Source organism: Drosophila miranda, assembly GCF_003369915.1.
Source record: "Drosophila miranda strain MSH22 chromosome Y unlocalized genomic scaffold, D.miranda_PacBio2.1 Contig_Y1_pilon, whole genome shotgun sequence".
NCBI classification, from domain to species: Eukaryota; Metazoa; Arthropoda; class Insecta; order Diptera; family Drosophilidae; genus Drosophila; species Drosophila miranda.
The window spans coordinates 30170078-30297526 of NW_022881603.1; the positions used below are offsets into that span (position 1 = coordinate 30170078).

The 127449-nt window shown below is 46.0% G+C and overlaps 13 protein-coding genes and 7 pseudogenes across 28 annotated transcripts; 10 read left to right on the forward strand and 10 right to left on the reverse strand.

Moving 5' to 3' along the window:
- Window positions 1–2811: 2811 nt before the first annotated feature.
- On the reverse strand, window positions 2812–4183 carry LOC117192022 (annotated as a pseudogene).
- A 1483-nt stretch (window positions 4184–5666) lies between these two features.
- Window positions 5667–8159, forward strand: LOC117190768 (calcineurin subunit B type 2). The gene is made up of 4 exons (XM_033395829.1): window positions 5667–5904; window positions 6158–6197; window positions 6600–6898; window positions 6992–8159. The coding sequence occupies exons 1-4, from the start codon at window positions 5902–5904 to the stop codon at window positions 7160–7162; spliced, it is 513 nt and encodes a 170-aa protein (XP_033251720.1). The 5' UTR covers window positions 5667–5901; the 3' UTR covers window positions 7163–8159.
- Window positions 8160–9208: 1049 nt separating this feature from the next.
- On the forward strand, window positions 9209–10612 carry LOC117190769 (annotated as a pseudogene).
- A 5983-nt stretch (window positions 10613–16595) lies between these two features.
- LOC117185855 lies at window positions 16596–24160 on the forward strand (annotated as a pseudogene).
- A 12757-nt stretch (window positions 24161–36917) lies between these two features.
- On the reverse strand, window positions 36918–44818 carry LOC117189837 (protein kintoun-like). 3 transcript variants are annotated; one of them, XM_033394902.1, is made up of 5 exons: window positions 44724–44818; window positions 39287–40697; window positions 38202–39213; window positions 38008–38140; window positions 36918–37699 (listed from the first exon to the last, which is right to left on the reverse strand). In XM_033394902.1, exons 2-5 carry the CDS (start codon window positions 40497–40499, stop codon window positions 37517–37519), a joined length of 2541 nt encoding a protein of 846 aa, XP_033250793.1. In that variant the 5' UTR covers window positions 40500–40697; window positions 44724–44818; the 3' UTR covers window positions 36918–37516. The 3 variants fall into 3 exon arrangements, with proteins under 3 accessions (XP_033250793.1, XP_033250792.1, XP_033250794.1); XM_033394901.1 differs by lacking the exon at window positions 44724–44818 and adding an exon at window positions 41937–42060; XM_033394903.1 differs by lacking the exon at window positions 44724–44818 and adding an exon at window positions 41937–42057 and having other exon boundaries at window positions 36918–37696.
- Window positions 43198–49361, forward strand: LOC117189839 (activin receptor type-1-like). 8 transcript variants are annotated; one of them, XM_033394907.1, is made up of 7 exons: window positions 43198–43317; window positions 46571–46688; window positions 46829–46864; window positions 46966–47041; window positions 47107–47765; window positions 47833–48469; window positions 48526–49361. In XM_033394907.1, the coding sequence occupies exons 1-7, from the start codon at window positions 43257–43259 to the stop codon at window positions 48673–48675; spliced, it is 1737 nt and encodes a 578-aa protein (XP_033250798.1). In that variant the 5' UTR covers window positions 43198–43256; the 3' UTR covers window positions 48676–49361. The 8 variants fall into 8 exon arrangements, with proteins under 8 accessions (XP_033250798.1, XP_033250801.1, XP_033250799.1 ...); XM_033394908.1 differs by lacking the exon at window positions 43198–43317 and adding an exon at window positions 43820–43902; XM_033394906.1 differs by lacking the exon at window positions 43198–43317 and adding an exon at window positions 46011–46103.
- On the reverse strand, window positions 49245–51337 carry LOC117189838 (annotated as a pseudogene).
- Window positions 51338–52125: 788 nt separating this feature from the next.
- On the forward strand, window positions 52126–54668 carry LOC117189439 (annotated as a pseudogene).
- A 19-nt stretch (window positions 54669–54687) lies between these two features.
- LOC117189441 (lysosomal aspartic protease-like) lies at window positions 54688–56044 on the reverse strand. The gene is made up of 2 exons (XM_033394556.1): window positions 55037–56044; window positions 54688–54975 (listed from the first exon to the last, which is right to left on the reverse strand). The coding sequence occupies exons 1-2, from the start codon at window positions 55940–55942 to the stop codon at window positions 54715–54717; spliced, it is 1167 nt and encodes a 388-aa protein (XP_033250447.1). The 5' UTR covers window positions 55943–56044; the 3' UTR covers window positions 54688–54714.
- LOC117189440 (peptidyl-prolyl cis-trans isomerase FKBP8-like) lies at window positions 55946–58608 on the reverse strand. 3 transcript variants are annotated; one of them, XR_004473410.1, is made up of 8 exons: window positions 58373–58608; window positions 57755–58255; window positions 57618–57700; window positions 57413–57554; window positions 57186–57353; window positions 56888–57118; window positions 56566–56818; window positions 55946–56484 (listed from the first exon to the last, which is right to left on the reverse strand). XR_004473410.1 is itself a non-coding variant. In XM_033394555.1 (7 exons), exons 2-7 carry the CDS (start codon window positions 58247–58249, stop codon window positions 56741–56743), a joined length of 1197 nt encoding a protein of 398 aa, XP_033250446.1. In that variant the 5' UTR covers window positions 58250–58255; window positions 58373–58608; the 3' UTR covers window positions 56486–56740. The 3 variants fall into 3 exon arrangements, 1 of the variants encoding a protein (XP_033250446.1); XR_004473409.1 differs by having other exon boundaries at window positions 55946–56490; XM_033394555.1 differs by lacking the exon at window positions 55946–56484 and having other exon boundaries at window positions 56486–56818.
- A 147-nt stretch (window positions 58609–58755) lies between these two features.
- LOC117185715 (apolipoprotein D-like) lies at window positions 58756–62428 on the forward strand. 3 transcript variants are annotated; one of them, XM_033394557.1, is made up of 5 exons: window positions 58756–59417; window positions 59986–60264; window positions 61661–61815; window positions 61877–61949; window positions 62016–62428. In XM_033394557.1, exons 2-5 carry the CDS (start codon window positions 60115–60117, stop codon window positions 62283–62285), a joined length of 648 nt encoding a protein of 215 aa, XP_033250448.1. In that variant the 5' UTR covers window positions 58756–59417; window positions 59986–60114; the 3' UTR covers window positions 62286–62428. The 3 variants fall into 3 exon arrangements, with proteins under 3 accessions (XP_033250448.1, XP_033250450.1, XP_033250449.1); XM_033394559.1 differs by having other exon boundaries at window positions 58756–58941; XM_033394558.1 differs by having other exon boundaries at window positions 58756–58937.
- Window positions 62429–62762: 334 nt separating this feature from the next.
- On the reverse strand, window positions 62763–66166 carry LOC108158965 (tyrosine-protein kinase transmembrane receptor Ror2). The gene is made up of 4 exons (XM_017291800.2): window positions 65542–66166; window positions 65195–65474; window positions 64882–65124; window positions 62763–64822 (listed from the first exon to the last, which is right to left on the reverse strand). Exons 1-4 carry the CDS (start codon window positions 65944–65946, stop codon window positions 63531–63533), a joined length of 2220 nt encoding a protein of 739 aa, XP_017147289.2. The 5' UTR covers window positions 65947–66166; the 3' UTR covers window positions 62763–63530.
- Window positions 66167–66261: 95 nt separating this feature from the next.
- LOC117189443 (NADH dehydrogenase [ubiquinone] 1 alpha subcomplex subunit 1-like) lies at window positions 66262–79082 on the reverse strand. 2 transcript variants are annotated; one of them, XM_033394560.1, is made up of 4 exons: window positions 79039–79082; window positions 68176–68300; window positions 67918–68004; window positions 66262–66448 (listed from the first exon to the last, which is right to left on the reverse strand). In XM_033394560.1, the coding sequence occupies exons 2-4, from the start codon at window positions 68272–68274 to the stop codon at window positions 66353–66355; spliced, it is 282 nt and encodes a 93-aa protein (XP_033250451.1). In that variant the 5' UTR covers window positions 68275–68300; window positions 79039–79082; the 3' UTR covers window positions 66262–66352. The 2 variants fall into 2 exon arrangements, with proteins under 2 accessions (XP_033250451.1, XP_033250453.1); XM_033394562.1 differs by lacking the exon at window positions 66262–66448 and adding an exon at window positions 66511–66629.
- Window positions 78365–83025, forward strand: LOC117189438 (annotated as a pseudogene).
- A 527-nt stretch (window positions 83026–83552) lies between these two features.
- Window positions 83553–93664, forward strand: LOC117189818 (protein dopey-1 homolog). The gene is given in 11 exon segments (XM_033394876.1): window positions 83553–83647; window positions 84436–84675; window positions 84879–85057; window positions 85116–86363; window positions 86435–86753; window positions 86824–87619; window positions 87688–87796; window positions 87861–92185; window positions 92265–92460; window positions 92521–92863; window positions 92931–93664. Coding segments are annotated over 10 exon segments (8136 nt in total). The 5' UTR covers window positions 83553–83647; window positions 84436–84522; the 3' UTR covers window positions 93399–93664.
- LOC108159509 lies at window positions 93659–94857 on the reverse strand. Its single transcript, XM_017292868.2, has 4 exons — window positions 94590–94857; window positions 94150–94217; window positions 93922–94084; window positions 93659–93862 (listed from the first exon to the last, which is right to left on the reverse strand). The coding sequence occupies exons 1-4, from the start codon at window positions 94708–94710 to the stop codon at window positions 93771–93773; spliced, it is 444 nt and encodes a 147-aa protein (XP_017148357.2). The 5' UTR covers window positions 94711–94857; the 3' UTR covers window positions 93659–93770.
- A 968-nt stretch (window positions 94858–95825) lies between these two features.
- LOC117189817 lies at window positions 95826–96803 on the forward strand. Its single transcript, XM_033394875.1, has 4 exons — window positions 95826–95982; window positions 96069–96154; window positions 96239–96392; window positions 96665–96803. The coding sequence occupies exons 1-4, from the start codon at window positions 95841–95843 to the stop codon at window positions 96730–96732; spliced, it is 450 nt and encodes a 149-aa protein (XP_033250766.1). The 5' UTR covers window positions 95826–95840; the 3' UTR covers window positions 96733–96803.
- A 104-nt stretch (window positions 96804–96907) lies between these two features.
- Window positions 96908–102151, reverse strand: LOC108160661. 2 transcript variants are annotated; one of them, XM_033394873.1, is made up of 3 exons: window positions 101754–102151; window positions 97758–98255; window positions 96908–97696 (listed from the first exon to the last, which is right to left on the reverse strand). In XM_033394873.1, exons 1-3 carry the CDS (start codon window positions 101815–101817, stop codon window positions 97374–97376), a joined length of 885 nt encoding a protein of 294 aa, XP_033250764.1. In that variant the 5' UTR covers window positions 101818–102151; the 3' UTR covers window positions 96908–97373. The 2 variants fall into 2 exon arrangements, with proteins under 2 accessions (XP_033250764.1, XP_033250765.1); XM_033394874.1 differs by having other exon boundaries at window positions 97758–98252; window positions 101754–102147.
- Window positions 102152–115263: 13112 nt separating this feature from the next.
- LOC117189427 lies at window positions 115264–122425 on the forward strand (annotated as a pseudogene).
- Window positions 122426–122804: 379 nt separating this feature from the next.
- LOC117189430 (prohibitin-2-like) lies at window positions 122805–125311 on the reverse strand. The gene is made up of 6 exons (XM_033394550.1): window positions 125153–125311; window positions 124486–124832; window positions 124191–124424; window positions 124021–124098; window positions 123859–123958; window positions 122805–123121 (listed from the first exon to the last, which is right to left on the reverse strand). The coding sequence occupies exons 1-6, from the start codon at window positions 125283–125285 to the stop codon at window positions 122991–122993; spliced, it is 1023 nt and encodes a 340-aa protein (XP_033250441.1). The 5' UTR covers window positions 125286–125311; the 3' UTR covers window positions 122805–122990.
- Between the last annotated feature and the right edge of the window lie 2138 nt (window positions 125312–127449).

A 127449-nucleotide genomic window follows, 5' to 3' on the forward strand; every position in this document is an offset into this window, starting at 1 on the left:
CAATTGCAGATCCCGCGGAGTCACCTTTTTGCGCCTCGGAGACTCATTCAGCAGTTTTAAACCGCTAAACTGAGCCTCCATGGCTCCATGGGTTTTTAAAACCAACGGTCAGCTCCTTAAAGCAACTCCGCGTCACAACCGTCACAAGACGGTTTAGGTTGTTTTCAGTGTTCGGGCAATTAGGGTCGTTAGGAGGGAGTAGCTCCTCCAGGGTTGTGTTATATTTTTCCCAGTTGGCTTTTCTGGGGTTGATATAGTCGGTTGGTTTGGGAATATCGAAGGATAATATCGTCTCGATATACCTGTGGTCCGAGAAGGAGTGGTCTCCTAGGACTCTCCAGCTCTTGATTGTGTCCAGCAGTTTGCTTGACACTAGCGTGAGGTCAATGACCTCCTGCCGATTTTTAATTATAAATGTGGGGTCTTTACCCCGATTGCATATGAATAAATTTGAGTTCAGGATGAAGCTGAACAGTGACTCACCCCTTACATTCGTGTCCGTGCTCCCCCATTGGGTGTGGTGGGCGTTGGCATCGCAACCTATAAGTTGGTCTTTGTCCGTATTTGTCCGTATTGTATTTTGCGAACAAGGTCGTTCGGAGGATCATCCTCCTCGTGGGCCATATAGGACGCCACCAGCCTGAGATGATTCCCTTTTAGTTCTAGGCTTACCGCCGTGGTATAGCCATCGCTATAATTATGGAGCAGAAAGATATTTAGGTGCTTTCTAGCAAGTATGCAGGTACGGATTTTACCTTCATTTTGGGATACAATGATCTTGTATTCCCTCGTCCCCAATCCACAGACCTTGCCTCCTATCGGCTCCGCTTGCGTCTAGGCGGAGTATGAGAGCAGCCGATGCTGCTTTACAGTGGTGGAGATTTATTTGAAGGATCCTTAGGACCATCTTCAAGATTCTCCACCACCGTGATGTCCGCGTCCGAGTCATCTGAGACTCTCTCTCGGCACATTGACTCAAAGTCGAGCATCACCTCTGTCTCTGAGGAGAAGCCTTCCTGGTCTGGCTCCAGCTCGTCGTCAGGCGCTTCGATCTCCGCAGCGACATCCTGCACGTCTGGGTTGACGACAGGAAGCGCCGCGGCCGCCGCGTCCGATTTGTACACCTTGATGGTGACCGAGCTGAAGCCGAAGTTTAGCTCTCCTTTTGTTGCCTCTATCGGGGCCAGCGACTCTTTATTGAGAACAAGAACTGCCTGGTTAGTCGGCCCTTGTGTCGTCTCAACCTTGGCTACCTTCCAATCTGAGGTTGGTAGTCCTGGGTTGCTTCTCTGCAGCATCTTGAGGATGCGTTCTGGCTCCTTAAAGGTAGCCGGCACCCAAATTCTGGCCCTCGGTCTGCTGGGCACCTCGCTCCAGTCGACTGCGACGAGTTTCGACCCAGCATAGACCTCGCCGACCTGCGCTACCGCCGCTTTATAAAGCTTTACAGAGCACTCGTCTTCGCAGGCAATTATCTTAACATTGCCCTGGAACCACCCCATGTCCTTGCAGACTGGCGGAGGTCCAGGGTCTTTGTCGAGGAGTTCGAAGCAGCGGTCGGCCAGTGCCGCTTCCACCCACTTCCACTGACTCCTTGGGATTCTACCCTCTGCGCTGCCTCTGTCGAGGACACCAATTAGCGTCCTCTCCTTGGCAATCTGCGCAAAGGAGACATTTGGCAGCACTCTGGAGCGCTTTGCTACCGGTCCCGGTGTCTCCTGCGAGCGCTGCCTCTTGGCTTTTTCTGTTCTAAGGCAAACTCCGGGAGCACAGCCGAAGCCCATTCCACCTTCTTCAGCCAGTCGGCTGATGGGCTGGCTTCACTGCTGGCGTGTTGCCGACGGAGTATGTGCCCTGCACTCCTCTTTTCGGCATATGTGTAGCGTCTGGCTTGGGCGCTTGTCGACGGCAAGTCAACCCCCTCCGCTTTACCAGAAGGTCGGGCAGCCGCAATATTGCTTAGCTTTCCTTCCAAGGTGTCAGCTTCGGGAGTTACCTTGCCACCCACACCGGATTCGGGATGGGACCCCCTCGGGCTCGCACAGGCACCTTCCACCTTGCAGGTATTCCCTACTATAGAGCCGGTTGGGCCAGGCCTTTGGGCCGCTGCCTTTCCGAGCTTGGGATTGCTCCCAGTTGGCATTTGGGGAGCGCCGCACTCATTTGTTTTTTTGTTAGTTTTTTGGTTTTTGTTCTTGTTATTATACATCCTGTTCCCACGAAATGCAGAGAAAGGGAAAGGTCAGCCCGGGCAGAGATCCACGTTGCCCGGGTAAGGCATCATTAGAACAGGGGGCTGCCAAGTCCCTGAGCCCTCCGTTAGCGACTGGGCTAGTTTTTATACCGGGCCCCCAGCCAGGCTGACTCTCGGCACGGGTCGACTAACACACTTAGTCCGGCCCGTTGTGAGGTGGGTGTGGGGGTTGGGATGTGGGTAGGTATTGTGTATGGATGGGAGTGTGTGGGCTACTTATTGAGGCGGCACCACAAGCGCATCGTCAGTGCTGCTACCTAGCTAACACCCGCTGGCTGTCCGGGACTGCTTATTTCTGTACTCTCCCGTGAGGGATGCCCGCTTATTCGCAGCTGACCTACCGAGGTAGGCCGTTCGCTATCCGCAACCCGCGTCCCGTCCGGTGGCCTCAGCTAGGCCCCCTTTGAGCTACCTCACGAGATCATCAGACCAGAGATGGCGTGTTTAAAGCATAGCTTTTTTTAACCCAAAAGAAGGCTTAGCCAATTCGGGTAGCATAATTTTAGGGAAAATTAAGACGTCGATGCAAACAATTTTTTTTCTTACAACAAGCGCACTACAATGAGCATGATATATTTCAGGGAACCGAGAACTAACTATGAAATATGTGCTATTAAAATGTATGCGATGTATTCGCAAGTGTATTTGCAGTAGCTTCTTTTGTAATGTTCTCGGAGCATATTTATGAGGGCAAAAAATCATTTAGTTTGATTGCGGTACTGTCCAAGGTGAAAGAAAACGCTGCACAAGGAACGCAGAGCCGGCCAGGACAACGGCAAGGAGGGAGCCCCCAAAAATGCGCTTCAGCAACCCATCCTGCCACTTGCGGTTGGCAATGCACTCATTGTAGGGCATGCTCGAAAAGGAGACACTGTTGTAGAGTGGAATCCAGCCAGGGAACAGCCGGAACAGCAGGGTGTCCAGCCACTTTCGGCATCGGAATGACCACCAGGAATGGTGAGATCCCGCATCTGCAAGAGGAACAGATTAAAGAGGGTGTACATACAGCCACTACGGGCCAAGCGGAGCACTGAACTGAACCCACCTCCACATAGTTGTACATGGCGAGGTCGCAAATGGCGAAGGCATCCTTCCAGCGGTTCTCGGTAAACTGGGCCAGGGCCTCGTCCAGATGCAATTGCTGCCCCAGAATGGAGGTCAGCAGGGTGACATCTTTGGGAGCTTGTCGCAGGCGTTGAGCAGAACCTCGTTGAGCTGCTTGCGGCCGACGGAGTAGAGGCACTGTTGGGTGCACGGGTCGTACAGCACCACACTGGTCCGTCCTGCAACATCGTGCAGCATTCGTCCAAGCATGGGTATGGCGGTGGACAGGACCGCCTGCTCCAGACCCACGGCAGCCAGCGCCTTGCGTCCCTGCACGAGAGCAGCATGCCGAATGTCCTCGCGATACTCGTACAAGTCCACGTGATTGCCCATCCGGGCAAAGTTTAGGGCCGCCAAAGAACCCACCTGCCGAAAAATGTAGCCTGATAAGAGAGTTTGCTCTACAAACTGGGATTATGAAGCCCACCACTGATAAAGGGGAGACGCACTCTTGCTGTTACTTTTGTTAGATCTACAGCATCTAGATATCATATCATATCTTGGATACATATCACACTTACCAAACCCGCCCCGACAATGGCCACTCTGCGCCGCTGTCGCTCCTCCTCGTACGCCGCTGTCCCGCGACCGTTAACCTCTGAGCAGATGATGCCGGTGCCTTGTGCCATGACTTCTCCTCGTGACGGGAGTGACTGTTCGGTTGGGCTGCTGCTTCTGGAATGAAATGGAAACCAATGAAGTGGGTCGGAAGATGGTTAGGCGAACGATTATGCTGGATAAATGCACAGCAAGTGCTATCTATCTGCTGTATCTGTAACTCGTACGTCTAAGAGAAGCCCAGCAAGTGCCAGACCGCAAAAGCCAGTCTGATGACTGGCGCTCAGCATAATTTAGAACAAGCTCGAGTAATTTTTGTATCCAAATGAAAAATATATGCAATCCAGTTACTAAGCATATAACGGCCGTTTCACATATGACAGTAGACTTTGCTAACTGACTAAATTCCATAATCATCTGATAGATGCTTAGAAAACATTTTTACTTTTAAAACTGGCGGCAATTTTCGATTTTTTCAGTATTTTTCATTCAAGTATTTTCATGGTCTCAGGATTGCTTTGCGATATATCGATAGGCTAAAATCTTTTTTCCTATCTTTTGTTATTGTAACTTTACTAATTGTAAGAAAATACATACAACATTTAAAGACAAGTCAGAATAAGAAGAATAATAGCATCAAATTCCTGATCGCTTGCCAATTATTTTAAATTTGTCGGAAAAATCCATGTAAGGCAGTGGATAACGGAGGCTTTTCACACTGGCGCTTCCATGGGGCTTTTATGAAAAAAGACGGGCAAAAATTAGGTGTCACATTTGTGGTGTAGCAAACGTGTAGTTACCATGTAAATAAACGAATTTAGTGGAAATTTATGTTGAACCTTTTTAACTTAAACCTAATTTTATAAGCAATGCACTAAAGATGAAAACTTAAATTTAACCAGTCTTGTAAGAAATTGATTTAGTAATCGGATAAAACTATGAGTTCAGAGCTGAGGGTTCTATTTAGCTATTAATATTCGACGGAATACCAAAATCGAGGAATATGTAAAAAGAACTTGAATTCGTCAGTATATTTACGGTATATTTTTGAAATGAGACCGTATATTTTGGTATTTATTTGAATCGGGTAGAATCTGTAATAACCGGCTCACAACAATGAGTCCCATTCCATGCACACATACCCTGGGGGAAATGGATGTTATATGATTGTGAATATGTTTGTCATCCCAGGCAAAAACAATTTATTTTCAATATAGTTTAATATTATTCAATATTATTTTCAATATTTCAACGATACTTTAAAGCTTATTGTCTTCTTGCAGAGACCAAGAATAGGTATCAGGATCGAGATATATATACAAAACACTCATCATATACATGAATATGTCTAAAAAATGTCAATTTGAGAAAAGGTCTTTATTAGTTACATTTTATCTTCATATCAATATTTATACTTTCATATAAAATTAACAAAATAGGGTATACAAAGGCCTATACTACGGCTTACACGCAATATAGCGACTCTTTTTTTGTTGAACTTTTTCGTTAAAACCTTGTTTTAGTCAAAATACAATAAAAGCAAGGACTAAAAACTAACCAATTGTGTAGAAAATTGATTCATCAATCGTATAAAATTATGTGGGCACGGCTAAATGTTCTATATAGCTGTGAGTATTCTACGGAAGATCAAAAACGAGGAATATGTAAAATATAACTTGAGCTCGTCAGTATATTTACGATATATTTTTTAAATGAGACGGCATATTTCGGTATATTTTGGTATATTTCTGAGAGTCGGACGGTATATTGAACTCGTGTTGCGTTGCAAGTGCACAATAGAAAATTAAATTTTTTAACAACAAAACCATAATACTGCGCCAAATAAGCCCCACGAGAATGTGCACGAAACTTGAAGGCATTCAATTATAATAGAAAGCACCGAATTATTAGCGGAGAGAGTGAAAGCAGAGCAGTGCAAAATCTCGAAATTAGTTGTACTATAGATAGCACAAGGAAAAACCAAAATGGTAATAAAAACGGCCAGCCGAAATGTTCAAGAGCAAGTTTCAAAAGGGAATGGAGGGGCAAAGTGAAACGATGATAGAGAGGGAGAGCGAGAGAAGGGGACTGGGAGCCCCGCAGGCAGTGTCCCGTTTGAAAGGAAAATAATGAAAAAGAAACTGACTCTTGGCACCCCCATCCCCTTCATCATACCTTCGGATGCAATAAATTTGTGAATTTTAGTGCTTTCTGTAATAATCTACCCCATTTTATTTTCAGGGAAACGAAACATCACTGCCCATGGAAATGTGCTCCAATTGTAAGTACCATTTTTCAGTCAATGTCATTTGAACGGTACGGCTGTTTATGAATATGCAAATTTGTGTATGTATGAATGGTATGTAGGTATGCACAGGCATTGTATATGGAATACTCAGTGGAATGCAAGCGAAACGTGGAACAACGTAAAACCAAACCCCAAGACCCACCTATGTACACTTCGAAGTCCTGAGATGATATTATTATGATTGCTATTTTGTAGTCGGAATATCGTCTATAGCGGTTTTACATGCTAATCTTGTTCTTGTCACACTGTGTTTCATCTCTGATGATGGGCAGACAGACAATCTGCATCTATAAATAACACTGTTCACATTTGAATTATGTAGAGGTGCACCTGAGATATAACCTCTGACCAAAAATTGTAATCTTCTCATACCAGTCGATGCCGATGAGATTCGACGCTTGGGCAAACGTTTCCGCAAACTGGATCTGGACAATTCGGGGGCATTGAGTGTGGACGAGTTCATGTCGCTGCCGGAGCTGCAACAGAATCCGCTGGTGCAGCGCGTGATCGACATATTCGATGCCGATGGCAACGGGGAGGTGGACTTTAAGGAGTTCATCCAAGGCGTCTCACAGTTCAGCGTTAAGGGTGATAAACTGTCGAAGCTGCGCTTCGCGTTCCGCATCTACGACATGGACAACGATGGATACATTTCGAATGGTGAACTTTTTCAGGCAAGCAATTACCGATTTCGAATCCTCCTCCCTTAAACGAAACGACACCAAGATGAATATAAAACTCTTACTCTAAAAATTGGACTTTTGCAGGTTTTAAAAATGATGGTGGGCAACAATCTGAAGGACACGCAACTGCAACAGATAGTGGACAAGACAATCGGTTTCGCGGACAAGGATGAGGATGGCAAGATATCGTTCGACGAATTCTGTTCGGTGGTTGGAAACACGGACATACACAAGAAGATGGTTGTTGACGTTTAATAGGCTTACTGAGAATCATTATTTTTATATGCAGTTTTATTTATTCTTTTGTACATTCATATATGCATTCTTCTTTTTTTTGTCACGATTACTCTCATGATAATGTCACTTTTGTTGATCAGCGATCAGGGATTCGCATTGTTATGAAGCTGCTAACGAGCCATTTCAGTCAGTCAGTAAATCAATCAATTAGTCAGTCAGTCAGTCGAGCAAGCAGTTACTCTTAAGTTGAAAAGTGAAATAATGCGCCTCCTACTTACTTCTTAAATCTATACATCTATATACATATATATACATGCATATATAGTCATAATTTATTATACAAATATACACTTAATGAACTTACAAATCCTCAAAACAAAATCAAAACTAAAACTTAAAACCAATTACAATCAAACTCCAATCAAAGTGAAGGCAAATAAAGAAAGCAAGCATGGTTGAACTTGAACCCATCCAAAGGATCTTTCCAATCGGCAAAGAGAGAGGTTCGTCGCGCCGCGTCACTTGTATGATTGTTGTCCCGCTTATCCAAATCGTGGTTTTTCCGGCTTTTCACACACAGACACACCTGAGCCGCCGCCTGAGCACGGCCATGTGTCATAGTTTATGTTAATTATTTCTAATTCTCCAGTGATTTTGCCAAAATCAAAAAAGAAAATAACAAAATTAAAATGAAAATGATGAAGAGAAGAGATGAAACGAGAGCAGAGCAGAGCAGTGCAGAAAAAGAGCATGAGAAGAAGTGCTGCGTGCTCCTCTATCGACTTAGTCTTATTTATGTATATATACTTTTTATATATTTATACTTGTACTAATCGAATGTTATAATCTACGTATTTTTTATATCTCCTGACTAACTTGAAAAGAAGGCCACATGTTCTTGAATTCTTAGCCCCAACTACCCAACCTAATCAAGCCTAACTTTACTCAAATCAATCGGATATATTCTTAAGCAGAACTGCGAATTACGGCTGCTCGAAATCAAAACAAAAAAAAATATGGTAAAGTTGATCGGGTATCAAGAGTTAACTGAAGATCGAATAATTATACATACATCAATACATATGAAAGCAATGCCATGCAGTGCGATGCGATGCGATATTGCATTACAATTTTATACTTAAAAGTAACTCTAGTTAAAACAAAATCAAAACGAAACGATGCAACAGCATGTTACAAATTTTACAATTAACAAACTTTTTGCACACTCGCCACCAATCGATTTGTTAGCTAATCAATTCCATTGCATTATTCAAGAATAATCAAATCTAAACCTAAACCTAAACCTAAATCCATTGTAAGGTCTACCAAAGAGCCGAAACATTTTTATAAGCCTGCCCTTGCCCCTGCCCGCCTGTTCAGTGGAAGTGAATGAGGAGAATGGGCTCGGCTTGCTGGCTAAGCAATAAGAAGCAAAACTTTCAATAAAAATTATTTATACACCAAATCATCAAGGGGTTTGTTTCTCACTGAGCGAACGGGCGTCCAGCAAAGAGCGATTTAGTAATAAGATAAGTTCTTAACATCGAACTCTGTTTTAGTTCTCGTGAAATACTCTTCCCACGCAGCAAAATCGAGATACCAAAAACGTCATTGTCCTATCATTGTGATTAGGATTTTTGATTAGTTTTTACGTTTGTCTCTATTAGATCATTCCTGTGATCTATTCGTGCAAGTAACGACTTTGCAGCTCCTGATTAGCATGTACCTGGTATTTGTTGCCACAAAGGTAGGTTCTTTGTATATATACCTGCCATGGATGATAATTACAGGATTCTTCCTGTATCTGATCTTCCTACTCTCGAGCGGCGTTCTATCTATCCTCTGTTCTTTCTGATCTTTTCCAGTTTATCTCAACTGTACTGAGACGACCAGCCTATAACAAATTCACAAGCCCCACGTAATCCTTCATTGCAATGCAATAAAGTACAAATATTGGCGATAAACAAATGCGGGTTCTCTTTGTCGCCCAGGGAGTATATACGTAGACATATATACATGTATAGTATGTATATATGTATAAGAGAGGGAGAGTTCCAGGTAGGTGATAAGATTAGACAGAAAAAGCTCCCCTTGCCGCGTCTAAATATTTCACATTTATTTGTGAAATAGTCTTTCTACCGAACAGAGTGGAGTGTCCACGAAAGAAAGAAAAGTGAATTCAGCAAAATGCTTCAATTAGACAGTAAAAACGGCATTATCCTCTCAGGAGTGCTGTCAGTGGTCTTTGCAACTGTCTTCTAACTGAAGAGTGAATATTTTTGGTGTATGTATTTAAATTGAATACAATTTTTGGCCGAACTCATACCTATTTCACTTTGCAGATATATCGAGCGATCTGGGCTTGCATGTTTCGGCTTTGCAGATTATGGGAAGCATATGCCTTGTAATTGGTGCCATAAAGGTACGTAAAAGTCTGCCTCCCTTCCAGCTGCTCTTCAATTGATCCTTATCTGTTTGTCTAAATATAGAACTGTTATAAGCTTTTCGTGCCTTGAATGATAACCTGTGGATTCTTCTTGTACCTCATGGTTTACCTGGGGGTTGCAATGATGGTCAATGGAGATTGGCTCTTCTTCCGATCATGGTAGTCCCATTTACAGGTATACTCACAGGACTACATGCTACTGATTTCGATTCAATAATCTATTATCTGTCCCTTAATTACAGCGTATCTCAGTTATGCCCTGTTCTCGGTTCAAAAGGCATTCGACAGAATGCGTAAGGAAGAACCGCCATCGTACAAAAATCTGGTTGGGAAAAAGGATTTTATAGGCCACATATAATACCTATAGAGTTGTACATGAGAATATTCTTATACACACATACTATATGTATGTATATCAATCGTAATTATAAATCTAATCGGCAGCGCATTGAATTGATTGCATTGATTCTTTCTTGAAATAACTGGGTTCTACACTCTGAACACAGATCTTTATCTTTATGCCCTTGCTCAGACGATTGTAGTTTTACACAGAAGTCTCGATTCTATAAGGTAGTCGTCATGACGTACAGATCAGACCGGACCCAATCATGTCTGTATTCCACTAAGATAAAATACCGCAAATAATACAAAAATCTGGTTGGGAAAAAGGATTTTATAGGCCACATATAATACCTATAGAGTTGTACATGAGAATATTCTTATACACACATACTATATGTATGTATATCAATCGTAATTATAAATCTAATCGGCAGCGCATTGAATTGATTGCATTGATTCTTTCTTGAAATAACTGGGTTCTACACTCTGAACACAGATCTTTATCTTTATGCCCTTGCTCAGACGATTGTAGTTTTACACAGAAGTCTCGATTCTATAAGGTAGTCGTCATGACGTACAGATCAGACCGGACCCAATCATGTCTGTATTCCACTAAGATAAGATACCGCAAATAAACACAAATCGCCCCATTTGCGAGCTTCCTCGATTTGGAAATGTTTGTGAAATTCCGTGACATCTTCATTGCACTGATATCGATTTTACTTTCAGTCATTTTATCTATTTAATAACATATTCGGAGATAGCACAGCATTAATGAGAGATCTAAATAATTAGATATTCTTTACCCTGTACTAAAAGAGTATAGAATTTTTTAGTTTAGTTTGGATAAATGAATATATAGTGTACCCACGTATGTATGTATGTTTTCGGCTATAGAGATAATTGGTTGTGCAAATCGATATTGCAGCCACTGTAGAACTACCGGTGAGGTAAGATCGAGACCAAGTTGTTCTATTTACACTACTAACCGGACAGACCGACTAAGAACACTTGTGAGCCGATTGGATTCAAGTTCAAAATATAAACAAAACAACTGTTACTTCTTGAGCAGAAGCTGTTAACATAAGTTTGGACTTGTAACGCATTCAAACGGTTCTTTTAACAGTGACTTGATTCTCTGTATCCCGGGTCACAGTTATGTTAATGCAGCCCTAACTATCGATACGAAGGGAGCGCAATCTATCGATGTAGAATTTCATCGATATTCATCGAATTAATTAACAATAACAGCATCGATACTGAGAAACTGCCACCACCAGCGATCAGCTGTCGCAGCTTATCGAAGAACTGCCATCTCGATTGTTTTTGTGTGGGAAATTTTCCCGTGGACGGCCGTTTCGTTAAAAAAATACTCCAGAGGTTGTTCAACACTGTTTTAATCAAAAAGACATTTTCCGAAGCTTCTGGGGGTGCCTCACACGCCTACGAAGACGGCGCGAAGAAATTCCCAAAGCTTCATCAATTAAGTCGAAAAACCTGGAATTTACTGCATGGCGTTCCGGAATAACTCTTAAAACGGCTCTTGGAACTCCGTCTGGACCCTGAGAAGCATGGCAAGCATAGGAAAGACAAGGATGGCCACGGAGAAGGCGACGGGAGTTAAAATTCGCATGGAAACGCTGAAAAAAAGGGAAGGAGAAGCTAAATCCGCCATGCGGGTAGGAGTAAAGATGGCGGCAAAAACGGCTCCGCAGCTTTTGGCTTCTAAACTGCTGTGCAAGAAACCAAACTTGTCGACGAACGTGTCGACAAACATGTCCACGAACACGACAACAAGCATGACATCAAACATTTCTACGACGAAAGAGAGAGAGAAGACTGACGCGGTTTGTGTGGCTTCCGTGAGTACGAAAAACGGAAGTAAACGCAAAATCATCGTTAACAAGTATTATGAGGGGCATAAAGGCCCATACATTGTTTGTATCGACAAAATGAGTGCGAATAATGCCAGAATTGCTATAAACCAGTTTGATCTATCCGATCTACTGCTGAAACAGGGCATTAGCGATATCGAGGAGGTTGCTAGAATGGGCTATGGCAGGTGCAAGATTGTGTGCGGGTCGGCGGAGTGTGCAAACGGGCTAGTGGAAAACAGTGTTTTCGCTGCTCAAGGGTACTCAACCCGAATCTTTAGGCACTTCGTCCAAAAAGCAGGGTTAATTTTTGGGATCCCCGGGCACTACTCGGAGGAACAGCTAGCGGAGCTTGTAACCTCGGATATCCCAATTGAGGAGATAGTTCGGATTACGCGAAGGGATAGAGCATCGGGGGAACGTGTACCTACTGGCAGGGTGAAACTCTGGTTCAGAGGAGAGCAGTTACCAACCAAAATCAATTTTCTATATTCTAAAGTAGAAGTGAAACCTTTTGTTCAGCTTATTCAATGTTTTAGGTGTTTTGGGTTTGGCCATCTGGCGCAACATTGCAAGAGTGGAGCGAAATGTTTCAAATGCGGACAAGATCACAGCAAAGATATTATCTGCTCAGGGCTGGTCTGTGCTAACTGCAAGGGGGAACATGCTGCCACCCACCCGCAGTGTGAGGCCAGGAAAAAAGCGTACGCCATTCAAAAGTGCATGACACTGGAAAACCTAACTAGAGCTGAGGTCAAGGCTAGATATCCGATCCTTTTTGATAGAACTTCCCCCAACCTAAGGGATCAAGGGGAATTTCCTAGACCCAGTTGGCAATCTAACCGCTCCCCTGAATTCTTAAATAACAGCTTAGAGTCCGCCAGGGAAATTCATTCTGTCACCTCTTTCGCGGAAGTGACCAAATCCAATAGGGTTGCCGCCCGGAACGCAGAGGCGGCCAAGGCAGCAGCCAACATGGCAGAGTGGAAGAACTCAATAAACTCAGACTACGTCCAAATGAGCGAGAAATTTGTGAGATCTTCATCCGTGGCATCTTCTCTGGCCCAGGATAAGTTAAACGCACTAGGAGCCAAACTCACAGCGTTCCTGATTGATCCAAACAACATCATTAAAGGGGATTCTTTAGCGAATAAATTTATTAAGGAAATTAGAGAATTTGTCAATGCTTCCAACGCAGAACTAGATAGGCGTCAGATTGCCCAAGGGATGGCAGTTGGTTCTCAAAACATCCAACAATGAAGATTCTTCAGCTAAATATTCAAAGTCTGACACACAACAACAACAAACAGCTCCTCTCAATGTTCCTAGACAAGAACGCAATAGATATTGCCATCCTCTCAGAGATTTGGGTGTTGAACAACGCGGACTGCAGCATTTTAGACTATAACTTTTTCTGCAGGCCCAGAGAGGACGGCTACGGCGGGGTTGGCATCTACGTCAGGAAAAACATTCAATTCAGCATTTTAAAAATAGAGAACGACTTGGAAATTTTAGGAATAAAAACATTAAACCTCAAGAGCAATTTCAATATTTTTAGCATATATGCACCGCCATCAACAACAGTTTCACAGTTTAAATCGGGCACAAAAAAGTTTTTCGAATTCGCGGCTTCGCTTTACATACCCTCAATAGTGGGCGGGGACTTCAACGCTAGGTCTTCTATCTGGGGAAGTCCGATCTGTGATCGCAAGGGTCGCAGCATTGAGAATTCCACCCGGGAGGCCGGATTTATCTGCCTAAACGACGGTTCGCCAACCTTCTCCAGGAGCCCATCTCAATTCTCCGTTCTTGACCTTTCTTTTTCGAACTACAGAAATGGAACTATTAACTGGCAAGTCCTCAAAACAAAAATTACGAACAGCAACCACTTCCCAATTGTATTATCAGTGCAAGGCCTAAATGCCCCCCTCCAAGGCAAGAAGATCCTTCACAACAGAATAGCCCGGATTCTGGGTGCAAGTGATTTCTCAAATCTGGAGGAGCTCAATGAAAAAGTGAAATCCCTGACCTTAAAAAACACGGTCACATTCTCAAGCAAGAACAAGTACGTTGCTAAGAAATGGTGGAACGAGGAAACGGAAAAACTTTTTCGCGTGAGAAACGCTTGCAGGCAAAAATTCTACCTCACCAAAAAATTGGCTGATGCCAGAGCAACCTTAGAAGCTGACAAAAATCTACAAAATCACGTAAAAAATCTTAGAAAGCGCAACTTTTCCAAGTTTATAGAAGAGGTCTCCTCATCGCCCTCTATGTGGAGCAGGGTGAAGAACATCAAAAAATACGTTCAAATCAAAAATGTAGGGAACAAATGGACGAACGAAGATGACAAAAACTTTCTCAATATGGTTAAAGTAACCCCATCCACGTCAAACAGTAGGCCCCCTAAGAAAATTCCTGCCCCTTTGTTAGGACCAGACGACCCGGAACCCCTGGAACTGGAAGAATTCCTGGCCTTCCTAAAAACCAGGAACCCCAATTCGGCTAGAGGCCCTGATGGCATCTCGTTCAGGATGCTTCAAAAGCTACCAAGAGGGAAAAAACAAGACATTTTTGAAATTATAAATAAAGTATGGCTGAGTGGCGTCATCCCTGAAGTCTGGCGCAGGATAAAAGTGGTACCCATCCCCAAGAAGAATGCAGACCCTACTTCCTTCCAAAACCATAGGCCGATTTGTTTGATTAACACGCTGTTTAAATCCATAGAGGGGTTGATAAAGTTGAAGTTGGACGAGCACATAGCAAACTGTGACCTGCTGCCGGTCAGGTCCTATGCCTTCAGGAGAAACAGGTCCACGGCTCTTTGCATCAACGACCTTATCAACAAAGTTCTGGCGCTGAAGGCGAGGGGTTGTCAGGTTGTCGCAGCTTGCCTAGATTTACAAAGAGCGTTCGACTGCGTAAGAGTGGACACACTCGAGCACAGGATGAGGGATATGCGGTTCAATACAAGCCTCACGGCTTGGATCTCCAGCTTCCTTAACAGACGAATTCTCATAAAGGGCAAAAGCGAGGTAGAGGTGAACAGAGGTGTTAGCCAGGGTAGCTGTCTCAGCCCAACCCTTTTTAACCTTTACACAGCCGAACTACATGATATAAACAGTCATAACTGCTTACTGTTTCAGTATGCTGATGACTTTTTCATAGTTTGTTTTCATTAAGACGTATCCATTGCGAAATGTGTGCTGAAAGACAGTATAGATAAGTTCGAAGAAAAATGCAATAGGCTAAACCTGTCATTCAATCCGGTGAAGTCTAAAGTGATTTACTTCAACAATCGTAGAGCTGCGCTAAATATCTCGCATCAAGGAGTTGAGATCAGACAAGTAGAGCAGATCAAATACCTAGGCAGGACTATCTCAGCAAACAACTCAGCCTCTGGTCACATTGATCTGGCCATCTCGGAATCGAACAGAAACTGTGCATTTCTCAGATTACTCAGTGGGTGTCACTATGGTATCAGCCCCAAAAGAGGACTTATATTTTACAAGGCATTTGTCAGAAGTAGGCTAGAGTACGCGTGCTCATCATTCTGCAACCTGTCCAAATCTGCCTTGGCCAAAATCAAATCCCACTGCAACCATCACCTCAGAAAGTCGCTGGGTCTGATAATCTGCACTCCCGTTCCTATCATATATCACATGGCAGGAGAACTTCCCCCGGACTACAGGATGAGATTCCTGGCGGCGAAAGAGTTGGTTAAGGTGTTTGCATTTAATCTCCCAGCAAGTGAAACAGTGTCAGCAAATAGGGATTTAAACACGGGCTACGCTAAGGCATATCGGGAGTTTGGCAGCATAATAGATAGAGTTGAGGTTTTCGAGAACACAGCTTCATTTTGCACTAAAATTAGCTCCGACTTAGAATTTTTCAAGGGTTCTGCACCCAACAAGCACGCTATAGACCAGGCAGGTATCATGCTGCTCCACGGGGAAAAGAAGGATCAGCTGACAAAGGGTGGTTTTGAAATCTATTACACGGATGGGTCAGTCGCAGATGGGCATTCCAGCGCCGCTTTCCTGCACGTTAGGACAGGTTTTTTAGATAGCTATTAAACGCACAAAACCCTTTCCTCGTTGTCCGCCGAGCTCCTTGCTATCGAGAAGGCATTAGACCATGCTATTTTGTACAATTTTCCTCGTGTCGCGCTCCTGACAGACAGCAGAAACGGGGCCCTCATTCTGGCGAAGAACATTCAGGATAACTCTATCGCCTACAAAATCAGAGAAAAGATCCAACAAAATCCACATCTAAGAACTGTAGAGGTTCACTACATTCCCGGACACGCTAACATCCCTCAGAACACTTCAGTTGACGCAGCAGCCAAAGAAGCCCACAGACGAGGAAAATACACAGTGGTTAAATGGAACCTTAAAGACGCTATGTGCGAAATACACAGAATCTTAAAAGCAGAATGGGAGAGAGAATACGCCGAGTTTGCTAGTATCAAGCACCGAGGTTACTGCTCGCTTTTCCCCTCAACATCATCCAAACCGTGGTTCCTAAATAAAACTAAGCTTAAAGCCATTGACGCTAAAAGAATCAACAGACTGCTTAGTGGTAACGCATTCGATAGGCACACTCTCGCCAAAATGCATGTAGTTTCTAGTAACATATGTGATACATGCGATAGTATCGATAACGCCTCGCATTTAATTTTCAATTGTACAAAGTACAACACAACAAGGCAAAACTTCCCATCTCTAAGAAAATATAATGATATTTACAAATTCTTTGAAAAAGAAAACATCAGCGCGTACCAAACACTAATTGACTTCATCGACGAAATTGATGTAAAGCTATAAACAGTACTCCAACATCTTCTATTCTTTGACTTGGCAATTTCCACCTTCAAAAGGCGGGCGGCCAAATAATCCCACGCTACTCACGGGTAGCTTGGTAACTTAAATCCTAAAAAAAAAAAAAAAAAATAATAAAAAAATACTCCATTCGGTTGGTCATAGCCGACTTTTATATGGAGAAGCCGCAGTCTGGCCCTGCTATTCGGACAGAAAACCTGCATGCATGTGCACGGCGTATTTCCTTATTTCTACATACCATACGATAAGAAGGACTTTGAATCCTTGGAGCACGGCATCTTACAGATCGCCATGCACCAGATTCAGCAATCTGATAGATATGGTCGTTATCTATGATTCTGCGTTTTTAGTTTTCTCGAATGGACAAGGCCCTCAATATATCACTGGGACAGGGCAGCTCCAATGCCCAGCATGTGTTCAAGATCCAGTTGGTCAAGGGCATGTAAGTGAAGCGCATCAGATCATGCTTTAAGTGAATCTTACTCATGAGTTCCCCTTCTATGGATACCATCGTGTGGATCATCAGTTCCTCAAAATATACATGTTCAATCCCCGCTTTGTGCGACGTGCCGCCAATCTTCTCCAGAGCGGGGCCATACTCAGCAAGAACTTCAATCCACACGAGTCCCACGTTCCCTACATACTGCCGTTCATGATCGACTACAATCTGTATGGGATGAGCTATCTGCATGTACCATTGGAGGTGGTCAAGTTTCGCCGTAGCCATGAGGATGAAGGTAACCTAGTGTTGCTGTTTCCCTTTAAGCCAAGTCTAACGAATTAATAATTTTTCAGTCGTTCCTTATCCGAATGTGAAGCCCGAACAGCTGCTGGAGACATCTAGCGTCAAGAAAATGGCCTGCAGCTCCTTTGAAGTGGACGTCAGTTCCAACTTCATACTGAATCGCTTCCAACTAGTCGCCAAGGGCAAGGGCAATCACACAAATCCTGGCATTGAGGCCATTTGGAATGACGAGAATGTGCGCCGTCAAAAGTTGGCTCAGAGCTACGCCGCAGCAGCCGATGAGCAGAAACTCAATGCGGTAGGGTCTTGGTTAATGTATGAAAATGATATAGCTGGCTCATGCTGCTTTAGATTCCAGTCCTGCAACTGACGCCCACACAGCCTCGACTGCATGTGGAAGTCGCCGAGAGTGATGTTTTGTACCGCACGGCTCTCGAGAGCAAACTGCTTACCCTGGAGCAGTCGACGCTATCTGACCAAACACTGTCAGATCAGACGCATCTCGGCAATGCCACTATGCAGACCACGTTGCCCAACAGCAAGGAGCAGCGACGCACATTCAATCTGCAAAAACTGATGGCCAACGCTGTTTATCCCGAAGAATGCTCCCAGGATCAGCAGCAGCAGCTGGTGAACGCTTCGTTTATCCAGAATCATGTAACCAGCAGCTGCAATGGCAGCCTTTTTGGCTCTTCCTTTGCAGAAAAGGACGAGTCTGCCTGCATGGATGAAACGCTGGTGGATGAGGAACTAGTCTTGAGCCTGACCCAGCCGCATGGAGCTGTGCCACACGATGCAACTTGTAGGTAAACCAGAAGCCATCAACCTCTTATTAACCATTCATATCCTTAACTCTGCTCCAGTGAGGGAAGAAGACCTGGAACTGCTTGAGGTCCTGCAGCAGCTTGAGGAACAGAGTGCCAATGAATCGCGCATTGATTTGGACAGCTCGTTGGCGCCCCTGTCGCAGCAGCACAAACATTGTAAATGCCAGTTGAAAAATGATCGCAAAATGGCATCATTTCATTCTGTTGTTCCTTTAGTTGAGCTAACTCCAGAGCTGTTGGACAAGGAGACAGCAGCAACTGCTGTCGGTCCTAACTTGGGGTCTGATGAAGACTGTGATTCTGAGGAGGAAACACCCTGGACGACATCGATGAGCTTTTGCTCAAGCTAACTCCAAGTCAACCTACGCCTAAGGTACAGGGGGAGCTAGATCCCACACCGAAGCTGCCACAGATTGATGGCTCTGATGATAATCAGCGTACACCGAAAAAGTTGAGAGCCAACGCGAAGGGAAGCCCCCCAAAGACGCCCACTACACCTAAAAGGGAAAGCCTATTGAGGTCTCCTCGCACACCCAAGTCCAGTGCGGCTAAGAAATATGCCCCACTGCCGCTTACCATCGGCAGCAGCTCCACGAAGAGTGAGTACAGCTGTGTAGATGTGCCTCTAATTGTCGTATATTGCAGAAAACGATGTGGAAGCGGCAGGGAAACCCATGAACCCTCGACTCAGTCTGCAGCTCGACCAACGACCGGGTACACAAGGGTATGTCAAAACCCAGGCCCTTTTTGTCAGTCTGTTCCTCATTTCTTATCGTTTAGGCCAGAGTTTTCGCTGCGCAAGAAGCTGGCCATGACGGAGTTGCGCCGCAAAAGTGTCGAGGAGGCGTCAAACAGTTTCGTCCTGTTGCAGAACGAGTAGGGGAATAGTCTCCTCCTTTTCTTCGGCAGTCAATTAAATTTAGCTTTTCTTTGACAGCTTCACTCCGCGGCGGAGTACCAGGAGCCGCACCCGCAACCTGGACAAGACCCACCTCATCTGCTCACTGACGCCGCGAGTGAGAAATCCCAGCTTATCGGACCTGTTCGAAACAGCGGATGATCCTGAGGAAGAGCAGAAAAAGCCACGTCGTAGTGCGCGTCATCAGGCTGAGAAAGAGAGTCATTTGGAACCGGTGACCAGTAAAGGGAGACCCCGAAAATCGGAGACAAATGTCCAGAAAGTGGCGAAAAAAGACCAAGGTGAATCCCGTACAGATTTAGTTACGCCAGATAAGAATAGCAGTCGTATGATACGTGAAAGTATTCGAAAGAGTTGCGATGCGCAAGAAATAAACTTAGCAGAAGCCCTGGATATGAATCCGCAGCAAGAGAAGGAAGCAGAGTCTGGGTCTGAGGCCAAGCCAAATTAAGAAACAACGAGGGGGAACGTTGTGAGTTGCTGCGGACACCGCAACACCGGCACCGGCAGACGCTGCTAATATTAAACGACACGACAAAGAGTGCGTGCGAGAGAGACAGAAAATCAGTCTGAGCGTGACGTCGGGCGCTGCGTAGCCAGTGCAAATTGATTTGTTCCTTTTGGCTATAAAAATTATCTGATCTGGTCCAGATTCAGCAATCTGATAGATATGGTCGTTATCTATGATTCTGCGTTTTTAGTTTTCTCGAATGTGCAATATTGTGGATGCAACAGATTTTCGTCCTTTGTGGGGGCGGAAGGGGGTGGGGCGAAATTCTGAGATATACGTTTTATAGTGAGATCTAACAGAAGTGCGGATACCAAATTTGGTTACTCTAGCCTTAATAGTCTCTGAGATTTGTGGATGCCCCAGATTTTCGTCCTTTGCGGGGGCGGAAGGGGGGGTGGCGAAATTTGGACACGAAACGGTCAAGGTCCGATATCACAGGAGTGTGGATACCAAATTTGGTTGCTCTGGCTCTTATAGGTTCTGAGATCCTTGAACTCATATTTTGTAATTGGCAAAACCGACCATGAAACCTGTGTGTTAGAGAGAGACAGAGCGAGAATGAATGAAATTATTTTCTTGATTCTGGCTATAATAATTATACGATCTGGTTGAGATCTTACATTCTAAAACATATAGTCATCCTCTACGATTCTGAGTTTTTGGTTTTATCGTATCTTTAAAAATGTGGATGCCACAGATTTTCGTCCTTTGTGGGGGCGGAAGTGGGCGGGGCGAAGTTTTGAAATATTTTTATAGCAGTGACATATCACAGAAGTCTGGATACAAAACATCGTTGCTCTAGCTCTTATAGTCTTTGAGCACTAGGCGCTGAAGGGGACGGACAGACGGACGGACGGACAGACGGACAGACAGACATGGCTCAATCGACTCGGCTATTGATGCTGATCAAGAATATATATACTTTATGGGGTCGGAAACGATTCCTTCTGGACGTTACACACATCCACTTTTACCACAAATCTAATATACCCCAATACTCATTTTGAGTATCGGGTATAAAAAGCGAGGACACCAATCTGCCAATTAGCGATGAGGCGATCGAGTCCGATACTGAAGGCGATCAAATTATCACCAAATTGCGAAAGACTCCGAATCTGAGGCGCGTAAGAGTTTCCGCTGAGGTGTTCACCAAACAGCTCCAGACGACGCCAACCACAGGGACTCCGCCTCCAGTCGAGAGCCAGACCACTCCACAGCTAAGTCCCAGGAGCAACGAGAGCCAAACACCGGAGCTAATGAAGAGCTTCTATGAGCACTCATTGATCATCAACAGTCCGTCGGTATTTAGTGATCTCATAGATAGCCCCCAGGCTTCTCCTGCAGATGCACCTGTCACGCTGAAGGATGGCCCCTTTGTCATTGCTCCCTTGGAGCTGCCACCCACCTACGATGAAGTGGTTCGCGGGTGCCGTAAGCTGGACATACCCGAGCACGAGTTCCAGCCGCCCTTCTACAGCAATCCTGCCGATGTGAGCAAGGTAACTGAGGTGGGATTCCTGGTCCTCCACATTCCCGGCAACAAGCTCAACGACTGCGATCCCTTTCAAAGCGTCCTGGGCAACGACAAGGGGTTGGCCGCCTGGCGCCGTCAGCAGCTTATTGCCATCGGGGGCCCGGCCATGCTGCAACGTCATCGGGGCGAACAACGCATTCGGGAGTACTTCAGCAGTGGTCAGAGGATTGCCATTGAGCCGGCACAAACGGCGCCCACCCGCCAGGAGGCCAAGGTCTGGCTGAAGGCGAGGCAGCTGCTCCGGCAGCGGGAGGAGCCAGAGAGAGGCAGCGATGTCGACAGTCCCATCAAGGTCAAGCGCCAGAAGATCACCATGATGCTGCAGAACGATGACGGCGATGCTGACAGCGAGGAGGATGTGGATTGTAGCCTCAGCCTCACACCAATGTCCCAGGCAAAGGCAAAAGGAACTCCCATAAGCAGTAAGGGCCAGGAGTCCTCGCGTTCCAGACGAGGAACCAAACTGAACTTTATGGCATCCTTAGACGTAGCAGGGGAACCCCAGCAGAATACCGACGGAGGCAGTTTCCAGGCCAGCGACCAAAGCAGCGTGTCTAGCAGTGCCGCACAGGCGGAACTGGACCGCACCTCCTTTTTGCGGCAGCTGGATGGCCACCACCAACTGGAGGGGCACCACGAGCTCAGCTTCGGCCTGAGCCACGCCACACTGGACAACACGTTCGGCTTCAAGGTGAACCTGGAGAACCTGCAGCAGGCCTAGGCGGACATTGAGTGCAACTATTTGACCATAATGACGCTGGAGGTGTTTGTGGCCACGCGAGGGGAGCTGCAACCCGATCCGAAGCACGACGAGATGCGCTGTCTGTTCTATGCCATCGAGCACAGACTTCCGGATGCAGATGCGTATGGGTCGCTGCCCAGCAAGGCTTGTGGCTACATCATGGTCAACCATGCCCAGGATCTGCTCAGCGAGGGGCTGATACACGGCTTGGACAAGGACATCGAAGTTCAGGTGGTATCCAATGTGGCAGAGGCAATGGAGGATCTGTTGGCCTTATGTGCTCGCTGGGACGCCGATATTTATGCCGGCTACGAGATCGAGATGGCCTCCTGGGGCTATGTGATCGATCGGGCCAAGCATCTATGCTTCAACATAGCCCCTCTGCTGTCCCGTGTGCCCACACAGAAAGTGCGCGACTTTGTCGACGAGGATCGCGAGCAGTTCACCGACCTGGACGTGGAGATGAAGCTCTGTGAGCGCATCCTGCTGGACGTGTGGCGGCTTATGCGCTCCGAGATTGCCCTCACCTCGTACACCTTCGAGAATGTAATGTACCATATCCTGCACAAGCGCTGCCCCTGGCACAACCCCAAGACGCTCACCGAGTGGTTCGCCTCGCCCTGCAGCCGCTGGATTGTGCTGGAATACTATCTGGAGCGGGTCAGGGGTACGCTGGCTCTGCTCGATCAACTGGATCTGCTGGGACGCACCAGCGAAATGGCCAAACTCATTGGCATCCAGTTCTACGAGGTTCTATCGCGAGGATCGCAGTTTCGAGTCGAGAGCAAGATGCTCAGGTGAGTGAAACAATGCCCTTTGGAGGGCTGGTGTCCTTTGGTAACCTACCGTCACCTTTCCAGAATTGCCAAGCCCAAGAACGTGGTGCCGCTCTCGCCCAGCGTCCAGCAGCGGGCGCACATGCGGGCGCCCGAATATCTAGCGCTGATTCTGGAGCCTCAGTCCCGCTTCTAGGCCGATCCCCTGATTGTGCTCGACTTTCAGAGTCTCTACCCCAGCATGATTATTGCCTACAACTACTGCTTCTCCACCTGCCTGGTCGGGTCGAGCATCTAGGTGGGAGTTCGCCTTTCGAGTTCGGGGCCTCCCAACTGCGTGTGTCCCGCCAAATGCTCCAGAAGCTGCTGGTGCACGACCTGGTCACGGTGTCGCCTTGCGGCGTGGTTTGAAGCGCGAGGTGAGGGAGGGCATCCTGCCGCGCATGCTTACCGAGATTCTGGACACACGGCTGATGGTCAAGCAGTCGATGAAGCTCCACAAGGAGAACTCTGCCCTCCAGCGGATCCTGCACTCTCGCCAGTTGGTCCTGAAGCTGATGGCCAACGTGACATACGGCTATACGGCGGCCAACTTCAGCGGACGCATGCCGGCCGTGGAGGTGGGCGACTCTGTCGTCTCCAAGGGCCGCGAGACTCTGGAGCGTGCCATTAAGATGGTGGAGGCCAACGAGGAGTGGAAGGTGCGCGTGGTCTACGGCGACACGGACTCGATGTTTGTTTTGGTCCCAGGGCGCAATTGGGCAGAAGCATTCCGCATAGGCGAGGAGATAGCCCAGGCCGTCACCGAGATGAGTCCCCAGCCAGTGAAGCTGAAGCTGGAGGTCTACCAGCCCTGCCTGCTCCAGACCAAAAAGCGCTACGTCGACATGTATTGAGACGGTGCGAAGAGATGGCTGCCCGGCAGTGGCCAAGATGCTGGAGAAGGTGCTCCGCCTGCTCTTCGAGACGGCGGACGTCAGGCAGGTGAAGCAGTACGTGTGTCGGCAGTTCACCAAACTGCTATCCGGACGCGCCAACCTGCAGGACCTCATCTTTGCCAAGAAGTTTCGCGGACTCAATGGCTACAAGCCATGTGTGCCCGCCCTGCAGCTAACGCGGTGAGTAGAAAATCTTGCTATCTCGGCACGGATCCATCTCCTGAACAAACTCCATTCACAGCAAGTGTATGCAGAAGGATCCCAGGCGGATACCGCGACGAGGGGAGCGCGTACCCTTCATTATCATCAACGGGCCGCCGGGTATGCAGCTCATTCGTCTGGTGCGCAGTCCTCACGACGTTCTGGCCAACGAGGGACACAAGATAAATGCCATCTACTATATTACCAAGGCCATTATTCCGCCTTTGAACCGCTGCCTGCTGCTGGTGGGAGCCGATGTCAACGATTGGTTCACCAGCCTGCCGCGCAAGCCCCGAATGCCCCGACGCCACCAAATGCGTTAGAAGATTTTGCACCTGACAATGACTGGATTTATCAATCCAAGAGGGTCGTAGAACCGCGCAATCGTAGATAAAACCGACCGCTTTGATGGCTTTGAGTTTGTGTCCAGTGCGGACAAGGCAAAAAGCAGCTGATCCGAAGCAGGGTCCCACGCTGAGCCGAGAGTTTTGGCAATTTCGATTCCATCATTAAACTTTAGGAACTTCTCTATGTCATCTTCAGGGGTTCCCTCAAGTACTTCCTGGTGACTGGAGCACCATTTCCTAAGTCTAAAATTACCACGGGACAGTAAAGCTGATGTTTGGTGCATCTTGTCCATGACCTGTGCGACCGAATTACCGCCCGAAATAAGGTCATCCACGTAAAACTCCTGCCGCAGAGCAGCTGAGCCAAGAGGGTAGGACTCACCCTCGTCGATGGCCAGCTGGTGCATTGCGCGGACCGCTAAAAATGATGCAGCCCTCGTCCCGTATGTGACGGTGTCTAATGTGTAGACTTGAACCTCGGACTCGATGGAATCTCGCCATAGGATGCACTGATACAAATTGTCGGGTGGAGACACACTCGTACGCAGCGGTACATTTTACAAATGTCCCCAGTGAGAGCGACTGGATATGTTCGAAAGCGAATCAATATGTTAAACAATGCAGGCTGAATAACAGGGCCTGTCATCAACACATCATTTAGAGAATATCCAGTTGATGTAGCTGCGGATCCATCGAAAACGACACGGAGTTTTGTCGTCGTACTGTCCTCCTTTAGGACACAGTGATGAGGCAAGAAATATTTGCAGAGACTACGGGAATCAGGGTTGACTTGGTGCATATGATGCAAATCAATGTACTCCCTCATAAAGGCGGAATACCGCTCCTTGAGTGTAGGATTACGCTCCAGTTTTCGCTCCAGACTGATGAACCGTCGATAAGCCTGAGCATAAGATTCTCCTAAACGATCAGTATTGTTATTTAGCGGCAGACGAACTGCATACTCCCCGGATGGCAACCGTAAAAGGTGGCTTATGAAATGTGCTTCACAATCGTCTTCTTCTTTGGTATTCAACCCAGCCTCCACACGATTCTCGACTTCCCAAAACATACGAAGAGTTTTATCCAACCTTGCTTCCATCTCAGCTATCGAATCTGGACAATTGTGCGTAGCCATGTTGGAATACGCCTATTCCCACATTCAAATAATAACATTAAATACTATTAAATAATACTATCGATATATTAAGTATTATTATGTAAAGTTAGTCTGGTCACACTTGAAGTGTCCTCTTTCCTTTCTGATCTCGAATCGAATGTACGTGGTACCGGTGTTGCAGTGAAAAAGTAATCAAGAAATACATATGTAAATAATCTTTAAAGAAAAATATAACTTGGTACTGTCATTCGTTTACTAATTGTCATAGCTAGTTATCCAATAGGTTATGGGCCCAGTCCACGCCAATTTAAATAAATTAAATTAATAACAAATAGTTGTGAAATTAGTTCCGCGTGCGTTCTTGTGTAGTTTTTTTTTTTTTGTAGTGTGTGTGTGTATAATATAGAAAATGGAAAGAAATAAGCAACATATTAAGCCTTTTTGTGGCGAGAATCATTCTATATGGAAATTTAGAATCAGAGCTTTGTTTGCTGAATTAGAGGTGCTCCAAGTAGTCGATAACATAATGCCTAACGAAGTAGATGATAATTGGAAAAAGGCAGAGCGATGTGCGAAGAGCATTTTAATTCAATATTTAGGCGACGCATTTCTAAACTTCGCGGCAGGCGACATTTCGGCACGTGATATCCTGAAGAATTTAGACGCCATATATGAGCGTAGAAGCCTTGCGTCGCAATTAGCTGCACGTAAACGTTTAATAACACTCAAACTCTCAAGTGAAGCCAATTAAAATCGCTGTGGCAAAAGAAGGCGAGTTTTTAAATGCCACTAAGCGTGGAATTGTGCGGCTGCACAATGGACACAATATCACACTGGAGGATGTGCTCTACTGCAAGGAGGCAGCAGGAAACTTCATGTCTGTCAAGCGTCTGCAACAGGCAGGGATGTCAATTAAGTTTGACTGTGGTGGTGTCTCCATATCAAAAAATGGAGTAATTGTTGTTAAATATACAGGTATGTTGGATATACCTGTAGTCAAATTCCAAGCATACAGTGTAGATGCTAGGAACAAAAATAATTATCGATTATGGCATGAGAGGTTGGGGCATATAAGCAATGCAAAATTGCTTGAAATAAAGAATAATAATTTATTTAATGACAGTAATCTTCTTGTTACTTTAAAAATATCAGATGAAGTTTGTGAGTCATGTTTAAATGGGAAACAGGCTAGGTTGCCATTTAAGCAATCTAAAGATAAAAGTTATATAAAACGACCCTTGTTTGTAATACAATCAGATGTATGTGGCCCCATTAAACCAGTTACACTAGACGATAAAAATTATTTTGTGATCTTCGTAGATCAATTTACACATTATTGTGTAACCTATTTGTTAAAATATAAATCAGATGTATTCAATGTATTTAAAGATTTTGTAGCAAAGAGCGAGGCTCATTTTAATTTCAAGATTGTCAATTTGTACATTGACAACGGTAGAGAATACCTGTCGAATGAAATGCGTCAGTTCTGCGTTAATAAAGGAATAAGTTATCATTTGACAGTGCCACATACACCTCAGTTGAATGGTGTTTCGGAGCGAATGATAAGAACCATTACAGAGAAAGCTCGTGCTATGGTAAATGGTGCAAAATTAGACAAAAGTTTTTGGGGTGAAGCTGTGCTAACTGCAACATATCTAATCAACAGAATTCCAAGCAAAGCACTTGGTGATTGTAAAATGACCCCATATGAGCTGTGGCACAATAGAAAGCCCAATTCAAAGTTTTTAAGAGTGTTCGGTTCAACCGTGTATGTGCACAACAAAATTAAAAAAGGTGAATTTGATGAAAAATCATTCAAAGCTATCTTGATAGGGTATGAACAAAATGGACTCAAATTGTGGGATGTCATTAAAGGAAAAGTTATTGTTGCAAGAGATGTTGTCGTAGACGAGACTAATATGCTTTATTCTAGAGAAGTAAAATTTTAAACAGATTTCCCGAAAGAGAGTAAGGAAAGAAGTCAACAAGAATTCCTGAATGAGAGTAAGGAATCTGATCAGCTTAATTTCCCGAATGATCGTACGGAATGTGGAATCCTGAATGAGAGTAAGGAATGTGATCAGTTTTATTTCCCGAATGATAGTACGGAATGTGGAATCCTGAATGAGAGTAAGGAATGTGATCAGTTTAATTTCCCGAATGAAAGTACGGAATGTGAAATCCTGAATGAATGTAAGGAATGCGAAAAGCTGAATTTTCCGAATGAAAGTAGGAAAAGAAAAACTGATTTCCTGAATGATAGTAAGGAATTATATATCCCGAATGAGAGTAAGGATTGTGAAAAAGCTGATCAGCCAGATAATTGTCGTGAAGAAAATAAGGATACTAATATAATTAGTAGAAAAAGTGAGAGGTTAAAGTCTAAGCCGAAGGTGTCTTATAAAGAACATGATAAAAGCTTTAACAAATTTATATTAAATGCCCATATAATGTTTGATGAAGTTCCAAATTCTTTTGATGAAATAAATTTTAGGAATGATAAATCTGATTGGGAGAAGGCAATAAATACAGAGTTAAATGCCCATGAAATTAATAACACCTGGACAATTATAAAGAAGCCAGAAAACAAAAATATTGTAGACAATAGATGGGTATTTTCCATTAAATATAATGAACTAGGAGTCCCAATAAAATACAAAGCTAGACTAGTTGCAAGAGGATTTACTCAAAAGTACCAAGTAGACTATGAAGAAACATTTGCTCCCGTTGCTAGAATTGCCAGTTTTAGGTTCGTACTATCATTGGCAGTCCAGTTTAATTTGAAAGTCCATCAGATGGATGTTAAAACAGCTTTCCTCAATGGTACATTAAGTGAGGAGATATATATGCGGCCTCCTCAGGGCGTATCATGCGCTGCTGGGCATGTATGCAAACTGAACAAAGCCATTTATGGGCTCAAACAAGCAGCTAGATGCTGGTTTCAAGTATTTGAGCAAGCATTGAAAGAATTCGATTTTGTAAACTCTCCCGTGCATATATATTCTTGATAGAGGTGACATAAAGAAAAACATATATGTATTATTATATGTTGATGATGTAGTAATAGCGACAAGGGATATGGATAGAATGAATAATTTCAAAAAGTATTTAAGTGAAAGATTTAGAATGACTGACTTAAATGAGATAAAACATTTTATCGGTATCAGAGTAGAAACGTTTGAAGACAAAATATATTTGTGTCAAGCTGCATATGTGAAAAGAATTTTAAATAAATTTAAATTGTGGACGTTTACATGCAATGACTGCATCTTTCAAGAGGCGATGCAGTTACTGCACCGTCAAGTGGCCCGTGTGACACCAGCAGAGGGCTGTTACGCGCGGATCCCAGGCAAAACGCAGACCAGACCCAGACCCTAAACGGTTCATGCAAGGAATAATTCGATCTACAAAGTGGAAGGAACAACGGTATAAAATTTCTAGTCAGTCTAATAGGAATCGTGAAGTTTATGCGGCTCAACAGATCAGGGCTGTCTATGTCACCCCTGATCAAGTTGTGCATAAATATCACAACAAGCATTTTTCTACGGTTAACTAAGGATGGGAGGTTTACTAATAGTAGTCTACTAGAGTAAGATGGGAGTCTTACACCCGCATCCCAGTTAAGGCCCCGCAGAGCAAAGAGTAAAAAGTTTTTCTGTACTGATTCTATACGGTCCAGGTGTACTTTGTACTGAGGGCACCATACACAGGAGCCGTATTCTAAGATCGGACGAACAAGCGAGGTATAGAGAGTCTTTGTTATATAGGGGTCGTCAAATTCCTTTGACCACCTCTTTATAAACCCAAGCACGCCCATGGCCTTATTTACCATGGTAGAAATGTGTTCGGAAAACTTTAACTTGGGGTCTAACATAACACCCAGATCATCCACCAGGGTAATTCTCTCAAGAGAACCACCAAATAGGGTGTAGGGAGCCAACAAAGGGCTAGAACGATGAAATGTCATAGCTTTGCATTTCGAGGCATTAAGGTGTAACAAGTTTGCACAACACCATGACTGAAAGTTATTGAGATCGGATTGCAAGCGAGAATGAAATGAAATGTCCTTGTACTGGACACAGAGTTTAACATCATCCGCATACATAAGTACTCGAGAGTATGTTAATACTGAAGGTAAGTCATTAATAAAGAGTGTGAAGAGTAAGGGGCCTAGATGGCTGCCTTGTGGTACTCCCGAAGAAACCTTTACTGGTAAAGAGAGGGAGTTTTTGAAGAGGACTCTTTGAGACCTAGAACAAAGATAGCTAGAAATCCATCTCAGGAGGTTGGGCGGAAACCCTAAAAGGTCAAGTTTATGCGCTAAAAGGGAATGGTTTACAGAGTCGAATGCTTTACTAAAGTCGGTGTAAATAACATCCGTCTGTAAGTTACATTGAAAGCCTTTAATAATGAAAGAGGTAAACTCTAACAAGTTCGTGGTGGTTGATCGCCGCCTTATAAATCCATGCTGAGTTGGAGATATAAGTGACTTGCAGAGATGTTGCAAGTGCGGAGTTAAAACCTTCTCAAACATTTTAGGAATAGCAGGTAACTTTGCTATACCTCTATAATTTTTTGCATCAGACTTGCTACCTTTTTTATGGAGAGGAATTATAAACGATTCCTTCCAGATCGGGGGGAAGCAAGAAGAATCAATGGACAGGTTGAATAGTTTAAGCAAAGGTCCACACAGAGCCTCGGCGCAGTACCTGAGTACACAACCTGGAACCCCGTCTGGACCCGGTGAAAACACCGGCTTAACTAGTCGAAGATCATGAAGTAGGGAACATTCATTTAACAAGGGACTGAAAATGCCGTTCGACCTCGGTAAACCGTATGGGTACGGATGACCAGGGTAAAGCTTTCCTCAGAATAGGTGGTTTGGAAGAATTGGGCAAAAAGATCGGCAATTGCCTGATCATTATTTGACGACGTATTACAAAATGATAGCGAGGATGGGTGTGCGGACGTTCTACGCTTACTGTTTACGAAGCTGTAAAACTGTTTAGGGTCCTGAGAAAAACGTATCCTGCATCGAGATAGGTAGTTCTTATAGCATTGAGCATTAAGAACTGAAAAGTTTGACCGAGCTAATACATAGCGAGAGTGAGAAGTAGGAGAACCCACTTCTTGAAATTTTTTATAAAGTCTTGATTTTAAGTTTTTTAGACTGGATAACTCTTTGGTAAACCAAGGGGGTTTTCCAGATCTAGTCGGACAAGAAAGCGGGACACAAGAATCGAAAAATGTGCCAAGAGCATTGTAAACGAGGGGAACGTTGTGAGTTGCTGCGGACACCGCAACTCTACAGTTATACCCGATACTAAGTCAGTATGGCTCTCCTGCGGCAGACGCCGCTAATATTGAACCACACGACAAAGAGTGCGTGCGAGAGAGACAGAAAATCAGTCTGTGCGTGACGTCGGGCGCTGCGTGGCCACTGCAAATTGATTTCTTGCTTTTGGCTACAAAAATGATCCGATCTGATCCAGATTCAGCAATCTGATAGATATAGTCATTATCTATGATTCTGCGTTTTTAGTTTTCTCGAATGTGCAATATTGTGGATGCAACAGATTTTCGTTCTTTGTGTGGGCGGAAGGGGTGGGGCGAAATTCTGAGATATACGTTTGATAGTGAGATCTAACAGAAGTGCGGATACCAAATTTGGTTACTCTAGCCTTAATAGTCTCTGAGATTTGTGGATGCCCCAGATTTTCGTCCTTTGCGGGGGCGGAAGGGGGGGTGGCGAAATTTTGACACGAAACGGTCAAGGTCCGATATCACAGGAGTGTGGATACCAAATTTGGTTGCTCTGGCTCTTATAGGTTCTGAGATCCTTGAACTCATATTTTGCAATTGGCAAAGCCGACCATGAAACCTGTGTGTTAGAGAGAGACAGAGCGAGAAAGAATGAAATTGTTTTCTTGATTCTGGCTATAATAATTATACGATTTGGTTGAGATCTTACACTCTAGAACATATAGTCATCTTCTACGATTCTGCATTTTTGGTTTTATCGTATCTTTAAAAATGTGGATGCCACAAATTTTCGTCCTTTGTGGGGGCGGAAGTGGGCGGGGCAAAGTTTTGAAATATTTTTGTAGCAGTGACATATCACAGATGTCTGGATCCAAAACATCGTTGCTCTAGCTCTTATAGTCTTTGAGCACTAGGCGCTGAAGGGGACGGACGGACGGACGGACAGACGGACAGACAGACAGGGCTCAATCGACTCGGCTATTGATGCTGATTAAGAATATATATACTTTATGGGGTCGGAAACGATTCCTTCTGGACGTTACACACATCCACTTTTACCACAAATCTAATATACCCCAATACTCATTTTGAGTATCGGGTATAAAAATGTTTGTGCGTTTTATGATATCAGTGCACAAGTACAAAGCGGACCAATCAAAATCCCTAATGAGGTTATTAAGCTTCGCAAACTCGGCTTTACGAAAGCAGCGGACACGTTCGGGCAGCCTACTCGACCGATCCAATACAGTTGGTCCTATATCTAGCGACACCTCGAAAGTAGGGTGGTAGGCGTCTTCAGGTATAGTGAGCGGAAGGGCTCGGGTTAACAACACTATGGTCGGATCCGATACAAGGCACAGATCAAGCAATCGACCCAAGGAATTTTTCACATGGTTGACTTGAGACAGGGATAGGTCAAGCAAGCCGTCAACAAAGTCATGTCGTGACATGGGCACTAGGATACTAGACTCGTTGACCGAAGACCAAACAGTTCCTGGCAAGTTGAAGTCACCAAGAACTATCATACGATCTTTATCAGATAGCGAGGAAGAAACAGCGGTTAAAGCGGACAAGTGCTGCTCATAAATTGAAATATCCGAAGAAGGTGGGATATACGAGCAAGTAATGAATATAGCGAAAGCGGGAAGAATCAGTTTTACACACAGGAATTCCAGTTCCTGTTGAACTTGGACTGTGAAGTGTTCCGACGTGAAGTAAGAGTCCACTGCAATTAGAACCCCCCCTGCCCGTCGAGACGAACGGTCCTTTCTAAAAGTTGTGTACCGACCTGCCAAAACCTCGGAACTAAGAATGTCCAGCTTTAACCAGGTTTCAGTAAACACAATAACGTGGGAAGCAAATGCAACACTATCCCGGAAAAGAATGCTGAGCTTACTACGCAAGCCTCTTACATTCTGATAGGTTACTAAAAGAGAAGTTAGTTTTTTGGAAAGGTGGAAGCAAGACGGGAAGTTGAGGAAGAGGAAGTTGAGGTTGAGGGTGGCATGGATAACATGGATAGTTGCAATTTAGTCAGTACTCCATTACTAAATAAACTAAATTATGAGTTACTTAACTCAGATGAAGACTGCAATGCTCCATGTCGTAACCTTATTGGCTGTTTAATGTACATAATGCTGTGTACACGACCAGATTTAGCTGCCGCTGTAAATATCTTGAGTAGATATAGTAGCAAGAACAATGCTGAGTTATGGCACTGTTGACACTGGCAGATCGGCACTCACGCCTCTAGACTGTCAATCCCTCATACCGACTTCTGCAGGAGTTGTCGCGACGAGGAGGAGGAGGAATCGGTCCCCCACTTCTTCTGCCACTGCCCAGCCCTTGGAAATCGTCGTCTTCGTATTCTCGGGGCCGCTTTCCTCACGTACATTTCGGACCTGTCCGTAATCAAACCAGGGACCTTGTCCAAATACATCCAAGCCACCGGATGGGACTGCCCTTAACCTGCAGTAGTATGCTCTCACGGTTCGGGTAACGCGAAGGGGCACATGCCCATGCGGCAACACAACGGACCTTTTATAGGTCCAAGTGAGCTTGGGGGCGGGAGGCTCTTATCCCCCCCTCCCGGCTACCGCCTTAACCTAACCTAACCTATGGCAATGTTAAAAAAGGGTTATTAGATATTTAAAGGGAACTATTGATATGAAGCTTATATTTAAAAAGAATACATCATTTGAAAATACATTAGTTGGCTATGTAGACTCCGATTGGGGTAGTAATGAGATTGATAGAAAAAGTACGTGTTATTTGTTTAAAATGTTCGATTCCAATTTAATTTGTTGGCCCTATTTGAAGCTGTAAGAGAAGCTTTATGGCTAAAGTCTCTTCTAAATAGTATTAATCTTAAACTCGACAGGCCCATTAAAATTTATGAAGACAACCAAGGCTGTATTAGCATTGCAAATAATCCCTCATGTCATAAAAGAGCAAAGCATATTGATATAAAATATCATTTTTCAAGAGAACAGAAAGAAACTAATGAGATTTCTCTTGAGTATATTAATACAGACAACCAACTTGCTGACATCTTCACGAAGCCACTACCTGCTGGAAGATTTGCGGAACTGCGGAACAATTTAGGACTACTACAAGAAGAATGATTCCAATTTAAGGAAAACATGAACATGATGCTTTATTAACAAATTTATTACATTAATTCATATTTAATTTTTTTTTTTATTGTTTTTTTTTTTATTTGAACCAAAAGAACCAATGAATTGTTAAAGTAATTTAATTTTATGTTAATCTAATTTTAAAGTGATCTGGTCGGGTTTTTCTGGGTTTTCCCCGTATCCTTAGAGCAAATGCTAGATCACATAACACTTCCCAGAATGCACACCAACCACATTAGAATAACAATTGAATGTTACCTTTTTGATTTAATGATGAAAACATTTTTTTTTATTTTTATGATTTTGATGATTAATGTTATTTTTGAGGGGGGCGTGTTGGAATACGCCTATTCCCACATTCAAATAATAACATTAAATACTATTAAATAATACTATCGATATATTAAGTATTATTATGTAAAGTTAGTCTGGTCACACTTGAAGTGTCCTCTTTCCTTTCTGATCTCGAATCGAATGTACGTGGTACCGGTGTTGCAGTGAAAAAGTAATCAAGAAATACATATGTAAATAATCTTTAAAGAAAAATATAACTTGGTACTGTCATTCGTTTACTAATTGTCATAGCTAGTTATCCAATAAGCCAAAAGCGCCGAGCTTGATACCTTCTGTCCACCGCCAGATACGATCCACCCAAGCCGGGTCTTCTGCAGAAGAGGCAGTCCATCGGTGAGTTTGATTTGCCCTACGCAGAGGAGATCATAAAAAACGCTCGCACCAATGAGAAGATCAACCCGTTGAGGATTGAAAAATGCAGGATCAGCGAGCTGAATGTTAGATGGAATACGCCAATCGGATACATTTACTGTCATACTTGGTTGAGAATCGGTAATCGTGGGGGCGATGAGAGCAGTAAGTGTAGTTGTGTAAGCAGAGGTGCGAGAATGCATACACATGCTTATGGTGGATCCCTCAGTAGAAACGCTGGTATCGCCCAGCCCAGACACAAGTGCAGACGATTGAGTTCTCCTAAGCTGAAGCTGCTGGGCGAACCTGGATGTGACGAGATGCAGCTGCGATCCTGAATCTAAGATGGCACGACAAGGAACTCAAACGCCAGACCGATTCTTTACGAGAACCACGGCTGTAGCCAGAAGCACGACATCAGAGTGAAGACCTTGGGCAGCAAGAGAGGTAGACGAAGGTAGAGACGAGCTGCTAGCAGAATTTTGAGCAACGGAAAGAGTGTCCGGTTGATCGGCCAGATCGGGAGGAGTAATACCTGCAACAAACTATGATGCCTACCGCCGCATACTCGACATTTTCCACTATTGCATGCGCGGGTCCGGTGCCCCGGCTTTAGGCAATTGAAGCATAGGGAAAGCTTCTTCACTTCTTTGTGGCGCAGCAACGGTGAGAGATTTCCGAATATCTTGCACGAGTATATTCCATGGCACGCTGAGTGGCAAAAGACGCATACAGACGGGTCGGCGGAAGAGTTGGAAGCTACAAACGTTTTCTTAACCTGCGTATAGGAATGGTTTTTTCCCACCTGATCGCTACTAGCGTGTGTCGCTGTAGCATATTCCAACCGCTCCATTTTCTGGCAGCGTTGCTGCAAGAATTCGAAGAATTCCTCTGCGGTAGGTATAGCATCCGACGATGTGTGCTCCTCCCATTTGGTTTGCGTCTTCGAATCCAACTTCTGCAGCAGCATGTTGATGACCATGAATCCTGAAATCTCCTCAGCAGTTCCCAATGTCTGCAACGCTCGCATGTGTAAATTGACTGCATCCGAAAACTCCCGAAGCCTTTTAGCAGAAGGCGAGTCTACCCTCTTTAGCCCAAGAATCTTCTTTATGTGTGCCTGGAAAACAAGTCTTTTGTTATTAAAGCGTTTATTAAGTATATCCAGAGCCGCACGATAATTGGCACTGGAGAGCTCTAACGATCGAACCGAATCCAAAGCCGCATCAGCGAGGCAAGAGCGAAGGTGCTGGAATTTCTCGATGTCACTGAGATCCGCATCCGCTTCAATCACCGATTTGAACATTGCCATAAAATCCGAGAACTCGACGTATCCACCAGAAAATTTAGGCACCTTCAGCTCAGGAAGTCGCTGCTTGTGAGCCATGATGATGGTACTATGTCATGGCAGCGGCGTGTGACTGGCTTACTTCAACAGCAGCCAGCAACTCAGCTTTCAACGATATGAAAAGAGTATCGAAGATTTCGCGCAGCTCACTCCCAATCTCGTTTTGATCGAGAGCCTCCAACTCATTATGGGCCTTATTAAATTCCTCTCGAATTTCTGCCAACATATCAAGGCGCACCTCGACTTCCGCGGCGGTCAGCTTATCGATTTTATTCCCCGCGAAGGATTCGCCAAGCCTGTGCAATCGATCATATAATGACTGACTTTTACGCTTATACAGACTCAGTCTGGAATCAGCCACCACAATATTTCCGCCCGCGCCTGTATTCGGATCGTTGTCCATGTTAACCGTTGTGCAATTCGACACAACAACGGAAAATGAAATACCGCTTAAGCGACGATGTATAGACGCGAGAGCGAGAATGCAAGACACGCAAAGTCAAGAACCGCGGCTGCAGCTGCGCAGAGAATGAGAGATTCGACGCTTAAAGTACCGGAATTTGTCTATAAATATTCCAGCTGCACTCTCACTGAATTTGCACTTTAAACTGTTTTTCAACGTGCACCCAAATGTATTTGTTGATAGTTAAACTACCCAACAACAAAATATTGTATAAATAATAAGTGTTTTAACGGAACGCGATTAAGCAATGGTTTTATATCACGTCGGGGGGTCACCAATGTTTGAGATGCCAAGCTTTTTTGGCACCTATGTGTTTCAAAAATGAAAAGAGATTTTGGGTTAAACTTTATAATTCGTATTTAATCTTGGTGGCTTAGCGGAAGCCGATTGCTTGCTATTGCCAGATAAACTTTATGCGAGATCGATATGCAACCAATGCGCAGATGGGTTAGCATAGAACTAAACTATAGACGACGGCGTTAGATCAAAGTGATTGCCGAAGTGGCGGCAGCAGATCAAAGTAGTTGCCGAAGTGGCGGCGGCAGAGAGCCCCTTTAGCGGGAGAGCGCAGCAGCTCTGCAGAACGTCAACGTTTAACAACATAGGCGGCTCTCTCTGCTCATACAATAATAATTTTAAAGTTACGGTTATTCTTCAGCGGCTGGCCCGAACCCAGTTCATGCACATTTATTTGACCAAAATACACTGAGAATAGTCTTACGATTCAACACTCTATATACTCGTATATTTTGTTACTTTCTGCGCATTTAAAAAAGTTAAAATTACATACACTTTGTTTACCAGATTTCCTACACATTTAAAATGGCCCTAGAGACTACTTGCAGGGATTGTTGCTCTTGTGTGTTTATAATACTAGAGGAAATTGTTAACTATTGATATCTAAGCTTAATTTTTTGTGATTGTTTTTGTGTGTGTTGAATGAATGTTTATATGAAATATGTGTATGATTAAATAATGCCTCAATCTGCTGCGGAAATCAATCAAAGATTACTTTTTAAAAGAGATTACTCCTCCGATTCCATCTCGGTCATAATTGTGTGTGCATGAATATATGTATAGGTATAAGTAAATGTTGTTTAAAATTATTCAACTGTGTGTTTCACTTTTGATTATGGTTTAATGCTACGATTAAACAATTTCTTTTCAATAGTTAACCAAATTTATAACAATTTGTATATTTTCTTATTGTATTTTTCCTTTTTGGATTACTAATTTTGAGCAGTTTGGGCAGAAACATCAAAAAATTACAATATATAATATTAAAAAAAAATGGTTTGCATTACATCTCATCGTCTTCATCATCCATTTCAAACATCATGGCATCATTCTTGGCATCGGCATCGGCGTGGTCCTGGCGAGTGCGATAGGACTTCGAGTTGCTGTCCGTACGGTGGGAAGCAGATGCTCCAGTCAGATCCAGTCCGCTATCGTGGAGCTTGTTGCCTGATGGTTCCCCTTGCTGCTGGTAAAATGAAGAAGACATCAATCAGTTCGGACAGACGACATTTGGAGGACATGTGAAGGCGAAATATATTCTAGTGGCACATCAATTAACACGTTTTAAAATAGCTGTCGTCACATTCGACCCAATCAAACTTTGGCTCTATTTAAATTCACAAATCCACTCAAACAAAGAGTTGGATCAATATTTGGCGTCTGGTCTGAGGCAAATTCCGACCAAAAAACGAAAATTCGCTGATGGCCACTAATTGAATTAACAGCGTAACAAGCTCTCATTAATTAGATCAGTCGAATCTGCCTTGATCTTACCTTGAGGGCGGTGTCACGGGTCTCCTCGTAGTCTGCCGAATCCCCCTCGCTGAGGCGACGCTGCTGAGCACGCAATTTGCAATTGCGACGCTTCTGGTTCTTCTTGCGCTGACCGAGGATGCTTGAGTCGTGTCTGTGGAAAAACACACATCAAATTTATTCATTTACTATACTTATTTATTCGTAGAACTCACCTAAACACTTGCTTCATGATTTGGTCATTAAATCTAACAGTCTTCTTGCAGCTCTCCGAAAGGCCTTCCTCGGTCCGATCTTCCTCGGGAATTCCATTAAAAGATTGCGAGAACAGAGAGCCCGATGCATCCACAGAACAGGAGTGCGAGGAGAAGCCACAGTCATCGATGGAGGAACAGCTGTCCGATATGGACGGTCTCGGACCGTAGCGACTGAACCGCTTGAGGATTCCCCTATTGACATTCTCGCTGCGAATGGTGCTATCGTTGCACTCCGAGTAGCTGCGTTGCTTGCGCTGTGGCACCATGGGTGTCGTGGCATCCTTCTTGCGTCCCAGTGGACCGTCCTGCTGGTCGAGCATTTCCTCACACGCAGACTCCGAGTAGGAGCGCTGCTTCTTGTTTCGCTTGCGTTGCTTCTTGCTTGGCTTTTTATGCAGCTGCTGCCGTTGCTCATCATCCTCCTCCGTGGTGATGGAACTGTGTGGTGTGCGTACGCTGATGACCACGGCATCATCCGTGCGTATAATCTGTACGTCCCTGGGGGGGTTGGGCTCGCACCCATTATTTTTATCGGTTTTTGGCTTGTAGTGCCCGTAGACCTGATATTCTTTGAGACCGTTGGCATGCAGACCGGCCAGATAGCTCGTTGGGGCCTTGCTCTCGGCAACGAGAAACAGCTTCATTATCACATTGTTGTCCCAGGCCTCTGCTTCGATGCTTTCGATACAGTGATCCTTATGGTACTCCTCCATATCCACGGACGGTAGCTCCATATAGAAGGCATAGTGCGTGGGATAGTAGCCACTGCGAATGGTGGCAAACTTCACGGATACGCTCCCCTCCGTCTTCAATGTCACGATGGAATCCGGCTGGACGTGGGCCACATCCAGAACAAAGGCCATGGCATTGTCAAGCGCATTGCAGTCGAATTTGGGCAGTTGATAGTGCACGGAATCCTTTAAGAACGTACTGTGTGTCAGGGCGGGCGGATCAGGGGATGCAGCTGTCTCTGTGGATGATTGGAGATGAAATTGGATGAGAAACGGATCAGGCAGAAAGAACTGTTCGAGCGTTTCACCTACCTAACTCAGGGGTTTCCGGCATGTCCCCATCGGCATCATCCTCCACGGGGGACTCACTGCTAGAATGCAGCTCCACTCCGCTGTCCTCGCGACTGAGGTAGCGTAGTGTGTCGTGCATCTGGCGCTGCTGGTTAACACTCTTGCGCACCACAGGCAGGGTGATGCTGAGGCGACGCTTCTCAGTGTCAGAGCGGGCATTGCCAGCCTTGTCGTCCACAACAAAGGGCAAATCAAGCTTGAGACGGTACTTGGCACCCAGTCGCTCGCTCAGCAGATGGACTGACTTGGCTGTGACATCCAGCTGGCATTCGGCAGTGGATCGGAGTAGGGGCAGTTCAATCTCCACGACAAGGGAGCGCGGCACGGTCACATGCAGCTTGGCATCGAGCTCATCGGTGTACTCCGACAGGTCCACCTCGTGGCTTTGCTTGATGGAATACTTGGGCACCGCGAACTCCGGCACTGGTGCCGCCTTGGTTTTCATGGGTAGAATTTTCGGCTCTGAATTGTAGGCGGGTGGCTTCGTGGGGTACATATGCTCGAGGGGATGCGGTTCCTGCTCCTCCGGTGTGGGATTGGCGGCCAGCTTGCGTATCACAGTGGGTCGGGCTATGCCCTTGTAATCCAGCTTGGAATACTTCAGATTGGCACGGTCCAGGGCTACCTCGTACTCGCGCTCGACGGCGTCCAGCGCTGTGTCGATCAAAGCTTTTCGAAACTGGGAGTCACGGGTGGCCAGGTGCAGGGCATCCGGATGGAAGACCACATCAAAGACCTTGCAGTGGTCGTTCTTCGCATCGCAGTCGTCCCGCCCCCTCGTCTGGGCCATGGGTATGGACCAGCTTAGGCCACGACCACCTGTCTCCGGATTCATGCCCACCTCGCTGTTGGGCTGGGCAACCTCCGGCGAACTGGCAATGTTGATGAAGCATTTCAACTCACCGTCAATGGACGTCTTCACCACAAATCCCGGCTTGGGGTGTACGAATTTAATGTCAACGCCTCGCTCCTTCTCCAACTGCGTAGTCTCCTGCTCGTAGATCTTGCGGTTCTCCGGGTCTTGGACCTCCTCGACGTAATCGAAGAATAGCTTGCGGAACTCCTCCTTGCTGAGCGCCTCGCGGATGCCCTCGAACTCGTCCTTGGTTATGTCGGCGCGCTCTTCATTATGGAGCTTTGAGTGTTTCTTACGTGAGGCGGCGGCAGTTGACATAGCGCTCTGTCTGACGATCACTACACAATAGCTCTAACGGCTCTCTCGGATATATGATCTCTCTTCCCGCACTTGCACTTGCACTTGGATATTTCTTACACAAATAATATTTTCTGGATATTTTTTATTTTCGATTTGTTGGGGATTTTTTTTTTTTTTTTCCGTTGAAAATGCCTCTGAAACCGTCAAGCTGTGCTTCTGGAAAGAGAAAAAGGTGAACGAAACAATTAAGAACGGCTGATGCAATGCCAGTGGAAGTACATTTGTATTGGAAACAGTGATAACGGAAACTACCGGCAGGAATATAACGCTCTTAAGAGTTTCACCTACAATTGCCCTAGGTCTTGTCTTGGCTTCCCTTCCCCCGTTCAGCAAAATGAAATCTCACCCAAATAAATATAGGTATCACGAAATTCTAATCTTCATGTACAGGTAATCGTAAAAATTTTAATTTTATGACGCAGTAAGGTCGTCTGCCAAAATTTCCCGGCCCGACTGTGTTTTGGTAACTTGTATAGTGGTGTGGTAGTGTAGTGGCCGGCGGACACAAGAATCGCATTATGTAAGCAGCGTGTGGTCCATGCGTATTTTATTTGTTCAGCAATAAATAAACAAATTGCGTAGTTTCATTTCTTAGATCCCTCTTCCTCTCTCCCTACTTACTCACTTGTGTGTTTATTACGGTGCTTGCGCGGCGAGCGAGAATTTAGAAATGAGGCGAGAGCTACACGAAATGCCGGCTGTTGGGGTCGGTCGGCACTGAGAGAACAGCGAATAGCGTGGAGGAGCTGCGCAGAGAGGGGCTCTTGATAAGCGAAAAAACCACTTGCCCCCAATTGTTTGTGTTTGCCTCTGCTGTTAGCGAGGTTCTCTATGTATTGTGTTCCCCCATGTAGTGCGATTTGTTGCGCAGCCATACTAAATGTTATGGTTTCCTTCGTATTTACCACCACCACTTAGTACACTTAGTACCAATGATAATAATGTAAGTAACATGTATTCACATGCAAGCACAAGTCTGGAAAAGAGTTAGGGGAATAGAAGACTCTTCAGTTTGTGTGTATCTTTCCTTTCCCAGAGGAAAACTAGGAAAATTATAACAGTTACGTGACCAAACACATGTTCGGAGTGGAGCGTGGGTAGGGGGAAGGAAGGAAAACTCTTGTTTGATCGATACAGAGTAAAACTAATTGATTTTCTCTAATGATGTGAAACCGGTCGGACCAAACTTGATATTAAAGGAGGGCCTATACTGGTCGGCGAAGAAATCATATAAACAGCCATCGACAGTCCTGAATATGTACATATGAATGTAGGTGCCATGCCTTTCCATGTATTAGATATGGAACAACAAATCTGCATCGCCTCTTGCAGGCCTACTTTAGAGACCTTTCCAAACTGAAGAAGAGAAAAACTTGAATAGAGAACCAAACTTACCTTCAAATCGAGTTCATATGCGTTTAGTTTAGCAGAATTAAAAACAATACAATTTTGTTTTGTTAGTTGAAAATGCCTTTTTTTTAATACCAGTTCCGCTGACGTTCTAGAAACTATTTTGGTTCGACCGGCTCTAGAGCTGGGAGAAACAACGATGTTAGTATCGATTTTAGAAATATACCAAAATATACCATCTCATTTAAAAAATATACTTAAATATACTGACGAATTCAACTTCTATTATACATATTCCTTGATTCTGATATTCCGACAAATATTACTAGCTAGATAGAAATAGAACATTTTGCCATGCCCACATGATTTTATACAATTGATGAATCAATTTGTTACTTAACTGGCTTATCCTAAATACTTGCATTTATTGGATTTCGGCTAATTAGAGAAAATTGTCACGTGGCGAATCACGTAAGTGAGTAATCGTTCCAATAGAGATTCCGTAGAATAATTCTGGCTAACTAAAATCTTTAGCTCTGCCCGCATAATTGTACCCCATTGATGAATACATTTTCTACAATATTGGCTAGTTTTTAGTCCTTGCTTTTATTGTATTTTGGCTAAAACAAGGATTAAACAAAATAGTTCAACAAAAAAAACGTCGCAACGTTGTCATGTTATGTTTTGCATTTCATTTTTGACGATTTTCATTGGCCGTTTTAACCGGTTCGTAATGTGGCGGTATATTTAAACCCAACAAGTTTATATGGATATATTATAAATGGTGAATAGCATATACATATTAAAACTAGCTTATCAGTGCCAATTTTAATGGCAGTCCCTGTGCTCCGTTAAAGTGAGCAAGTGGCAAGTACCTGCTGAATAGCATGATAGCAGGAAACGGCCGAGACAGAATGTCCGGATGTGTCGTGTTAATGTTCCCCAATAATTGCGGCATATTCACCCTTAGCGACTGCCCTATTGTGCTATTAAAGTGGTTCAGCCTGAATAGTATACATTAAGGGCCAATTTTTGCCGAACAACATTCTAAATCTGCTCCACCGACTGAATATGAACATCACGTACATTTTCCGTTGGGTTGACCTTTTCAATGGTATAGATCCAAGTACAGTAATTAAAGTACATCATTTAAAAGTATGGAATGGGGATCATTGTTCTCAACCGGTTCAAAAAGAACCTGACCCGTTTCAAGTTCGGCTATTGCGACTAGCTAAATTATAGGGGGTTAAGAACAGATTATTTATAAAAAAGGCACAGGCTAAATTCGGTATATTTGGTCGATGCCTTCGCGGTCACACTGACTGGCATCCTCTGGTCACACCACCCCCAAAACGGAATGGAGCAATGGAGTCCCATTTATTTGTAGTTTTTCTATTGTCATTTTTGGTATGCAAAAATGCACGAGGTACGTTTGATTCGGTCTCGCGTTTTAGCTGGATGTGTCAGCAATCGGGAGCATATCGCAGACCGCCAATACGGTGGCTTCTGCAGCTCCCACAAAGTGATTTAAAAACTGCCTACGGCTATGGCTATTGTGTGTGTTTGGACAGCCCTGATTTGTTTTCATATTCTACTGATCCGACCGATTGTGCTGCGTATATGTCGATGCGGGAGCTGAAAATAAGTTGGTTGCATTCAAATGAGTGAAAACTCGACGTACTCCGCCTGGGAAATGTCATTATATAAACGGGATTGTATGCTTTCGTGGGCGTACGAAGCATAAAAGTGCATTTTCTTAATGATTTACTCGCGCACACACACACACACGCACGCTCCGTGCGTATACAGAATTTTGTTTGTGGTGTGTGTACGCGACAGAGAGAGAGAGACGGTGTTTCGGTGTATGTGTAACATCTTCATGTTGTCTTGCAGCTGAAATCAGTGAGCGCCTGCGGGTAGTGTACAAAGAAATAGACATGGAATTGCCCGCTCATATGAATGGAAAGGAGTTCCCAGCCGTGCCACAGAACTCGGTGCAAACGCATCCCAGGTGATATTCAAAAACAAATACATATTTACGTTAAGACTTGAATTCATGGGTCATTATTTAAATCACTGGCATCCGGCTAGAAGTTAATTTGCTAATCCCTTTCACTACCCCCATTTCTCACGCTGCTTGTCTCTAAACAGGAGACACTGAGAGAACAGCGAATAGCGTGGAGGAGCTGCGCAGAGAGGGGCTCTTGATAAGCGAAAAAACCACTTGCCCCCAATTGTTTGTGTTTGCCTCTGCTGTTAGCGAGGTTCTCTATGTATTGTGTTCCCCCATGTAGTGCGATTTGTTGCGCAGCCATACTAAATGTTATGGTTTTCTTCGTATTTACCACCACCACCCACACTTAGTACCAATGATAATAATGTAAGTAACATGTATTCACATGCAAGCACAAGTCTGGAAAAGAGATAGGGGAATAGAAGACTCTTCAGTTTGTGTGTATCTTTCCTTTCCCAGAGGAAAACTAGGAAAATTATAACAGTTACGTGACCAAACACATGTTCGGAGTGGAGCGTGGGTAGGGGGAAGGAAGGAAAACTCTTGTTTGATCGATACAGAGTAAAACTAATTGATTTTCTCTAATGATGTGAAACCGGTCGGACCAAACTTGATATTAAAGGAGGGCCTCTACTGGTCGGCGAAGAAATCATATAAACAGCCATCGACAGTCCTGAATATGTACATATGAATGTAGGTGCCATGCCTTTCCATGTATTAGATGTGGAACAACAAATCTGCATCGCCTCTTGCAGGCCTACTTTAGAGACCTTTCCAAACTGAAGAAGAGAAAAACTTGAATAGAGAACCAAACTTACCTTCAAATCGAGTTCATATGCGTTTAGTTTAGCAGAATTAAATACAATACAATTTTGTTTTGTTAGTTGAAAATCCCTTTTTTTTAATACCAGTTCCGCTGACGTTCTAGAAACTATTTTGGTTCGACCGGCTCTAGAGCTGGGAGAAACAATGATGTTAGTCTCGATTTTAGAAATATACCAAAATATACCATCTCATTTAAAAAATATACTTAAATATACTGACGAATTCAACTTCTATTATACATATTCCTTGATTCTGATATTCCGACAAATATTACTAGCTAGATAGAAATAGAACATTTTACCATGCCCACATGATTTTATACAATTGATGAATCAATTTGTTACTTAACTGGCTTATCCTAAATACTTGCATTTATTGGATTTCGGCTAATTAGAGAAAATTGTCACGTGGCGAATCACGTAAGTGAGTAATCGTTCCAATAGAGATTCCGTAGAATAATTCTGGCTAACTAAAATCTTTAGCTCTGCCCGCATAATTGTACCCCATTGATGAATACATTTTTTACAATATTGGCTAGTTTTTAGTCCTTGCTTTTATTGTATTTTGGCTAAAACAAGGATTAAACAAAATAGTTCAACAAAAAAAACGTCGCAACGTTGTCATGTTATGTTTTGCATTTCATTTTTGACGATTTTCATTGGCCGTTTTAACCGGTTCGTAATGTGGCGGTATATTTAAACCCAACAAGTTTATATGGATATATTATAAATGGTGAATAGCATATACATATTAAAACTAGCTTATCAGTGCCAATTTTAATGGCAGTCCCTGTGCTCCGTTAAAGTGAGCAAGTGGCAAGTACCTGCTGAATAGCATGATAGCAGGAAACGGCCGAGACAGAATGTCCGGATGTGTCGTGTTAATGTTCCCCAATAATTGCGGCATATTCACCCTTAGCGACTGTCCTATTGTGCTATTAAAGTGGTTCAGCCTGAATAGTATACATTAAGGGCCAATTTTTGCCGAACAACATTCTAAATCTGCTCCACCGACTGAATATGAACATCACGTACATTTTCCGTTGGGTTGACCTTTTCAATGGTATAGATCCAAGTACAGTAATTAAAGTACATCATTTAAAAGTATGGAATGGGGATCATTGTTCTCAACCGGTTCAAAAAGAACCTGACCCGTTTCAAGTTCGGCTATTGCGACTAGCTAAATTATAGGGGGTTAAGAACAGATTATTTATAAAAAAGGCACAGGCTAAATTCGGTATATTTGGTCGATGCCTTCGCGGTCACACTGACTGGCATCCTCTGGTCACACCACCCCAAAACGGAATGGAGCAATGGAGTCCCATTTATTTGTAGTTTTTCTATTGTCATTTTTGGTATGCAAAAATGCACGAGGTACGTTTGATTCGGTCTCGCGTTTTAGCTGGATGTGTCAGCAATCGGGAGCATATCGCAGACCGCCAATACGGTGGCTTCTGCAGCTCCCACAAAGTGATTTAAAAACTGCCTACGGCTATGGCTATTGTGTGTGTTTGGACAGCCCTGATTTGTTTTCATATGCTACTGATCCGACCGATTGTGCTGCGTATATGTCGATGCGGGAGCTGAAAATAAGTTGGTTGCATTCAAATGAGTGAAAACTCGACGTACTCCGCCTGGGAAATGTCATTATATAAACGGGATTGTATGCTTTCGTGGGCGTACGAAGCATAAAAGTGCATTTTCTTAATGATTTACTCGCGCACACACACACACACGCACGCTCCGTGCGTATACAGAATTTTGTTTGTGGTGTGTGTACGCGACAGAGAGAGAGAGACGGTGTTTCGGTGTATGTGTAACATCTTCATGTTGTCTTGCAGCTGAAATCAGTGAGCGCCTGCTGGAAGAGAACCAGGAAATAGACATGGAATTGCCCGCTCATATGAATGGAAAGGAGTTCCCAGCCGTGCCACAGAACTCGGTGCAAACGCATCCCAGGTGATATTCAAAAACAAATACATATTTACGTTAAGACTTGAATTCATGGGTCATTATTTAAATCACTGGCATCCGGCTAGAAGTTAATTTGCTAATCCCTTTCACTACCCCCATTTCTCACGCTGCTTGTCTCTAAACAGGAGACACATAAAGAGTAAGCGACGCATGAAAAGAAGGTAAAATCTACGCTTGAGGGATTATCTGTGGCTTTAGATCATAATCGCAATCTTTTCTACGCTCTTCCACACTTCGTTAATTACCATTTATCCATAAACAGATACAAATGCTACTCCTGTGACCCGCCATGTCTGGATCCTTTGGAGCTGTCACACACATGCCAGAATGCCATTCAGGTGAGTGTTTTCATTTAAACTACGAATCCATCCCCTTGACAGAGGTATTTTTCTATTTTCTTCAGTGCTGGAAATCACGCACACGGGATGCCGATGGTCAGGAGAATGTGAGGCGGGGCTGCACAACATCACCGGATCAATTGCCGCTGGTTTGCAACCAAAACTCTCTGAATAAGCTAAATGGACCGACCAAGCGGAATGCTGCCAAGTATAACGTGGCCTGCTGCACCGGTGATTTTTGCAACAGCGGTGATTTCCCCGAGCTGCCGCCGATCGTCAGCGGCGATGTGACAGTCATAACAGCGGATACCAGCAACATCAGCAAAATGTCCGCCGCCATTCTGGGACCCTTTCTGATCATAACTCTCCTGGGCGCCGTTGCCATCTATTATATACGGCGGAGCCACCGCAAGCGCTTGGCTGCCTCGCGCACCAAACAGGATCCCGAGTCGTATTTGGTCAATGATGAGCTGTTGCGTGCCACCAGCGCCGGGGACAGCACCCTTCGTGAATACCTGCAGCATTCGGTAACGTCTGGATCGGGTAGTGGTCTACCCTTGCTAGTGCAGCGTACCCTGGCCAAGCAGGTGACCTTGATCGAGTGCATTGGGCGAGGCAAGTACGGCGAGGTGTGGCGTGGTCATTGGCATGGCGAGAGCATAGCCGTCAAAATATTCTTCAGTCGCGACGAGGAATCCTGGAAGCGGGAGACGGAAATCTACAGGTGAGAACTGACGTTTGCTGCTCAAATTTTGAAATGATAGTCAATCCTTGGACTTACTTTCTTGCAGCACTGTTTTGCTGCGCCACGAGAACATTCTCGGCTTCATTGGCTCTGATATGACGTCGCGAAACTCGTGCACCCAGCTCTGGCTCATGACACACTACTACCCGCTGGGGTCGCTGTTCGATCACTTGAATAGCAATGCCCTAAGTCACAACGATATGATTTGTATCTGCCTGTCGATAGCCAACGGCTTGGTCCACCTGCACACGGAAATTTTCGGCACTGAGGGAAAGCCAGCCATGGCGCACAGAGATTTGAAGTCAAAGAACATATTGGTCACTTCGAATGGGACCTGTGTGATAGCCGACTTTGGCCTGGCTGTCACCCACTCCCATGTCACGGGACAGCTCGACTTGGGCCACAACCCGAAGGTTGGCACGAAGCGATACATGGCACCAGAGGTTCTGGATGAGAGCATCGACTTGGAATGCTTTGAGGCCTTGCGCCGTACGGATATTTACGCCTTTGGATTGGTGCTGTGGGAGGTTTGTCGCCGCACCATCTCGTGCGGCATTGCTGAGGAATACAAAGTGCCCTTCTATGATGTGGTGCCCATGGATCCCAGCTTTGAGGATATGCGCAAAGTGGTCTGCACTGACAATTACAGACCCTCCATTCCCAATCGCTGGAGCTCCGATTCTGTAGGTCAATCTTTGTAATTTTCTGAATTTGAATTCTAATTGGTTTTGTTTTACAGCTGCTGGCCGGCATGTCCAAGCTAATGAAGGAGTGCTGGCACCAGAACCCAAATGTTCGTCTGCCAGCCATGCGCATCAAAAAGACTATACATAAGCTAGCTTCCGCAGATGAGAAGATACGCTTGGACTTTGACGAGGCCTGCGTTTAGGTCTGCGTTGTAGTCGATAGTTAGTTGTGTAAGCGATACGGTAGTTGCATTCACTTAGAGGTAACCAGACGTTAGACGAGGCTAGTGTAAGATTCATTCCCCTCCATTTTCACACACTATTAGCTGGTAATTGTATTATTCAGAGCTAGGCCAAGAAGAATGAAGAATGGATTTAAATTCTTATGCTATTCTACGGAAGGAATTTTTTGTTATGCATTGGAACGTATTTATTTTATTTCTGCCTTATTCCTTATAAATTGCCTTATATTTGTATATTCATGGAAGTATCTTTTATAGTTGGGTACAAACGGAAATTGCCTTTCATTTACTATCGTACATCGTTCATCAAGTGCCATTTGCAATTGAGAATTGTAAAACATTTTAGCATTAAGCTCTCACTCTTTGAACTCCACACAGACAGAGACAGACTTTGTCCACACTTGAATTTGTCCTACCTTATCTAAGCTATGATAGAACATAAGTTATATAGACACACCACCCACTGACTACTGACTTGCTGACTTGTCTGTCCTAGATTAGGCCCTAAGCATAAGCATAACCATAATTAGTTATCATCCCACGCATAGAAGCATACACCTATTTGTATATTGTACAAAATGCAAAATAATTAAGTTTTGTGTATAGTTTAAATGAAATGAAATACACGGATAAGTGATAAGAACATATATTAGTTGACTGGCGTCAATTGTCTAAAGATTTCGTTATTGTTCTCGTCCAGGAAAAGCAACTTGAAAATGTCATTGAAGAAGTTGGGATAGTATTCGCAGGCTCGCTTGCAGTCGGGAGTCCAATTGATTTCCAACAGCTGTGGCTGCAGAACTTTCTTCTCCTCATCCGTCCATTTCAGCATGATGTCGGCGGCATAGAGTGCCCGGGACTGGCGGCAGGGAGACCGCAGGGCGGTGCCTCCTGGCAGGCACACTGAAGAACCTCCAGCAGCATATCGCAGATTTGCAGAGAGCCAGGAAGTCATCGCATTTGACATGATGCAGTTCCGCTTCCTCCTGGTAGTTCATCACCGTGTAGTGCTTCTCGTAGTCGTCAAAGTGGTCCATGGAGAAGGGATGATTGGCAAAGCGCAAAAAGAACTTCTGATGGACATAGGCCTCCAGGGGCTGAACGCTCTTCAGCAGTATGACATACCGAATATCGAACTTGACCCGACAGTCCAGCTCTGTGCGACGGAACAGAACAGGTCTTTCGATATACTTTTGGGCCATCTTAGGGCCAGTGATTGGCAGACGCACAATTTGCTTAATATTCTCGGTTATGTGAAGGTCCAGACCGCGAGCCAGGTTCCAGGGCTTGACGATCCAATGGTTGTCCAGACCTTTAACTGCCCTCGACTGGTAATACGCGATAAACTCTGTCAGCTCTGTCGACAGATTGTAGGTGGTGGGCAACCAGGCGGGGTACGTTTCCAAAGTGGCTGCATCGTGATGCTCTTTGGCTGCCCGACGACACACAATGCTGAGTAGATCTTTGATGGTGATTACGTATTCAAATGGAAACTGATTGACGAATTTACGAGGCGTCTTCTCGGAAAATTCCTCAAATTCTTTGAAGTGGTGGGTGAGCCACAACACATCGGCTTCCTCTTCAGCGTTGACCAAGAGGAAATTTGTATCTGTTAAATACTGCCGGACCACCTCGTACTCGGCGTAAACCTTCAACGAATCACATCGATTCGGAGCTGGCAAGAGATTGGTGTTCCTTTTAGGATACGTTTCTGGTATGTGTCCGCTGGTAAAGTAGTCAGCACTGGGCTCCACCTGCAAGAATCTCTCGGCAGTTAAATTATCGTCGCGCCAGGGCAATAGCAGGGCAGCTCTTTGTGGTGCATCCTTGGCCACATACTCGATCATATCCCGGGTCAATAGCTCATTTTGCTCACAATCTTTGATTGGAAACAGAATACTATAAGTGGTTTGGGTATTGAGGTAGAGGAATGGCACAAGGCGGAAATTTGGGTCATCCGCGTGGTTTACGGCCGAACCGATTTCGTCCATCACATACCATGTGGGTATGCGTTCCTCATCGGAGTTACCGCCGGTGAGAATAGAATAGGCATGACAGTACCTCCACAGGCGTTTCAGTATCTTCTCAACGCGTTGCTCATGCTCCAGATCCACGCCGGTTATGGCAGACAATCGATCTACCAGTTGAGGGTTCTGTTCCAAGGTCTGGCGGGCGCTGTCCAGCCGAAAGGTCCAACAATGGTCTATCAAGTAAACGGCTAGGGGATCGCTTGCTTTAATTCCCTGTTCACGGGCCACTCCCAAGACAAACACTGGGTGAGTGCTATCGTCATCGTCGGCGATGTTCTGCTCGTCTTCATCCTCGTCGTAGTCAATCAACATCAGCTGCAGAGCTTCGCCGTCATCAAAGGTTTCTACAGCCAACTTCCGATAAAGAGCTGGCCAAAGGTGCACCGGCACAGACAATGATTCCAATTGGGACTTGTGGAGAGCCACAAATTCATTGTATTTATTAATGCCTTCCATTCCGCGTGAGTCCCGTTTAGAGTGACCGTAGTGTAAGGGTTTCTGTTCTTCGTCACATCTCATCCGGCATGCTGAATACAGTCGTACTGAAGCGGCAGTGTTGGCAAAATTGGGTTGGTTTACCAGCACTGCCAGAAACAGCTGGTTGTGTGACATGATGCAATTATACAAGGTGGTCTCGTCGGCAAAAGTTAGTCCCTTAACGTATGCTAGCAATAAGTGCGAGTGAAGGGCACATAGTATAGTGAGTGTGAGTGAGACGGTATATGTTGATGTTGATTAACCCTTAACAAGCCCGTGGGTTTTAAAATTTTAAAATAAAATGATTTTACTGATATATTAATATTTAAATTGTATGCAGCCATTAAAATTTTTCTTCATTATTTTTAGTTATATTAAAATGTTCTTTTACATAATATATAAAGATTACTTCTAATTCTGTGGTATTTTTTTTATATGCTTTTTATAATTTTGTTGTTGTCGGGACATAAGGGCTAAGAATATATCAAAGAATTCGTCCGTGAACAACCTTCATCATCAACAAGCAAGCAAGCACTGACGATAAGGGACAACACGAACGAACTTCGGCTCCCGACGAGACCACCTTGTATAATTGCATCATGGCACTGACGATAAGGGACAACACGAACGAACTTCGGCTCCCGACGAGACCACCTTGTATAATTGCATCATGACTAGAGCTGCAATTGTTTTTGTTGCTTGCACGAAAGATAGGGCCTGGTCGACCACTACGCTGCCCTACAAAATATATTTCACCATAATATTGATAAGCATTCCAGACCAGCCATCCCATCTAACAAAAGTTCAAAGTCATCACAACTCGACAAACACACAGCTGGCGAGGAAAGGGTACAATTAGATTTTACTTTCGTCTCAACAATACATTTAAATTTCTGAGCTCTAGGCGGAAGCATACACAGAAGACGCATATGGTGGAGGAGAAACATTAATTTTCAGTAGTTGTGCGGTTTGCTTTGTTGGCCCCTTTCTAAATTTGTACAATTTCCCCCACGCTGACGCAACTTAAGAGTAACGAAAATCTAAACTAAGAGCATAATGAGCGAACCGCTGACATTGGCAAACGATGCCAACATCGCCAAAAATGCTGCACTGCCGCTGCCCACAGTCGCCCAGAGATTTAACTCGGGAATGGATCTAGAGGTAAGGAGCAGCGAAGCGGAAGCCAAACAGAACAGGAAAATCCATGAGCTTGGGTGTCGATTTCTGTCCAACTGCGCAATAGACTCGTGTCTCGTGGGTTAAGTAATTCGGTATACCGCTGGGGATGGACTAGACAGGGGGCCAGCTCTCAGTTAGCATAACATTTACATTAATGTAGATAAAGTGCACTTAGATTAGCCAACATTTTAATATGATTTTCGTTTCTCTTTTAGGATCCGAAAAACAACAGTTTCTGGCTATGGAAATGGATATTTAACTGGACATCTAGCTCACCGATCATGTTGCGTACCGTGGAAAAGAAGATTCTTTCGTACTTGAAGCTGCCCTATCGTGGATTTTTCGTCGACATCGGTCCGGCTGTGGGAGATGCCGACAAGATCTGGACACTAAGCATGAACACACAGTCCAAGGAGGTGCCGCTGGTCCTGTTGCATGGCTTGGGGGCTGGCATAGCCCTATGGGTGATGAACCTAGATGCCTTTGCCAAGGGACGACCCGTCTATGCCATGGACATCCTCGGCTTTGGCCGCAGCTCTCGCCCCACCTTCGCCAAGGATACCCTTGTGTGTGAGAAACTGTTCGTCAAATCTGTGGAGGAGTGGCGGCGAGAGATGAACATCAACGACATGATCCTGCTGGGACACTCGATGGGTGGCTTCATAGCCTCCAGCTACGCTTTAAGCTATCAAGAGCGCGTCAAGCATCTGGTGCTGGCTGACCCATGGGGATTCCCCGAGAACCCCACAGACACCAACAACACCAAACAGATTCCCCTGTGGGTTAGGGCCATAGCCAGAGTGCTGACTCCGCTAAATCCGCTGTGGGCCCTGCGGGCAGCTGGACCCTTTGGCCAGTGGGTGGTGCAGAAGACGCGACCGGACATAATGCGCAAGTTCCAGACCACAATAGAGGAGGACATCAACCTGTTGCCCCAGTACATACATCAGTGCAACGCCCAACATCGCAGCGGCGAGTCGGCCTTCCACACCATGATGCAGTCCTTCGGCTGGGCCAAGCACCCGATGATCAACCGAATAAAGGATGTGCGCAGCGATATACCCATCACATTCATATACGAGTCCCGCTCCTGGATCGACTCCTCCTCGGGCGAGAAGATCAAGTCTCAGCGGGGCAGCAACATGGTGGACATCAAGATCGTAACTGGCGCCGGCCACCATTTGTATGCCGACAAGCCGGACGTGTTCAACCGCTATGTGAACAAACCTGTGATATGTACAAGGTGCAAGATAGCAAGCTAATCACCCATCTCCAGCTAATTCGAGAGTCGTCGGAGTCCGATGAGGAGCGTGAGCCAAGCCTGAGCACGGCCAAGACCGTTGAGATCCAACCCGAAATTGTGTCCGTCCCCTCCAGTGACGAAGTGGCGGCCCCAACGGCCACAGCGACGTCCGATGACGATCTGGCGACCAATATCAAGTCGAAATAAGAAGTTCAAGTCCCAGAAGCACGCTACCCTGCATCTACTACTTTAGTGTCTTTGCCTAGTATTAAACGGTCACGGTAAAGATTAATCCGAAGAGCACACACGCGTCACTTGTTTTCAGACCCGGTTACAGGAGCGGGTCGCGTTTAGAGACAAATTGAAACGGCGCGCGCCCTTAGTCTACGGGGCGTCATGAAATACCCCGCCATAAAACATCTTGGTATTGTATAGTCTTGTATAAAATACAACTTCAATAGTGTCACAGCCACCACCATTCTTCAAGTAATTTCTGTTTATCATGCACTCTAATCCTGGGCGATTATAGTGATTAATATTGAAGATGACTCAGTCTGCACAGTCGGCTTGGTTGATTCCCAGCAATATGTTATCGGCGGTTGCGTCTAAGCTTTCTATATGCCATTATATATTTCATTACATATGTACAAATATATAATATACGCACATACACATTCATGCATATTAATTGAGTGTAAACAAGCAGCGCACCGTGTTGCTCATCATGTATATAGTGTTTAAGTATTAAATACATATTATACAGGTTTAATAGAGTGTAAAGAACAGCGAATCGTGTTGCTAGATAAGTCTGTGCAATGTTAACAAACAAAGAAAAATCGTACATACTCAAACGTACAGCTCAAACGTTATCAAATTCCAACGAAAGCAAAAAAAAAAGTGTTGATAATTTTGCAGAAAGCTGATAGCCCGTTGGGACAATAACAACTTCGGAGCGAGGCAAACAAAGAAATAAGTTAATTTTTATTTCAGGAGTTCAATCGAAGAAAGTAAAGTCCCAATTGTGGGAGCTTAAAGTACACTTTAGTGTTCGAGTATAATGTATTTAATTGTTCACTTAGCATCTGCGAAGCCCACACGGTCATTGCCCATGTCGAACTCGGTGTAGTATTTGCCAATGAAGACATCACCCAGAATCCAGAGCGGGCCATTTGGTGGGGGGATGTCAATGCCCATGAAACCAGACAGACAAATTGTTTTGCCCATTTGGGCCACACGGAGAATATAGTCCTTGCCCTCCAGCTCAAAGGTCTTACCACCCAGCACGAACTTGATGACCGGCATTTTGGGGATCAGGTCGCAGGAAACGATATACTAGAATCAGATACAGACAGAGATCAGTACTTCCCTTGGGCACTGCATGCTGAAAGCTCACCTGTCCTCCAATAATGGGGGTGCCACCTATTTTCTGATTGATCGAGGTCGCCTCAGTCATTGGAGCGGCAATAAGAGAGGTGCCAGTGTCGGCAATTACTTGGCAGCCACCTTTGCACAGCTCCAGATCGCCAAGGGCGGCCGAGTCCATTTTGATTTGCCAGTACGCCTTGCGGGTGACAGGCAAGTAGGTGAAGTCTCCGGTGTAGTGCTTGGGATCGGAGCCTCCGAAAATGATTTCACCACCTTCAGGGCTAGCTGGATCGCGATTCAGGTAGAAGGAAAACACGGGTGACGAGATCAGGCCCTGTTCGTACATGGCGTAGAATGGTGGCTCGACCCCATCCACAGAGATCGAGCTGTAACCGAGTCCGAGAATACCGTCGAACTTGGCAGCGACAAACACCAGACCGGGCTCGCTCAGTGCCTCAGCAAATGTCTGACCCTTGATGTCCAGGCCACCCATCGAGAGTGTGTCGGTAGAAAGGTAGCCGGAAAGACTGCCCGATCCGTACTGGATGGCAAATGTGGTTCCGTTCTTGGCGTAGGTCGACGACTTGCTGGCATCATACTTGTTATGCATCAGACAGGCAATGTTGGTCAGATGACACTTCTTCGACGGCACCCATAGATTCGAAGAGCCGGTGTCGAAGACCACCCTGAAGCTTTGCGGAGGGGAGCCGATCGATATTGGTCCGTAATATTGGGCATCCATGTAGTTGGAGAGGGGCTCTGGTACATCGCCTCTTCCATATCTAATGCGCAATTGCTGCAGTTCTGTGCCCACATCGGCAAAATGTCTGCGGGCTGACTGGAATCTATTTAGCGGCACTCGCAGTAAACGTGAGTTGGAATCGGGCACAGCCAATGCCAGGCAAGCGACCAGCAGCAGTAGAACCTTCTGCATTTCGGCTGCTACGTATTGAAATATAAAATTGATTTTTAAAGCTGCACACCTCCACTGACACTGCAAAAACAACCGTTTTGTGCAGTTAATTAAATATTGCGGGGCAATGATTCAGCATCGAAAATGTGCTACATTTTACCTAAGTCGTGTGGTTAAAATATACTACAAAATAGCATAAATATTCCATTATATGCCAGAAATTGGATGAAATATACTTTAATATAGCACAAAATGGAGGGAATGTTCTCTAATATACCGCAAAATGAATGAAAAATACCCTTACAAGTAGCATAAATATACCAGCAATGTTGCTCATTTTTGGGTTCGATAACCCGGCGTTCAATTTAAATGCGTTAATCGGAAATACAAAATCTAAGGTACTTCGACTGAGAGAGTAATTGTAAGGATATCTTTCAATATACTGGAACCTTGAGCTTCAGACTCTCACTAACCTAAAGCCATGCTCTACTATGCACAGAATATCCATTCTTACCGAAAGAAACCACAAAGCACAAGACAGACTAGAACGAATAGTTGCAATCCTGGTACTTGATTAAAAAAGAATGTAATTGATTAGAACTAAGCATTAACATTATACATATGTATATTATCCAAAACCATACCTTTGACAAATGCATAAAGTGTGCATAGTGTAAGTTGTACAACAAGAGCCATTTGTTTAGAAGTAAGCAATTACGGCATTTCAACGTTCATAATTTTGACTGTTCTGCGTATAGTTTTCAAAATGCATTTCATTTGCCCAAATTACACAGTGGATATCGAGTGCAAGTCTTGTCCTTAGTACTTGTAACGATAAATGGCAACGCCAGCGACGCCAATCAATATAGAACCCATTAGATAGCCCAGAAGTTTCAGCTGCAAGCACACAAAAAAATAGAGTGGTTAAAGGCAGTTGTGTTAATTCTATTTTTGTGATTTAAGAACCTTGGAATTTTCCACGAGGGGTTGCTTTTGTCGGGCAGCAGTCTTTTGTTCCATTTTCTTGGCCTGGCCCAACATCTTCTGATACATTTCTTTTTCGTTGTGTTGATCGCGACGCGCCTTGATGAAAAGCCTGGCCAGATCTTGTTGAACTCCGCGATTTTCAGGCTCGAGAGTAGCCACCTTTTGGAACAACTTAATAGCACCCTGCGTGTCGTTCTTGCCTTCCAGTATCTGGAGGGGATTACACCAAAATATTTGGTCACACACTAAGAACAGGAATATAAACTATTGTACTTACTCTTCCCTTGCGATACAAGGCCTTTGGGTTATTCGGCTGACATCGCAAGACATTCTCCACAGACTTGAGGGCTGCGTCGAAGGCCGAAATTTTGATCTGAGTCATGGCCAGATTGTTATAGACAATCAAACGATCATCCAGAATGGCCTGCGTTTCACTGTTGGAGAGCTAGTCAAAGGGATCCTTTAGAGTTCACTATAGGACACGTCACTATTCGTTTCACTCACTTGCAAATCTTCTTTGTCAAATTCAGATTCCGGATCCCCATCACGTGTGTCCAAATAGTCGAGAGCTCGTCTGTACAAGTGAATGGCAGTATTATATTCCAACCGCTTGAAAAAGTAGTTGGCACGCTCTTTCTTTCGGGTTCTGGAAAGGGAAAGAGTTTCTTGTGATCATGTGCTATGGACAGGGAGCTGTGCTTTAACAAACCCATATTTGCGGATCACTTCAAAGGTCTTCAGATCGGCAAACTCTTCGTATTTGCTATCCAGCAGCTCTATTTCATAAGTAAGCTGTAAGGTAGACATGAAGCTAAATTTTCATGATTTGGCTAGCTTCACACTTACAAGTGCATTAGGTGGGACGATGAAGTCCCCGTCGTTGTCTTTTTTTAGCCCAAGCGTCCCGTAGCCAAATCTGGGATCCACAACCACTTCGGCGACTTCACCAACTTTAAGCATGGGCAGTATCATATCCAAGCCCTGGACCACCTCATAGTCGCCAACATGACACTGAAAGTTCTTTTCCTCCTCTACCACTTTGCCATCCTCGAGTTTGCCGTTAAAACTTATGGTGACCAGTTCACCGCGACTGGGAGTTTTGGCATCTTCCGGTGCCTTCTTGATGATGCGCTTTATCAGCTGCTTGTTGCCCAATATATCACATTCACTTTCACTCTCGGCCTCTTCTCCCTTATCCGTATCGCCGACAAGAGTCGTTGTTGCTGATGTTTCTTCAGTGGCTTCAAAGGCTGCCTCGGCTGTGGCCTTACGTAAATCCTTCGTGTCTTCGGCATTCGTCAGATCCTCGAAGGAGCTGCTGCTAGATTTCTCCGTGTCCATATTTTCCTAGAAGACGAAAGTGTGTTAAATATTGGAACATGGAACAAAGGGCACTGGGAAAAGCGTGGTTAACGTATGACTTGGCGGACGTCCACGGTCACTTGCACCTGACCGGCAACTTACGCTAATATGTGCTCTCTTAATTTTTGTGTTTTTAAATAAAATATTCGAAAATAAATTGGAAAAAATTCACATTACAGCAAAACGAAAAAAAGTTTACAATTTCACTGCATTTCACTGCTAGCTAGAGATGGGCAAAGTAGATATCTGCACAGTCAAATATCGGATAAATATTATATGTTGGCACAAATTTAAACTTTCTCCACTTTCACTGAGATTCAAACAAATTCTTAACTGGCTAGCAAGAGAATATTAACAAAATAAACTGAGTGGCATCTGAATAAATATACGCACATATTCTCCGCCTACTATCGATACCAGAACATCGATAGATCTGTTCGAGTGTAACCAGAGTGCGGAGAATCAAGTTCAATTTAAATTTCCGTTCACCGTTCATGAGCTTTCAACGGTTCGGTCGGTCCACGGCTTCAGCGCGGTTCGTGATATCGAGATAAAACTACAAATGAAAATAACGCGTACGCATGCCACATACGTATAACGATGTAAACAAAGAGACAGCATTTAAAAGGCGGTACAACGAGTGCATTTTACAGATACACACCCATGAGTGCGTATGTATGGATAAAGATACTGGCATACGAGTGCTTGTAGACAAAGTGAAATCAGACTTCGGGCAGTAACAATATTTTGCAACTGAACAACGACAGCCACTATTGTTTACCATTTGTGCGATTCGTTTAAGCGTATTTCTGTGTTGACTGTGAAATTAACACTTTCCTATTGGGCCCAGAGGGGCGACTGCGGCCTGCCTGTCGCTATTTGTCCGATCAAATAGTATCATATTTCCCCAATGTGGTAATGGCAAACACAGTGGCTGCAATAATGTTATGGATTACTTCCTTCTGTCAGCTAATGGGGCTTATCTTGAACTTGATAATCCCGCTGCATTCGAGCATAATTCGAGCAATGCACTCGATTAACTTCATGACACAATTGGCGGCATCAAGTTTCCCTGCGCTTCCTTGATTAGCCATTTTCGCTTTTATTCATTCGCGAATGCGCAATCATTTTCCTACGGTTCGTTCGGGTGAGTTGTGAGCTGTGTGCGAAATCCGTCGTCCAACCTGTTCCACCTGTATTTCGCATGGGGGCTGGGACTGGGATCGGAACCGGATCGGGCACTCGGGGACTTGGGGCTGGGCTCGCTTGACTTGGCGATGCTCGGGCTTTTCTTTACGTAACGCCGCTGGTCAACCTAGTTTCGGCTGTTATTTTCACTCTTTGCCGACTGCATTCGCCAGTCATCCATGTCCAGAGCCACAGAGTCGAGTGGCTCCTCCTCCAGCCGGCTCCTCCACTGGAAGACCAGCAGCAGCAGCAGCAGCAGCGTCGGCAACAGAAGCAGCACGTTTTTATTATCGCATTATTATTTCCCTTGCGGAATATTAATGGGCAAACCCAATACGAGTACTTTGAGGAAATGTAAATCCATAGTTCGTTGGCCAAGTAAACCTGTTCCTCCCCCAAGCCCCCATGCCACCAAGCCCACAGGCTCAGTGACACCCAAAACGGAAATCACTTTGTGCATAGCCAAGTGAATCACATCAATTACCTTAATAACAGAAATACTCGTTTCTGAATTCTATTCGGTTTAGTTAGAGGCATTTATTCATCGGATCTGTGCCAATTCTCGCGTGTAAAGTGCCAGATCACATTCAAAGAGCATTCAAAGTGAAATCAAATTGGAAAAGAAAAGAAACGAAAAGAAATACAATCAAGCAATCATGGGCAAGCAAACGTTTCGCCATATTTCGCCATTTGGAATGGTGATGGTCTCAAGTGTGTTCCTACTGACCTTTGTGGCGGAGACAAATGCCTATGGATTTGGACGTTGCCCGAACTATCCATCGATGCCAAAGTTCAATATGAGTCGTGTAAGTTCAACATCGTGCGGATCTCTAAAATCTGAATAATCTCAATAAAACAGTCGGTTGGAGAACTATGCATTCCATGAATGATAAATATATATAATATATATTCTGTAAATGATTTCGTTGAGACCACTTTCTGATGTAGGTCATTGTCCAATTAGTGAATTAAATATGCCACCCCATCATAGTTATTACCTAAGATCAAACCCTTTCCAATTCCTTTAATTTGTACTACCACTGTCCTTACAGCGCATTATTCGGCGAAGAGAGGGGGATACAAAAACAAATTTAAACCTGTCGCCTTTTCAATTAATTAGCACAAGGCGGCCGAAGACCTTTCTTCATTTTATGGATTGTGCATAAAGATGAACTTGAACCAATTTAAGGCCATCAAATCCGATCCATCCCCAATGTAAAAATGAAAACCAGTTTTACCATGATGGCCCGGCCTGGCCTGTCCGTCTGTCCGATGGTAAACAAGCCACTTACTTGTGTTTTTTGGAAAAAATAATAAAAGGAAGTAAATCCACAGCTTCCAATAAAAACGGCATTCATAGGCATGCCAAGGACAACAAAGTGAACTAATTGCAGAACCCCATTAGGAGGGGACCAGACGGGGACGGGGACCACCAGTGCCAATAGTGCCACTTCTGCTGTTGGGGTACAATCAATTTAGCAGCACGAATTAAATTGATTGAGCCTTGATTTGCATAAACGATAATCTCTCATAATTTGCTAGGCGAGAGCTCGCTCCGTCACCACATAATCATCCAATTGAGCTCTGGACGGGCGTAAATAAAACATCATTTGACATCATTAGCGACCGCCCCCCATTCACCCAGCTCTGAACTGCTGACCCAGGGGCAAAGACCTCGCCTCGTCATCCACAGATGCATCATAAAGCCGTCTCGACTGCTTCTTCGTGTGACTTTGAACTGCAAGAGGCCAAATGTCTGATGACGGTGCCGCCGCTACTCTTCTTTTTTAATCGTCAGCCATTAAAACCAGTTCCAACACAAAAATGTTTATGTTTTACGCATATTTTTGCTAAATGATGAATGCTACCGCGGAAGAAGGGGGGTGACTTGTTGTAGTAGTAACCCAGTTAACGCGAGAGAAACGCAGGTAAAGCGCGTGCCAGCACAAGAAAGGGCCCAACTTTCGGAACCACTCAGCTGCGATCTAATTAGTTCTGGTGTTATCCGAACGATAATTCTATACTACTCATAGTTATTTAATAAATGAATGAATGAGTACCTTGAGTAAACATTTCTTTGTTACCTGCATCCATTATACACCCATAGATGTTGAAAGTTTGCCTTAAAAGAAAAGACGTACAACGTTTTAACATATCTTAGATAATGCTGAAACAATAAAAAACTTATTTGCTTAATTTCAGGTTCTGGGCCATTGGTATGAGGTAGAACGTTCGTTTTACCTTCCAGAGATTGCTTCGGGCTGCACCACATTTCAGTTTGAGCCGTACAACAAGGGGGAGCAATCCAAGTTCCAAAATTTCAAGCTAGGGGTGGCCATCAAGAACATCAATCGTATGTGAGTAGAGCCAAACCGATCATAGATATTCAGCTTTATTAGCTAGTGTTATCCCCTGTAGAACTGGAAATCCGAATGTGAATATAGGCTACGCTACGCCCGAGAACAGCAGATCCTCCATCATGGATTTCAAAGTGAGACTTCCCTTTCGTTCGCTGCTTAAACACTTTCATTGTTATCATTAATGCTTACTTGGGTAGTTTACCACTCGATTCCCGAATGTGATTGCCCGTCTGTTGCCCGGCTCTGAAAAGTACCAAGTGCTCTATACGGACTATGAGAACTTTGCCATCCTTTGGTCCTGCGGCAGCATTGGCTCCCTGGGCCATTCCGATCAGATATGGATATTGGGGCGTGATCGCGACTTCAAAATCGACATACGCTCCAAAGTCTACGATGTGCTCAAGATCTCGCTAGATCCGGACAGACTAATCATCAGCAAAAACAAAAACTGCCCCGAGGTGCTCTGAAAAAACAGCTCCATGGGTCATCCCCATTTGTACATTTAGGTTCTCATTTGGTTAAGGAAAATATTGAATTTCATGCCTAATCATTTAGGCTCTGTGATATCGAGGAGTGTGAATCGGAGGCAAGGCGGTAGTCGTGAAATCCATCGTGACACGGCTGTGGAGCTGGAGGTGGACACGGCGGTGGACATGGTGGGGGACACGGCGGTGGATTCGGTGGCGGACGCGGCGGTGGATTCGGCGGTGGACGCGGCGGTGGATACGGCGGTGGATACGGCGGTGGACGCGGAGGTGGAGGGCGTGGTCGATACGGGAGAGGTGGAGGATACTATGGCTACGGCGGATATGGACGCTTTAGAGGCTATGGATACGGAGGCATTATACCTGTGCCTTTACCTATTCCCCTGCCGGTGGCCTACAGCGGATGGTACTACGACTACTACGGCTACTACACATGCTGAGGAGTAGTGCGGAGCTGGGTACGATTATGAGTGGGGTTTATTTATACAAATTTCATTCAACATTTTAGTTACAAATTCTGATTATGTAAATGTCCCAAGAAAGTTAGGCTGTAGACAGTTCTCTAAATATTTCATATTCGTTATTGTTTTGATGGTCTTTGGTGTGTGTGTGGTTCCTGTTGCACAATTCAGCACTTTGTATACATACTGAGTTGAGTTTTTTTGCGGAGTGCTTGGACTCTGGTAATCCTAGTAAAATCACATTAAAATGCAATCAACATACATATGGTTATATGGAAAACTTAGGACTACGGATATGAGTACGGCTACCATCCGAGTGGCTGACATGCATGATGCGTTCGTTGTGGCAAATTAAGTCGAGTAGAGACTAGACCCCAGTCAGAGAGGAGCCTTTTGATGAATATAACAAAATAGTACCAAGATTACGGAAGGCTGCGCGTGGAAGCATCCAAATTAGAGACATCAATTCCTTAGAGATATGGAATGGAACCTTGCAGGGTTCACAACTGTTTAACTTAACAGAAGCACAATCTGCCTGCCCCTCTTGTCTGGGATATCAGTATATCAACTATATATATCAGTGGTATATGTGTATAAAAGGGTGTTTCTTGTATATAATCGTTGTATTGCCTGCCCCGGAAGACTACGGACGAGCATTCTGATTACGATTTATGGATTACGGATTCATTGCAAACGTGTAAAACGCGACGGAGTTATTGCTGTTGCTCGGATTCGATTGATCTACATCCAGATTCCTTCACATGCTCTAGAGCATAGCCTTGCACTCGTTCTCTGCTATGCTGTGCTGGATGCAGTGGTTGATCTCGGCAAAGCCCGGTCGCTCGCTGGACTTGCGGTTCCAGCAGCGACGCATCAGGGCGTAGACGGAGAGCGGCGTGTTGTCCGGACAGCCGAGAACATTGCCCTCCTTGATGTACTTGATGACCTCCTCGTGGGTGAGCCCAAAGTACGGCTGCAGGGCGAAGGAGAAGATCTCCCAGAGCACGATGCCGTAGGCCCACACATCCGACTCCAGCGAGAACTTGTTGTACAGAATGCTCTCCAGCGGCATCCAGCGGATAGGTATGAAGTCGTTCTCGTCGCCCTTGTAGTAGTCCTGCAGATAGATCTTGTGCGATAGTCCGAAGTCGGCTATCTTCACCGTCATGTGCTCGTTGATCAGGCAGTTGCGAGTGGCCAGGTCGCGGTGTACGAACTTCCGCTCCGCCAGGTAGAGCATTCCCGATGCAATATCGGCGGCCATTTGCAGCAGGTGCTTCTCGTTCAGCTGCAGCCGGTCACGGGGTTGGGCCTGGTGGGTGGCAAAGGGTGAGCAGGCGCGCAGGAACTCGCTGAGATCTCCTGGTGCCATGTACTCGAAGAGCAGGCACATGGGCCGGCCCAGGGCGCACACACCCAGCAGCTTCACGATGTTCGGATGCTCAAATTCGGCCAGCAGGCAGGCTTCCCGCTCGAAATCCATTTGCATCTGATTGCTGGCATCGTCCTTGAGCATCTTGACGGCCACCAGGAGATCGTCCTGGCCGGGCACCAGACCCGGGGCCTTGGCCTGGAACACCCGACCGAAGGCCCCCTGTCCCAGGGAGCGCACGTACACAATATCGCCGCGTGGATACTCCAGCTTCTCCAGACGAGCATTCTGTTGGCTCTTGGTATCCTGAATGGCCACCGTGGTGAGGGTGACACAGTTGCTGTGGATGGTGGCCGTGCTGCGGATGGTGCCCCACTTGGCCAGTGTGTTGGTATTTGCTCCTCCTAGTGTCTCTCGACTGGTCGCCAAGTTGCCTCCGCCCTCACCGGCCCTCATCGAGGCATTGCAATCACCCCCGCCAGTGCCAGATCCTGGTCCAGTTCCTCCCGGCGGCTGGGAGTAGTCCTTGTGCTTGGACACCTTGTATATCAGCAATATCATCAGATGGAGGGCCACGATCCCAATGAAACCGACCCCCGCCAGCAGGAAAATCATTGAGGGGGTGAAGAACTTCTCCATCTTGATGGGCGTGTTCATGTCGTTGGCATTGGGATCCACATAGTCGGCTGGGAAGAAGTAAACAAAGATGAGCTCTTGTTGGAAGGAAAGAAACAGCTCGACTCACGGCATATGGGAAGGTCGCAGTGCTGCCAGCGCACGGATTCGTCCACCGTGTAACACCAGGGCTGCTCCTCCTCTCCACCCGCATTTCGGCAGTAGTTCTCGCCCTCCAGAAGCTGTGGAAACACCAGGGGTGGCTGGATGTGCTTGTGTGGATGCTGTGTGTCCCAGCGCTGGCAGGGAATTCCCGATTTGGTCACGTTCATAGTTCCTAGATAAAATCGGCCGTTGCCATTTCGGCAATCGTCTGTCAATGCAAGAAATTTTCATATTAGTTTAGGAGCGATCTCTCAGCGATGGGGGTAGGACCAACTCACAGCTAGCTTCCGACTCCTTGATCTCCGTGAGGCCTATGTACGAACAGTTCGGCCGCCGCATGGAGGTGTCGTAGTGCGGCAGAGCAGAGCAGTTGGGCAGACGGAAGGAGCCCCGACTCTTGATGAACATGTTGCGCTCCTTCTTCTCCTCGATGAGCACCCAATCGTTGTAGCAGAACTGCAGATGGGTGGCCTGGCAGTCCTCGAAGCAGAGCGGAGCCCTCACAGCTTGTCCGTCCTCCACATGGCAGTTGGGAAACGCATAGGCGCACAGCATTTTCTGGAGGGGATCGATCGAAAGGAATATATAAGACACCAACAGAGGGTGCGATCAGTGGGCTGCTCACCTCAGCCGCTTCGCGGCACAGACCGGTGAGGTCGCTAATCAGCTCGTCCCACAGCGCCGTTGTGGTCTGCTCATTCTTCCAGCCACCCGTTGGGTCGTCCAGGCTGTACCACACCTGGCCGACAATGTACTGCTTGCACACCTTTCCGTTGTAGGGAGCACAGTAGCCATTGTCCTCAGCCCGCTCCCTGTCGTGCTCGTGATGACGCTGATGCTGGTGGTGGCGCCGGGCTGGCTGCTCGATGGCGTTCATCGAGTTGGCGTGCACTGCACTGGTAAATAAGAACACGCACAGCCCCAAAGAAACCACAAAAACCAACAAACTCGGTATTTTCCTCATCCCCAAAGCTGGCCCCAAGCCCACACCCCCCACGCCACCCACTCCCACCCTCAACCGGGCAGCCATGGCTGCGTTTCTGTATATGCACGGCAGAAGCTTTGTTTTGCGGACACTTTCTAAACGAAATTGTCACTGGGATTACCAATTTCACTCATCTCACACAGCTCCAGGCGGATGCACTGGCTCTCCTGCTAATCTTTAGCCACTTTCTGGGAAAATTTGAGTGACGAAACCCGGGGAAATCAGTTTATTTTCGCAATGTTATTCTCCCGTCGACGACGCCTTTTCACCGAATACCACAAAAGTTGGCGACGACAGGCCAACGGACTGGGCCACGCACAGGGGTTCACAGGGGTGGTTTCTACCTCAAGAACAGGGCTGTTAAATGCGCGGCAAAAGCCAAGGCAAAGGGGAGGCCCTTGACTTTATTCTGAATTGAAATTACAGTGTACATGATTCATTTTGGATTGATCTAATTTTTCTGATCGGGATCATCACCCACATTTAAATCTTCATTCTGCTCCTTGTTCTGATCGTCTTCTTCATCATCGGGAATGGCGTCAAGTCCCTAGGAAGAGAGGAGGGCTGGGTATAGATCTGGGCAATGGAAGGAAAACTACAGGAAAACTCTACAACGACCAATCTTTCACTTCCGCACTTTACGTTTATTCACTTTTGCACTTAAGTTTTAAAGAAATTTCACTTAAATCAACTTATTCCTTCTTCTCGTCTGGTATGGCATCGAGGCCCTGCAAGTAAATGAATTGTGTCTCAATACAGAGGATCGGCTGTCGAAACTATAAATGAAACGGAAATGAAGCGACCCAACACCAATGAAGTATAACAAGGCGGAAATAACAAAAAAAAAAACGAGGGGGAACGTTGTGAGTTGCTGCGGACACCGCAACTCTACGGTTATACCCGATACTAAGTCAGTATGGCTCTCCTCCGGCAGACGCCGCTAATATTAAACGACACGACAAAGAGTGCGTGCGAGAGAGACAGAAAATCAGTCTGAGCGTGACGTCGGGCGCTGCGTAGCCACTGCAAATTGATTTGTTCTTATTGGCTATAAAAATGATCTGATCTGATCCAGATTCAGCAATCTGATAGATATGGTCATTATCTATGATTCTGCGTTTTTAGTTTTCTCGAATGTGCAATATTGTGGATGCAACAGATTTTCGTCCTTTGTGTGGGCGGAAGGGGATGGGGCGAAATTTTGAGATACACGTTTTATAGTAAGATCTAACAGGAGTGCGGATACCAAATTTGGTTACTCTAGCCTTAATAGTCTCTGAGATTTTTGAATATCCCCAGATTTTCCCGAAATTTTGAAACAAACTCGTCTCGGTCCGATATATTAGGAGTGTGGATACCAAATTTGGTTGCTCTAGCTTTTGTAGTCTCTGAGATCTAGGCGCTAATGTTTTACTCTAAGCAAAGCCGCCTATGCTACGTGTGTGTTAGAGAGAGACAGGGCGAGAAAAAATGAAATTGTTTTCTTGATGCTGGCTATAATAATAATACGATCCAATTCAGATTCCGCAGTCTTAAAGATATGGTCATTCTCTACAATTCTACGTTTTTGGTTTTCTCATATCTCTAAAATTGTGGATGCCACAGATTTTCGTCCTTTGTGGGGGCGGAAGTGGGCGGGGCGAAGTTTTGAAATATTTTTGTAGCAGTGACATATCACAGAAGTCTGGATCCAAAACATCGTTGCTCTAGCTCTTATAGTCTTTGAGCACTAGGCGCTGAAGGGGACGGACAGACGGACGGACGGACAGACGGACAGACAGACAGGGCTCAATCGACTCGGCTATTGATGCTGATCAAGAATATATATACTTTATGGGGTCGGAAACGATTCCTTCTGGACGTTACACACATCCACTTTTACCACAAATCTAATATACCCCAATACTCATTTTGAGTATCGGGTATAAAAAACAAAACGAAACACTGACCAACAATATTATGATGAGGAATGGAATGCAGAGAATACGAAAACACTGATCAACTAATAGCACTTACATTCATCAAGTACGGATTATCGGTCAGTCGGAAGTCGCGTTGGTACATCACACGTCTGAAACGCTCGTCCATGTTGCGACGGAAGGCCTGCGGGAGTAAAAGAAAACCATTAGAAATCATTGCCAGAAAACTATTTGCCGCAAGCTGCACCATCCGAGGAGCTTGGAATATGTTTAATAAATTCCGAATAGTGCCCAGTTAACTGTGGTTATATAAGAATTGGGAATTGCTCGGACAGGAGGCAGCGGTCTAACTCACATTGCCCAGCGTCAGCTTCTGCACGCCGTACATGGCGTAAATGGGCACGGACAGAAGCACGGTGATGATAGCGGCGCCAGGTAGGATTTCGAACCACATCTTGCCAAGAAAAGTTGTCTTGTTATTTTTTTTTTTTTTTTTTTTTAGGATTTAAGTTACCAAGCTACCCGTGAGTAGCGTGGGATTATTTGGCCGCCCGCCTTTTGAAGGTGGAAATTGCCAAGTCAAAGAATAGAGGATGTTGGAGTACTGTTTATAGCTTTACATCAATTTCGTCGATGAAGTCAATTAGTGTTTGGTACGCGCTGATGTTTTCTTTTTCAAAGAATTTGTAAATATCATTATATTTTCTTAGAGATGGGAAGTTTTGCCTTGTTGTGTTGTACTTTGTACAATTGAAAATTAAATGCGAGGCGTTATCGATACTATCGCATGTATCACATATGTTACTAGAAACTACATGCATTTTGGCGAGAGTGTGCCTATCGAATGCGTTACCACTAAGCAGTCTGTTGATTCTTTTAGCGTCAATGGCTTTAAGCTTAGTTTTATTTAGGAACCACGGTTTGGATGATGTTGAGGGGAAAAGCGAACAGTAACCTCGGTGCTTGATAGTAGCAAACTCGGCGTATTCTCTCTCCCATTCTGCTTTTAAGATTCTGTGTATTTCGCACATACATAGCGTCTTTAAGGTTCCATTTAACCACTGTGTATTTTCCTCGTCTGTGGGCTTCTTTGGCTGCTGCGTCAACTGAAGTGTTCTGAGGGATGTTAGCGTGTCCGGGAATGTAGTGAACCTCTACAGTTCTTAGATGTGGATTTTGTTGGATCTTTTCTCTGATTTTGTAGGCGATAGAGTTATCCTGAATGTTCTTCAGGAGCGTTTCTGTCAGGAGCGCGACACGAGGAAAATTGTACAAAATAGCATGGTCTAATGCCTTCTCGATAGCAAGGAGCTCGGCAGACAACGAGGAAAGGGTTTTGTGCGTGTAATAGCTATCTAAAAAACCTGTCCTATCGTGCAGGAAAGCGGCGCTGGAATGCCCATCTGCGACTGACCCATCCGTGTAATAGATTTCAAAACCACCCTTTGTCAGCTGATCCTTCTTTTCCCCGTGGAGCAGCATGATACCTGCCTGGTCTATAGCGTGCTTGTTGGGTGCAGAACCCTTGAAAAATTCTAAGTCGGAGCTAATTTTAGTGCAAAATGAAGCTGTGTTCTCGAAAACCTCAACTCTATCTATTATGCTGCCAAACTCCCGATATGCCTTAGCGTAGCCCGTGTTTAAATCCCTATTTGCTGACACTGTTTCACTTGCTGGGAGATTAAATGCAAACACCTTAACCACCTCTTTCGCCGCCAGGAATCTCATCCTGTAGTCCGGGGGAAGTTCTCCTGCCATGTGATATATGATAGGAACGGGAGTGCAGATTATCAGACCCAGCGACTTTCTGAGGTGATGGTTGCAGTGGGATTTGATTTTGGCCAAGGCAGATTTGGACAGGTTGCAGAATGATGAGCACGCGTACTCTAGCCTACTTCTGACAAATGCCTTGTAAAATATAAGTCCTCTTTTGGGGCTGATACCATAGTGACACCCACTGAGTAATCTGAGAAATGCACAGTTTCTGTTCGATTCCGAGATGGCCAGATCAATGTGACCAGAGGCTGAGTTGTTTGCTGAGATAGTCCTGCCTAGGTATTTGATCTGCTCTACTTGTCTGATCTCAACTCCTTGATGCGAGATATTTAGCGCAGCTCTACGATTGTTGAAGTAAATCACTTTAGACTTCACCGGATTGAATGACAGGTTTAGCCTATTGCATTTTTCTTCGAACTTATCTATACTGTCTTCCAGCACACATTTCGCAATGGATACGTCTTAATGAAAACAAACTATGAAAAAGTCATCAGCATACTGAAACAGTAAGCAGTTATGACTGTTAATATCATGTAGTTCGGCTGTGTAAAGGTTAAAAAGGGTTGGGCTGAGACAGCTACCCTGGCTAACACCTCTGTTCACCTCTACCTCGCTTTTGCCCTTTATGAGAATTCGTCTGTTAAGGAAGCTGGAGATCCAAGCCGTGAGGCTTGTATTGAACCGCATATCCCTCATCCTGTGCTCGAGTGTGTCCACTCTTACGCAGTCGAACGCTCTTTGTAAATCTAGGCAAGCTGCGACAACCTGACAACCCCTCGCCTTCAGCGCCAGAACTTTGTTGATAAGGTCGTTGATGCAAAGAGCCGTGGACCTGTTTCTCCTGAAGGCATAGGACCTGACCGGCAGCAGGTCACAGTTTGCTATGTGCTCGTCCAACTTCAACTTTATCAACCCCTCTATGGATTTAAACAGCGTGTTAATCAAACAAATCGGCCTATGGTTTTGGAAGGAAGTAGGGTCTGCTTTCTTCTTGGGGATGGGTACCACTTTTATCCTGCGCCAGACTTCAGGGATGACGCCACTCAGCCATACTTTATTTATAATTTAAAAAATGTCTTGTTTTTTCCCACTTGGTAGCTTTTGAAGCATCCTGAACGAGATACCATCAGGGCCTCTAGCCGAATTGGGGTTCCTGGTTTTTAGGAAGGCCAGGAATTCTTCCAGTTCCAGGGGTTCCGGGTCGTCTGGTCCTAACAAAGGGGCAGGAATTTTCTTAGGGGGCCTACTGTTTGACGTGGATGGGGTTACTTTAACCATATTGAGAAAGTTTTTGTCATCTTCGTTCGTCCATTTGTTCCCTACATTTTTGATTTGACCGTATTTTTTGATGTTCTTCACCCTGCTCCACATAGAGGGCGATGAGGAGACCTCTTCTATAAACTTGGAAAAGTTGCGCTTTCTAAGATTTTTTACGTGATTTTGTAGATTTTTGTCAGCTTCTAAGGTTGCTCTGGCATCAGCCAATTTTTTGGTGAGGTATAATTTTTGCCTGCAAGCGTTTCTCACGCGAAAAAGTTTTTCCGTTTCCTCGTTCCACCATTTCTTAGCAACGTACTTGTTCTAGCTTGGGAATGTGACCGTGTTTTTTGAGGTCAGGGATTTCACTTTTTCATTGAGCTCCTCCAGATTTGAGAAATCACTTGCACCCAGAATCCGGGCTATTCTGTTGTGAAGGATCTTCTTGCCTTGGAGGGGGGCAAGGAGGCAAGGAGGGTTTTGAGGACTTGCCAGTTAATAGTTCCATTTCTGTAGTTCGAAAAAGAAAGGTCAAGAACGGAGAATTGAGATGGGCTCCTGGAGAAGGTTGGCGAACCGTCGTGTGATCGTCTTCCAGATACGCCCGAATCGCGCTGAGTACTGTGCGATTCACGCGTTCGGCTGCGTTACTCTGCGGAGAATACACTGGCGTCCTCATATGAGTGACTCCGAATGCATCGGTCATCTCCTTAAAAGTTTTCGAGACGAACTGAGCCCCATTGTCCGAGTGAATTATCTCCGGCACTCCAAACTTGTAAAACACCTCGTGAACGAGGAATCTTACAACTTCCTTTGCTGTGGCCTTGGTCATGGTCTTTAGGAATGTGAACTTAGAGAACTGGTCAACTACAATAAATATCCACGCCTGACCGTTCTTTGACCGCGGATAGTGACCACTTCTTGCCCCATCCCGACCTGCATCCGATAATTCGGCGCTTTCGACTCCTTGCACACGGTGCACCGTCGGATATAATCCCGCACCTCTATCGCCATGTTCGGCCAGTAAAACTGCCTACGCAATAAGTGCAAGGTTTTCGCGATTGCTCCGTGCGCTGTCTTCTCTTCCGAATGTGCTTTGTCTATCAACGCGGCCGTCAGCGAACTCGGAACCCACAATTTCCAGACGGCGCCCTCCAGTTGATCATCCAATCGTTCAAAGCGCATGCGCTTGAATATCATGCCGTCAACAATCTGGAGATCAGGTAAGCGGTCTTGGTTCTCTGTTATTTCCTTCCTTAACTCCTGATATTCTCCAGATTCAAACTCCACCGTTTCAAAACCCAGGATACTACTCGGATCCACTTCCAGCTCTTCAATACTGCGTGACAATGTATCTGCCACTACATTGTCCGCTCCTTTCCGGTGTTCTATGCCGAAATCGAAGGCCTGCAGTTGAAGGGACCAACGAGCTAAGCGACCATCCAGGTTCTTCATGGTCATGAGCCATTTAAGACTGGCGTGGTCAGTTATGACTGTAAACGGCATAAGCTCTACGTACGGACGGAACTTAAGGATCGCCATGAGGGCTGCCAGACACTCCTTCTCTGTCCCCGAGTAGTTTTTTTGGTGGCAATTCAGTTTGGCAGAGAACAACGCTATGGGCCTCTCGTTCTGCTCGTCATCCCTTTGGAAGAGTACGGCTCCTACTCCATAATGTGAGGCGTCGCACTGTATGTAGAAGTGCCGCTTGAAATCCGCGTGTACCAGGACTGGTGCCGAGGTGAGTGCAGCTTTTAGCTCCCCCATGGCTCGTTTTGCCTCCTCCGTCAATTTAAACTTTCCATTTCCCGACTTTTTCAGGCCGTCTGTGAGCGGACCGGCATAGTTTTTCATAAAGCGCCGGTACCAGCCCGCAGGTCCCAGGAAACTACGCAATTCTCGAACAGATCGCGGCTCGGGAATGCGCAAAATGGCCGACACACGATCCGGATCCATCTTCAGCGCTCCTCCTCCCACTATAAATCCCAGGTATTTAATGTTTTTATAGGAAAAATGAGATTTGCTCAGCCCTATCGTTAAATTTGCTTCTCGTAGACGCTCGGCAACCTGTCGCAGAATCTTCACGTGCGTTTGGAAGTCCTCAGCTATAATCAGCAAGTCGTCGAGATACGCATAGACGTTTGAACGCATCTCAACCGGAATCACCTTATCGACCAGTCTACATAGGCGTTGTGCGGCGTTGCAGAGGCCAAAGGGCATCATACGGAACTGGTACAGAGGCCGTCCCGGCACCGTGAACGCCGTATATGGTCGACTCTGCTCGTCCAGCTCGATTTGCCAAAAAGCGAATTTTAAGTCGACGCTGGAGATATATATCGTCTGATCGAGACGTAACAAAATCCCCTCGATGCTAGGAAGTGGGTAAGCGTCCTTGATGGGCTCGGCCTTCTCCACCAACTGAATTGTCTGAGTCTCTCTCGACGTCCTCCCCAGGCCTACGGCTTCGAAAGTCAGAAACTCTGCCTTCACCTGATCCAAGGCTGCCCTTTGCTCTTCTGACAACTCCCATTCTTCCTGCACTATCTCCTTCTCCGGGCCTTCCACATAGTGAGCGACTTGATCAGCCAGCACTTCTTCCACTAATCTGTGAGATGCCCCTACTGGACCTTCTCCCATCACCTCAGGAGCCAATGAGAATGCCCGCCAAAAGTCTACCCCCAAGTAAATTTCCTGTTCCAAGAAAGGGCATACGAAAAACGTTAATCTTTTTACCTCTCTCTTGTATTTCACCGGTAATTCTACTCGGCCAACAATTGCGCGATCTTCCCCATTCGCTACCTTCACTATAGAAGAATATCGACGAGCCTCCACGCCCAGCTTCTCCAGGAATTCCTGACCATTACACCCTAGCATGCTGTGTGTAGCGCCTGAATCCAACAGGCCTCGCACGGACTCGCCCATTATAGAGATTTCTGCGAAAACTCTCGGGTCTTTCTTGCACCAACGCTTTACTGAAGCAATCACCTGCCTCCTCATAGCTCGCCTTTGCTTAAAACGGGATCTCGCCTTTCTCACCCGCACCGACAGTGCTCGCATACCATCCACTCGTAGTTCAGAAAATATTCTATTTCTGGTTTCTAAATAATTTCTTAAGCGCTCTTTATATGATAAGTTCCTTAACCTAGCATGCAATTTACGTCTATCTAATTCATTTTTATTTTCTTCTACTTTCTCTGCGCAGGCCCCTTCTGTGAGCGTGATTCGCCTGCTTGGATCGCACCCCTCTTCACGTTTCCCGCGCAATATGGACAATATGCATCGGGCTTTCCACACCGGTAGCAGAAAATTCGCCTCTCCGATGCCATACAGTCCCTAAAGCCATGATCGGTCTGCCCGCAGTTCCAGCAAATCAACTTCTGTGGAACACGCTGTGTCACTTGCGCTTCCTCAATGACCTCTGCCTCTTCATCGCCAATCGACCGATCCTGCGCGACCTCGCTGACGTTCGCATTCGGCCCGCGACCATAGTTTGTGGCTTTGGGTGCTCCTCGCCACGAAGATCGAGCTTTCCTCTTCAGATGTGCCTCTATTTCCACGCACTCATCCCGCAGTTGGTCTAAGGAATAAACCCGTAAGCCGTAGACGAAACTCGCTATCTCATCTGTGAGTGCCTTTTTGACGATTTTTACCATCTCCTTTTCAGGTGGTGGCATCTCCAACCTCGACGCGAGCTTTCTCATGACATGGAAAAAGTCTTCCACACTCTCGTTTGACCGCTGCATTCTTTCTCGCAGTTCTCTCATGCGGTCGAACTCGGACGCCGTGCCTCGGAAACGAGCAATTAAGTCGCCCCTTAGTTCCTGCCAAACACCACCGCCATGATCACGGATGTACTGCCAGTACCATTCCCGCGCGTTTCCTGTAACCAGGTGATGAAATCCCTTTAGATCTTCATCCCACGGACAGCGGCATTGGGCTTGTAAGAATTCAATTCGGAACACAAAATCCTCGACTGTCATTTTGTTGCTGTCTCCGTCGAACGTCACGTCCCATTTTTCGACTCGGCCCCACCGTGGCCAAGGTCTATAACCCGGGGGATTTGGATGCGGATCTTCTCGAGGAATCCCACCAGCTCTCCTACCCCCGCCACGACCCTGACCCGAGTGTCTGAGTGCTATCGGGTTTCGCCAATTTCGCGCTTGATGCCCACCCCGTTGATGCTGCTCACTGGATGCGGTCGGTCCTACTCCTGAAGACGGTTCCGGACCAATACCACCTCGCCCCGAGCGAGCCAAAAATGGTTTTGGTGGCGGAATCGGCGCATCAGTCGTGCTAGACGGCTTCCTTTTCGGGATTACTCCTCGATACTCCTGCTCGTGGTGAACCTCCTCCCGCTGCGGTTCCTTCTGCTGCTGCAGCTGTCTAACCGGCTGGAGTACCTCGTTGAGTTGGTGCATCATCTCGATAAACCCCTTACGCAACTCCTCCTGCAACACCCGACTAATCGAGTCAGTGTTCGCTGCCCTGTGTGTCGCATGAGCCTGAGCCAACGATACGTTGACTGCTAATGCCAGTTCGGAAGCAAGCGTGGGTGTAGGATCGGACATTGGCCATTCTTCTGAACTGGCCTGGACCGGTGTTCTTGGCAACCCACCCACAGCTCCAAGTTCCTCCCGATCTTGATCAAACATCGCCCCTGACACTTCTCCTATCTGGTCCACTGTTTTGTTTACGCGTGATCGCGTATGATACTGTCGACTACCCCCTTCTTGTGGCATCTGCACCGAGCAACACCAATATTACAAAAAAAAAAAGGGAAACTCCTAAACTAAGATAATATATATAAATAAAGAAATAAATACCCAAAGAAATAACTAGTAAGAATAAATAACACCACGCTTCGGACCAATAAATACTCCGATAAATAAATAAATAAATACCGATATAAATATTGCGCCAACTAGCGCCGTTAACGAGATATATGCAATTAAATATTTGAATAAATAAATAATAACATACATGTATATTCGATCGACACCTAAGACACTCAAACTTCAAACACATTCAACACAACACAAAACCTAACAAAAAAAATTCCTAACAGTTCTTCTTCTTCTTACAAGATTCATTAAGAGGGGGACACGTGACTAGCCGGGACCAGTAACCGCTCCAGTTTCTGCGCTCCACTTGACAGTCGCCCTACGGATATCCTACAATTACGAACACCACCTTTGTGTGGCCTGTCATCTACTCTAGTCATCGCTCTAAGCGATGGCCGATAAACGAGAAGCCTCACGGTGCATGAGCTCACTTTGCTTGTGATTTGTTCCTGTCATCCATCATACCGATCTGCCATGACAACAGATGCATCGCGGGTTGTCTTTACGACTCCCGGGCCACCTACTCCTCACCACCTCTCGGCAGACAGACAACAGGTTCAAAAGCACGAAAGCGGCTTTGTTTTAAACAAACAGGTGCGAAACTACAATGAACATTTACCTACATGACTTACTCTAACTTATTCCAATATCACATTCCATCACAGATTTATTCGATATCACAGTCCACCAGGCAATGTGTCCGTCGCAAACTCCCTGTCCATTTTTTTGTTGAACGGCAGTGACTTACGTTCACTTGCGACATCGAATAGCGACAAAATGTTCAACTGTAATTCGTAAGTCCCTATCACAAATTTTATATATCCGTTAACTGCCTCCGTCTATCCATCCCTAGCCTCAATCACCCCGCGCCATTAAGGACCAGCTTTACGCTCACCTTAAGCCTGCAGCAGCGACTTCTGCCGGGACAGCTAAACTGCACTTCGCGAGCTGTCGTCTTCTCCACAACATTTTTTTTTTTTTTCATTCCCCGCATCTGCCTTTACCAGCCCGAGTGACATTTGTTGTAATACCACCCGAACCTGCGTCAGTCCAGATGCATGCGAATTCGAAAATAAATTGGGCGCCATTTGTTACACTTGGCTTGTTTCCCAGAGGGCAATGCCGGCTAGCTGTCGATCCCAGGGCTGGGTAGTTCCCCTTGCCCGCCAAATGTAGTAAAAAAAAAGGAGACATACTACTTCTCGGGACATCAAAACTAACAACAACCTAACAACAACAAAGAAAATCATAAACAGACGGCTATCAAGTGGGTGAAGCTTGGGTGTTATCACTTCGCGCGCCCGCCCTACCTGTGACCAAACACAACGTTCATTTTGGCCACCCTCTGCTGGAACGGTAACGGCTGGCCTAATCCATGGCTACGCCACGTCCTCCCTCTATTTTAAATTTAATGCATCATGCTTCAATATATATCCAAGCTTTAATAATCGTAAATTGACAATTTCATCTTTCTCATTAATAAATAGCTATACTCAAAATTATCACTAACCACTAAGAAACACCAAAACGTTCGACACACAGGCAAACAAGGGAATAACTGCTGAAATTTCGTTCAACCAACAGGGATACCCTCACCCATACGTAATGGAATATGTGTAGATGAGTGGATCCAGTTTTACGGGAGTTAATTTACCTCGGGCCCCTACGGAGACTTAACCTACCAAGAGCTCTTGTTAAGGATCCCCGGGACATAAACAATAAACAATATTTTTCCACAAATCGCTCGACCAAATACGGTGGACTGATGGGACCCCCGCGTCACCCACTAAGGGTTAATCTTCTGGCACTGAACAGCTGATCGCAGTTTTAGGTTCGTGAAAGGTGTTGGTGTTTTTACATATTTTTTTTCAATGGCCAAGATTTTACGTTAAACGGTTTAAGCAAATACTAATTACTAAATAAAGGACAACACACGGAACAAAATAACATTTAATGTGGAACGGTGTTTGGAGTGCGGATTATGTTTTTTTTCTTTAAGTTCAAACGACGTGGGCGATCGCTGGCCGTGGCCGGTCAGCCCTAAATTTATATAGGTCCGTGTATACGTGTGCGCGTGTGTGTGTGTGTGAATAGGGTTTCGGGGTTTTTACTTGGTGAATGAGACGAAACTTGTGGCACGCACTGGAAGGCGATGCAACGATCGTGCGGTGTGGCTAGAATCGCCCCGGCAGCTAAATCGTCCTCTTTCACCCTCCCCCTTCACACGTCCCGCGCTACTTGGCTCACACACGCGCAACTGGAACGAACTCACTCAGGTTCCGTTGGGCAGTCTTCTTCTCTGCAGTCGACTTTCTCGAACTCCAGTGTCCCTCTCCAGGAAACCTTCTGGCCCGGTTCTGGTGGCTATATTCCTTGCCGGCTGTTAGTAAAATTTTCTGCATTGCAACCTATTTTATCGCCCGCCTTTTCTGTACTCACTTCAAACTTTCTGTTTTAAGCACAAAATTTCAAATCCATAATCCAATCCACGTTTTCTAATATTTTCACTCCTATTTATCCCCTTTTCCCTTACTAATACATATAACTAATCCTATTCTCTTCCTTATATCCCCAGTAACGGCTCCAGCTCCCCCCGATGTCCCCGTACACCATCGAGCCTCCCTGGACTTCCGCTAGATGGCGCGTCGCCCTCAGCCCTGGCCCCCTATCGTTCAGGTGGGACTGGAACATTCGCACTCATTTTGTCGATACAAACAATGTATGGGCCTTTATGCCCCTCATAATACTTGTTAACGATGATTTTGCGGTTACTTCCGTTTTTCGTACTCACGGAAGCCACACAAACCGCGTCAGTCTTCTCTCTCTCTTTCGTCGTAGAAATGTTTGATGTCATGCTTGTTGTCGTGTTCGTGGACATGTTTGTCGACACGTTCGTCGACAAGTTTGGTTTCTTGCACAGCAGTTTAGAAGCCAAAAGCTGCGGAGCCGTTTTTGCCGCCATCTTTACTCCTACCCGCATGGCGGATTTAGCTTCTCCTTCCCTTTTTTTCAGCGTTTCCATGCGAATTTTAACTCCTGTTGCCTTCTCCGTGGCCATCCTTGTCTTTCCTATGCTTGCCATGCTTCTCAGGGTCCAGACGGAGTTCCAAGAGCCGTTTTAAGAGTTATTCCGGAACGCCATGCAGTAAATTCCAGGTTTTTCGACTTAATTGATGAAGCTTTGGGAATTTCTTCGCGCCGTCTTCGTAGGCGTGTGAGGCACCCCCAGAAGCTTCGGAAAATGTCTTTTTGATTAAAACTATCAGCGAACGTCTTGAAATATGTTAATTTTTTCCTTCCGCAAACGCGCCATACCAGTGTTGAACAACGTTTTTGCTTGTTATTTTTTGCACGAACGGAAAACAGACACGGACAAATCAGCTGTTTGGCAGTCTATTTTCGATTAACCCATTTTCGGGCAGTGGGTACTTAAATACACACACGCATGTTATGAAACTTGAAGAATTTTAGCGCAGTTCAGGTGAAATATAGTGTGATTTTTTTTAAGTTCATAGGAAAGAAGCATGGACCTACAGAAGAATTTACAGTCGGATTTATTTTCCGCCATTTACCTCAAGTAGTTGATCTCAAGTAGTTGATCAAGGTGCTGTTGACCAATTCGCGTGCGTGTGCGGTGCAGAAATTCGTAAAGATTTTTACCCTCTTTTGCCACGTAAATTGAATTAAAAGTTGGATCTCGGCAAGATGATAATATACACAAACGAAGGCAATCCCCTGGGACTGCAGCTGCTGATGCTGGCCAAATTCGCCAAGCGGTCGGTTCAACTGGTTAACCTAAATCTAAATGGTGGGTGAAAAACAACTTCCGTGGGGAACTCCGGCGGAGTGAATTCACTATGACTAGGTAATCGTGTCTGATGCAATAACTGGTTTTTGTTGCAGATGCCAAATTCAAGGTTTCCTGATTCTGCCCACACTGGAGCTGGACAATGGACTGCGTCTGTTCTCGCCCGCAGCCATCGCCAAGTATCTGTTCGTGGATGAGGGCCAGCTGAGGGATGAGGTACGGAAGAAAGCATAATTGCGCCTAATTTGACCCTTCAAGGTTAAACCAATCTTCTCCAACAGTGGCTGGAACGGTCGACCACGTTGCTGGCGCCTGCCCTCTCCCATCACATGGCCGTGGGACACCGTGCCGATCCAAACGCTTTAGCGGTGCTGAATGCTTTGGTGAAGAAGCTGGACGATTGCCTGAAAGCTACGCCTTACCTAGCCGTAGACAAGTTGAGCGCTGCTGACATTGCTGTCTGGTCGCTTCTAGCTCCGGATGGCACTCTCAAGGGCGCGCAGAATTTGGAGAGCCTGCACGGCTGGTATAACCGGGTGAAAGCGTTGCCCGAGGTACATCAGGTGTTGGCCGAACAGCCGCTGAAGGATCTTAGCTTCAATGCGCTGCAGCAGTCGAATCGCTATGGTGGACTACATCACGTGCCACTGAAACGTCTTAGCCTGGCGGATGCGGGCAAACTATTGGCGGAAACAGCATCCACAGTCGCGGACACAGTCACAGATGAGGAACTAGCCGCAGCAGGAGCTTCCTTTACTTACACAGCCCCCAAGGATGTCCAGGAGCAACGCACTGTGCTACCCAAAGCGGGCGAACGCAACGTGCTCATCACTTCGGCCCTGCCGTATGTTAACAATGTTCCCCACTTGGGCAACATAATTGGCTGTGTCCTGTCTGCGGATATCTTCGCTCGCTACTCCCGCAGCGCCGGCTACAACACGCTGCTCATCTGCGGCACAGATGAATATGGCACGGCCACGGAGAACAAGGCTCTAGCCGAGAACATGACGCCGCGGGAGATTTGCGACAAGTACTTTGAGCTCCACAATTCCATCTATCGCTGGTTTGGCATTGGTTTCGATTACTTTGGGCGCACCACCACCCAGGAGCAAACAGAGGGAGTGAATAATGAATCTGTGAATGTACTTGTGGATTTCTAACTGAGATTATTCTGATCTTGCAGCATTGTGCAGGAGGCATTCAAGGATGTCCACAGTGCTGGGTACATCATCACAGAGAGCGTGGAGCAGTTGCTCTGCCAGAAGTGCGACCGTTTCTTGGCCGATCGGTGAGTTTTTCATGACTTTCTGCCTTGAAATATAATCCCTAAATTGAGCTTTGCCTTCAGCTTTGTGGAGGGCACCTGTCCGCATCCTGGCTGCGGCTATGCGGATGCCCGCGGCGATCAATGCGACAAATGCGGCAAGCTGGTGAATGCCACCGAACTGATCCGTCCACGCTGCAAAGTGTGCAACACTGCTCCCATCCTGCGCTCCTCGGATCAATTGTTTATCGATCTACCCAAGGCCGAGCCTCGGCTCCGTGAGTGGGTGGACAAGGCGGAGAATGGCTGGACCCACAATGCCAAAGTGATCACGAGAGCCTGGCTGAGGGAGGGCCTCAAGCCGCGATGCATCACGCGAGATCTGAAATGGGGAATTCCAGTGCCCCACAGCGGCTTCGAGAAGAAGGTCTTCTATGTGTGGTTCGATGCGCCCTTCGGATACGTGTCGATGACTAAGCGCTACACCAAGGAGTATCAGAAATGGTGGCAGCCCGCCAAGGGAACTGACGTGGAGCTGTTCCAGTTCATGGCCAAGGACAATGTGCCCTTCCACTCGGTTGTGTGGCCCAGCGTCCTGCTGGCCATCAACAAGGGACACACGCTCGTGTCGCACATAATGGCCACCGAGCATCTGAACTACGAGGATGGAAAGTTCAGCAAGAGTCGCGGAATCGGAGTCTTTGGCAATGATGCCCAGGCAACGGGCATTCAGGCAGATGTCTGGCGCTTCTATTTGGCCTCGGCACGACCAGAGGGCCAGGAATCGAGCTTCAGTTGGAACGATCTGGCGGCACGCAACAACTCTGAGCTTCTCAACAATTTGGGCAACTTTGTCAATCGTGCTCTGGTCTTCTGCGAGAAGAACTTCAACAACATTGTTCCCGAGGTGGTCGCCACGGAAGAGGAGCTCATTTTGCTGGCCCTTGTCAACCGTGAGCTCCGCGGATACATCAATTCTTTGGAGAAGGCCAAGCTGCGCGATGGCATTCGTCATCTTTTGGCTATTTCCCGGCATGGCAATGGTTATATGCAGACACAGCAGCCCTGGGTGCTCCTCAAGGGCAGCGATGAGCAAAAGAAGCGCGCTGACACCATCATTGGCTTGTGCGCAAACATTGCCTGTCTGTTGGCTAACCTCCTCTTCCCCTACATGCCCTCCACGGCACGAACTCTCTTTGCCCAGCTCAACGCCAAACAGACGCCGCTCAATGCAGAGTAAGTGAACGTCCAGTGCCTCATCAGAGCTGTTTCTTAACCTGTGTGTCTCATTATTTAGGAAACCCTTGGCCACCTTGCTACTTCCCGCTGGACACAAGATCGGAAAGCTCGCGCCCCTCTTTGCCAAACTGGAGCCGTCCTTCATTGATGAGCTCAAGGCCAAGTATGGCGGATCGCAGGAAACGAAAGCGGACGTGCAGAGCCAGTCAAGCACCGCAGACCTGGAGCAAGCCGTGCAGGCTCAGGCCGATAAGGTGCGACAGCTAAAGACGAGCACCAAGGACAAGACAGTGTGGCAGCCAGAAGTCAGCAAATTGCTAGACCTGAAGAAGCAGCTGGAGGAGGCTAAGAAGACCGCTGTTGCTGCGCCAGCTTCTGCTCCTGCGCCATCGAACGGTGGACAGTCCGTGCAGGATCTGGAGAATGCCGTACAGGCGCAGGGCGAAAAGGTGCGAAACCTAATGGGTAGCACAAAAGACAAAACGGTGTGGCAGCCAGAGGTGAATGTGCTGCTTGATCTGAAGAAACAGCTCGACGCTGCACAAAAGGCAGCCAAAGCGGCTGCAGCAGCTCCTGCTGCAACTACAGCTGCTCCTCCTGCAGCCTCGGCCGACGCAGGCCAAGTCAAGGCATTGGAAGACAAACTTGCACAGCAGGCAGAAAAGGTGCGAACCTTAAAAGCCAAGGGTGATGCGTCTGTGTGGAAGCCAGAAGTTGATATTCTCTTGGCCCTGAAGAACCAGCTGGCGGCTCTGACTGGAGCACCAGCCGCTGGCGGACAGGGCAAGGGCAAGAAGAAGAAGTAAGGCTTTGAATATACTCCATAGATATGCTGGACATTTTTACCTCAACTTTCTAATCACGCATTCGCCGTCGACTGGCACAGCTCCAATCATTTTTCTATATTTATTTCGTTTGCATTTAACAAACTTTGTATTTATTTGAATTGTAGCCAGCAATCTGTTAGTAATTTATTGAGTTTGCGAAAGAAAAGAAACATTAAATCTATTGACTTTCATACATGAATTGGCTTGGGAGATTAATAATCTCCTATAATCCGAAGAAACACGAACATGAGCACCGACCGACGCCAACGAGGAAAAAAATTGGAGGGGCTTTTTCTGGAGCCCCGTGTCTCACTTGTAATTTCAAATTCCAACCGTTCTTTCGAACCCGCCCCCTGGGCAGTCGCAGAGTACAAACGGGGTATGGACAAGAGGCAACACGGCCCTGAAACTGCAACGCATGCAAGGTAAAATCCACCCCTTTGCCTAATATACCTTGAGACAATATCGGCTGTTTCCTTGGCTTTTTTTGCCTGTTGTCCATACCCCACCCTTTTTTATAGCCCATTCGCTATTTTTGTTGTTGCATGTGTGAACCGAACACCTGTTCGGCCAGAACCCTCCCCCCTTCCTTCATCCTTTTTCTATTGTTTTCTGCAATGCGATGATTTTAAGTAAAACAGGTATCGATCATTCATCGGTTGCTTAAAAATACTCGTGAAGAGTCACAGATAGAAAGCAGAATCGACCATCTCTAGCAAGTTACAGAAAAAAAAACAACACAATCACAAATCACACAGAATAAGTGCAATATAAAATAGTGTGAAATGTATTAAAAGCAACAAACGTAAGCTGCGGTATGCACCAACACTGCCAAATGCAGTAGTTCAATCGATGTAACCATAATATATGAAGCGAAAACAAACACAAGTCTGTCTCTTTCTGTCTGAACGAACTCCCCACTTCCCTTCGCCATCGTCACGCGCACCGCTCTGTCCCTCCTTCTCCCGTTGGCGAGAGCAAACAGCAAAAATTCGTCATCAGCTGGTCTGTAGTCTGCCAACCAACACCAACAGTCGCTGCACTCATTCAGAGCGGAGAGAGAGCGTCGAAACACACTTTATCCTGCCACGCACTAGGGTAACATTTTCGTCGGTTCGAATTGATTCCCGGGAATTGTTGATAACAAATTAAAAACCTGAATACGCTGTACGCAGAACGGGGGTTAGCAAGGTGAAATTTTGAAATGCTTTAGAAACTCAATTAAGCGAAACTTGTGTGCTGTGTTTGTGCTGTGTGTGTATATAGGAATAATACGCCAACAAAGAAGCCACCCGTGCCCGTTCCCATTCCCATTCCGCTGTTACGACAACTGCATTTAGCTTACAGACCCTACCCTCCCACACGCCTTCTTGTGTTAGCAAGCAAGCAAGTGCTCTGGATGCCACACTTTTCCAATATGCAGAGGTGAAGAGCGGAGCGTTTTAAAATTGAAACAACTGTATACTGTATGCCATAAAGACTTCAAAACCAAGGAAACGACGACGACCACCATCCCCACCAAGCACGACGAAGGCAACAAGTGTTTGTGTTTGCTTTTTGCTAATTGCTATTGATTATTCGCTTTCTGGCTTTTGTTTTGCAGTGCTCCGACTAAGCCAACGACTCAATCTTGAGAGCTTGAGAGTAATTAATTTGAAAACTGAATAGCCGACTGGCAAAAGACGTCGCCATGGAGTCTGCAGACGCACTCATGGAGGAGCAGAAACTCATGGCCGAGGCCAAGTACCGCAACTACATGACGAACATCGACAAAGCGCTGCGCAATTTCGAGTACTCCAGCGAGTGGGCGGATTTGATATCGGCACTGGGCAAACTTAGCAAGGTATTGAATCACCCAGCAGTCAACTCCAGCCCAGCACAGCCCATCACATCACAAGGGGGTTTTATCGCCGCAATGTGGCAAATGAGATATGGCCGGGTCGAGCAGAGCTGAATCACTACCTCGCTTTCCCCATGAGGGACCAATTCTTATCTCGGCTTGTTTTTAACTGGTGTTTTATTTTGTTTTGTTCTTTGCTTTGGCAGGCAATATCAAGCAATACGCAGTATCAGGTCATACCCAGACGCCTAAAGATTGCCAAGCGTCTGGCCCAGTGCATGCATCCCGCCCTGCCCTCGGGCGTGCATCTGAAGGCCATTGAGACCTACTCGGTGATATTCAGCAAGACTGGACCCGAGCGTCTGGCCACAGAGTTTATTTACAGGTGAGTATCCACCCCACCACTCCACAAAGAGTATTCTCTAATTGTCCTGCTCTTCCAGCGCTGGCCTGTTCCCCCTGCTGGGCTATGCCGCCATGAATGTGCGGCCCGCTCTGCTGGCCATCTATGAAACTTATTTCGTTCCACTCGGGGACAAGCTGCGGCCTGCTCTGAGCGGATTTCTGAACGGGGTCTTGCCCGGCTACGACTGCGGGCTGGACCACTTTGAGCGGATAAGTGCGTTGCTGAAGCAAGTGTGCAATGCCGTCAATCCCATGCACTTCTACACGGTGCTCTGGGAGTCGGTGGCCAATAATGCGGCGATCCGTCTGCCAGCCATCACCTACCTGCTGGAGCATTTCAACAAGCGGCTGGACATGCAGGAACAAATCTATGTTATGGGCCACAATCGGGAGATAATGATGTCGGCGCTGTGTGCCTGTTTGAACGACTCCCTGATCCTGGTGCAGCGCAACACGCTGGAGTTCCTGTTGCTCGGTTTTCCCATGCACACGGCACTGCTGGCCGAAGATGATCTGGTCAAGTTGGTCACCAACGGCCTCAATACAATACTGAGACGCGACATGTCGCTAAATAGGCGACTGTTTAGCTGGCTACTGGGCAGCGAGGTGGCCAAGAACTCGCCCACCTATGACACCCTCTCGCTGGACGCCTCGGCAACCCCGCTGGACGAGCCACCGGAGCCGTACTTTGTGAAGCATTCGAGGCACATACTGATCCGGGCCTTAATCACAACGCTGCGGCTGAGTCTGGAGTGTGCCCCCATGGATCTGAAGCCCTATCGAATTATGTTATCGCTGCTTGACAAGGCAGAGATTGGCAGCGCTGTCCTGGACTACGTCCTCCACGACATCATACGAGCCATGTACATCTCCAGCGGCAATCCGGAGGCTCTCAAGTCCGCCAACCTTCTCTTCGCCACCTTCGATCCGGCCTACATCTGGAGCTACATGACTAACATGTTTGAGCGCGCCTGCCACCAGGCAAACTCCTCGGACAAGCAGGACAAGCTTCTGCCTCAGGCGAGTGCTGAAGGCGGCGATAAATTTGCTTGCGAGGTGGGCTCTGGCGATCCGTGTGTTCTGGAGATCTGCGTGCACACCGAGTTCCTTCTGGAGACCGTTTCCCTGGAAATGTACACGGAGACGACGCGCGTCTATCTGCCCAAAGTGTTCCTGGCCATCACCCAGCTGCTGTCGCTTCACATGGATCGCGTGACTAGCAGCGAGATGACCGCCTCCCTCAAGCTCTGCATGAAGATCGTCTCTAGGGTGCAGCCCATGATAACGTAAGCGAAAAAAAATAAAATCACAAGGTAACCTATTCCTATCCGTCTATCTGCCTGTCTGTCGCCCACAGAAGTCCCATTAAACTGAACAAGCTCATGGAGCAGCAGTGCGCAGGCTCCTCCTCGGATGAGAAGATTACAGTCAATGCGGCGGCGGCAATCGACAGTGCTAAAAAGGGAGTGCCGGGCACACATACACAGGGAAGTTCCCTGGAGAAAAGCAAGTCGGACTCGCGTCTGAACCAGTTTGCGGAGAACTCGCTGCAAAGCGCAGATCCCAACGACGAGGATCTCATCCGACGCTCGGCCTCCAATCAGAGCGTGGGACGACAGAGTCCCAGCAAGAAGAAGGCCAAGTCCATTTCACGTCTCTCTGAGCTGGAGAAGGATGGGAGGATCCCCTATCCCGAGATTTATTTGAAATAACTGATTGGTAAACTATCCCATCCGTTTCATCCAGATAAGCGCTTCGGACACGGGCCAGCAGTCGTCCTCGGACCTAGACACTCCGCGGAGCATCAAGAAGCTCAAGGCCAAGGCAAAAGTGCCCTTCATACGCAGTCCCAAGAAACAGCGACCCAAGGACATTGTGCTGGTGCAGTCCGCAGCCGTCGCTGACTCTGCTGGGAATGTTCATGATGCCGAGGAGCCAAAGAGCGCCCCACCCGACCCACAGTCGCCGCAGTTCTATCTCGACGATGAGAGCCAGGCCACCCAGCAGCGAGGGACCTCGATACTGGAGAAGTGCATCCGCCAGTACGAGATCTTTTTCGAGGTATACGTGGCCCGCAAACTGCTACAAATCGAGTCGGATGGCGTGTCGGAGAGCTCGGTGAAGGTTCAGCTTCAGCGCAGCACCAGCACCCACAGCTCAAGCCACACCTCCAGCCTGTTTCTGGTAGAGAAAATGCTGGAGTATGAGTGCCCCATCCGCGAGTCACAAATCGAGCGTCTGTTCAATCTGCTGCGCGTGGACAAAGTGCCGCGCTCCAAGCAGCTGCAACGACTCCTCAATCACTCTCTGCCACTGCTGGCCAGTGCCAGCGAGCTGAGCAGCGACAGCGAGGCCACGGAAGCCCCGGAGAGGCAGACACAGAGTCTGCTCATCGACACCCAGACGCAGCGTAGTGTCCAGCAGCTCGCCGAACTGCAGCTGAGTTTGACCATGCGCGGGGCTGTCAAACTGGCGGCCTCATTGCTGGTGGAGATGTCCACGTTCCCCAACTGCAACAAGCACATTGTGCTCGACAGGAGTGGTGAGTGGGCGTACAGACTTTGATAGCAATCAATCTCATTTGATTATTTGATGCTTATTCTCATTTAGAGCCGGAGTTGCCGAATTGGCTGAAGGTCCTGTGTCTGGTGGCGTGCTTTGCCCAAAGCGACAAGGAACTCCAGGTGTCGGCCATCACAACGCTCTTCGATCTAATCAGGTAAGCGATCAGTTTCCTCTACCGGCTTAGCCCTGACTAACGCACAGTTGCCCTTTCCTCGTAGCTTATTACGCTCCCAGAACGAGCACACAACGAGTCCGGGAGTCACCTTCGTGGTGATGCTGCCGCTCCTAAAGTTCGGCCACGTCAGCTACATGGAGCAGCAGACACGAGTCTTTCAGCTGGTGAGCTCCATTCTGTGGGACTACCTGGGGGCCTCCTGCACGGATCCCGCGCAAACTGTGGCGCTGCTGCATCAGTTGCACAGCTGCCTGGAGAGCGGCCTCGTGGAGACGGTCATTGCCAACCGAATGCAGGCGCAGCATCTGCTGCAGATTCAGCCAATCCCTGGAGTTGGTAGAACAGCGTTGCGCAGCTTCCAGCTGGAGCGATTGGGCGATGCCCAACTGCTGTGTCCCACAGAGTCCACCGAGCGGTTGAGGGAGAGCCAGGCGCGCAGCTTCAAGAAATTCGAGTTGCTGTGGCATCTAGGCAGGGACAAGCAGACGTCGCGGGGATTCGAGAAGATCCTGCTCAAGGTGCTGGACACCTTGGCCCTGCCCCACTACATGTCCGAACGGACATTCGTGACCAACTGGCTGCAGGCCTCGCTGCTGCGCGGAGATCTGGCGCGTCTGACCAAACCGCTCTACAAGATTCTCCTCTCGGCCAACTCGAAGCGGGTGGGCATTGTCCACATGCAGCAGCTGTATCGGGAATCTGCCGAGGCCGAAAGAGACACTGCACCTGCCTTCGAGCGGGATGTGTACGCCATCAGCTCGGAGCAGGGAAACGTCAAGTATCACCACATGGAGACCACCAACGGGGCCAAGAAGAAGAGTCCCATCCGAAATTTACCCAAGAAAATCTTTGGGGTGACTCTGAGCGGAGGAAAGACCAACAAGACATCAAACTTCGTGAGCGACAAGACGGCCTTGGCCACGGAGGCAGCGCAGGACGTGAACACCATTGGCCTGATCATCAATCCCCTGGAGAATGCCACGGACTTTGACGACGAAACGGATCTGGAGGAGCCCCGCATCGAGATCCCCCACAAAGAGACGCCGCTGGAGCAAAAGCTCGCGTGTGCCATGGACGAGAGCGATCAGCCATCAGCCCAAGAGCAGCCGCCACCGCCGTCGCAGCAGCAGCAGGATCAGTCGTCGCACTTTGACCAGGACATAACCGACAACTCCGATAGCAGCGACTTCGAGTCGGACTCGGAACTGTGGGAAACCAGTCTGGAGAAGGAGGACAGCATCACGGTCAGCTCCAGTGCCGGGGTCAGTGATGATGTCAAGCGATTCGTGGGTGACTGCGAGCTCGTCACGGAGGCCCTTACGCAGCATGAGAAGATCAAGAGTCGCAAGACGTACCGTCTCACCCGAGAGAAGACTCCCGGCGAGAACAGTCTGAACTCTGTGGCCACAGACCAGACAGAGCACAGCTTGGCGGACATGCATGCAGATGCCCTACCAGCGGATGAGTACTTCCGCGAGGACAAGACGCTGGGCAAGCGCAAGAAGCTGCTGACAAGCAGCGACAAGAAGAGGCTGAGCTGCATATCGAAGACATCCACGGACAGCAACCTCAGTAACTCCTGCTCCCAGGCGGAGCCTGCTCCGGAGGGCGATCCTCAGGGCGAGGAGGGAGCAACAGCAGCCACAGACTCCACCATCAATGTGGAGGACAAGCGACGCAATCTCAGCCTGGAGACTAGCAAACTGCAGCCCGACTGGCAGAAGGCCCTGGAGAAGGGCAAGCAGAACGTGGAGATCCTTCGACAGAATGCAGCGGCGGCTGGTGCCGCGGAGGAGCAAACCAGTCTGCGCAGCTCCATGAAGAGCAGCAGCTCCCTGGCCGACGCAGCCCATCTGTACCACAACCACTTGCTCCTCTATTTGGCCATCTACGACACGCGCCAGATCCTATACGCCCTACAGACGCTGCGCAACATCATATGCTGCGACAAGCGCACCTTCCTCTGCCTGTCCATTACCACCTCCTTCTCGAGCGCCAGCTTGAAGCATCTTCTTGTCCGTCACCGCAAGAGCATCTCAGGCAAGGGATTCGACGGCAGTGTGGGCAACTCGGAGTATGCCCAGGGCTATCGCGGATGCATGCAGTTGGAGCTGCTGGTCACGCTGTGTCTATTCTATGCTCGCGGATACTTCCAGCGCGAGTCACTGGACGCGCAGCGGCAGTCGCCCACTCTGCATGATATTGTCAATAACCGCAGGATCCAGCTGGAGAGCATTGAGCTGTTGTCCCTGATTTGCTCAGAGCTAATTGAAATCGTGAAGGGAATGGGCAGAGGTCGGGCATGCTATATAGCCGATCTGCTGGCCCGCGCCAAGCTGCAGAAGGTTATGTTGCACTGCCTCAACAGCTCTGTCTGTAGCTACGGCCGCAGGGCACCCACCGGAAGCTATGCCGAGCAAGTTCTCAGCTTCAACGATCCGCAGGACGATCAACTGCACGCGGACTGCTTCCAGCTGCAGCTGCTGCGCCTCCTCCTGTCCGTGATCCGGCTGGAGCACGAGGTGCACCAATTGCGGCAGGACACACCGCCCGCAGCTGGCGATGACTCGACGTGCAACACCTCGCCCACCCGTCATGCAGAGGGAGCGGCGGCCAATGTTAAGTATCTGCCCAACTGCCTGATTAGCCAGCAGCCCATGTTCCTAGCCGCCGTCTTGGGCGCCCTGCAGCAGGAGCGGCTGCGCCACCTGCACCGCAACTGGACGGACCTGGTGACCTCATCGCTCAACTGTTTCACCTTCGGCTCGCTGACCAACATCGTGATTAGCGTGGTCCATCAGCTATGCAACAACCTGGACCGCATGGCCCGACTTGGCCTACAGCAGCAGCGTCATTTTCCACCCGACTACGTCCTCTCGCAGCTGGAGGCCCTGACCATTCTCTGTCACTACTGCCTGCTGGACAACACCCAGCAGACGGCCCTCTCGCATCTATTTATCCAGGCCTATCCCCAGACCAGCTCCTTGGCTCAGAGCTCCAGCACTAGCCAGCTGCTGAACAGCTTTGTACACTCGTTCCTCTCAGCCAACGAATCGTCGACCAGCACATCGGCACCGGCACCGCGCAATGCGCAGCTGCAAGCTGCCCGCAATGCAGTGCTCTCGCACCTTCCCAGGATCATGAGCAGTGTGGCGGCCATTTGGGACAGCGAGCTGGGACAACTGCGTCCCGTGCGACAGCAGTTGATGGAGTTCCTGTCGCCCGTCTCGCTGCATCATGGCTGCAACTTCCTGGCCGCCGTGGCAGTGACCTGGCAGCAGAGGGGCAGCAGTAATGCCTCCAATGGCAGTGGACTGAGCATCTCCGACCAGTTCCAGCGCAACTCAAGCCTTCAGGCCTGTCCGGGACAGCTGTCGCTGGTCTCTCTGGTGTCCAGTATACGGGTGATGCCCATGGATTCGTTTGTGATGACCCTGCATCAGGTGGTGAGGTCTCCACCGCCCATCCATCGCCCGCCCGCCCATCTGAGCATCGAGGTGAGCGCCCTGGAGCTGTTTTACTTCTACATGAAGTCTGCGCCGGGCACCCAGCTGGCTGACGCCTGGAGCTCGCTGCTGGCCCTCATTCGAGACGGACTCAATCTCTCGCCGCCGGCGCAGTTTGCGCTGCTGATGCTGCTCAACGAGTTCGTGCAGCGGTGCCCTCAGATGCCGTTCCAGGACAAGAAAGAGGTGAGGGAGCTGCATGACGTCACCTCGCGGCTGGTGGACTCGTTGTCGGGTGTGGCCGGATCCTGTCTGGAGCAGACCACATGGCTGCGTCGCAACCTGGCCGTGAAGGAGGACACCGATGGTCTGGCCAAGGACAACAGCATCGGCGGCGGTGGCGGCATCCAGCAGTACTCGGTGCAGGCCCAGAGCGTCCTTGCCACTATACTCTCGAACCTGTTGGACGTGGCCTACGGGTCGCAGGAGAAGGACAAGGTTGTGAACATTGTGACCCCTCTGCTGTACAACATTACGCCCTATCTAAAGAACCACACGGCCCGCAATGTGCCGTTCTTCTATGCCTGTTCGGCCCTCCTGGCCAGCCTCAGTGGCTACCAGTACACGCGCAAGGCGTGGCGCAAGGAAATGCTGGACCTGCTACTGGACAACTCCTTCTTCCAGATGCACATCTCGTGCCTCCCCTTCTGGCGCATGATCATGGGCAGCCTGATGACCTACGACAACACCACGTTCCGCGAACTAATGACCAGGGTGTCGCTCTCACAGGCAGGCAGTCTGAACATCTTCACGTCGCGGGAGCAGGAGTTTGAGCAAAGGGGCATGCTGCTGAAGCGCCTGGCCTTTGTCATCTACTGCAGCGAATTCGACCAGCACAACAAGTATATGCCGGACATTCAGGGTGAGCGCAAATCGGTGGAAATCATCATCATGGAGATGTATCCAATCAAACGTTTCATTTTTCACACTTTTTCACGCAGAACAACTGGCAAACAGCTTGCGTCTGGTGCCTATGGGACCCTCAGTGCAGGCGGCTGTATTGCTATGCTTTAGGGTGCTGCTACTCCGCATGTCGCCCGATCATGTCACTTCGCTGTGGCCCATCATTATAGCAGAAATGGTGCAGGTGTTCCTGCAGATGGAACAGGAACTAAAGTCGAAAAGCGAAGAGCGCAGGTGAGTCTAGTCGATAGTGCCAGGTGTGATGTGTTCTCAACTAACCAATTTCTCCCTTAGCCAACATATGCGACTGCCGTCAAGCATAGATGTTTCGTGGTCAAACAGTTCCGGTGCCAGCAACGGTATCAATGCCCAAACACCAATGCAGCATTGGCGATCCGTTCAGTTGGAGGCATGCAAGCTGCTAGAACTTGGCTGTGTGCTGCCGGCGACCAAACTCCCCCACTTTCAGATGTATCGGTGGGCCTTCGTGGGCACAGAGTTCGATGTGCACGAGGAGGAGGTGGGTCTGCCAAATGGCAGCCTGGAGAACCTGGCCACGTTACCGACAGCTCTATATGTGCCCCATGTGAGACGTGTGGCTCGGCTGATGGACATGAAGTACATCAGCCAATCCCCGGTACGACAATTTCTACAGATTTCATAATCTTTGGCGCCAACTAATCCCCTTATCTTTATATATGTAGGTGTTGCAGCGACCCAGCAATCGCCATTTAATGCTGAACTTCCAGCAGCTGCAATCGCTTCAGGAACTCTACGCCTTCTTCTCTACCCTGGGCATCAGCTGTCCGCAGCCGCGCAACTTTGCCGACACGGAACGGGATGTGGCAAATTGCCTGGAGGAGATCGAGGATGTGCTGGCCAATGATTTTCGGGAGAAGCTACCCAGTCTCACAACGCCCAGATGAAAACTGGCTACGCCCTACAGGCAGACCCCGACGCAGACGCAGACGACGCGCCTGTCGCAGTTTGAGCTCAAACGAAATGTGAATCTAGGAGAGTTTGCCATGGAGCCGGCACATCGCGGCAGTGGCCAGGCAGCTCGCATAATCGCCGCCATGCAGGCCACCCTCACAAGCCAAAATGCTGAGACGAGCTTTATGCAGATGCAGACCCACAACAATAAGAAGACCATCTTTCCATTTTATGTCTAAGTAAAGCTTACGCCGAGTATGATAGATAGATAGCTAGCAAGAAAAATATGGGGCGAGAATGGGCGAGCGTATAGCATATATATATATATACGACTATAGATATCTGTAGTGTAATCGGTCGTTTTAACTGTTGAATGTATAAGAGAAATAGTTGCCCCATAGCCCAATAGCCAGCCCCGGTATTGTATGTAATGTATATGTATTAAACTGTTGATAGTTGCGCCGAAGTCGAAGTGAATAAGAGACGTGTTTACGACAAATTGCAATCAAATACAAAAACGTATTTTATTCCAAGAACAACCCAGCAAGAAATCGGATGAGGATGGGGAGACACAAAACTAGGGGAATCACCGTCTTTACCGAATATGAGACTCAAACAACAGGCTCGGCCTGAGAAGTGCCCTCGCGGTTCTTCAGCTGCAGGTAGTAGGAATAGATAAGACGAGCGCAGAAGGCGACGATTACTGCAATAAAGGAGCGGTCTTTACTTTCTGTCAACCCGTTGGAGTAGGATAGCACTTACCAATCTGCAAAATATACGAAAGCAAGGCGCCAACTATATTATTGAATCCGGTGGACTCGCGATACTTTCCGTATTGGAAGATGACGCCGAATATGGCAAATGGGAAACCGATGGCACAGAGCAAGGCGTATATCAGCCAGCCGAGGAGCAGCAGGCGCTTGTACTGCAAAGAAGGTAAACAGGGATTGATGAATCAGAGCTAATCGCCATCCGTATGTCTTTACTCACCTTCAGGCAACCGATCAGCAATAAAACATTAGCTGTAACGGTAATGGCAAAGCCAACAAAGTTGACCACTGGAAAATATAGAATCGAAGAGTCAGTTTGGATTGTGTGACACACACATAATACATGTCGTCATCATCAGAAAAGTTTCAGGCTATTCTATTCAAAAACAGAAACGACAGCGACTTTGGGAACGTGTTTCGGTTTGGGGAGACGATTAGCTCATGCTTTATATGTACATATGTGTGTATGTATGTATATACGTTTAGGTATTCAGAAATATACAGAAGACTACACATGTATATGTTGATTTATCATTGTTTTAAGGCTTTAGCATAGCTATAGCATCTGGGGCACACTATCATACATTTTAATTATATTTGCCACAAAAGACAAGCGGATTTGTCCAAATAAACAAATGCCACGCCTTGAGTTCCACATACCCGTTGGCGCGAAGAGCACACTGAATGTGATGGCCACCAGCGAATAGATCGCTATGCCAAGGCACCAGCTCCGGAGATCTGTGTTGCATGGCCCCTGGTCGACAGTCAGATCGATTTTCATCTTGAGATTCTTTGGCTTCGGTAGTCTTTTGAATTTTCCACAAAAGTGAAAACCGGTCGAGATGCTATGGAACACAAACAACGGCGACCACAACGCGCGAGATTGAAAAAGTGAATGAAGCGTCTAGGTCTGCGGTCTAGAGCGCGGCGGCCGGAGCAACAGTTGCTAAATGGAGAAATGCTAGCGTGTGGGTGTCTGTGTGCGTGTGTGTTGTATCTGTGTTTGGTGGAGAGAGCTAGCGCTAGTGAGAACCAGAATGTGTGGGCGGTTGCTTTTTCTGAGAAAACTAGCAATCGATAAAAAGATACACAACTTTATCATATTACTTACATTTAAAAAAGCGAATGCTTACATTTGAATTGAAAACGGTTATATTTAAAAAGCGTTTAAAGATGTCCGGCAGCCCTGTCAGAGGTCTTACAAAAATGGCTTAAAAATTTAAATTTTGAGTTAAAATTGTATAGGCAGAGATAAGGATCTTAGTTAGCCAGGGCTTAGTGGGCAGGGCTGTGAGCTCTATCTAACTACAATATAGGGTATCTAACCGGTATATGGGGTCGACTGTTTGCCAGTGTTGGCATTTCAGCTTATTTTAAGCTAGTTTTTATAGCTTATTGCTTGATACCTAGCTTACTTCAAATTTCAGCATGCTGTCGCTAAAAAACATATTGCGTCCAATGCAAGCATGGCACAAACTAACAAAATACTTTTAGGTAGAAAGTCCTCAAAAACAGAGGAGCAGGAGGCTGCACTTTGTGTGTACATTGATGAACACTCGTCCATAGCATAATGAAGTGGAAAAAATCATGTCATTACTTTAATTAGAAATTGAAAACAAAATATCAATAAAATTCAATTATCCATTATTTGTATGTGTTTTTAGCTTATTTTAAAGCTTTTTTTAATTTTTAGCTTATTCTAGATTATTATTTTTCTCCAATCTAGCTTATGGGGGGATTCTCAAAATCTGGCAACACTGCTGTTGGAAGTCAGCTTTTGCGACTTAATTTGCTCATTACATTTACAATGCGGTGACGAACAATTGCAGTTTACCATACTTGAATTTCTGTGCGCATTAGAATCGGAAAATCCAGTGAAAATGCTGACCAAAGTGTTGGGTATGCGGTTGAATGGGAATGGGGCTGGGAGCGATTTGGTCGTTTTTGGCAGTGATCTTGATATCCACTGCTCTGGGATATGCCGACAAAATCTCAGAGGAGATTGCTAAGAATACCAAAGATCCGAACATGACTGCCATCCAAATTCGTACTCGTAAGTGTTGAACCATGTGGATCTGAGTCTCTTCTACATGTGTGCATATGTATATTTATGCATACTTATGCGTTATTCTTCTGTAGTTCTGGTGATAGTGCTCAGCATCTTTTTGGCTCTGAAGGTAATCAATCTTCTGTCTTCGGCCCTGTTAGTTATGGGCACTGTTAAGGTAATCTCAATCCCAATCTCTGGCTCGGACTTTCCCGGCGAAAACTGCATTATGGTTGTCTTTCTCTCTCTCTTTCTATTGTAGGAGCGTCACCTACTCCTGCTGCCCTGGCTGATCAACTCCGGCATAACTCTGGCCTTCACCATCATCTCCACTGTGCTCTTATGGGTTGAGGCTATTGGTTCTGGTCCAGTAGCTGAGGCTCTTTCTGTAGTCTTCGTTTCTGGCGGTCTTGTCGGTATGTAAAGCGTGAATCACACTCTGGATGCGCATACACATGCACATCTGCAACGATACACATATACATATGCTATAATTGTAAATGGTCTACAACAAAAATGTTGTGAAATTCCAACCGCTAGAGCACTTATCGCTTTTCTGTATACTGTATACGTTCTATACACGATTGCATGTACATATATGTATATCTGTATTCATGCATACAATTCCCATTTAAACAGAAAAATCCCTAAGCACACAGCTTTAATTGCGTATTGTTCTTTGTTCCAGTGCTTTGGTGGTACCTCTACTACGGCATCTACTCGCTGTTCAAGCACATCCAGCTCACAAGCGATTAGCAGCGCCCGCTGATCCAGCGACCACCTCAAAGATCGGGCGACCACTCGGGCGCCACCTATCCGAATTATACCAAGATCTAAATTGGAAACAAACAGCTTTCGAAGGAAGTTTAAGAGGAAGCCAGAAAAAGTAAAATCATCTAAACGTACATTTATATTCCAGATATACTTACTCACACGCCCGTATCATATGCCTATTCCTCCTCGAATGTGATCGCTAAGATGCCAAAAGAATATTTGCCATTTTTGCTGATTCCTCTAAATATATTTTATACACAGACTAAAAAACAAACAATAATTTGGGGCCTACAAAGAAAAAGCAGCGCAGCTGCACATTTTGTGGTGTTAATGGCCATATGACATTAGACATTGACAACTGAAATAACCGCAAAAACAGACATAGTCTTATGGAGAAAAGCATGCAGAGAGCTGTTGAAATTTGATCCAATTTTGCTGGCAGTTTGAGGAAGAGATACTCTGTCACTCGAACCAAGTTCGAGTTGGGTTTGACCGTGTTTGGGTTTGGTATGAGTGTTATTTCCGGGAAACTTGTCTGGAGACACTCATTGTGCGTCTTGATATCTTGTTGGCAAAGTCTAATGTCATATGGCTATAAGAGTCGGCCATCGACGGGCTTACTGTTATTTGCCCAGTCCCAGCCACATGTAGCTGGGATCGATGAGCTGCGAGCCGCGATAGCCCTGCGGATTGCGCGACACCAGCGAGCGGATCTTCTGCGAGGGTCGGTAATTGCGTATGGCATGCAGCAGCTTCGAGGTCTTCTGGTCCTGCACCTGCTGCTGCACTGGGTCCTCTGTCGCGTTTGGGGTGGCTTTCATTTGGAGCGGATGGGGATGTTTGCCCTCCAGCAGGCGTGCCTCCGACTCGCCAAGGTGCGACCGCTCCGCAAAGCGCACGTTTTCCTCAAGATGATTGAAAAAGTTGCCCAGATTGGTCATGGCTCCTAGAAGAAGATGAAAACAACACTCAGAGGCATCGAGACGGGACAAGCCCCGGCTACCCACCAGCACTGATCGAGGGCATGTACCGCAGACTCTGCGTCTGCAACTGGTTCTTGCGCTTCCCGGGCCGCTGTCCGTTGGGCCAGAAGTAGGCGTATGGATAGCGCGGTTCATCTGGCGGCGGCTGCCATTGGATCGGCGACCGCTTGGGCTTGGGTTTTGGCGGAGATTGCCACTTCTGCTGCACCAACAACTGTTTGATATAGTTTTCCTGGCGCTGGCGCCATTGTCGACTCAGAAGCTCCGGAAACGTCGGGAAAAAGTCCGCCATTGTAGCATCGCCCAATTCGTTTGCCATTTCCGCAGCCTTCGTTTTTGGCAAAAGACTTCCGTTGTCAACATAATCAAGGTATAGGAATTGGAATGGGTATGACTTCTGGGCTTCTGGCTGGACCCACCCGCAATCGCTGGCCGGCAGGAGCTCTCGGCTCTCTGGCAGCAAGTCCCAGGGCACCGATTTCCCCTCTGCTCGGATGGGGGTTGTCGAACGCATCGGCGCTGCTGTGGAAAGAGTCGGGGGACGATGGGCGATTAATAGTGACTTTTCCAAGGATTTTCATGAGACATGAGACTTGGTGTGACCTTGAAAAGGTTGCGCTGTGCTGATAGGAGCAGCAGTTTCCCTCATCCAAAGGTAAATTTTCAATTTCGAATCAAGCGCCGAAAAACCTCATTTGGCAGAAATAATCTTGAGGGGGTTTCCACAAGATGCGATCTCTTCTAAATATACGTTCTGTACATGCCTGTGCCTGCATTGTAACAGTGAAAACTCTACTTGCGGACATTGTCCGGACTAATTGTGGGACTTTACCTAAAAATATATATACAACTTAGGCATATTTTTATACCCGATACTCAAAATGAGTATTGGGGTATATTAGATTTGTGGTAAAAGTGGATGTGTGTAACGTCCAGAAGGAATCGTTTCCGACCCCATAAAGTATATATATTCTTGATCAGCATCAATAGCCGAGTCGATTGAGCCCTGTCTGTCTGTCCGTCCGTCCGTCTGTCCGTCTGTCCGTCCCCTTCAGCGCCTAGTGCTCAAAGACTATAAGAGCTAGAGCAACGATGTTTTGGATCCAGACTTCTGTGATATGTCACTGCTACAAAAATATTTCAAACCTTCGCCCCGCCCACTTCCGCCCCCACAAAGGACGAAAATCTGTGGCATCCACAATTTTAAAGATATGAGAAAGCCAAAAACGTAGAATTGTAGAGAATGACCATATCTTTAAGACTGCGGAATCTGAATTGGATCGTATCATTATTATAGCCAGCATCAAGAAAACAATTTCATTTTTTCTCGCCCTGTCTCTCTCTAACACACACGTAGCATAGGCGGCTTTGCTTAGAGTAAAACATTAGCGCCTAGATCTCAGAGACTACAAAAGCTAGAGCAACCAAATTTGGTATCCACACTCCTAATATATCGGACCGAGACGAGTTTGTTTCAAAATTTCGCCACACCCCCTTCCGCCCCGCAAAGGACGAAAATCTGGGGATATTCAAAAATCTCAGAGACTATTAAGGCTAGAGTAACCAAATTTGGTATCCGCACTCCTGTTAGATCTTACTATAAAACGTGTATCTCAAAATTTCGCCCCACCCCCTTCCGCCCACACAAAGGACGAAAATCTGTTGCATCCACAATATTGCACATTCGAGAAAACTAAAAACGCAGAATCATAGATAATGACCATATCTATCAGATTACTGAATCTGGATCAGATCAGATCATTTTTATGCCAATAGGAACAAAACAATTTGCAGTGGCTACGCAGCGCCCGACGTGACGCTCAGACTGATTTTCTGTCTCTCTCGCACGCACTCTTTGTCGTGTCGTTTAATATTAGCGGCGTCTGCCGGAGGAGAGTTATACTGACTTAGTATCGGGTATAACCGTAGAGTTGCGGTGTCCGCAGCAACTCACAGCGTTTTTAGTTTTCTCGAATGTGCAATATTGTGGATGCAACAGATTTTCGTCCTTTGTGTGGGCGGAAGGGGGTGGGGCGAAATTTTGAGATACACGTTTTATAGTAAGATCTAACAGGAGTGCGGATACCAAATTTGGTTACTCTAGCCTTAATAGTCTCTGAGATTTTTGAATATCCCCAGATTTTCGTCCTTTGCGGGGGCGGAAGGGGGTGTGGCGAAATTTTGAAACAAACTCGTCTCGGTCCGATATATTAGGAGTGTGGATACCAAATTTGGTTGCTCTAGCTTTTGTAGTCTCTGAGATCTAGGCGCTAATGTTTTACTCTAAGCAAAGCCGCCTATGCTAAGTGTGTGTTAGAGAGAGACAGGGCGAGAAAAAATGAAATTGTTTTCTTGATGCTGGCTATAATAATAATACGATCCAATTCAGATTCCGCAGTCTTAAAGATATCGTCATTCTCTACGATTCTACGTTTTTGGTTTTCTCATATCTTTAAAATTGTGGATGCCACAGATTTTCGTCCTTTGTGGGGGCGGAAGTGGGCATGGCGAAGTTTTGAAATATTTTTGTAGCAGTGACATATCACAGAAGTCTGGATCCAAAACATCGTTGCTCTAGCTCTAGACGGACGGACAGACAGACAGGGCTCAATCGACTCGGCTATTGATGCTGATCAAGAATATATATACTTTATGGGGTCGGAAACGATTCCTTCTGGACGTTACACACATCCACTTTTACCACAAATCTAATATACCCCAATACTCATTTTGAGTATCGGGTATAAAAAGAAAAGCAAATTAGGCATAGATAGATCAAGATTTTTAATTATACCCGATACTCAAAATGAGTATTGGGGTATATTAGATTTGTGGTAAAAGTGGATGTGTGTAACGTCCAGAAGGAATCGTTTCCGACCCCATAAAGTATCCATACGCAGAATCGGTGAGGATGACCATATCTTCTACAGTGCAAAATCTGAACCAGATCGTATAATGATTATAGCCAGAATCAAGAAAACAATTTCATTCTTTCTCGCTCTGTCTCTCTCTAACACACAGGTTTCATGGTCGGCTTTGCCAATTGCAAAATATGAGTTCAAGGATCTCAGAACCTATAAGAGCCAGAGCAACCAAATTTGGTATCCACACTCCTGTGATATCGGACCTTGACCGTTTCGTGTCCAAATTTCGCCACACCCCCTTCCGCCCCCGCAAAGGACGAAAATCTGGGGCATCCACAAATCTCAGAGACTATTAAGGCTAGAGTAACCAAATTTGGTATCCGCACTTCTGTTAGATCTCACTATTAAACGTATATCTCAGAATTTCGCCCCACCCCCTTCCGCCCCCACAAAAGACGAAAATCTGTTGCATCCACAATATTGCACATTCGAGAAAACTAAAAACGCAGAATCATAGATAATGACCATATCTATCAGATTGCTGAATCTGGATCAGATCGGATCATTGTTGTAGCCAAAAGCAAGACATCAATTTTCACTGGCTACGCAGCGCCCGACGTCACGCTCAGACTGATTTTCTGTCTCTCTCGCACGCACTCTTTGTCGTGTCGTTTAAGATTAGCGGCGTCTGCCGGAGGAGAGCCATACTGACTTAGTATCGGGTATAACTGTAGAGTTGCGGTGTCCGCAGCAACTCACAACGTTCCACCTCGTTAGAGTTATATTCAATAAAACAAAGTTAATCATGAAAATAGGTAAAAACCGATTTTCTTCCATTTTACTGAAATGCTTCTAATATAAATTCGTCCACTGGAAACGAAGATAGCTACATTCAAGTAAAATACTGTTCTAGACTGTTCATTCGTTCAATCAAATGTGGTGGATCGAAATCGGAGTAAACTAGTATTATCTATCTGCTGTATTTGCATCCTATTTGTTTCTAATGTCTATATAGTTATAAGATTTTCACTCCGTACGGACCGATTACTGTACAATGAATATAAATTATACAATGGAATTTGGGGACGAGTATTAAACGCACTTTTCGTATGCGAGTGTGAGGGAATATTTTGAGGAGAAGCAACAAAAAACTCACCTGCAGATAGAAGCAACAGCGGCAGAACCCAAGGTCTCATCAAAGGAAGCAACATTTTGTTCATATTTTAAAGTGAAGCACTGGTAGAGCGTCGCTACATTGCCTTGAAGAGGAAACCTCAAGACTAACCTTTTGGCTAAATAGTTTCGAAACACATCTCCGCTAAACTTTACACAGTTTCAAAGGACAAAGGAACTGCTGCTCCCACTTGAAGGATCGAATTCCACGGCGGAGCTTCGGAAAGCGACTGACCACGAAGGCGAGAACCTCGTGCGTTTTTATAGCTCCACCAGGATGCGAGCTGTAACCAACCCAACGCATCCTATGCCACTGGCCACTCACCCACACCCTGCGAGCACCTGGGGACATGCGCAGCAGCTCTGGACGCGGACCTGTTACCTTTGCCTTGGGGTTTTTCAAGTGCGACCTGAGCCTGGATATTTTCTAATATGCAGAGCAATGACAACGGCAATGGCACTCGTAATTGGAATGGGAATAGAGACAGGAATGCAAAAGCGGAGTCCAGTGTCCGAGGAGTCTGTGCTTCGAGTGCTGCATTGAATCCAATTCCTATTGGCTTGTTAACGGGGAAATAAGGCTCAGGTGTTCCAAAGGGACTCGAGATTCGGGCAACGGACGCAATTACCCTGTCATATTGCGCAATTTTCGTAGTTTTTGGTATTGGATCTCATCTCCTTGCCAATATCAAGTCCAAGTCAATCCGTTGGCAGATAACGGTCTGATGTGACGTCAACGGCTTTACTTTTCGCTTTTTCAATTTTGCATTTTGTATTAACATAATTGGGTCAGTGGCTGTCTAGTGGTTTTCCATCAAAGCCCATTGTACCATCCATTGTGCTACTCTGGCCAGACCAGCTTTGGGCCTTGGACAGTTCTGCCCTTCCCACCACTGCATTGCCCTGACCGGTGGTCCTTTTCAGTGGCATACGTAATTGGATTTGTGTGCAACGCATGCAGCTTCTGGGCGTGTTTTAATAGTCCAGAAAATAGCCATTGAGCCATCAGCAGACAGCCAGGCTACCACGTTTTCACGCTTCCAGGCGACAACTTTCCTGTGAAACATTCAACAAAGTTTCGATCAACAGTGGACAACAAAAGCTTCAATTTAAAGTTGAATAATTTACTCTACTCATGCAGCACATACATATAATTAAATATGCGACACTTCAGTTTACGTTTTAAAAAAGGTTTTATTCTTCACTTAAACTTTAGCGTACATTGATTAGTTATTTCCCCGACGATGACTGAGGTCTGAAGTCTTGAACGGAATTAACTTTGGTTGAATTCTCCGACGGTGTCGCGATTGACGTTTGTCTTGAACAGAACTGAGTTGGCTTCTTAGATGCAGACTATTTATATTATGATGCTCGGTTTGGGATTCGGATTTGGATTCGGAGGCGTTGGCTTCGACTTCGGCTTCGGAGATGGAGTACGTGACTCGATCGATATGTGGGAAAGGCGGCTTTTGATGAAAGTCTTCCGCTGCGTATGATCGGTGTTGCATTACTTGGGGGTGGCTGAGAATAGGGCCTCTGATTGGTCAGCTAGGATGGTGTGGTTCTTGAGAATCGATTCGTAATTGATCTCTGAAGAGTGGCGTGATTCTGGTGCGGCTGGATTCTAGTGCGGCTGGATTCTAGGGCGGCATCTATTGTTTTATGTTCAACTTCCAGTTTAGGGTGTTTGTTTACATTGCCTGCAATCGGCTGCGCGTGGTCCATTTCGAGCGTGAGATTGTTTATGAGGGTTCGAAGCTGAGGGTGTGGTATTGTTTATAGTATTGTGGGTGCAGGGTAATAGACATAGACAAGGGTATGCGGAGCATGGACTATAGATATGTCACTCCCCCATTGTTAGATTTAAGCCTGTCCTCAGGCGATTATCCTTGGATATAGTTCGGGTGCGTCTAAAACTGTGCCTGCTGGGGATTCCTCGTCTTCGTCTGAAGGTGTTTTTATGTGCGGGTCGGTTTTAGGCTTATTGCTTTTACTTAGATTAAACAATTTGTAGCTTAATCCTATTATGATTATGACAAATAGTAGTATTAAGCTTACATGTAATACATTATTTAATCGCGTATTTTCTATTACGATTTCTTTGGTTTGCAAATAAGACAATGGTTTAATTTTTGTTACGTTATTGTTGATGTAGATGCTTTGTGCAAATTCTGGTATGGAGTTGGATATTAAGAATTCGTTTAACTGTACACTGCAATTATGTATTTTTATTAATGCGTTACCTTCTACTTTTATTTCTTGGTTTAGGCAATCTTGGTTTAATATGGTTTTTGGTAATTTCCAAGTTAACAATATGTTGGGTTCTATGAAACTTATTTGAAAGTTTTGGTGTGCTTTGGTGTATGGACATTTTGTTTCTACTTGTTTGACTATTCCTGAAATACATTCGTCATTTATTTTTCGTTTTGATTCTTTTTCATATACCTCGTTTTCTAGAACGTAATAATTGTTTTGCGTTAGGTCAGTGAGGATGTTATTATCTTCATCTGGATATGGGACAATTTTAAGTATAGGAATATTTCTGATCTCTCGTGGGATGTTGGAAATTATTAGTATTTCGTTAGTGTCTGTTTTCAACCAGGTAGATGTTTTGATATTTAATAATTTCTCTGAATCGATGTGTTTCAGGTAATCCTGGCTCAATAATTTTGGATTAAAGATCCCTTATCTTGTTAGCTGCATGCCTAATTCAATATCCTCTATGTACTCTGTAAAATGTTGAAGGTTAAATATTAATATCTCTAGTTGCTTATTTCTATCATTATCCTTGCTTAATTTATTGACAACTTCTATGCCAGAATTTACTGCTTGAATTACTAAGTTTAATTCGTTAGCTTGAACACTGTGGCTAGCCAGATTGTTTATTTTCCCTTCTAATTCGACTTTATCATCTTGATCTAATGTTCCAAATAGATATTTATATACTGTGCCTACTGCATTTATAAGGCCTCTTTTGTTTCTTTTGGCTATTTTGATGCCGTTGAATTCACGTTGCAATTTCTCGACTAAATATTGAATTTGGATTTCGTTATTAAATTGGGTTGCCTGTTCTAGTAAACTCTGATATGTTTCATCTGTTCTTGTTATATTAATTGTTAGATAATGGTATTCATAATTAATGGGTATGTTAATGGTATTTGTTTTGAATATGAGATATCCATTCCTTGAGTTGATGGGATCTATCTCTATATTCTGTCCGGAAGACTGTAGGACGGTGAACATTAGTAAGATTATAATCTTAATCATGTTGTAGCTCCGGATTCCCAGTACTCTCTTCGGGTACTCTGCAATTATCGTATTTACTTTTATTAAATTTTTTCTTTCTTTTGAATTTCGTTTTATAGTGGGTGATTTTCCTCCCTCTATTTTTCTCTTCAAAGTGCTTTTCGTCTACCTGCCTAATTTCCCCTGTTCTTTTGAACGGGTTGGTTGTTTTTGTTTTAACTAGGGGTGCATTCTTGAAGCGTGTGTCTACTTCAAAGTCGATTCTATCGTTATTCAAATGATTGATCTTCCTAACTTTATTCAGTTGAGTGTTATAATCTGGTAGTCTGGCGTACAGGAAGATATCAGCTGGGGATCTTTTTGTAGTATTATGAACCGTTTTATGGTTATAAGTGTATAGAATTAACTCGAATTTTGTGAGCTTGTTTTCTATGTTATCCTCACTTGAAATGATTCTTAATTTTTCATTGATCGTTTATGTAGTCGTTCTACATCAGAAACTCCGTTTTTACTGGTGGTGATTTCGATTTTCACATTTTCCGCATTCAACCATGCTTGCAATGCTGCGCACATAAAGGCTGAATCTTTGTCGGCTTTAATTCCCTGTGTCTTGCCCATTTCGTTAAAGACTTTTATGATGGCTCTCTTGGTTTCTAACCAGTCGCGGACTCTTAACTTCTACAAGGGTAGCGAATTTAGAATATACATCAATGCATGATAGGAATTGTTGATTGCCTACCAAATAGAAATCCATGACATACTTTTCTCTGATATTTTGTATTTCAGGGGTGATTTCGAAGGTTAGATTGGTGTTACGATGCTCAGTTTTAGCAACGTTGCACGTAGGACATTCATTGATAATATTTTGGATTAACTTTTGATAATCGGGGTAGTAGAATTTTCCTTTAAACCAATTAGTGGTCTTTTCGATACCTGGGTGAAGTAGCTCTTTATGATTCTTCAATATTTGTTCTTTGAATTCGGAGTAGTGGTACTGGATTTAATCAGTTTAGTGAAGTGATTTGGACTGATTATCTCCAGGAATGCCCTTTGGAACAGTGGGAAGTCTACTTCGTTATGGAAATATAGTGCACTCTTTTTGGTACACATATATTCCTTTATTATATCTTTTGCTAATGATTCTGTCATTTCGGTATATGCGATTTTTATCAGTATCTTGTGGAAATAGTGGGATGTTTCTACCTTATCCTCATTACCTTTAATCAGTTCTATTTGCCTATTATAGTAATTGATTGGTCTCTCTGTAAGTGGAATATAATTTGTATTATCTTCTTGCGCGCTATGGACCGTTGCACAATCACTATTAATGGTTTCCCCGAGTAGGTTTTCGTTAATCTTTACTCTTGATAGCGCATCGGCTACATGGTTCTCCTTTCCGGGTAAATATTTTATTTTGAAGTCAAATTCATTTAATTTGATCTTCCATCGTTGTAGCTTCATATTTGGTTCCTTGAGGTTATTCAACCAAATCAAGGGTTTGTGATCACTTAATATCTCAAACGTTCTACCAAACAGGTATGATCTGAAATACTTAGTTGCCCAAACTATAGCTAGTAATTCCTTTTCTATTGCTGAATAATTGATTTCGTGTTCGTTTAAGGTTCTACTTGCATAGCAGATTGGTTTGTGGTCTTGCGACAACACTGCTCCTAATGCAATGTTACTTGCATCGGTTGTTACCGTGAACATTTTGTTGAAATCTGGGAATGCGAGGATGGGGTCTGAGGTGATAAGTACTTTCAATTTTTCGAAGGCCTCGACGTATTTTTCCTCTGTTGGGTCTATGACTGCTCGTTTCTTTAATTTGAGTGTCATAGGTTTTGCTATATTAGCGAAGTTGGGAATGAATTTCCTATAGAATCCACATAAACCTATGAATGATTTTATTTTTGTGGTTGTATTGGGTATTGGGAAGTTTATTATGGCAGATATTTTCTTTGGATTAGGAACTATGCCGTTAGTTGTTACTACATGGCCTAGGAATTCCGTTTCTTTCTTCAGGAATTCACACTTATCCATTTGTAGCTTTAAGTTGGCGTCTCTCAACTTTCCAAATACTCTCCTTAGTGACAACAGGTGTTCTTCCAATGAAGTGGAAAATATAATGATGTCGTCTAAGTATACGAGGCAATCTTTGAAGATTAACTCTTCTAGCAGATTGTTCATACATCTTTGGAAGGTAGCGGGGGCAGTGGTTAGCCCAAAGGGCATACGAGTGAACTCGTAATGACCATGCTTCGTGGAGAAAGCTGTTTTTGGGATTGAGCTAGGTTCCATAGGAATTTGATGGAATCCCTTAGCTAAATCGATTGTTGTGAAATATTGGCACCTACCTAGTTTATCTAGTATTTCGTCCATTCTGGGTGTAGGAAATTTATACTTTATTGTCACCTCGTTTAGACTTCTATAATCTACTACCATACGATATTTCTGCTTTCCTGTAGCATCTATTTTCTTTGGTATCATAGCGATGGGTGCACAATAGGGAGAGTTCGACTTACGAATGATTCCCTGTCTAATCATATCTTTGAGCATTTGAGCATATTTATATGGTCGACGATATACAGGATCTTCGTGATGGGTTTTTATTTCGTGCTTTATAGTACTAGTGAAGGTCAAAATGTCACCTTCTTTATACTGCACGTCCTTAAATTCATAGAGAACTTTCTTTAGTTTCTCCTTTTCTTCGTCATTTAAATGTTCCAACCTTAGCTGGTTGCATTCCCTTAATTCATTCTCTAATGCGGAAGCGAAGTATTGCTCTCCTTCAGGAGATGGGTCAAGGCACTTAGGTGTAGATATATCTTCCCTTGAAGATGGGTTAACACCTTTGTGTGCGGTCTTGCCGACGGCAATTGCTTCTCCACTTTGGATGATTGGGTATGACCTTTCTCCTAACGTTACCGTTTCATTTCGGTAATCGATGACGGCTTTGCTGGCCATCAAATATTCTCTGCCTAAGAGTATGTCATAATTTTCAGAAAAATTATGAATATACAATTTTTGTTTTGTCGGACAGTTTTTGGTTGCATCGCGTGTAATGCTCTGAGTCAGACGGACGGGTCCATTGATGGTATGGACGGTGAGGTTGTCGCTATCGACTTTGGAATCTGTATAGTTTTCTTTTATTATATTTATTGACGATCCCGAGTCCGCGATACCTCTTAATTTTTTATTATTTACGATTATTTCTATATATGGTCTTCCTCGATTTCTTCCGAGGCACTCTGCTGAAAATTTACATCCATTTTCATTTGTCCGCTTTGGCTTTCCCTAGATCGTTTGACTGGCTGATTTGGTGCACTGCTAACTGCCTGTGTCTGATTGATTTGATAGTTTGTGGGATTCTGGACTCTGCCCTGGTTTAAGGAATTTCTAAATTCGTTAAATAACCCTTTATTATTTACGGCATTATTTCCTGAATTATTTCGATTCGATCCAAGATTATTTCTGGAAGTACTTGGATTTTGATTGTTATAATCGTTACTACTATAGCGAGGGTAATAAGTTCCAACATTCCTACGATTGTTATTTCCGTTTCTTGAATGTTCGTGAGTCTTGTTATCAGTTACGAAATTTTCGTAGATTCCTAACTCTTGAGCTGATTTTTCTAGATTAGCCATAGTAGAAATGTCTTTTTTTGCTAAAATGATGAATAGTTTATTGGGTAGAGCATCTTCTATGGTATGTCTGGTGGCATTTGCCAGAGCGTTTTTAAAGATTATCTTATTTTCTGGGCTAGTCTCCAGATTTAGTTTACTTACTATAACATTTGACTTAATTTCTAGTTCTTCTACGAACTTACGAATATTCCCATTGAATTTGGTGTCGTGTAATTGTTGTAGCAGCGTCTCGTATGGAGTGTGGTTGTTGAATTTGCTGATTAGGGCTGCTTTTAGATCGGTCCAGGTGTTGGGTTGAAGGCTTTGTGATAAAAGTTGTGCTCGTCCGCACAGTTGACCCTCAGTGGCTCCGTACATGATGCTTTGTTGCCGGATGTCTTCTGTTGAGTACAATTCGGAGATGTACTTGATCCTACTTATGAACGAGCTTAGGCGTTCTTGGCATCCGTCGTATGGTGGAATTTGCCTGATTGACTTCAAGGCTTGGTTCAGGTGTATTTCTGTTAGCGGCATGTTGATTTCTTTTTATTTATTTGCTTTTTTTTCCTAATATTAATTGAGTTCAATCGTGTGTAGATTCTTTGGCGGCTCTCTTTACTATTAGCGTTACTTTTTTCTCTGATCACTGTAGGTTATTACGCACTGTAACTGTCACTACGCCAATTGATCGTCTTAAAAAAAAGGATTCACTTTTAACTGAGATCCTACCGGCTGCGCCAATTAAATATGCGACACTTCAGTTTACGTTTTAAAAAAGGTTTTATTCTTCACTTAAACTTTAGCGTACATTGATTAGTTATTTCCCCGACGATGACTGAGGTCTGAAGTCTTGAACGGAATTAACTTTGGTTGAATTCTCCGACGGTGTCGCGATTGACGTTTGTCTTGAACAGAACTGAGTTAGCTTCTTAGATGCAGACTATATATATTATGATGCTCGGTTTGGGATTCGGATTTGGATTCGGAGGCGTTGGCTTCGACTTCGGCTTCGGAGATGGAGTACGTGACTCGATCGATATGTGGGAAAGGCGGCTTTTGATGAAAGGCTTCCGCTGCGTATGATCGGTGTTGCATTACTTGGGGGTGGCTGAGAATAGGGCCTCTGATTGGTCAGCTAGGATGGTGTGATTCTTGAGAATCGATTCGTAATTGATCTCTGAAGAGTGGCGTGATTCTGGTGCGGCTGGATTCTAGTGCGGCTGGATTCTAGGGCGGCATCTATTGTTTTATGTTCAACTTCCAGTTTAGGGTGTTTGTTTACATTGCCTGCAATCGGCTGCGCGTGGTCCATTTCGAGCGTGAGATTGTTTATGAGGGTTCGAAGCTGAGGGTGTCGTATTGTTTATAGTATTGTGGGTGCAGGGTAATAGACATAGACAAGGGTATGCGGAGCATGGACTATAGATATGTCACTATATATATGTACATGTATACATACCTACGTTCATAGCCAAAATCCGCAGGAACCATGCTACTCGATTGTTTAATTTATAAATATGTAGATTTGGAAGGACGGAAGAAGTAAGTTTAAATCATGTCGGGGAGTGAGAGAAGGGGGCACGCAGTTGTTCCCGGCTGGGAGGCTCGTCGGCTAGTTGGGGTGGTGATCTTGCCCTCCTCTCACTTAATGCCTATTCTCATTATTACAAGGTTATAATTTATGCGTGCTACGACGAGAGTTAATTTGGACCTAAAACTCGACTGAACACATAATTGGCTCTTTCTTCGACCTGTCCCCGAACGCTTTTCCTCGCCTCAGATCTCGTTGAAGCGGATTGACCCTCCCTTCCTTGGCCATCCCTTGGTCGCAATTTTCATGGAATGACCCCTCTGCGTTCTCATGGGGCTCTCAGGGGCATCTGGCTAGCCGAAGGCAAAAAAAACTATATTCTAGAACATTATAAAATATATTGAATCCTACATAATCAAATTTCTAAACTAAAACTAAACCTTACCCAAAAAAGGTACGCATAAAACAGATAAAATAGATGGAATTTCAAAAAAAATATTAATAAAACGAGGGGGAACGTTGTGAGTTGCTGCGGACACCGCAACTCTACAGTTATACCCGATACTTAGTCAGTATGGCTCTCCTCCGGCAGACGCCGCTAATATTAAACGACACGACAAAGAGTGCGTGCGAGAGAGACAGAAAATCAGTCTGAGCGTGACGTCGGGCGCTGCGTAGCCAGTGCAAATTGATTTGTTCCTTTTGGGTATAAAAATGATCCGATCTGATCCAGATTCAGCAGTCTGATAGATATGGTCATTATTTATGATTCTGCGTTTTTAGTTTTCTCGAATCTGCAATATTGTGGATGCAACAGATTTTCGTCCTTTGTGGGGGCGGAAGGGGGTGGGGCGAAATTCTGAGATATACGTTTTATAGTGAGATCTAACAGAAGTGCGGATACCAAATTTGGTTACTCTAGCCTTAATAGTCTCTGAGATTTGTGGATGCCCCAGATTTTCGTCCTTTGCGGGGGCGGAAGAAGGTGTGGCGAAATTTGGACACGAAACGGTCAAGGTCCGATATCACAGGAGTGTGGATACCAAATTTGGTTGCTCTGGCTCTTATAGGTTCCTTGAACTCATATTTTGCAATTGGCAAAGCCGACCATGAAACCTGTGTGTTAGAGAGAGACAGAGCGAGAAAGAATGAAATTGTTTTCTTGATTCTGGCTATAATAATTATACGATCTGGTTGATATTTTACACTCTAGAACATATAGTCATCCTCTACGATTCTGCGTTTTTGGTTTTATCGTATCTTTAAAAATGTGGATGCCACAGATTTTCGTCCTTTGTGGGGGCGGAAGTGGGCGGGGCGAAGTTTTGAAATATTTTTGTAGCAGTGACATATCACAGAAGTCTGGATCCAAAACATCGTTGCTCTAGCTCTTATAGTCTTTGAGCACTAGGCGCTGAAGGGGACGGACAGACGGACGGACGGACAGACGGACAGACAGACATGGCTCAATCGACTCGGCTATTGATGCTGATCAAGAATATATATACTTTATGGGGTCGGAAACGATTCCTTCTGGACGTTACACACATCCACTTTTACCACAAATCTAATATACCCCAATACTCATTTTGAGAGTCGGGTATAATGACTTAATAATAATGATAAATAAAACGAGGGGGAACGTTGTGAGTTGCTGCGGACACCGCAACTCTACGGTTATACCCGATACTAAGTCAGTATGGCTCTCCTCCGGCAGACGCCGCTAATATTAAACGACACGACAAAGAGTGCGTGCGAGAGAGACAGAAAATCAGTCTGAGCGTGACGTCGGGAGCTGCGTAGCCACTGCAAATTGATTTGTTCCTATTGGCTATAAAAATGATCTGATCTGATCCAGATTCAGCAATCTGATAGATATGGTCATTATCAATGATTCTGCGTTTTTAGTTTTCTCGAATGTGCAATATTTTGGATGCAACAGATTTTCGTCCTTTGTGTGGGCGGAAGGGGGTGGGGCGAAATTTTGAGATACACGTTTTATAGTAAAATCTAACAGGAGTGCGGATACCAAATTTGGTTACTCTAGCCTTAATAGTCTCTGAGATTTTTGAATATCCCCAGATTTTCGTCCTTTGCGGGGGCCGAAGGGGGTGTGGCGAAATTTTGAAACAAACTCGTCTCGGTCCGATATATTAGGAGTGTGGATACCAAATTTGGTTGCTCTAGCTTTTGTAGTCTCTGAGATCTAGGCGCTAACGTTTTACTCTAAGCAAAGCCGCCTATGCTACGTGTGTGTTAGAGAGAGACAGGGCGAGAAAAAATTAAATTAAATTCTTGATGCTGGCTATAATAATGATACGATCCAATTCAGATTCCGCAGTCTTAAAGATATGGTCATTCTCTACAATTCTACGTTTTTGGTTTTCTCATATCTTTAAAATTGTGGATGCCACAGATTTTCGTCCTTTGTGGGGGCGGAAGTGGGCGGGGCGAAGTTTTGAAATATTTTTGTAGCAGTGACATATCACAGAAGTCTGGATCCAAAACATCGTTGCTCTAGCTCTTATAGTCTTTGAGCACTAGGAGCAGAAGGGGACGGACAGACGGACGGACGGACAGACAGACAGGGCTCAATCGACTCGGATATTGATGCTGATCAAGAATATATATACTTTATGGGGTCGGAAACGATTTCTCTGGACGTTACACACATCCACTTTTACCACAAATCTAATATACCCCAATACTCATTTTGAGTATCGGGTATAATGAATAATTATTTCACATATAACGAGGGGGAACGTTGTGAGTTGCTGCGGACACCACAACTCTATGGTTATACCCGATACTAAGTCAGTATGGCTCTCCTCCGGCAGACGCCGCTAATATTAAACGACACGACAAAGAGTGCGTGCGAGAGAGACAGAAAATCAGTCTGAGCGTGACGTCGGGCGCTGCGTAGCCACTGCAAATTTATTTGTTCCTATTGGCTATAAAAATGATCTGATCTGATCCAGATTCAGCAATCTGATAGATATGGTCATTATCTATGATTCTGCGTTTTTAGTTTTCTCGAATGTGCAATATTGTGGATGCAACAGATTTTCGTCCTTTGTGTGGGCGGAAGGGGGTGGGGCGAAATTTTAAGATACACGTTTTATAGTAAGATCTAACAGGAGTGTGGATACCAAATTTGGTTGCTCTAGCTCTTGTAGTCTCTGAGATCTAGGCGCTAATGTTTTACTCTAAGCAAAGCCGCCTATGCTACGTGTGTGTTAGAGAGAGACAGGTCGAGAAAAAATGAAATTGTTTTCTTGATGCTGGCTATAATAATAATACGATCCAATTCAGATTCCGCAGTCTTAAAGATATGGTCATTCTCTACGATTCTACGTTTTTGGTTTTATTGTATCGTTAAAATTGTGGAAGTGGGCGGGGCGAAGTTTTGAAATATTTTTGTAGCAGTGACATATCACAGAAGTCTGGATCCAAAACATCGTTGCTCCAGCTCTTATAGTCTTTGAGCACTAGGCGCTGAAGGGGACGGACAGACGGACAGACGGACGGACGGACGGACGGACAGACGGACAGACAGACAGGGCTCAATCGACTCGGCTATTGATGCTGATCAAGAATTATATACTTTATGGGATCGGAAACGATTCCTTCTGGACGTTACACACATCCACTTTTACCACAAATCTAATATACCCCAATACTCATTTTGAGTATCGGGTATAAAAAGTCTAACAACGGCCAGACCGAAAGGGGTGGGGAAGAAACAGAAACAGTAAGGGGGGAAGCATTACTTTTTCAGTGGGACCCGAGTCAAACCGTTTGAGTTGAGTCTTTTTACGTTTCTCTTTCACACTCACCCGCAGATCCGCATGTCCACCGACGAAAGCGCTTTCCGGAGGAGGCTCGGACTTGGAACGAGAACTCCGATAGGGACTGGCATAAAGCACAAAAAAACTCACTCACTCCCACTTTCCTCTCTCCACACTTACTTTGAGAGACTCATTACATTCGAAAAAAAACTTTCTCGCCCCTTTTCTTTTCTCGTTCGCGCCGCCACTTGCCGACTGCCGATGTCTTTCTCACAAAAAAACTAGCAAAAAAAATTATTTAAATTAACATTAAACACTCGACAACACACATATAATTTTTTTTTCAAATTTCTGCCTTCCCGATCTCTTTCCGACCTTCCGCAATCGGACTGTTTCCGACGATCGCTCGCGACGCCACTCGAAAGACCCCGCCAAATCTCAGACTGTTCTTGGTCGCGCTCAGTCTACGCTATGTAGCCCTTCCTTGGCTCGCTCTCCAACCAGACGTTTGAGTTTTTTTTTTCCTCCCAAAAACCACCCAACTCCCGCTAGCGTGTCGTTGGTGCCCGGGTACTTGGGCCTCTGGACCCCTTTTGCGTCCCTCGGCCGCTCGATCTCCTCGACGCCTCGGCGTCTTTGGATCCGTGAAGCTGAACCGGGCCGGTTTTGAAATGAAAATACGGCGACACGGCGTTCCTCTTTTGCCGTATCCACTGCGCCAATAGCCGTTCCTATGCGGATGAAATTATCTAACTAGTTGGACCAATTACTTTCTCCCCTTCTCCATCTTACCTAGCTTGGAAAAACTAACGCCGGATTAACTCAACCTTTTCTCGTTTCTGAAGCACTTAGATTAAAATATATATTTTTTTTTGTTGATAAAAGAAAACGAATGCTCGGGTCGAGCGCCAAAACGGGAAGAGACCGAAGCCAAGCCCCTCAACATGCTAGAACCCTCGGGCCCTCTCATAGAACAAGGGAAATGCCAGAGAAAGTTGACAATCTAGGCTGTTAAATCTATCACCTTTTTCTATGCCCCTTTTCGTGACCTCCCAAACCTAGCCCATAGAGGGTTTATGCTCTGCCACGGCCATTACGGTGCCGACCACTAGATGGCGCTGCGAACTAGCTCTCTCGGCTGATCCAAGCGTTACAGCAGCGGATTGCTTACAAAGTCGTCGCTTACCGCAAAAGCTCTCTTGCCGTTCCATTGCCATATCGTTTCACTCCAGTGCCAAGCTTTGCTTGGGATTGGGTCCTCACCACTGTGCTTAGTGGGTCTCACTCGAATTCGAGCTTTCGCGCCGTGAAGTTGTGGCCTGCGCATCGCAGTTGTTGGAGGCGACAGAATAATTGGCTTAGCAGCGATTCGAAATTCGTGGTGCAAAGTCAATTCCGGTAAAGGACTCGCCAAGTGCCGCTCAAGTACCGTTACAACCAAGGAAAATATTAGGACACCCAAAAGACACTCCAACTCAAATTGAGGAAAAGGTGTGGCAATCAAGATATACTTTCATTATTGGTCGGAAAGGACAGAACAGAACACAGGGGTAAGGGTATGCACATGCCGTTGCATTTGCCAGGAGCCAACTGCCACCCCGTGTGCCTCCATCTGGAGTTGCTGGATGAGGCTGTTTTCACATTTCCCGCGCTGCCAGCAGGTTGACGACCCGCCGTATACCGTACGGAAAAAGCCGGCTTTGACAATCGCCAGGGCCCGTTCCGGGGCTTCACACTCACTTTCGTTCATCGCGTCCCGGGGGTTGTGGTGTTTTCTATGTCCCTCTACCACCCAACGGTTCACACAACGATTACCAAATAGAACAATCTGTCGGCTTACGCTGCGTATGCTCAATGGCTGAAAGCCCGACAGCTGCCCACCGCTGGTGGGCCGTGCGCTGTTTACTTGGCCCACATCCCGCGAGGGTGACTCTCAGCCATATTCGGGGATTGTGGGAATCTCTTTGCCTAGCACGCACTGGCACTTGATTTCTGGGGGCGGTCTCAAGAGCCGCATGCTCTTGTGACTGGAAGAAAATACATAAGTGCTAAATATGGTAAAAGTTTCTAAGCTCAGTGAACGATCTCTGGATGCCCTGCCAAACCGACTCTATTCAAATTCAAGACTCAAGATCTTAGTCATTGTTATACCCGATACTCAAAATGAGTATTGGGGTATATTAGATTTGTGGTGAAAGTGGATGTGTGTAACGTCCAGAAGGAATCGTTTCCGACCCCATAAAGTATATACATATATTCTTGATCAGCATCAATAGCCGAGTCGATTGAGCCCTGTCTGTCTGTCTGTCTGTTCGTCTGTCCGTCTGTCCGTCTGTCCGTCCGTCCGTCCGTCTGTCCGTCCCTATCAGCGCCTAGTGCTCAAAGACTATAAGAGCTAGAGCAACGACGTTTTATATCAGGACTTCTGTGATATGTCACTGCTACAAGTATATTTCAAAACTTTGCCCCGCCCACTTCCGCCCCCACAAAGGGCGAAAATCTGTGGCATCCACAAATTCAGAGATACGAGAAAACTGAAAACGCAAAATCGTTGAGGCTGACTATATCTTCTAAAGTGCAAAATCTCAACCAGATCGTATAATTATTATAGCCAGAATCAAGAAAACAATTTCATTCTTTCTCGCTCTGTCTCTCTCTAACACACAGGTTTCATGGTCGGTTTTGCCAATTGCAAAATATGAGTTCAAGGAGTTCAGAGCAACCAAATTTGGTATCCACACTCCTGTGATATCGGACCTTGACCGTTTTGTGTCAAAATTTCGCCACACCCCCTACCGCCCGCGTAAAGAACCAATAAAGGACGAAATATTGCAGATTCGAGAAAACTAAAAACGCAGAATCATAGAGAATGACCATATATATCCGGTTGCGGAGTCTGGATCAGATCGGATAATTTGTATAGCCAAAAGCAACAAATCAATTTGCAGTGGCTACGCAGCGCCCGACGTCACGCTCAGACTGATTTTCTGTCTCTCTCGCACGCACTCTTTATCGTGTCGCTTAATATTAGCGGCGTCTGCCGGAGGAGAGCCATACTGACTAAGTATCGGGTATAAATGTAGAGTTGCGGTGTCCGCAGCAACTCACAACGTTCCTCCTCGTTTTAGCTGTAATTACGGCTGACTCGATCGCTTCACTTCCGCTTGATGCCAAAGCAGTTAACCTTGGAGTCGCTTAGACAATGCAATGCTGCATAAGCAGAGCCCACTAATCATCAATGAAGCGTGCAACAAGATTCGAAATCTTTAAGATACGAGTAGCAATTCAGTTTCGCAGTCACGTGGAGAACATACTACGGCATTAGTAGGTAGATGGCCACCAAGTAAATGGGCCCCACCAGCAGAGTTCTGTTCTGCTGCCCCACACACAACTATTGTACAACCGGTTGAATGTTTGCACAACTTTTTGTCAAGTTTGGGTTCTTCAGGTGCTGTTTTTCCTGCGGTGCTTTTCGGTCTGTTGCCAAGCATTAAATATTACTGAATGACTGCGGCTACTCTCCCATCGTTTTTGCCCACATTTGTTGTGGGGAGGGGGCTACGTGTGGAGCATACACTCGTTTTGGCTCTGGCTCTGGCTCCGTCTCCGTTTCGTTAGCTGGTTAATTTGAATTTCACACACACACACACTCAGATTCTCTTTCCCTGTCAATGCTCTTGCTGCTCCCCCTCTGATAACCATATTTTTAGTGGGGCTTGTGTTATATTTAAAGCAAAAGCTTTGGCCACCCTCGCGCCACCTAAAGGTCAGCCAGAGTTACACCTTAACTAAAGCCACTTCCTGCTCTTAACCACCTAGGTCCGCTTCCTTTCATGTCCGCGCTCCCTTTTTCAGGGGCTTTGCGTGTGTGTCGAACATGAACTAATCGTGTTTCCAGTTAACATTTAACATAATTTCATTGCTGCTGCTGTTGGCCACAAGGCACCGTTAGCTGGGCTCTGTTACTGAGACAACCGCAAGGCATTCTGACCCTGGCTGCTTGCCTTTAATTACTCATACGCCGAGTGTGACGAGTGCTGACCCCGCCCAAAATGGAAGAGGAGCGTGCAGTGGGGTCCCAGCGAATGCACCGCGAATTGAGGGCTATCCCACGATTGCAGCTTGTTCTCCACCTCCTCCTCCTCCTCCTCCGCCGCCAGCACTTTGCTCTGCTTTTGCCTTTTGCTGGGCAGTAAACATTTGCCTAATGGGGCTTCTTTTTAAGAGGGTGTCGTTGTGTAGAGACCGAGCCCGGACATTGCCCTCCAACACAATTGCGCCCTCAAGCATGGAAGAGGCGGCTGCCCCTCTGGCAACAAAAAAAAAAAAAAAAAACTAAAACCAAAACTGAAATTGTCGTTAATTTGTTTTGTGTGCAAAGTGAAATTTTTGTGCGATTATGTTTCGAGCTCTGGCTATGTATTTCTGTAGCTGTTGCCTCGTTTTGTTAATGCAGCGATAAATTCGTGACGTTCGTTTTACACACATGCCGCTGGCTCCAGTCGGAGCTACAGCCACAGCTACAGCTACAGCTCCAGAGCCAGACGCAGCCCAGTCGCCCGCCAGAGACACGTTTTGTTGACCCCAAAGAGAACTTTCCACCGAGCGGTACGAAAGCTCTCCTCTGCACTCAACTCTACCCCCACCTCGTTGATGTTTGCCATTCGCTTGCCATTTTAGTATTCATCAAAACGAGGGAAATGTGGCTGGCAGAATGTGCAAATTGCATGCGACAAGCAATTTGGCCAAGCCACATCCTGGCCCCATTTCCTGATCCTTTTGCAGCCCCTGTCGCGGCCTGGCTTAACAATGCTATGCCATCAGGCATTCAGATGCTTCGCATTCACTTTGACATGCCAAAAACGCAGGAATGATATCATGTCAACCCCTCCCCAACAGTGACCTAAATTCGGCTCTATTCCACGCGGGTGCGGGTGGCCACAACAATTGTCCCGGGTATTGATTTTTGGCCTTCATTTTAGCTGGATTTTGAGTCAGAGTTGAACTGAACTTCCAATGAAAAGACTGAACAAGCCGAGGACCAAAGCAGGTGAAGATGCGCTAGAAGGAAGAGTAGCTGCTGCCTTGCTATAAGGAAATAGCAACATAAGCATCCACATCCACATCAATATAAACATAAACCAAACCATCAACAGACGAAGCCGCAATGTTTTTGCCTGTGAAATCAAATCAGTAAGTAGACGGTGAAATTCGAGCTGGAGTCTCCCCCGAAAACAGAGCGCTCCCTGGCATAGCATAAACATGAACATGAGCATAAATATCCCCCGGGCTATGGCCGGGGAATTTTCATGCATCCTGCGACAGCTTGCCGCCTCCATCACCATTATGATTATACAATTTGATTCTGTTGCAGCTCGGGACAGGCGAGTGGCAACAACGAGGATGTCACCACCACCAGCAACAATTCCACACAAACGCCCAGCGATCTGAGCCCACCGGGACCCAACGAGGAGGTCTTGCCCCAGGCGCATCATCAGAATCCAGGACATTGCATTGCCTCCTTTGCGGCCATCAACCAGATGAGAACTAATGCCCAGGTTTGTCACCATCCATCAAACTTGCTAGGGGATAGAACATTGAGAGGTCTGGAGCACTAGAGCTAGTCAGAATATCCTTTTATTTATGTATCAGCTAAAGAAGAAGAAGTTTCCCCCCCAGTGAATGTTCTTGAAAGGGCATTGAAAACTTTCCTATTAATTGACAGATCTTGATATTGCCATACTAATTGCATTAGGCGTGCACATAATTAAAATATTTATTTAGAATGGGCGCGTGATTGAGGCCGCCGCCAGTGTTTTAGTTGACGCGGTCCCACATGCCGCATACTTAATTTCTTTCTTTCGTTTCTCTTTATTTGGCCAGTCGGCAAAATTAATTGTCACCCAGCCCCAGCCCCAGCACAGAGTTCAGCAGAGGTGGGGGTGGGGCCATCTGAACGAATTGCCGGTTTAGAGCCCCAGCGGGCGATTTGGCCTTAGCCCGAATCGAGCCATGATGTAAGCGACACTTTGCCATCAAAGATGGTTTTCAATCGAGGGCATTGACAGCCAGGAGGGGACTCTTTCGAAAGTTATTAATGGACTAGGTATGTCTGGAGAAAGTTGGCTCTTGTAAGGATGCAAGCGGGGCAGGAGGCGCACTGTAAAATTGAGCACGTAGCCAGGAATTAATCGGATTTGTAAAGCGACAGTTTTGCCTGGCCCCATCGGAAGGGAACTGTACTCCATGTGTCAACAGCCTGTGGTAATGGCCCTTCTACTATCCTTTTAGCTCTGCGACGTTCGTCTGGAGGTGGGCGGCGACACCATCAATGCCCATCGAGTGGTGCTGGCCTCTGTCTCGCCCTATTTCTATGCGATGTTCAACGGTGAGTGGAGTTCAACGGGATGCTTGCCAGGGCAATGGGGAATGAGAGCTGCTTCATTCATTACTCACCCGAATCTCTATTCATTCCAGATGACATGCTCGAACGCACTCAGGGCCTGGTCCGGCTCCATGACGTGGACAGCACCGCTCTGCGCCAGTTGATCGACTACACCTACACCGGAGAGATCACAATCACCGAGCAAAACGTGCAGGTGCTGCTGCCCGCCTCGGGACTGCTGCAGATGCATTCGGTGCGCGACGCGTGCTGCATCCCTCCAATTGTCTGGGGATCCGCAGCTTTGCGGATCCCACAAGTACGCGCTGCAGAACTTCCAGCAGGTGGTAGGTACAGAGGAATTCCTGCTGCTGCCCTTCGAGGAGGTCAGGGAGCTGATATCGAACAGCCAGCTGAACATCAGCTCCGAAGAGAAGGTCTTCATGGCGGTGGTCAACTGGGTCAAGCACGATCTGGCCACGCGGCGGCTGCACACGTCAGAGCTGATGTCCCACGTGCGCCTGCCCCTCGTCAGCCGCGACTTCCTTATGAGCTGTGTGGAGGCGGAGACCCTGATGCGCGACGACTCCGAGTACAAGGAGCTGCTGCTGGAGGCCATGAAGTACCATCTTTTGCCGGAGCAGCGCAGCGTGATGGGCAGTCAGCGTACCCAGGAGCGGCGGCCAGAGGGCATGAAGCCGTATGTGTTCGCCGTCGGCGGGGGCAGCCTCTTCGCCATCCACAACGAGTGCGAGGTGTACAATCCGAGGAGCAACACCTGGAGTCCGGTGGCCCCCATGCTGTGGCGTCGCTCTCGATCCGGGGTCACGTCGCTGCACAAGCAGCTCTACGTGGTCGGCGGTTACGACGGGGTCAGCTATCTGGCCACGGCCGAGAGCTACAAACCGCTCACCAACAAGTGGAGCAACATCACCCCGATGGGCACCAAGAGAAGCTGCCTGGGCATCTGCTCCTACGACGCCCTCATCTACGTGTGCGGCGGCTACGACGGTGCCTCCTGCCTCAGTAGCATGGAACGCTATGATCCGCTCACGGGCATCTGGAGCTCCTGTCCGGCCATGAGCACGCGCCGTCACTACTGCCGCCTGGCAGTGCTGGAGAACTGCATCTACAGCCTGGGCGGGTTCGACTCCACCAACTATCAGTGCAGTGTCGAACGCTTTGATCCGCGCGTGGGCCGCTGGCAGCCTGTTCCCAGCATGACCGCACGTCGCAGCAGCTGTGGAGTGGCCTCCACCGATGGCCACCTGTACTGCATTGGCGGAAACGATGGGACCATGTGCATGTCCAGCGGCGAGCGGTACAATCTAAGGCGTAACACTTGGGAGCCTATTGCAGCCATGCATTCACGCAGGTAGGAAACTGTGGTTATTCCTTGCTTGGGTTGTCAATGCTTACGGATGATTCGATTTCCTTTCAGATCAACTCACGAAGTGGTCGAGGTGGAGGGCGCCTTGTTCGCGGCAATGATGGCAGCTCCTCGCTGAATTCCGTGGAACGCTATGACCCGCGTCTCAACAAGTGGAGCGTGGTCAATGCGATGGTGGCCCGACGCAGTTCCGTGGGCGCTGCAGTGCTAGAGTGCTTTTATCTGGGGCGAGGACTGGTGCAGACGACGAACTTATGACCCTTGGCCAGCATCAGCGAGTCCTTTGCCGCTGCGTCAGCGAGCGCCGCTAGCAACACCAACGGAACGGCAGCAGTAGCAGCATCAGTAACCGGAGGCACTCTGACTCCCAGTCGAGCGGAGGCGGCTGCCTTCACGTCCAACATTGCATTGAGCAGCTCGGCGCCCTCAGCTAGTTCCACATTGCGCCGCCACCGTCGCGATACGCCCGGCCTGGCCGAGACCCGGAGAACCAACAGCAACGCCAGCAGCAGCAGTGGAAGTGGCAGCGGCAGTGAGAGTGGCAGCAGTGCCACCAGCGGGACAGGAGCAGGAGTAGGAGTAAAGCCACCGGCGACAGCCTGATCCTGGTCTATGTCGCGTCGTTTTTAAGCCAACTACAAAACACGCCTAATGCAGGAATTTGATTGATTGTTCAGTTCGTTATAAATTATAGATATATATATAGGAATAGACACACGCATAAGTGCGACTATTCATCATGACGGAGATGCGTGCAGCCACCACCTAGGACCGGCCCTGGCGGTTGTTCGATTGCTCAACATGGACGGACTACAGTATGAATGCAAAACGGGATTCCCCTTACACATGCCACACATAGGAAAACAGAGCTACAACCACATATTTCTAGTCAAGATCTCTCACATTAGACACGCGCACACACCCTACCACACATCCACATCACATGGGAATGCCGCAGGGTCCTGGATAGTCTTGTAGCAAGGACATCAAACAACAAACATGGAGAAGTAACCTAATCTGCCTACAATTTACATAAATAAATCTCTATACACATAAATTATATACCATATACACTCTTATGTAATATTCTTATGTATTTTATACACGCAATTATAATGATAAGTAAATGTTTCGTATTTGAAGACGGTCAGAGTCAAACGGCGTCCTCATTGTCTGCTACTTTGGTTCGTTCCCCTCTTGAATATCTTGATATTTGTACTAGGATTGTGGAACAGTGCCGTGCCGCAATCAGTGCCCGAATCAAATCATATGTTCTGCTGTCTTGCGTGCCAACTTGCCCACGTTGTTGCCGTCCTCCTGCCCCAGCGGATTGCCCGATGCAGCGATAATTTTTCCTGGATTAATCCAATCCTTGGGCAAGCCCGTGCCAACTGTAATAATGATGGGGATGGTGATTATTGAAGAGTCGAACAATTGCTGGGTGGACACGTCAGTTCGATTTTTCACGAGTGTGTGCAGCAACCGGTGAGAGCTAAAACCAATATTAACAATCGGCCATGACCAATGGACGACCAAGCAAGCGACAAGTACAGATCGACAGTTCTCAGTACGCATTTATTATAAGTCTCAGTTTCACGTGATTCTTGATGATGGGACAATGAACGTTAAATGCTGATGCGGCCATCTGCCTTCGTCGACTCCTTACCTCACAAACTGAGGGCGCTTGGCCCGCTGTGCTCTGCTGTGCCTTGGCGCTTGCGATTCGAAGATGATGTGGGATGAAGCTCTCTCCGAAAGGCAAGGCCAACGCACAACCCGAGCAGGCAATTCGTGAAAAAATGAAGACGACAAGCCGCTTGAGAGTGGTTAAAACTAAACGGTACTTAGGCACTACCTCGAAAATATGGGATAAGAATTAATTAACAACAAGGAATATTGGCCGATTCTTAGTCCAAGTCGCCAGCTACTGTGTTGCGCGGAAGGATTGGAGAAACGTAAACAGAACGAAATTTATGTGGCAAAAAGAGAGAGTACGAAGAACTTTTTAGAAGTTACCCAAACATTAAGGCTATCTATAATACATATTGGCCAGTGATTGGAATCAAAATCAGAAACCGTTCAACTTAAAAGTAAACTCTTTTTGTTAATCAAAACGAGAGCTATTTACTTTTGTAAACCTTCTCGGTCATGTCGTCGAAGGCAGAGTCCTGAATGTTCAACATCAAGCTATCCGCCGACAGGTAGACCTTGTTCTGTGAGGTGGCAATCTGTGAAGAAAGGGCAAATGTTGAGATTCACATTGAGATCGATATTGAGGTGAAAATCATACCGTGCGGGCAATGCTTTGTGCGGCACGTAGCTTGCGCAGCTTCAGATAAGCTGGGTTCTGCTTTACGGCCAGACCTAAGTAAACATATCGGTTAAGGGAAAAACCAGGGCACAAATCAAATGGCAATTGCAAAATCGAAAGATAAAGTTTGTGTGTTTGTAAAAGGATATCATTTTCGCTGCCTCGGCTTCACCCTCAGCCTGGACAATCTTCTGTTGCTTCTCTTGCTTAGCCCGCTCCACAAAGAAGACGGCGCGCTGCGCCTCCTGCTGGGCCACCTGTTTCGCCTCGATGGCGGCAGTGTATTCCTTGCCGAAGCTCAGCTCGGTGAGGGAGACATCGTCCAGAATGATGTTGAAGTCGCGGGCACGCTCGACCAGCTCCTTGCGGATCAAAAGCGACACCTTCACACAAGGAATTCTCGTTTAGAATCAAATCAAATCTGATTGTGCTCAAGCCACTCACCTGCTGACGCTGTGTAATCAACTGCGAGGCATTGAACTTGGCGATCACGCTCTTCAACACCTCATTGCAGATGGAGGGCAGCACCTTCTCGTCGTAGTCCACGCCCAGCTGCTTGTGCAGGGAGGGAAGATTCAGAGAGTCGGGACGCGACAGCACACGCAGTGAAATGTTGATCATCTGCAAGTCTTTCGAGCCCGTCGGCGAGGCAATTTTACGGGGACGGGAGCGAATATCGTAGATGATGGGATACTGGAACCATGGAATGCGGACATGCAGACCCTCCGAGAATATATCATCCTGTATGCCGCCAACGCGGTTGAAAATGATGGCGCGGTGACCGCCGTCGACTGCAAGCATAAAAATATGGAGTTTGGTTATGCAATCGTGTTCAGATGAAACATTGGAAGTGGAAATATAAGAAGTGGCCAGAACTATATATCATGGATGGGTCTACGCAGTATGCAAAATAAATCCAGATTCTATGCAAGCGAAAGTTGTGCAAGGCTTTTTAATAGTTATGAAATATGGAGATAGCCCAAGCCCTCGCATACACTCACACATCGGCACTCAGTAGGGTTGAGGTTATGTGCACATGCCTCTTCGGCATTCGAGTTTCTGCTATTATCCATCAATTTTCGACATTTTTTCAATCCCATTTCCCACTTACCTGTGTAAAAGGACTGGCTAACACCATAGGCTACAGCTCCCGCGGCCGCCAGGAGCTTCAGTCCAATACCCAGTCCAGGTGGGCCACCTTTGCCCAGCTTGCCCGCAAGATCGTTCAGTTTGCTTTGCGCCATGTTGTTTGTAATCTAAATGAAGAAGTTTATACTGAGAATCTGTCTCTTCAACTATTTCAGAGCTTGCTTTGAGTTAATAAACGGAAATTTCATAATTACATCGCACAAAAAGAAAAACCGCACGTTCTATTTACCTGAATTCTTATCGATAAGAAATCGAACTTAGCCCACATAAGCCCCCTCTACTTAAAAAGTTCAACTACTTGAGGTAAATGGCGGAATATATTAACGCTTGAAAATTCTTCTTGTAGATTCATTCCATGTTTCTTCTGAACTTAAAAATAACCACGCTAACTTTCACCTCAACTACGCTAACATTATTAAATATTCATTATTTTCGGTGGAAAATTAAAATACCCCCTTGGCTTGCAATGGGTTAATCGTTCTCCGTCGAATATTGGAAAGCATATTGCTCAATTTTGATGTTCCGTCGAATATTACTAGGTGGATAAAACATTTAGTCATGCCCACTTAATTTTATCCGATTAATGAATGAATTTTCTACCTAACTGGCTTATTTTAACCACTGGCTTTTATTGCATTTTAGCGAAATAGGTCACACAAAAAATCGAAAGGGGATGGTCGTTCCAATTGCTCAATTTCTTTATTCCCTTGAATAGTACTGGCTAACTAAAACCCTTAGTTCTGCCACTAACCATACAGTATATAGATGTGCCAGTTCATACAACGAAAGCGTCACACACTGGCTAGCGCATGATGCAATTATACAAGGTGGTCTCGTCGGCAAAAGTTAGTCCCTTAACGTATCAAAAAATTCGTCCGTGAACAACCTTCACCTTCATGGGCCATGAAGCAATTATACAAGGTGGTCTCGTCGGGAGCCGAAGTTCGTTCGTGTTGTCCCTTATCGTCAGTGCATGCTTGCTTGTTGATGATGAAGGTTGTTATGTCCCTTATGTCCCGACACGGGCCTGTTAAGGGTTAATCAACATTAACATATACCGTCTCACTCACACTCACTATACTATGTGCCCTTCACTCGCACTTATTGCTAGCATACGTTAAGGGACTAACTTTTGCCGACGAGACCACCTTGTATAATTGCATCATGTCATGGGCTAGCGCGTTCAGTACCCCAGAGTGACGTCATCATGAGAGAGAGAGCGCAGAGAGAACATCTTTGCATGTGTTAGTACACACCCAATATGTTTCGACAAAAATATGTGATTGTATGCTTTTTCAGATTTTTTTGAACTCTCTCAGGTCTGGTTCTGTTTTGCCACCAGCATGTTTTAGTGTATGGGTGCACATGAATTCTCACGTACTTTGCGTGTGTGTGTTTAGTATTGCTGGCCGCTAGAACTGAAATTTGAGTTTGGTTCTTGTTTTGGGTGTTTTGATGGACTGACCTACCACCACAAAATAAATGAAGAATGGGCACGTACGGTACGGTACACTAGGGCGCGGGAAATAAAATAAAAGCTGTTATTTGTTTGATTTATACCACAAAATATAAAATATTACAATAATATAATTACACATTTATTTGCTTATTATACCCGATACTCAAAATGAGTATTGGGGTATATTAGATTTGTGGTAAAAGTGGATGTGTGTAACGTCCAGAAGGAATCGTTTCCGACCCCATAAAGTATATACATATATTCTTGATCAGCATCAATAGCCGAGTCGATTGAGCCATGTCTGTCTGTCCGTCTGCCCGTCCGTCCGTCTGTCCGTCCCCTTCAGCGCCTAGTGCTCAAAGACTATAAGAGCTAGAGCAACGATGTTTTGGATCCAGACTTTTGTGATATGTCACCGCTACAAAAATATTTTAAAACTTTGCCCCGCCCACTTCCGCCCCACAAAGGGCGAAAATCTGTGGCATCCACAATTTCGACGTTACGAGAAAACTAAAAACGCAGAATCGTAGAAGATGACTTTATCTTCTAGAGTGCAAAATCTGAACCAGATCGTATAATTATTATAGCCAGATTCAAGAAAACAATTTCATTCTTTCTCGCTCTGTCTCTCTCTAACACACAGGTTTCATGGTCGGTTTTGCCAATTGCAAAATATGAGTTCAAGGATCTCACAACCCATAAGAGCTAGAGCAACCAAATTTGGTATCCACACTCCTGTTATATCGGACCTTGACCGTTTTGTGTCAAAATTTCGCCACACCCCCTTCCGCCCCCGCAAA

Bases quoted from the DNA above. Each gene is read 5' to 3' on its own strand.
- LOC117189443 (XM_033394560.1), bottom strand. From the start codon at position 68,274: ATGTGGTTCGAAATCCTACCTGGCGCCGCTATCATCACCGTGCTTCTG. The intron at 68,005-68,175 runs GTGAGTTAGACC...TTACTCCCGCAG, and splicing joins AGAAGCTGACGCTGGGCAAT to GCCTTCCGTCGCAACATGGA. The intron at 66,449-67,917 runs GTAAGTGCTATT...CTCTCTTCCTAG, and splicing joins ATAATCCGTACTTGATGAAT to GGACTTGACGCCATTCCCGA.
- LOC117189837 (XM_033394902.1), bottom strand. From the start codon at position 40,499: ATGTCAACTGCCGCCGCCTCACGTAAGAAACACTCAAAGCTCCATAAT. The intron at 39,214-39,286 runs GTAGGTGAAACG...AATCATCCACAG, and splicing joins GCCGGAAACCCCTGAGTTAG to AGACAGCTGCATCCCCTGAT. The intron at 37,700-38,007 runs GTAAGATCAAGG...TCATTTTACCAG, and splicing joins CCCGTGACACCGCCCTCAAG to CAGCAAGGGGAACCATCAGG.
- LOC117189817 (XM_033394875.1), top strand. From the start codon at position 95,841: ATGGGAATGGGGCTGGGAGCGATTTGGTCGTTTTTGGCAGTGATCTTG. The intron at 95,983-96,068 runs GTAAGTGTTGAA...ATTCTTCTGTAG, and splicing joins TGCCATCCAAATTCGTACTC to TTCTGGTGATAGTGCTCAGC. The intron at 96,393-96,664 runs GTATGTAAAGCG...TCTTTGTTCCAG, and splicing joins CGTTTCTGGCGGTCTTGTCG to TGCTTTGGTGGTACCTCTAC.
- LOC117189441 (XM_033394556.1), bottom strand. From the start codon at position 55,942: ATGCAGAAGGTTCTACTGCTGCTGGTCGCTTGCCTGGCATTGGCTGTG. The intron at 54,976-55,036 runs GTGAGCTTTCAG...ATCTGATTCTAG, and splicing joins CCCCCATTATTGGAGGACAG to TATATCGTTTCCTGCGACCT.
- LOC117189440 (XM_033394555.1), bottom strand. From the start codon at position 58,249: ATGGACACGGAGAAATCTAGCAGCAGCTCCTTCGAGGATCTGACGAAT. The intron at 57,555-57,617 runs GTTTGTTAAAGC...TTCCCTTTCCAG, and splicing joins GAAGTGATCCGCAAATATGG to AACCCGAAAGAAAGAGCGTG. The intron at 56,819-56,887 runs GTTCTTAAATCA...GTGTGCTTGCAG, and splicing joins CCCTCGTGGAAAATTCCAAG to CTGAAACTTCTGGGCTATCT.
- LOC117189430 (XM_033394550.1), bottom strand. From the start codon at position 125,285: ATGGCGCAAAGCAAACTGAACGATCTTGCGGGCAAGCTGGGCAAAGGT. The intron at 124,099-124,190 runs ATATCCTTTTAC...CGATATGTTTAC, and splicing joins AAGCCGAGGCAGCGAAAATG to TTAGGTCTGGCCGTAAAGCA. The intron at 123,122-123,858 runs GTAAATAGCTCT...TCATTATTACAG, and splicing joins GACCGAGAAGGTTTACAAAA to TTGGCACGGGCTTGCCCAAG.
- LOC108159509 (XM_017292868.2), bottom strand. From the start codon at position 94,710: ATGAAAATCGATCTGACTGTCGACCAGGGGCCATGCAACACAGATCTC. The intron at 94,085-94,149 runs GTGAGTAAAGAC...CCTTCTTTGCAG, and splicing joins TGCTGATCGGTTGCCTGAAG to TACAAGCGCCTGCTGCTCCT. The intron at 93,863-93,921 runs GTAAGTGCTATC...CCTTTATTGCAG, and splicing joins TTCGTATATTTTGCAGATTG to TAATCGTCGCCTTCTGCGCT.
- LOC117189839 (XM_033394907.1), top strand. From the start codon at position 43,257: ATGGAGTCCCATTTATTTGTAGTTTTTCTATTGTCATTTTTGGTATGC. The intron at 46,689-46,828 runs GTGATATTCAAA...GTCTCTAAACAG, and splicing joins TCGGTGCAAACGCATCCCAG to GAGACACATAAAGAGTAAGC. The intron at 46,865-46,965 runs GTAAAATCTACG...ATCCATAAACAG, and splicing joins AAGCGACGCATGAAAAGAAG to ATACAAATGCTACTCCTGTG.
- LOC108160661 (XM_033394873.1), bottom strand. From the start codon at position 101,817: ATGAACAAAATGTTGCTTCCTTTGATGAGACCTTGGGTTCTGCCGCTG. The intron at 98,256-101,753 runs GTGAGTTTTTTG...CTCTTTCCACAG, and splicing joins GCTGTTGCTTCTATCTGCAG to CAGCGCCGATGCGTTCGACA. The intron at 97,697-97,757 runs GTGGGTAGCCGG...ATCTTCTTCTAG, and splicing joins CATGCCCTCGATCAGTGCTG to GAGCCATGACCAATCTGGGC.
- LOC117190768 (XM_033395829.1), top strand. The intron at 6,198-6,599 runs GTAAGTACCATT...TTCTCATACCAG, and splicing joins CATGGAAATGTGCTCCAATT to TCGATGCCGATGAGATTCGA. The intron at 6,899-6,991 runs GCAAGCAATTAC...GGACTTTTGCAG, and splicing joins CGAATGGTGAACTTTTTCAG to GTTTTAAAAATGATGGTGGG.
- LOC108158965 (XM_017291800.2), bottom strand. From the start codon at position 65,946: ATGGCTGCCCGGTTGAGGGTGGGAGTGGGTGGCGTGGGGGGTGTGGGC. The intron at 65,475-65,541 runs GTGAGCAGCCCA...GATCCCCTCCAG, and splicing joins TGTGCCGCGAAGCGGCTGAG to AAAATGCTGTGCGCCTATGC. The intron at 64,823-64,881 runs GTGAGTCGAGCT...ACTTCTTCCCAG, and splicing joins CTGCGACCTTCCCATATGCC to CCGACTATGTGGATCCCAAT.
- LOC117185715 (XM_033394557.1), top strand. From the start codon at position 60,115: ATGGGCAAGCAAACGTTTCGCCATATTTCGCCATTTGGAATGGTGATG. The intron at 60,265-61,660 runs GTAAGTTCAACA...GCTTAATTTCAG, and splicing joins CAAAGTTCAATATGAGTCGT to GTTCTGGGCCATTGGTATGA. The intron at 61,816-61,876 runs GTGAGTAGAGCC...TATCCCCTGTAG, and splicing joins ATCAAGAACATCAATCGTAT to AACTGGAAATCCGAATGTGA.